Source organism: Macrotis lagotis, chromosome 6, assembly GCF_037893015.1.
Source record: "Macrotis lagotis isolate mMagLag1 chromosome 6, bilby.v1.9.chrom.fasta, whole genome shotgun sequence".
Lineage (NCBI taxonomy): Eukaryota > Metazoa > Chordata > Mammalia > Peramelemorphia > Peramelidae > Macrotis > Macrotis lagotis.
This window is the reverse complement of record NC_133663.1, coordinates 19,355,032-19,499,210: the sequence shown is the minus strand read 5'-3', so window position 1 is coordinate 19,499,210 and position 144,179 is coordinate 19,355,032. Positions and strand designations below refer to the sequence as shown.

Below are 144,179 nucleotides of genomic sequence, written 5' to 3'. Positions count from 1 at the left end.
TTCTCAGTAGATTGCCCAGACCACTGTGGAATGCCAGTCATCACCATCATCATTTCCTGAAATCTTCACTAGATACCATGGGGATATCATAAAGAATGGACAAGCTATGGGCCATGATCTTGATTATATATATATATGTGCAGCCTAAGGGGGGAAAGAGAAAGCCAAAATATCAAATCCAGTCAACCATAGAAACATAATTGTCCATAGACACATCTAAAATGAGAGCCAGCAAGGAGGATTGGAAAAGAACTCTTGTTCCAGAGACAAGAAAATCTGAATTCGGATCCCAGTCTTTAGTACTTGCTAACTGCATGACATAACCTCTCAGTTTTTTCATCTGTAAAATGAGAATAATAATATCTCTCAGAGCTGCATTTGTTCATGGAATATGAGTTTCAGTGCTGGGTCTGCCCCACACTGACAAATTTAGAGCCAGCATGGTGCAGTTGGGTGGTCCAGTGGATAGAGCACTGGTTCTGAAGTCAGGAGGACCTGAGTTTCATATCTGACCTCAGACACTTACTACTTACGCTTAGTCTAACCCTGGGCAAATCACTTATCCCTGATTGCTTCATATTTAGGATTATTTCCAATTAACCTGATTCATATCAGGCCACTGGACCCAGATGGCTCTGCAGGAGAAAGTGAGACTGATGACTTAGCACAGCATTCCCCTCACTCAAATTCAATTCATTTGCTTGTCACCTCCCTGATGTCATGGTCTTCTTTGAGAATGAAGGACAAACAACAGAGCCAGAATAGAGTTAGAATTGTAAGGGACTTCAAATGTCATCACATCCATCTCCTATATTTTATGGATGTGTAAACTGAGCCCCTGAAGAATTAAAGGATAATGATAACTTGGAGTTATGTGGTATATTAAGGGTCCTAAAGTATTTCAGAAATGTATCATTTTATCTTTACAACTCTAGGAGTTAGATTCTATTATTATCCTTATTATGTTTATTTTTACTGATGAAATTGAGGCAGTTGAAGGTGAAGTGATTTGTCACTGGGGCTGGATTTGAATTTAGTCTATTCTGATTCCAGTTTCAGGACTCTAACCCATGTACCACCAACCTATTAGATAATACAGGTGATATTTGTCCTTCATTCATGAAGACCATGACATAAGGGAGGTGATGCATGACCTACACGTGAATTGGATTTGAGGGAAGTGGTGCTCTGTTAAGTCACCAGCCTTATTTTCTTCCCCAGAACTATCTGTGTCCAGTGATCAGATATGAAATAGGATGATTGTAGATGGCTCTGGATACAAGGCAATCAGGGTTAAGTCACACAGTTAGTACATGCCAGATTTGAACTCAGATCCTCCTGACTTCAGGGTTGGCGCTCTACCCACCACACCAACTAGTTGCCCAAATCACACAGGTAATCAGTGACAAAGGTGAGATTGATGCCTAACTGTTGGAAGCCACTGTTGAGGTCAGTTAAATTGAATCATAAAAATGATGATGATGATGATGATGAGATACTGATAATAGCTAGCATTTATTTGGTACCATAAGTTTGCAAATGACTGTACAGAAGTTACCTCATTTGATCTCTCAACAAGTGATTTGATGAGGTCACAGAGATAGAGTTGAGATCACAAAAAAGTGGCAGATCTGAGATTTGAACCTTAGTCTTTTGACTAAAATTCAGGGTGATTTCCACTGTGCCAGACTGACTCCCAAATGCCTTCCCTTCTGTGGGTTTCCTTCTTTGGGAGCCTTAAGATCCTATTCTAAGGGAGAGGTAGTAAATTTGTTTTTAGAGAGGGCTCTACCATGTGACACCAGATCAGTGGGGTTTGCCATTAAGAGAACCCTGAATTCAAATTCCATTTTTTGTTACCTACTATTTTAAGCAAACATGAACAAGTATTTAAACCTCAACTTTCTTTTCCACATTTATCAAATAGGGATGATGATACTGGCATCATTTTCCTTACAGTTAGGTTGTACAGTGAATGGAGTCAGGAAGATCTGAATTCAAACATTCATTAATCATGTAACCTTGAACAAATCACTTAATCTCTTGCAGCAAAGGTTTTCACATCTATAAAGTGGGGATTATTATGCTCTTAAAAATGGCAAATACTATTATTATGAGCTAAAATATATAAAGTATACCACAAAATAATATATAAATATTAGCTATTATAATAATTATAACTTTTAAAAATTTTATTTTTATTTAATGTAATGGATTAAGTGACTTGCCCAAGGTCACACAGCTAGGCAATTATTAAGTGTCTGAGGCCAAATTTAAACTCAAATCCTCCCGTCTCCAGGTCCAGTGCTCTATCTACTGCACTACCTAGCTGCCCCTATAATTATAACTAATGCATTAGGCATTTGACATTTATATATGTGTGTGTTTATTTATATGCATATATAAACATCTATCTATCTATCTATCTATCTATGTATCTATTGATATGAGCTACTATAGGATACTAGAAAGAGCCACATTATCTCCTCTAATTCCTTTAAAATATAAGTTCCGTGTGATTAGGGATTATTTAATTCTTTGTCCTTGTGTCTTCAGCATCAGGTAAAAGTAGATACTTGCCAATTGGTCAGTTTGATGGTTAGGAATTTCTGGAGAAGAACAGTTTCTATAGAGTGATGGATCTGGAATAAACCTCTCCATTGTGGGGCAGGAGAGCATTTGAAGCAGGAGTTGCTAGTGCAAAAGCAATCACTGACCACTTGATCAAGATATTTAGCAGTGAATTAGGAAAGAAACATGGAATGATGGCTTGACAACAAAGTTGGGTGAAGGGAAATTATTTTTTTTCTTTTAGAATAAGTGGCAGGTGTGTGGCTAAGGAGCTGAAGAAATGCCCATTTCCCTTGTAGTGGGGAACCCAGACTCCTGGGTAACTCTCAGAAGCCCAGAAGAAATTCATTTAAAGCATTTCCACCTAAGACCATGCACACCTCTAATCAGGATGTACAGACACCAGGATTTTGTTGTGATTCTTGCTAGAAAGAGTATCCCCACTTGTGAAGCAAAAAGTGTGAAAAGTTTGACATGCTCATACAATTGGATAAAGATTCATCTGAGAAATAGGGCACTGTAAGGGGACAGAGAAATCTATTGATTGAAGCAAATTAAGAGATGCAGACCAGCCAGACACTACGTGTTAAAATGGTGACACTGGGGACATGCTGACACAGACCTTGGCTGTCACAAGATGTCTAGATTCCCTGCCCCTTGATATGAGCCATGTACTTGTTAAACCAGCCACATACATCTTCAACAGATCTTTTTTCCTTTTGGGGGTACTGTATTGACAGAGATGAGGACAAGGATGGATTGACAATGTTAGCAGGCTGCAGAACAGGAAAGAAAAATCCTTTCTAGTCTCTGTTGTTGGTGAACTGAGATTTTCAGTTCATATAGAGGAAAAGGAGGCAGCACAGTTTATAAGGAGGGGTTATATTAGCCCAAGCTCTAGCAGCCCAAATTGTAAGCATCTATTTGTAGTTTGGGGATTTCTTCCTTTTTACATTGAATGTGGAGGAGAAGAGGGTTCACCATTTTGTTAGAATATTAAATTGAGATTAAATGCTTTCTGTTTCTAGGAGTCATTTCCTCCTTGCCCACAAATAACTATTGAAGAATCAATGAAACAGGTGAGTATCACAAAAACCTCTTGTGGACCTTCCATCTATGAGGGTTGAGAACACTGACAAGCTGTGTGACCCTAGGCAAGTCAGTCTATCTGAGCTTCAGTCCTCTCTATAAAGTGAGGGGAGTCAGTGGCCTCAAAGGTCCCTTCCAGCTCTAAATTTATGTTCCTAGGACTACTTCTGGTCCATGAGTTGTCATTCAACACATATTTGGCACTCACTGTTTCATCCCCTCCTTCCCCAACCCTCCCACTTTCTCCTACCTTGCTTGCCCACCTTAGACCCACTAGGCAAGGGTCTAGCTCTTCCATGTCCTTCTGTGATTCAACTCTGAAAAACATGGCTAGACATGGTCCTGTAGAAATGTCCTTCTCAACGAACACTTGGGCTCTCAGGAGAAGAGCTATCACAAGGATCTCTCAAGGACCAAACCTTTTACTGTGCATGCATATGTGTATTTTAGAACATCATATCTACAGGTTGATACCAAGTCAATAGAAAGTATTTTCAAGAGTCCAAAAATTGGAGTGTATGGAGAGGAGGAATGATCCTTGTGAACAGTGTTTTGAAAAAACCTAGGAATTCTAAGAGAAAGAAGGAAGGAGAGCATAGATTCCAGGCATCCTGGATGCCAGCAGACCACTTTGACTGGATTGGAGCCAAGATTGTGGGAAGGAGAGAAAAGTGAATAAAAGTGATGTAACCTTTGGCACAATTTTTAATCAAGAAAGGACAATAAATGGAAATCAGCTTCTAATACCGACAGAAGGACATCCTCAGGCTGCCAAAAATGTTGGAAAATTTGGTGTTTAACTCTTTGTAATTTGAATATAGTTTGGGGACGTAGCCCCTTCCAGTTTTTACTCACTGCAACATTGATCTGGTCAAGCTTGAGATGTCAAACAGAATTTGCTGAAACTATTTTGGGGAATCTATCAATTATTTGATAGAGTCAAATATCATTTTTCACACTATAACAGTCCAGCTAGACTGCTGCTGATTGTCTCTGGTACCTTGCCCCTACTCCCCACTTCCTTCTGTCTTGCTTGCTACCCTCTGTTTACAAAGGCTGGCTCCTCAAAGTTCTCCTGTGGTTCAACTCTCAGAGCAGTGACTAGAAATACTCCTGTTCCAATGTCCTTCTCAGTCATACAGAGGCCCAGAGGTGTATCTAATTCTTTAAATCAAACCCAATATATGTCATTATCTGATTTCATCCAAGGCTCAAAGCACTTTGTTCTTCAAAAATCTAGTTTTCACCTCTGGTTGATTTATTGATTCAATAGAGGTGCCTCAGAATTGTACACGGCTAGTTTACACATTTGATTGATTCTGTAACTCAATCATGATGGTGGGTCTCACTGCTAAAGGTATCAGGGACTATAGCATCTTACTGATCACAATAATTGAGATTGGGATTGGGAAACATCCCTCTTAGACAAACAAAACAGATCCTGCACTCAGAGAGAATACCTTTTTATAAGGGAAGACAATATTTAAATAGAATCAGGAGGGGAAATAGGAATCTTGAGGCTGCTTGGGGAACTGGGCAAAGCTCATAAAAGTTTGGGAGTCCCAGGAGCAGAGTTCAAGGTGCATTTTTGGTGGGAGATGGGAGATGGATTGATCAATCCTGGATCTAGTCTTCATGATTTGGAAATGAGAATGGGTGCTGTAAATGTTCTACGTCTCTATTAAATTTGCTTTTCATTAAAAAAAATCAAACCCATATTCCCATTAACAATGAATTTGGGGAGTATTAATTTTTTTTAGGATTTTTTTGCAAGGCAATGGGTTAAGTGGCTTGCCCAAGGTCACACAACTAGGTAATTATTAAGTGTCTGAGGCCAGATTTGAACTCAGGTACTCCTGACTCCTGACTCCAGGGCTGGTGGTCTATCGACTTCATCATCTAGCCGCCCTGGGAGTATTAATTTTTTGATGGGATTTTTTTTGTTTGTTTTGAATCACACCTGAGATTTCACTCACTTAGGGAACTCTGAGTTGAATCCCTCTGCCAAAATAGTTGGGCACATGTTTGGTAATTTATAGTCTTAGAGAGATGCCTGGCACACTGCATGAATGATGTACCTAGGGTCATAAAGTCAGTACACATCAGGGGAAAAACTTGAACCCAGGTGACTCCAAGGCTAGCTGTCTCTCCTTGTATATGTCTCAAAGTGTTGGGAATTATTCTGGGAGAAAGATTATAGCTAATTGGTCAAGTGACATCGAAGGCATCAGTTTTCTGTTGTTAAGAAAGTAAATTAATGAACTGACTTGGAACCAGATCTCATCAAGAAAGATCAGATTGAGATCTGATTCACCCCCCCCCCCACTATTTACAGATGGAGCCCAGAAAGAAAGCAGCATTTATACAAGGTCACCCAAATATTAAATACGAGGGTGGGGTTTGAATCAGCATCCCCGTATCACCAAATCCAGTGCTCTTTCCACTGAATCACAGTGATTTCTTTGAAACCTGAATCATTTGCTCAAACATTCCCATTTTCAGATCAATCAGTGTACGAATACTTATCCAACCCATTCTCAGCATAAGGAACCATATTGGGAGTTACTTTGTATGAAGAAGATTAACAGCACAATGGTCCTTCTTGCCTCCTTGAATCAATCCCCCAAAGCCACATGAGCCTTACTCATGTCCAGAGAATCATTTGGAGCCATCAAAATGAACTGAAGTTTCAATCAATTTGGAAAGAGGCCATTAACTATGAAGATGCCGCTCTAAAGGTTGGTGATAAACAGTAGAAATAACTCTGTGACTCCAGTAGATGGATGCATTGAGGAGTGATGATCTTGTTCAAAGCTTTCCAAAGGCAGAGAGAGAGAGAGAGAGAGAGAGAGAGAGAGAGAGAGAGAGAGAGAGAGAGAGAGAGAGAGAGAGAGACAGCAAAACGAGCCCCTGCCTGGTCAGGGGGTAGTGTTATTGTTTAACTTGTGTAGTCTGCTCTGTCCACGTTCAGACAGTTGTGCCGAAAGTGCCAATGGGCAGATTTTCATAGCGTCCTTGCAAATGAATGTTTTGTACCCTGTTAAGTCTCTTGCTATGTCTATCTAAGCCTTTCCCCTAAAGGAGAGCATTCCCTGCCATCTCCACCCCCCTCACCCCAGGGATGCCAGCATTCTGTATAATTGATTTCTTTCTTAGAGATTTGTTGAACATCTTTCCCTCAAGGTGAATTCCTCCTTTAGCTGTCCAGAATTCATGGGCTGATAAATCTCTGCTCCCTAGAGAGTCATCTTCCCTAGCAGATAATCTCCCCCAAATAGATATTCACCCACACAATTTCACTTATGACCCAAACTCACACACACCTCGCCTTCCTCATCTCTGTCTTAATGTTAACGCCTTCCTCTATGGGCTTAGCCCAGCCCTCCTGGTATCAGAACTGGATAATAAAACTGCCTGGTTCTGAGTCACCCTGAGAAAAGTAACCCTTGAAATTCTTTCATGTCATATTAAGTCATATTATACATATCATAGCATGGATGGGATAGTCAGTGGGTGCCTGGCCTTGGAGTCAGTGAGTCCTAGGTTCAAATTCTGCAATACTGCAAAGAAAATCATAGACAAGTATTTTGGTCAACTTTCTAAGATATAGAACAGGTATCCATCTGAATTTATAGAAGTTTTCACATTGTCATTGAAATCATAGTTTCAGTCCCAAAAAGAAGCCTTTATTATATTTAAAATATATTCAATATTCACATTATAGTCTTTGCATCTAAACTTCTCCTAGGATGCTTTCTTGAATCTGTATAGTCCCTCGCTCTAGGAGTAGAGCTTGTCTGGCTGGTTGGATCTGGTGTCAAACCACGATACTTGAATGGTGGAAAAGGGGCTGAATAACCAATGGTGACGATAATCACAACACATGCAAAGTGGAAGGACCCCAGAGGGTTTCTGGTAGATTGTCGTTGTTCGGTCATTTCAGTCATGTCTGACTCTTTGAGGCTCCATTTGGGGTTTTCTTGGCAAAGATATTGAAGTGGTTCTCCATTTCTTTCTCTAGCTCATTTTACAGATGAGGGAACTGAAGCAAACAGGGTTAAGTGTCTTGCCCAGGGTCACATAGCTAGAGATCAGCTCTGAACTCAGAAAGATGAATCTTTCTGACTCCAGGTCCAACTCTCTATCCACTTTGTCACCTAGCATCTAATGGGATCCACACCCAAACAAGATTCCCCATTTTCAAATTCTCAATGAATTTTCTCCTATGCCTTATTTGAAGACCTCTATGAAAAGGAAACACACTAGCTCCTAAAGGCCTCTTTGGAGTTTTTGTGTAGTCCTGATTTCTTCCTTGTGTCTTGCCTCAGTTTACCCCTTTGCAATTTCATCATATTGCTCTTATTTTTTTCCTAGCAGCATAAGCCTAATTCTTCTTTATACCCTCTCTTCAAATACTTGAAGGTCACTATAGAACCTCTCCAAAGTCGATTGTATTCTAATCAAATAACACACATTTACTAAGAATGGTATTCTTTCTAAAACATGGTCCTTAGAACTGATCATAAGACTTCATTGTGGTCTCACCAGGGTCCTGCTCTTCAGACCTATTATCTCCTGAGTCCTGGATACTTTACCTCTCTTGACAGACTGGTGGATGACAAATACAGCTAAAATCCTCCTGCTTACTGGTGTGAGAATTCACATGCATGTTCACTTTCCAAATCTTATTTCTATTTTCCCAACTCTCATAATTCATACCTTTCTCTCCATTCATGTGGTCATCATCTTAGTTCAAATCCTTATTACCTCTCAGCCAGACAACTGCAATAGACTCCTAGTTGGTCTTCCTATCTCTCCCCATAGATGCCAAAATAAATACCTCATCTCTCCAATACCTCCTCTGTGAAGTTACCAAAAAAACTGTTAATAAAACAGGTCTGACCAGGTTACTCCCTTTGTCAAATGCCTTCTTGGGCTGTTATTTACCTCTGTGTGTTTGTGGGGGGGACCAAAACAAAATTCCTCAGCCTGGTTTTTAAGCATTTCCAAAGTCTGACTCTTACCTAGCTTTTTAACCTTATCCCCAAATTTTCACTTTCAGACACTTTGTATGATAATCAAATTGGACTAAGAGTTGTTTCCTGACTTTGACATTCCAACTCTTGTCTCTGAATTTTTAAAAGCTGTTTCTCAATGTTCAGTGTATGCTGTCCCCTAAATTCTAAATCTGGATTATCTTCCTTCAGGTACTAGTTCAGATGTAATACCTACAGGGGCTGATAGGTGACGCAGAGGATAGAGCATTAGACTTGGAATCAGGAAGACTCATTTTTATGAGTTCAGATCTAGTCTCAGACACTTGCTGGTTGGGTGACCCTGGACAAGTCACCTAACCCAAATAGCTTCAGTTTCTCATTTATAAAATGAGTTGAAGAAGGAAACGGCAAAGCACTCCAATATCTTTGCTAAAGGAAAGTTCCCCCCAAAGGGTCATGAAGGATCTGAAATGACCTACAGTCTTTCTTGATTTCTCTAGTTAGTGATCTTTCCACTCTCAAATTACATTGTACTTATTTTTTACATGAATGACATATGGCCCCAGTCACATGTATGCATAGCAAAGTGATCTGTACACAGCAAACATTTAAAAACACTGAAGTCAGTGGTGGTCAGTCTGGCATTCTATAAGTCCAAACAAAGCAAACAAGCAAATAGCAACAACAGTCCAACTGATAAGCAATCTGTACTTTGAGTCAGGACATCCAGTTTTGAAATCTGTCTCCATCAATCATTGGTCCTGATGAGGGGATTTCATAAGATACATTGTGGGAGAGTGGACAAAACAACTGTATTTGGAGTTAGGAAGACCTGGATTCAAATCCCACCTCTTACCTCCATGTCAGCCATGGAGATGAAACCAGGCAGGGCAGCAAATGCAGAAGGGAATAATGAATAAACCTCTTTATCTTACAGATGAAGAAACTGAGGACCAAAGGAGTTACTTACTTAAGGTCATAGGGATATTAGATAAGAGTCAAAGATTTTAGAGTTGAAAGAGACATTGGTGATCATCTAATCCAATACCTTCACTTCAAAAAGGGGAAACTGAGGCACAAAGAAGTAAAGTAACTTACTCAGAATAAAAGGAGGATCCCAGAGGCATAGATTTAAGAGTTAAAAGGTGCCTTTGACATCATCTCTAACTCACCCCAACTCATTATTTTTAGATGATGGAAAGATTAGCCACAAATCATAGATAGTAGCAGAGCAGAAATCTTTTGACTCCCAGTTTCTCTTTCCCTTAAACAACTCACAGGGTTGTTGGGTAGGACTGATGAGTCAGGACTGGAACATGTCATAGCCATAAAGTACCATATAAAAGTATGTGATTGATGGGGATCATAGGATGTTTTCACTATGGTTCCTATCAAGACCTGAATGGGCTGGCTAAGGATGAATGATGAAGTCCCTTGGGAACATAAATGTTCTAATATCTCATATATCCAGGAGGGGCTTCATAAACATTCGTTGTATTGTTTATTGTATTGAGTAGCAAATCTAATGAAATAGCTTTAGCTGCTATAGTCTGTGGTCTTGTAAACTTTTCTTTCTTCATTCAGAACTCATGTTCCCAGACAGTAATGCTTGCTTGTAAAACAACCCAACAGGACGAGGGGGAGGAAGAAAAATTCAGTGCATGTGTGTTGAACAGAAAAGGAGGTGAGGGAAGGAGAGGGATGAAGCCAGTATCTCCAGAAGACCCATCTGAAATCATGAAGGCTTTTATTCTAGTGGTGAGCACTATCCACTAAAATAAGTGACTGCCAAATGTGGAACTCAAAACCTTATTAAAAATGATTGTTGAAAATAAATATTGTTGGAAAAATAAATATATAATAAACAACTAAATGAATAAATAAATAGATAGATAGATAGCCAGATAAACAAACAAACAAACAAATAAATAAATAAGTAAATGAATGAATGTGACTGCCAATGATGGGAATCTTAGATCTAGGCAAGGGCAGCTAGGTGTCACAGTGGATAGAGCACTAGTTCTGGAGTTGAAACCTGACCTCAGATACTTAAAAATTACTTAGCTGTGTGATCTTGGCCAAGTCACTTAACCCCATTGCCTTGTTAAAAAAAACACAAAGATCTGGGCAAGAGCTTAAAAGGCCAGGTAGTCCTTTCCATGGCTCTGTGAAGCAAAAAAGTCAAGCCTTCCCCAAGCAGGCAGGCAGGCATCTATTTGTAAGTAACTGAATAAGGGCTCATAACACCTCTCCAGAAAATCCCTGATAGGAGAATTTTGGGATTGTGTAAGATCAAAGACTTAGAGTTAGAAAGGATCAAAGAAGTCATGTAGTCTAATATCTTCTTTTGACAGATTAAATAGAAAGATAAGGTCACATAGGTCAATACAATTCAATTTATTTATGTATTTTATTCTTTTTTTTATGTTTTTGCAAGGCAATGGGGTTAAGTGGCTTGCCCAAGGCCACACAGCTAGGTCATTATTAAGTGTCTGAGACTGGATTTGAACCCAGGTACTCCTGACTCCAGGGCTGGTGCTTTCTCTGCTGCACCACCTAGCTGCCCCAATCCAATTCAATTTAAAAAGCATATACTAAATGCCCAGCATGTGCAGGGTGCTAGATTTACAAAACCAAAAATGATAGATTCCCTGACCTCAGGGTGTTTATATCTCACTGAATGGTAGAATGAATAGGTAGCAAATAGAAGAGTCATGATTTCAGATTGTGTCCTCTGACTCCAGATTTAAGACTTTGCTTCCATGATACCTTATTGTTTCATAGAGTAGCTTTTTTCTTTTTCTTTTTTATAGTTTTTGTGGTCCAAACAAACAGATATGGAAACTGAGGTCCAGGTAGGCAGTTTGCTCAATATCACAAGAAGTAAATAGCAGAACTAGAATGCATGGCATCATAGAGTCATAGATATAGAGTTATGAGGGATCTAAGGCACCATCCACTCTACCTTTTTCATTTAAAAATGGGGAAACTGAGGCCCTTAGAGGTTAAGCGACTCGCCCTATGTCATACAAGTAGTGACAGCCATGGAATTTGAACTCTATACCTAGACTTCCAGGATACTCTTTTGTCTTTGAAATGCATTGGAAATCAATCACTCAATCATTTAATCAACAAACATTTATTGGGTGCCTACCAGTAACAAGCACCACGAGTGATATGGGGGCAGAGTCTGACTCCCTCCACCAAATATCTTTGGAAAAGGTATACACACACACACAATTATGTGAATATATATATATATATATGTATATATATATATATACATATATATATATACAGATACATAAACACATATGAATACATAGACACAAATGCACATAAACACCCAAGCATATATATATGCATATACATATACATATATAACAATAGATACATACATGTGTATATATAAATAAACAAATAAATAAATATATAAAGTTGTGGTCAGGGCTGTGAAACTTCTGCATACAGAGCAGGATAGGGTCATCAAATTGTTCTTTTTTTTAAGGTTTTTTTTTTGCAAGGCAAATGGGGTTAAGTGGCTTGCCCAAGGCCACACAGCTAGGTAATTATTAAGTGTCTGAGACCAGATTTGAACCCATGTACTTCTGTCTCCAAGGCTGGTGCTTTATCCACTATGCCACCTAGCCGCCCCTCAAATTGTTCTTCTAAGAATTTTTTGTGCAATTGTTTTGGGGATAGAGCTCATGACCCTGATTCTTCTATCTACAAAACCTACTATTTCTTTAGCCTTCTTTCCACTCTCTTTAGTCTTTCTCCCCACACTCAGCTCTTCTCTTCTCTGAGCTAAAGCACTGGGGAATATGTCAGTGATGGACGAATGCTTCTTCCTCTCCTCTTCCCAGATCTGAGTGCTTACACTAAAGAGCTGAGGTAGGAGGGAAAGGAGGAGATGCTACACTAAGCAGGAAATTAATCTTGCCGGAGTCCTTCCCAAGTGTCTGCTTGGCTTTGTTTTGGACATGAATCAGAAATGCTTGCTCCTCCACGTGGATGATTTGATGGCTAGAAATAATAACAGTCAAAGAAAAAGATTACAGTTAGTTCTGGGGACAGTGGATGGGGGGGATCCTATAGTTAGAGTTGGTTGGGACCTTAGGGATCACATGATCTCAGATTTGGAGCTGGAGACTGTGGATTTACAAATTTGAGGCAGAAATGATCTCGGGTATCTTGAGAACTTTGATTTAGAAGATGGACAGACTCTTAGAGATTATGGTGTCATGAATTTGGAGGTAGCAGTCACCTCAGAACATATGAAATCACAGATTTCAAGTTAAAAGAGAATAGATTTAGAGAAATCCATCATCTCAGACATCATGGGATTAAGGAACCACAGATTTAGAGCTAGAAAGTTCATCAGGGGTGACAAAATTATAGATTTAGGATTGAAAGGGACCTTAGAAGATTTAGGATTATGAATATGGAGATGGGCTTGACTTCAGAACTCATGACCAAATTGGAAGCTACCACAGATGTCAAGGCATCAAGGAACCAAAGATTTAGAAGTGGGAGTGATCTCAGGAGTCTTGGGAACACTGATTTAGCAATGGACAGCATCTTAGAAGACATGACATCATCAATTTGGAACATGAAGAATCGAGAAGATGATAGCTTTAGAGCTCAATAGAACTACAAGATCAAAGGATTTAAAGATCCAGTGCTGGGAGTGATCACAAAAGTCATCAATCAATGAATCACAGATTTAGAGCTGGAAGACACTTCAGAGCTCATGGGATCTGAAATTTAGAGATGGAGCTAGGAGAGATCTTACTGATCATTTTTTATGGGGACACAGATTGAGGTTACTGGCTATTGGATGCTCAGCTGGGAAGAACCTCAGAAGTTAACAAATCTTATCCCTTTATTTACTACATGAGAAAATAGGGGTTCAGAGAGTTCAAACTACTTGTCCTAAGTTACAAAGGTAGAACTGGAGATCAGTGCGAGGTCCTCTGATCCCAAATTCAGGGCTCATTCCACTGGAGAAGTTGAAGGCTCTCAATCCTCTGATCCTTCTACTGCCACTTCTTGGGTTTTAAATTCTGTTGGTTCACAGAGTATTACAAGTGAGTGTTCAGTGTGACATTGGCTAGTGGCAGCAAACATGCTTTGACATTATATTCCCTTTAATGGGTTTATTCTAAAATGTTTTCTTGATATGTTTATCAGCAGTTCCCAATATACTATTCTCCTTACAGACAGCTCCCTTGTAGCAAATTTTAAAAAATGACATTAGATCCCATTCATTTAGTGTACCTTCCACATATTTTAGGCAACACTGATCCAAACACTATGGACATCCAGTACTGTATGTGCCATTGCGCAACAATAGTCCCCCATCTCTCTACCAAGAAGAGGGGAAGGTGCTATTTTCCAGGACTGAGGCCAGTTTTACTCAATCTGAGTTCAGTTGCTTTTTAAAGTTTCAGTTTTGGGCCATCTAGGTGGCGTAATAGATAGAGCACCCACCCTGGAGTCAGGGAGACTTGAGTTCATATCCTACCTCAGACACTTCTAGCTATGTGACCTTGGGCAAGTCACTTAAACCCATTGCCTTGCAAAAAACATAATAAAATTTCAGTTTTCTGTTAATCTCTATTAGTTACCTTCTCTCAAGACTACCCAGAGATTATTTGGAGAAAAGTCAGATCTCTTTCCTATGAAAAGGAGATACCTTCCCTGAAATCCACTCAATGACATTTCCTTGTCTCCTGTCTGATTTTAGTTTCTCTGGTTCCACTGCAAAGATGGGAAAGTGGTTGTTTACTAAAAGAATAGGGAGGCTACAGCATAGGTAGCCAGCACAATTCAGGTGAAGAATGTTGACTTTGGAGTCCAAAGATCCTGGTTCAAATTCTGACTCATATGTTACCCAATTGACTTGACTGTCATTTTCCTTCTCTAGACCTCATTTAATTCATTTTAAAATGGTGGTGGTGGGTTGGAAAGAAGGATTAAGCTAGATGATTCCTAAAGTTCATCCAAATCTAAATCTTTGACAAGTAACAGGTGAGTATTGTCCCTGTCTCCTCAGTTAAAAATAGATCTGAGTTAAGAATATTCAATTAGAAAGCAACTAGAGACAGGGCTGGATGAACATGGATGGGACCTATACTCGAAGGAACTCCTAAGCAGCTGCAGTCTATTAAACAGATTTAAAAAACCCCAGGAGCATTTGCTTTTTGGAAACCACAGAGGGAAGTGTAAAATTGATTCGCCAACATTGTTCATTCATGTGTATTTCTTAGAATTGCTGAGAAACACAATAAAGACCCTTCTGAAATCAGACCCCATTCATCTATCCTATTCAGAATTGTTCGAATTCATTCTGGGCCAATCTGAAGTTTACCTCTAAACTATCTATGCATAAAAGGTTTGCTAACAATAACAAAAATGTTAATAATATACATCTATAGAGAACTTTAAGGTTTACAAATTCAGTCCAATTAACAGTAAGAAAATGATTGCAGGGTCCATGGTTAGTCTACTATAAAAGAATAAATTTGTAAAAACAATTTACTATTGTGCATTGTTTGTTTGCAGATGTAGACATCAGTCTCTTAATTGGTCTTCCTGTTGCTAGTTTCTTTAATCTCTCTGTCATACAGTAGCCCAAATCATTTTGCTTCAGGGTTCAGTTGAAGTCCACCTTCCTACAGGAAGTCTTTCTTGACCCCTTAACTGTTTTTTTTTAAAGATTTCATTTATTTTGAGCTTTACAATTTTCCCCCCAATCTTACTTCCCTCCCTCACCGCCCCCCCCCACAGAAAGCAATTTGCCAGTCTTTACATTGTTTCCATGGTATACATTGATCCAAATTGAATGTGATGAGAGAGAAATCACATCCTTAAGGAAGAAACATGAAGTATAAGAGATAGCAAGATCAGACAATAAGAGAGCAGTTTTTTTCTAAATTAAAGGCAATAGTCCTTGGACTTTGTTCAAGCTCCACAGTTCTTTCTCTGGATACAGATGGTATTCTCCATCACAGACAGCCCCAAATTGTCCCTGATTGTTGCACTGATGGAATAAGTGAGTCCATTAAGGCTGATCAACACCCCCATGTTGCTGTTAGGGTGCACAGTGTTCTTCTGGTTCTGCTCATCTCGCTCAGCATCAGTTCATGCAAATCCTTCCAGGCTTCCCTGAATCCCCATCCCTCCTGGTTTCTAATAGAATAATAGTGTTCCATGACATACAATAGCAGGAAATGATTATAGTAATCTGCTGTTTGATAAACCCAAAGAATCCCTTAACTGTTCATGTTTTCTCTCTCTTCAGATTCATTTGAATTTCCTATTCTGTTCAATAAGCTTTGAGAGGGAAGGGTTTTTGTTGTAACCACAAGAACCTTGGACAGTGACTTGAACATAGTGCTTAATAAAAATTGGACAATTAAATGGAAATGAATTAAATTGAATTTTTAAAACATCTTCATTAAACCTTTGCTAAGATGGACTCATTTACAATATCTCCCAGTCACTGTATCTATTTTAACATGATATAATAAAGCTGCGGTTTTAGGTAGTAAAGCTGATCAGAGGAAGCCCTTTTTACTGGATAGGTTTATCTACTCAACAGCAAAAACTGTACCCTGTCCCTTAGCAAGGGACCTATAACTTGCTCAAATGGCCCAGCATCTCTCAATGACCCTTAGGGACTAAGGGGGCTACTCTTTATTTCATTTTTCATTAATTCAGACTAGCAATCCTACAGACATAACCCTGAAACAAAGGCACAGTGTTAGTATTTTTCAGCTGAGAAAGATTGTTAGGTAGATAGAGCACTGGCCTTGGATTCAGGAGGTTGGGAGTTCAAATCCAGCCTCAGATAATTGACTCTTCCTAGCTGTGTGATCCTGGCAAAGTTACTTAACTCTGATTGCCTCACATTCAGGTCCATTTTCAGATGTCCGAATTCCTATCTGACCACTGGACCACAGATGGCTCTAGAGGAGAAACTGAGGTTGCTAACTTAGCACAGCTCCCCTCTCTTAAATCCAGTTCATGTGTTCTTCATGGCATCATCTCCCTGATATCATGGTCTTCTTAGGAAATGAAGGACATACATTATTATTTCAGATGAGAAAGTTGAAGGGCACCAAGGTTGTGATATGCCCAGGTTCTTATGGTAAGTGAGGCATCTGATGCCTTCTCTTGGCTTCAAGTTTGCCTCTGACACAGACTAGTTATGCAACTATGAGTAAGTTCCTAACCCTAAAGTGCCCAAGTCAAATCGTTAAGACTTTAAGTTATAGATCAGTGACTGATCTAGGTCCCTGAAGAGACTATCCACAGTAGAAGTCTCCAATTCATGGATGAAATCACAGATTCAAACTCTCCACTCACCCAATGTCCCTTCCCCCCCAAATATCATACTAGAGACAAAAGATATAGGTTCCAATACCATCTCTAATACCACCTCTGTGACCTTGCACTGGTCAAATCCATTTCCTGGGCTCAGTTTCCTTTTCTGTATAATCAGGAAATCAGATGAGATGCTGCTTACGTTCATTTCAGTCTTAGATCTATGTACCATTGTATAAAACCTCAGGCATAGGATTGGAGATTTAGACTGTCTCAAGGACTTAACAGCAAGAATAAAAGATAAGAGGCTATATTGCTACTACCAGTATCAAGGAAGGACTGTTTTTGATAGATTTTTGTTCTTTTGTTTTTTTGACCGTGATGATTGGGGAAAGATGATGTTGATAGAAAGCGAGGGGAAAGGAAGAATCAAGATGGTGGGGAAATGTAAGAATAAAAAATCCATTTTCTCCTGTCTTTCACACACATTTCTAGATCTATGTAGGGTATTATTACTATTCCAGGCTTCCTCTAGCCCAATAATATCTCCCTTCTCCCTTCTTCTCCCAATACAAACGTAAAAATATCAAATTCAAATCAAAGAAATAGAAAAACCTTGAATTGCCAAATATGAGATCAGGCCCAATTTAAACTTTGTAGGCAATTTTATGGAGGCTTTTTATAAGATTATATGATATTAAGGTCAAAGGAATACTAGATATTTTTTGTCCTCCATGCAATATTATAATTTGTGGGAATGAAATCTTTCTGTGTGCTTTAGACCATGAGCAGGAAGCAGCTGGGGAAATGTGATTAAAGCTTGAGAAATATACAACTTTAATCTTGATATTTCTCTATTTGTGCAGAGGGAGAGAGGCAGCCTAAGCCAGAACATTAATATTTAATAAACCATGTCAAAGTCATTGGATGGTTTGGTCAGGTCAGTCAAGTGGTCATTTTGGTACTTGGCATCTGTGTGTATGTGTGTATGTGTGTGTGTCTGTATAGATATATGTATGTGTGTGTGTGTGTGTGTGTGTGTGTGTGTGTGTGTGTGTGGGTGTGTGTGAAATTGTAGAATCCCTGAATATCAATAATGGAGGTATCCCAGACAATATCTATCTGATATTCTACCTGAAACATGGTTCTGATCTGTAATATTCCTGCATGGGGTCATCCAGCCTTTGGTTAAAGATTTTCAATCTGTCTCTTAAGGCAGGTCATTCCATTGTAGGATGACCCCAATGATAAGGAAGTTTCTCCTTATATTGAGTCAAAAATTGCTTCCATATACCCTCCACCCAACAGTTCTACTATTTGGTGCTAAGTTTAATATGGTCAATCCTTCTTCCAAGGAAAACCCTTTAAATATTGAAAACAACCATCAAGTATCTTGATGTTCTCTAAGCATTCCCAATTCTTTCAAAGCTTATCTTGGGATATTGTTTCAGGTCTTCTCATCATCCTGCTTAGGTTCCTTTTTTATCCCTGTTGAACACTAAAGAAAAGAATTCTCTATGGTGGATGAGGTCCTCTAGATTCTTCTATTTGTAGATGTTATTGGAATAATTACATCATACCTTCAAATACTGTAGAATCTCCAAATTACATTCATAATATTTGAATCATATGGGTCTGGACTATCTACATGTGAGAGTCCAATTGGATGAAAAATATCCATCATCTATAACTTGATAAGAAGCTGGATGGAAAATCATAGAGCTGGTCCTTTGGAAGATGTGTGTGTGTGTGTGTGTGTGTGTGTGTGTGTGTGTGTGTGTGTGTGTGTATTGAAAGGATACTGACAGGAGAGCAAACCAGAATCTAAACTGAAAAGGAGGAGGCATGTGCACTGGATAATCTTTGAGAAACTGCAAAGAAAGCCACCCTAAACTTCTCTAAACAAAGCCCCATCTTTCTATTTTATCTTTTGTTTTTCTTTTTGAGTCCCATCTTTTAAATACATTCTCTCAATGATGTAGCATGACCATGTCATAAAAAGCTATTATTTTCCAAAGAATTGAATTTGAGGAGCACCCAAGAAGACAGGAATAGGAGCATGGTTGACATGATCATGGTGATTGGTAGTAGGCCAAAGGGAATTATAGGAATAATCGATAATTATGCAAAAAAAGGAGAACAGCTAGGCAGCCTAGTAAATAGAGTTTCAGATCTGGAGTCAGGAAAACTTAACATGTCTAATTAGCTATATTATCCTGGGCAAGTAACTTAATGCTATCTACCTCAGTTTGCTCATCTGTAAAATGGAGAGAAGAAAATAGCAAACCTCTCTAGGATCTCAGTCTAGAAAACCTTAAATGGATCCCAAAGAATTGAGCTCAACTGGGAAATAACTGAACAACATACAGAAGAACTGGTGTCAAGTATCTTACTGGAAAAACAGGTAACACAAAAAGATGGGATGGTTATGGACTTAGAAGCAGGAAGAATTAATGGACAGCACATAAGGCTTCAATGAACTTCACACAATATTAGGAGAATTCTATAAGGTTCCTCGGTATCTTTAATGAGTAAATTTATAAGACATGGGCAAGAATTATACTCAAGAAGGGTTATGTTCTGAATCTCTGGAAAGAGTACCAACATCGATGCTATCACAGATCTAAAAGAAAATAAATGGTATATAAGATTTTATTAGATTTAGTCCATCTTTCATCTCTGTGGAACAATTTTAGATTCTGATTTTGTTATGCAGTATATCGGCCAAGCCTCTCAATGATGTGTGATCTGTGAATCTGTTAAAAAATGCCATCTAATTTGGATGTTCATCCAAGTCACTGATTAAAATGTTGAACAGAGCAAAGTACATAACCAGAGCTATCTCTCCATGTTGAAACCCATCCAATGAATACCTTGAATATGATCATTTAACCAGTCCTCAAACCACCTAAATTCACTTTCATTAAACATGCTTCTGTCCACCTCATCTATGAGAAATCCATGACAAACACTGCTACTATAGGTTCAACTCATTCTTAAACAGTTTTGAAGTTTAGATTTTTCAACTGGTTGCATCTCAGTCATTGATCTATCACATATTTTCCTTTAGAAAGAAGCTTTCCATGAATAGGAAAATAAAATGGTGCCACTTGGGCAAGTGACTGAATTGGGCAGATGACCTATTAGCGCTTCCCTTCAGATGACTCTTTGCAAGGAAAACCCTGTGTTCCTTATACTACCTTTTGGATTCAATGAGACATCCCCTGGGAGAAATAATGTCAAAACCTCTTACTTTCCCACAACAATCTAGGTTTCAGACCTTCTGGTACTAGTCATTGGGAATAGGTCCCATGAGAACCTTTAAAACTGGTCAAGGAGCAAATTAACTTCTCAAAGGAGAATGGCATCATCTTCTCATAGCTGGCTCTTATTCGGACCAAAGAATCTTATGGGCCATTTGGAGGTAGGGACAGAGTAAGGATGAAGAATACTTGATTCATTTAAAGAGTAGGGGGAAAGGAGATCCTTATCACAGTGAGTGTTGGATATAGGCATAGGGTTGCAAGTGGGAAAATTCTGTTAAGATCAAAGATTTTAGACTGAAAGGAACCTTGGAAAGTATGATCTAAGGCAGCCCTTTCCTTTTTTTTTCAGTTTTTACAAGGCAATGGGGTTAAGTGGCTTGCCCAAGGCCACACAGCTAGGTCATTATTAAGTAAGTGTCTGAGGTTGGACTTGAACTCAGGTCCTCCTGACTCCAGGGCTGGTGCTCTATCCACTGTATCACCTAGCCGCTCCCAAGCCCTTTCTTTTAACAGATGATGCTCAGAGGAGTTAAATGACTTGCTCATGGTCATGGAATTGATAAGTGGCAGAGTCTCCTCGAATACTTCCATTGATGGGGAACTTCTTTATTTATTAGCCCATTCCAGTTTTGGACAGCTCCAGTTATCAGAAAATTCTTCCCTATTGACTTCTTCCATCCCTTCTAGCATACACTTAATCATTCTTTAAGTGATTAAGTGAGCCCAACTCTTTCTGTAGCCTCTGTTCATTTGTTCAGACTCTCATCCGAAGTCAAACAGATAATTCTACTTGCTTCTTCACATGAAAGCTCTTCAAATATTTGAAGATAGTGCACATTTCCACCATCAATCTTCTATTTCCAGTTCCTTCAAACAATCCTTATATGATGTGGTCTCAAGTCTCTTTTCCCTTCTCCTGGTATATTTCTCTACTATAGTTTGTCTCTAAAATATATGACAGGCAGCCAGGTGTGCCACAGTGGAGAAAGTAAAAGGCTTGGATTCAGGAAGAGCTGGGTTCAAATCCAGTTTTAGACACTAGATATGTGACCCTGAGCAAATCAGTTAAACTCTCTTTATCTCAGTGTCCTTATATGTAAAATGAGTTGGAGAAGGAAATGGTGAACCATTTCAATATCCTTGCCAAGAAAATCCCAAATAGGATCAAGAGTCTGACAGGACTAAAAAATGAAATAAACATACGGTGCTTAGTAATGGAGACACTCCAGTTTGTGTCCTCTGATTGTTCCCAAGTAAAGTTCACCATGGACAGTGTATTTCTATGAATGCAGCCAATGATCATGTTTACATTTTGGATTTCACTTTTTACTTATAGTGGGCTTACAGGAAGGTAAAATGAACTTCCATCAATTCAGTTCTTTAGTCTCCTAATCATGTACATATGAAGCTTATTTTTATTTACTTATTTTTTTGTTTTTTTGAATTTTACAATTTTTCCCCATTCTTGCTTCCCTCCCCCCCCACCCCCCACAGAAGGCAGTCTGTTAATCTTTACATTAGTTCCATGGTATACATTGATCTAAGTTGAATGTGATGAGAGAGAAATCACATCCTTAAGGAAGAAAAATCAAGCATAAGAGACAGCAAAATGACAGTAAGATAATGATTTTTTTTTAAATTGAAGGGAATAGTCTTTGGTCTTCAAACTCCACAGTTCTTTATCTGCATACAGATGGTATTCTCCATCACACACCCCCCCAAATTGTGCCTGATTGTTGCACTGATGGAATGAGCAAGTCCATTAATGGTGATCATCACCCCCATGTTGCTGTTAGGGTGAAGTTGATTTTTAAATTGAACTCACTGAAAACATTTTATTATTATTATTATTATTATTATTATTATTATTATTATTATTATGATGATGATGATGATGATGATGATGACTTTAAGGCGTTACAAAGATATTTACATGCACAATCACATTTTAAACCTCACAAAAGCCTTGTCAAGGCAGGGACTATAGACATTTAGCCTCTATTTTACAAATGAGGAAATTGAGGCTCAAAAAATAGTCTTACCCATGACCACACAGTGAGTCTGAGACGGAATTCAAACTTAGGTCTTCCAAACTCCAGGTCCATCACTCTGTCCCCTATACGATTTTGCTTTTATATTTTCTCTAATTAGACTTGACCTGTAGTTGCCAATATTCAAGAATTTTTTGGATTCTTGATTCTATCATGGAAGACAGAAGATCACCTTTCCAGTGTTACATCACCAGTAGACTTGATCAGCACCAAATGGGGCTTCATTCATTTGTAATTAAAATGTTGTACAAGGCAAAATAGAAGATGAGAGGCCCAAAGACTTACTCTACATCACAATGATCGATTCCACAAGGTTCATAAAATAACTATTGTTAAATTGGATCTATGAGCTCATTGGTGAGAAAACTCTCTTACCTATACCTGCAACCTGCAATTTCTAGTTCAAGAGTGATGATGCTGGTAGCAGGACATTGGCCAACTCGCTCCAGGATGACATTGGCTCACTTTTGGTTAGAAATGATCCCATTTGACTGTATGATCTCCCAAACTACATTTTCCCACCGTGTCCACAAGGGACTTACAAAGAATCTTTGTGAAGTGACTTTCTGAAATACAGATGAACTCTCTTTGCAACACTCACCTGAACTGACAGTCTAATTAACATAGCCAAAAAGAAAGCATGTGTGTTTTTCCTGCATAATTTGGTGTAATCCAAATTTGGGTTTAAGTTACAATTATGCATCCACATGTGTGGATGTATATTATATCCCTTATGCTTAGAATGCATAGGCTCTCCATACCCTTCTTATCCAACAATAGTAATAGCTAACATTCTTATAATTCTTTATTAATAATAATAGCTAGCAGTTACGCAGCACTTTAAAAATTACATGGGGGCAGCTAGGTGGCGCAGTGGATAAAGCACCAGCCCTGGAGTCAGGAGTACCTGGGTTCAAATCCCGTCTCAGACACTTAATAATGACCTAGCCCTGTGGCCTTGGGCAAGCCACTTAACCCTACTGCCTTGCAAAAATCCTAAAAAAAATTGCAAAGCCCTTTTGCAGATATGATCTCATTTCATCTTCATAACTACCCTGGGAGATAGGTGTCAATATTGTTCTCATTTTAAAAATCAGGAAACTGAGGCATAGAGGCTAAATGACTCTCAGGATCACACAGCAAGTAAATGCCTTCTCTCTAATGATTATTTCCAGTTAATCTTGTATATATATCTTCTTTATCTATAGCTGCTTTCATGCTGTTTCCCCCATTAGATTGTGAACTTCTGAGAGTAGACTTTTACCATTAATGAAAAAATTCCATAGTTTAGGCAAAAAAGTAAGTACCTATGCTTGATAACTGTCTGTCTTGTAAGAGACTAAGTAATGAGATTTATATATTTTATCCTCTTAATAACCCTGAGCTCTATTTTACATGAGAAAACTGAGGCTGAAACAGGATGTTATCTGTCAAAAGTTCACATAACTAGAGAATATCTGAGACTGGATTTGAAGTCAGGTCTTTCTGGCTCCAAGTTCATCACTTTCCCTACCTATGCTACCACTTTCCTCTGGAAGCCCTTCCAGATTCCTCCAATTTTTAGCATCTTTCCTTCCAAACTACCCTATATCTATGTGAATTTATTTCCATTAGATTTATTCTGCTTATGCTATATATGCACTTTTTCCCCTTATGAGGTCGTAAGCTCCTTGAAGCTAGAAATTAGTATATATGTATATTTGTCTGTATATGTACATGGGTACATTTACATATTGTATGTATATATGTGTAGGCATATGTGTATAACTGTATGTGTGCTATGCATGTATAGACACATATTCTATCTCTAGAATATATTGTATAATTCTATGCATATATATTTACCCACATATATACAAATATGTGAATTTAGATAGATGACAGATAGAGTGATGATAGATAGATAAATAGATGATAGATAGCTGATAGATAGATGATAGATTGATGATGGATAGATGATAGATAGATGAAAGATGATAGATGATAGAGAGATGATAGATGATAGATAGATGATTAGATAAATGATAGAAGATAGCTAGATGATTGATAGATAGATAGATAAATCATCTTGTAGTTCTCATTACTGCTTCATGAGAGACCCTAGGTGTTACAGTGGATAGAGTGCTAAGTTGGAGTTAGAAAGACCTGAGTTCAAATTTGATGCTTACTAGCTATGTGACTCTGGCAAGCCCCTTCATGTCTCTTTGCCTCGGTTTCCTCAACTGTCAAATGGAGATAATAGAACCTACCTCCCAGGATGGCTATGAGGATCAAATGAGGAGATATTTGTAAGACATTGTGTCTGAAATACAGTAGGCACTTAATAAGTGTGTATTCCTTTTATTCCTTTCATATCAGGAAGCAGTAATGGTAAAGATGCTACTTTCTTTGTCTTCCTGATTGTGCCTAGTACAATGCTGCCATAATACTGCATAGATCTCTGAAAAGACTTATGGTAGAATGTAAACTCTCTAAGAACATAGACTGTTTCATTTTTATATTATTATCCTTAACTATCCTTTGAGTCAGGAACACCTGGGTTTGAGTCCCATCTGATATCTAATGCTGTGTCTTTGGTCAAGATATTTAATTCTCAATGCCCCTGGAAAATTCTCTAATATATAAGATATACATATATATATATATATATATGTATATGTATGTATATATGTGTTTATATACGCATATATAAATACACACAAATATGTGTGTTTACATAAAATAATAGACACATATAATTCAAATATATGAGCTATAGACAAGGAGCTGATCTACACTGATAAAAGAAATTTCAACATGGGACACTCCTTTTTATTACTGACATCACAGATATATAATAATCTTCGCACTTAACCCCTTATCTAGCAAAGTGCTTGACATAGAGTAGGAGTGTAATAAATGCTTGTTAAATTAACTGGAGGATAATTATAGAATTTTCATTACAATAGGCATAAAGGATGTCATCAGGAAAATGTACAATCAAGAAAGATGTACTGGTCAAGTGGAGAAGGTATAATAAATGGAAAGCACATGTACTCCAACAGTATCCTTGTGATGAGGCAGCCAAGTGGTATAATGAATAGATTGCCAGTCTTGGAGTCAGGAAGACCAGAGTTCAAATCTGACCTCAGACACTTTTAAAAATTTTTTTAGGGTTAAGTGACTTGCCCAAGGTCATCCAGCTAGATAATTATTATGTCTGAGGTCAGATTTGAACTCTGGTCCTCCTGACTCCAGGGTCGGTGCTCTACCCACTGTACCACCCAGCTGCCCCCTCTTAGATACTTTTTTTGTTTGTTGTTTTAGATTTTTGCAAGGCAATGGGGTTAAGTGGCTTGCCCAAGGCCACACAGCTAGGTGATTATTAAGTGTCTGAGACCGGATTTGAACCCAGGTACTCCTGACTCCAAGGCCATGCTTTATCCACTATGCCACCTAGCCGCCCCTCTTAGATACTTTTGATGTAAGACTGGGCATATCATTTAACTACAATTTGTTTCAGTTTTCTCATTGGCAAAATGGGGTTAAAGGTAGCATCTACTTCATAGGACTGTTGTGATATGTGATATATGATAACGAGATTATAACATAAGATAAAATGTGAGATAACTGAATATATTATAATTAAATGAGATAATAATTATAAATGACTCATTTATGGAATGATCTAATCAAAAAAATCAACAATTATTTGACACCTATTGTGTAAAAAGTAGTAAGGAAGAAAGGTGCAAAGTATGAATTTATAAACCTGAGCCATAAATGCTCTATAAATACTAGCTGTTATTGGAACTACAATGATGATGATGATGATGATGACTATTTCAGGATGATGCAAGAAAGTCCTAGTACATTGGGTGAATTTGTGGAAAGGTATGGGCAAAAGTTGGACACAGGCTGGGATGGGTTGGACTTTCTCATTGGTGAGATCATATAAAGTGATGAGATTAGAAATCCAGTTGTGCATTTGAATTCATTAGTACCTCAGATGCTATCAATAACACTTCTGTCATCATGTATCTATCAGGGTGAATGATATATGTTATACATGTAAACCAAGAGAATATATTCTCTCATATTCAAATACCCTATGAATGCAAAGTCTGATGGCCCAGACACTGAAGGAAGAGCACTTGAGATTAACCTAGAATTCTCAGTTTGCAATTCAGATTTTGTTAAGAATAGGAAAATGTATAAGGCTTTAAATATCCTTTTGACTCAGCATTAATAATATGCAATTTCATATTCAGCTAAATCTTATAAACTTAGGGGGAGAAGCTCCTTGCTGAAATCTGTTTTCTTTGGCTCAATTACTCATGCAATTTGAATCTTGGAAGAGAAAGTCCAGAAGTCTTCTCTCCCTAATAGTTGTATGAGACCCAAGCTGACCCTGCCTAGGTGGCAGTTTAAGATCTTATTTTCCAAAATTAAATAAAAATAACTCACATTAATAATGCATTTTAAGATTTACAGAACATGTTTCTCCCAAATCTATTGAAATATGTAGGCTCAGCATGTCAAAAAGGCTTGCCTAGGGTTTCACAGATAAGGGGTAGCAGGGGGTGGGTTTGAACACAAGACTTTTGATTCCAAGGCCAACTCTTTTCCCTTCATCATGCTTCCTCTCTCCAAATTCTTCATATGCCAAAGCACTCCCACAACGGATGGATCTAAAGTAGAAATAAATCCTTTGAGGTTTATGCAATAATATTTTTTGTTGGTCCAGATCTGAGATTTCAATGGCCTAGTAAACTTCTGGTGAAGAAATTCTCTGGTCCAATCCAGATCAGCACCTACTTGTAAACATTTTAGGGAGCTTCCTGGAGCAGATTAAGGGATTGGAATAGACCAGAGATGAAGGATCTAGTTCAGAATCAAAGCAGCAGTAGGGTTTAACCCTCAGTGGAAGGGACAAAAAAATCAGAAGTGTTGGGTGCCTATGTGTTGAGGTCTCCTATGTGTGTTGAGGTGGCCTCATTGTTAGTAAGTAAGGTCTCTCAATCCAAAAGTCTGGGACCATTGTGGAAGGGGAGATTCATTCTATTCTAATTCATCCTATCAAGTGTTTAATAAATGCATACTGTATACATCATGAGTGGGTTCATGGAGAGTCACCCTTGGAATTAGAAAAACTTAAGTTCTGTCACTTATGATCTATGTGACTCTGGGCAGGTCACTTGATTTCTAGACAATTCCACACAAGTCACAGATATGTTACCAATTTGCATTGATGAGGGAAGTTGCCATACCAAGAATTTTCCGTTAAAATCGTAACATAGATATTCTAAATATGTTTAAGATCCTCTTTACCCTAATTCCATTTCTTTTGGCCCCTCTCCTAAGAAATATTCTGTATTGACTTATTTATGGAATGATCTAATCAAAACAATCAACAGTTATTTGACACCTATTGTGTACAAAACAATAAGGAAGAAAGGTGCAAAGTAGGAAATGAGCCCTATTCTCCAGAAGTTTGTACTCTAATTCTAAATTATTGACTTATAGTTTGGTCTTTAAAACTCTAAATGAGGAATAATAACACCTTCCTCCCATATTCTCTTTTTTATCCATGCAGTCTTTAGAATGTTCATTGTTCATCCCTTTTGACCCATGATTGGTTTGGCATTTTTTTAAAACTAAAAGGAAGGAGACTCTGCAGTTAACTGATAAGTATGATATATGGCTCAGATTCAAAACTGGTTTCAGGAAAAAAAAGACAATGGGTCAAGATGTGAAAGGGGAAAAATGCTCTTGTTACTTTTTTTGCCTTTTTTATTTTTAATGTCAGTAGTGTTCTCATCTTCATGCATAGGCTCTGCTTCCCCTTCAAGATATTGGATAGTCAATTCCAATAATAATTTGTATTGGGGAGATAAGGGAAACCAGCTGCTGTGGTCCCTGCCCTTTCCCACCCCCTTGCTGTTCAGGGTTTTCTTTCCCTCTTTGGAGACCATTCCTCTAGGAGTAAGAGGGTGAGTTTGAAAATAGACTTTGATTCACTGGACATCAAAAAAGGCTTAACTCTTCCCAGCAGCTGCTATAGTCAGAGGGAATGAAATGTGGTGGCCAAAGATTTCAATATAATCCTGCGACGAGAGGCAGCACCCAAGTCATCTGAACTTGTTTTAACCCTTTAAGGGTCTGCAGGCCTCTGGACAACACTGGAAGATTAGACACTGAGCTCTCCCATAGCCTCCCTCCCCCACATTTTTATTATTTGACCTTTAGCAAGAAAAAAAGAAACAACTCTGTGTCTCATTTGAATTATTCATGTGACTCTCTGTTCTACCAATTCTAGCATACTTTGGAAATCATTAATATGTCATGACTTTCTTTCATCCTGTCATTCTCCAATTTAAAAATGGCCTTCTGATTCATTGACATGAATTCATTGTTCTATGTCTAGTTTACTATTATAGCAAGAACATGATTGTAGGGAAAAGAACAGTGAACCAAGGACCAGGACATTGGGAGCCTCTGGGCTCTGCCCTTAATTGCTGATTGGATGACTTTGGGGGAAATTGTTTAATCTCTCTGAGACTCAGCTTTTTCAGATATAAAATGATGACAATAGGAGTATAGATTTCAAGATGGAAGGGACTTTGGAGGTCACTGAAGGCAACCTTATCACTTTATTGCTGAGGAAACTGAAACCAGCCGAGGTGACATGATAGCCAAAATCAGTCAATTAGTCACTTGTTCATTACTTATCTATTATTTTTATTTTTTATTAACAAATAAGCATTTGTTAAACATGTGCCATCATGGTACAATGTGTTGGGGGTACAAAGAAAGGCAAACACACTGTCTTTGCTTTTAGGGGTAAGATTGGAATCCAGGTTCCATTGGAAAGGTCATTAAATGCCCTAAGTCACAGTTACTTTATCAGGGAAATGGGTTTCTTAATATGTGACTGCACAATATAGGCTTTGGTTGAATTGCTTTGTAAGTAGTATGTAAAGGTGAACTATTATAACTGATTCTCTTACGTGACCTTATGAGGGTTGATCATCCATTGCAGAAAATCACCTACCTTGGGAATCAGAAACTTAATGTTCAAAAAGAATGCCCAGTGACATTCTTTATTTATCTAGTGATAGAAGCATTATCTCATAGTTTCAATACACCTGGAAACTCTCTGTAGACTTGAAAATTAACTAGAGAGTAACCACACAAACAGAAATCCAGCTTTACAAGGAAGACCTGGGTTCAAATGTTGCCTTACTACTTCTTATCCCTGTGTAAGGCATGCTACTTAATGTCATCTGTAAAACAGGGATGATAAAAAACCTGTAATACCTAACTCTCAGGATCAGCAGAAATAAGAGAACTCTTAGCTCTCTTAGTGTATCTGACACATAGTAGACTTTTATTTTTTTTAGTGTGTTTTTTAGTTTGTTTTTAAGGCAAATGGGGTTAAGTGACTTGCTCAAGGCCACACAGCTAGGTAATTATTAAGTGTCTGAGGCTGGATTTGAACCCAGGTACTTCTAACTCCAGGGCTGGTGCTTTATCCACTGTGCTACCTAACCAACCCCATAGTAGACTCTTATTTGCTGATTGACTGAATGATTGAAATATTCGGTAAACCTTTAAGCTCTCTACAAGCTAGCAAGTATGACTCTCACTCTTTGAAAACAACCTTTAGAAGCTTGAGATGTGGAAGGACAACCATGGAAGCAGCTAGAATTATCTATTTGTCTCAGAATATTTCATTTCAAATCAGTAAGTAGTTATCAAATGTTCACTATTAAAACTGAAATGTCAATCTGAGCCAAAAGAGAAGGGAGCAATCATTAATTAAAGTGCCTACTATGTGGTTGGAAATATGCTAAGTGCTTTAGTGATATTATCTAGAAAAGAATTCCCTCCTTGGTAACATGAGGGAGTTGGAATAATGAGTTCTAAAGTCTCTTGCAGTCTCTACCAAGAAACATTCCTCCCCCGCAAGCTCCCCAGCTCAGAATTCTCCAAGACCTTGAATGGATAGATACTTCTGGAGCCTTCTGTTGAAGTAGCTTACAGGACCCAACCACAATGGGCTGGAACCTGCTGAATCCTCTCCAGAGCTCAGCTACATGGGGGTCTCTGGTACATGCTGGGGGATAGTGACAGTAAATAGCTTTTTCCCTCTGGGATCTGGAAAGTCTGAAGTAGAAGGGGATGTAAGGAAGAAAGAGGCTGAATGTGATTGTAATCATCTAGCTGGTGTCATCTTGGTTCTTGGCTTTCTGCATCCCAATGTCTGTCTCCCAGAGAACAGACCCATCACCATAGCAACCACATCCACCTAATGCACCTCCCAGGGCCCCTTGAGGTCTTTTCCTCTTTTCTCCTCTATGGATGGCACTTATTAATTTAAAATCAAATCTAACAATTAGCTTGTCAACAGGAGGCTAATATTCCTCCTAATCCCCACTGTTAGCCTTGTGGTTGGAAGATCCAGTAATATCCAAACTGCTTCCCGGAGAGTTGGCCTGCAGTAAATTTCTCCCAATAAAATTGCCATCTAAATTGGTAGACTTTTATCATCATTTAAATTATCCTGCACACTGGACGTGTATTTATTTGTCAGTTTAGACTTGGGGACAGATTTGCTTTGGGTCATATGGAGCGTGACTAATGGCCTTCCCTAACAACCTCAATGGCAAGCTTGGAAACGAAGCGTGGTGTAAATGCACATCATCATCTTCTAATAATATCTCTGGGCTCATGGTGGAGAAGCTCAAATCAATGAAGGGACAATCATCAGAATACTGGAGTCCATGCAGAGCCATTGATGGTCACCAGGAGGCTGGCTCTGGCCTTTCAAGAGAACTTGGATTGTACCACCCAGAGGTGTGATGATTTTACAGGACAATTCGATATTTCCGAACCTCAGAATCCTTAAAATGTGTGTGGATGTCCACATGATTGTTCACATTCATTATTTCTTCTTGATATTTTTATCAAATAAGAAAATTTTTGTGATAATTATGATTTTCTTTCCCTATTTCTTCCCCCTTTTTTTAGGACATGGTCTTTTTCAGGCTAACAAAGTTGAATATTTGATGTAGCTAACTGTAAGTTAAAGATTTAGAACTTCAAGGGGGAATTTTAAGTATCATTTAGTCTAATTTCCTCATTTTACAGATGAGGAAACTGAGGCCCAGGAAGCTTAACCAACTTGCCTAGTCACAAACGTAGTAGTGATAGGGTCAGGACTTACACCCAGATCCTATATGTTTATGCATATATATCAGGATAGATAGACTATATGTAGCAGCTGATTCTTAGAAATATTCTGCTCCTCCTCATGCTTGAAATCTCCACCTTTGGATCAAACAATGAACCTCTTTATAGCCCAGGTCACATGTGCAACATTGCAGGGGTAGAAGGGAGAGAGAAAGAAAATGCAGACACACCAAAATGCACAAACGGGGCTGTGATCTCATCCATTAGGCTGTTCTTTTCTATGATGTAATGCATCTATGCCTGCCCACCCTGTGGGACTCTTACCCAGTATTAAACAGGGGGAAGAAGACAGCTGGTTGGTTTTCCTTGGGGAAATCTGCAAAGTTTCTTTGATGTCTGCACAATTCTCTCAGTAACAAAAGACCACCTTTTTAATACCAATATTCTAGAAGTGATGTTGGATAGTATGGAATCCTCTAATTGCCAAAAAATAGAAAATGAGCTTCTCATAGAGAGGCACGGTGAGGGTGAATGGGCTGCTCCTTTCCCTTCTTTCCTCCTTCACTTGCTTCCTCCCTCCCTCCCTGCTGTTTTTACCCCTTTCTTCCTTCATTGGTTTCTTCTCTCCCCCCCTTTCTGCTCTTTCACCAGCCTTCCATATAAACTCTCCCCTTCTGTACATATGAGTGTAGGGGAAAAATAAATAGCATTAATGAAACATTATAAAATAAAGGGAAGAAAACAAGCAAAGAAAAAGGAGCTGGGGCACAACAGAGTAACCTTATTTCTAATAATAATAATAATAATATATAAGGAGACATATAGCTCTACTCTGTGTCATCCATATAATCCGATTTGATTGCCATAACTGGCAAGTGCTGGCAAGTAGGTGCTATTATTATCTTCATTTTACACTTAAGGAAACTAAGATAGACCAAGGTTAAGTAACTTATGCAAGATCACCGAGCTAGTGTCTGAGGCTGGATTTGAATTTAGGTCTTCTTGATTGCAGGTCCATCAACCCACCTTCACATTTTCTAAACTATATTAAATTCTCTCTCTATATTTTATATGATTACACATATACATACACACACAGATATATCCTATATATTAACCCTCTTTTTTGTTTTCTTCTCAAAATTGTAATGTTTATATTTGTTCATGATTATAAAATTCATAACAAAAATAGAAAAAATTACAGAAAAATAGCGGACTAATAACCTGACTCGAATGAGAGATAACTGATGGATAGCCCAGGGATTCCTCTGACATCCTTGGAATGTCAAAAGAAAGTAACAAAGCTCCCCTTTTAATGCCGGGGGTGGGTCCCCCATGGTGAATTTATTAATCTACCAAAATCCATTAGTGCTATTGCTGAGAGACATCAGGTGATCAAATTGTTGGGTGTCACCTAGGAAACTGGGGCATTGTTGAGGCCAGGCATTGGGGTGTCCCAGGGAGCAGGAGCCAGAAGCCAGCCTCAGAAGTCAACAACAGGCAGGTGTTGGGGGGGGTGGTGGAAAGGGCAGGGCCATGGGAAGGACAGTTATTACCTTGTTTGTCTTTTTGCTTGAGGCGAAATGACATTCCAGCACATTATCTTGTATAAGTCTATTGTGCATATGTACACAATATATTTTCTGTCTTTTAAAAAAAAATATGTCAGAGTCAATATCTCTCCTGTGTCCTTGACTGTCATCCATCATTTAGATATCCACAAGTCGGTTGCATTGAGCCCTACCAAGGCCCATCCCTAAGCCTGCTTCTTATGCCTAATCACAGATATCCGACATACAGTGTCACCTTCAGAAGCATCTGTAAGGGATGAGGATACTCTCCACCCACACATTACCTTGTCAGAAATATCGTTAGTAGAGGTTGAAATAATACAGAAAGCATAGGGATGTATTCCAGGATGTCAGATAAGGGGAGTTATGGTGTAAAAGCCCCACTAAATTTATATCAAGACGTCAAGGGTCTGTGTGATTTCATTTGTGTGAGAACTCCCACCACCAACACAGAACCAACCTAACAGACAGTGATGCAGCGGGGCCCGAGGCTCAGCTCCTCTTTGGTGACTCGTCTTGGGGCGCCTGGCTAGGAAGCGTCACAGGTGCCATCTAAGAACAGGTCTTCCTGCCATCCAAATCCAGAAATCGAGATGAAGGGTTTGTAACCTTGAGCCCATGGACTCCCAAAGGACCCATGACTAGATTTCAAAAGATGAATGAATTCGAATGACAGAACAGGCATTTTTATTATCTTTTGTCTCTACCTGAAATTTAGCATTTCCTTCAATTATGAATTAAAAATATATTCTGAAAAGGGATTTACTGGTTTTGCCAGACTGCCCAGGCTATCCATGGGACACAAAATATTGGAAATCTTCTACTCCAGAAAGAATATTATTCTGTTTCTTTTTAAAATATGCTCAAATATTCAGAGGGATCCATGAGCTATCTTATTGATTTGCATCCATTGACACTGATCATATCTCAGGAGGGCAACTCAGAATGTCCTCACCCTTTCTTAACTCCTCCTGACTTTGTAATATTAAACATAAGGGTATCAAATGTGCCAGAAAAGCCTGATTTACGTATTTGAGGATTATAGGATAAAAGCAAAGGGTTTGCATCTAGAGGGAGAGAACCTACAATAATAGGGAGGGGTGGTCTCTATTATGGGAAAAAAGATGGTGAGAATGGGGGACACAGTCTTTTTAGCTGTAAGACTTTGGACAAGTCACTTAAGCTCCCTATGCCATGTTTGCAATGAGTTACTCTGATAAAGGTCTCATTTCTAAGATATATAAGGAACTGATTAAAATTTATAAGACTGAGCTATTCCATAATAGATAAGTGGCTGGATGATATGAACAGGAAGAAATCAAAGCTAGCATCCATACTGTAAAAAATGATTTAAATCATTAATCATGGGGCAGCTAGGTGGCACAGTGGATAGAGCACTGGCCCTGGAGTCAGGAGGACCTGAGTTCAAGTCCAGATTCAGATACTTAATAATTACCTAGCTGTGTGGCCTTTGGCAAGTCACTTAACCCCATTGGCTTGAAAAAACAAACAAATCATTAATCATTAGAGAAATGCAAATTTAAGCACTTTGAGGTCCTTCTCCACATCTATCAGACTGGTAAAGTTATAGAAAATGACAAATACTAAAAGGGTTGTGGGCAAATGGCATACCAGTCTAATGCTGATGGAGTTGTGACTTTGCCAGACTGTTGTGGAAAGCAGTTTGGAACTATGCTTAGAAAGTTATTAAATTCTGTGTGCCCTTTGACACAGAAATTCCATCACTTTTTCTGTCCTATAAAGAATCAAAGAAAGCAGAAAAGCATCTATTGGTATAAATATATCAATAACAGCTTTTCTCATTGTAGTCCCAAAATGGAAAACAAGAGAACTCTTGTGTGTTTGTGTGTGTGTGTGCGTGTGTGTGTGTGTGTGTGTGTGTGTGTGTGTGTGTGTGTGTGTGTGTATACTCTTAATTGGGAATAGCTAAACAAATTGAGATATATGAATGTACGATCTGGTGTCATAGGGAATGATGAAATGGACAATTTCCGAGAAGACTGAGAATACCTCTAAAAACTGATGTGGAATGGAGTGAACCTAACTAGTAACACAGTCTATACAATGACCACATCACAACAGTTTGATCAATGCAATGATAAATCATGGGTTCAAAAGAAGAAAAATGAAACATGGCACACCCTTCCTGCCAGTGAGGTGATGAACTTAAGACACAGAAAGAGATATACATTTTTGGGCATAGCTAATGTGGGAATTCATTTTCTCACATTGTGTAGATATGTATTGAATGATTTGTTTTTTAAAATTTGTTCAATGTACCATACGAAGTCTCATTAAATTATTGTACAGAGATTTGTACTTTGTCATGCAAATACACTAATCTATTTTTGATCCAGAACTGTGAGATCAGTCAGTTAGGGAACTCCTGTTATAGAAACCCCCTATTTCTGATGATCTTGCATATGACCTTTAGTCTTGGAAAGGTAATTGGGGACATTGAGCAGTTAATTGACTGACCCAGAGTCATGCATCTAATATGTTTCAAAGGGAGGATTTGAACCCATATCTTTCTAACTCCAGTATGGCTATAACCACTATGCCTTACTGCTTCTCATATGTCTCCACATAAAATGAGTATTTGATAAAAGGGAGAGAGAGAGAGAGAGTCATTAGATGAAGAAAATATGAGGAGGAGATATGAGAGAATGGAGAGGAAGGAGAAAAGCCAGGAAAGAGTAAATACTTTAAATTCTAGAGAAGGGGATCCATGATTTTAAATGTGTGTGTGTGTGTGTGTGTGTGTGTGTGCATGTATGTATATATATATATATATGTTTGCATGTATAACTGCTATCATTGGCAATCTTAGATAATATAGTTTATGCTTTTAAAAATACAATTCTAAGAAGATTTCCATAGGCTTCACTAGAGGGATTGACCAAGGGTCCCAGGACACAATGAAGAGGACAGAAATGCCTGCTCAACAGGGCAGATATCCACCCAAGTGACAGAGACCTACAGAAGAGATTTGGGTCCATTTCTTGCTTAAATTGAAACTTTTCTTATCTTCTAAGGTGTATAGAGGAAGACAGCTGAGTGGTGAAGTTCTCTGAAACATATTTTTCCTGATTTTCATGTGAATAGGTTTGCAATTATTTATGAATGGCAATTAAAAAGAAGAACATTCTATATTTTCTGAAAGAAAAAAATAGGGACATGTGTGTGAGGCTCATGAGAAGGGACGTTGAAACCTTGATAGTCATTTCAAACAAATAGAATAAAGTTTCAGACTAAAGCATTCCTTCTCCCAAGGTCTTTCAGATCTAGATGTGAAAGAAGCCTGAAGACTATCTAGTGCACCCTCCTCATTTCTCAAGGTTTCAAAGGCAGGAAAAGTCAGAGATGGAGGTTTAAACCAGTACTTCAGTTCCACAGCTTATATTATTTTTACTACTTTATGTTGCTTCCCTCTGGGTTCCATCTAAGTTCTAGCAGGTCCTACCATGTTCTCTCCCATCCCCTCTTCTCAATTCAGTCCAGTTTTACTTGGCTATTAACACCTAAGTCAAATGCACAATGCTTTTTTTTTTTTTTAGCTTCCAAAGCCATTCATAACTAGTCCCCTCCTACTTTCCTTGTCTTCTTAGCCTTCCTCCCTTTCGTCAGGGACAATAACTTCCTTCCTGGTCAATGGACATGACCCTCCATGTCTTAGCTTTGGGTGTTTTCCCTGGCTGCCCTCCATATCTGGAATGTTCTCCATCTTCATTTCTACTTCCTGACTTCCTTGGTTTTCTTTAAGTCCCAGCTAAAATTTTATTTTCTACAAGAAATCTTCCTAGTTCCTCTTAATGCTAACCTTCCAGTATTTATTTACTATTTAACTTGTATATAGTTTGATTGTATGTATTGTTTACTTGTCTTCCTCATTGGGTTGTGAGTTCCTTGAGGACAGGGATTGTCTTTTGCTTCCATGTGTATTTTCAAGGTATTACTTTCCTGATGTCAATGGTCCTCTTCCATAATGAAGGGCAAACAACAACCATAACCACCACAACAACTCTCCATGCTAACGCCTGGTATTCATTCAATAGGACTGACTGACTAAGAGGTAGGATCTTGGATTCAGGGCCTTGGGTCAAGTCTCAGTGCTGCTGATCAAGTTCTCAGGGATCTGAGAACTTGATCAAGTTGTGTCTCAATCTTTTATTTATATTTATTTATATTTTTATTTATATTTATTTATATTTTATTTATAAAATTTTATTTATAAAATTTCTTTGAGAATGAAGGATGAACATCACCATCATCATCATCATCATTTGTAAAATAAGGGATTCAACTAGTTGGCCTCTAAGGTCCCTTTCTGAATCTATCATTTCAAGGTTGAAATTGTTGGAATTTAGCAAAAGTTAATTTTGTAAGAGAAATCCAGTTCATTTTGGGGATTCCCCTTTCCCTTCTTTTTTTCTTTTTTCTATTTATTTTTTAAGACAGATTATGAATATTTTATTTATTTTCCAATTACATACAATAGTAATTTCTACCTATTATTTTTTGCTAAAGTTTTAAATTTTGCACATTACCCCACCCTCCCTTCCCTCTCCCTTCCCCCCCACAGAAGTCAGTCTGATAATCTTTACATTATTTCTATGCTCTGCATTGATCCCTTTCCCTTCTGCAATCATTCTATTCTCCTTCTTATCATGTATATGTGTATATTCTTTTAAATTTAGAGAAATCACCTCAAATGTTCACATGGATTATTTGTTCCTGACCTTTGTTAGAGCATTCCAAGCTCATACTGTTTTGGTTAGCTACGGGTGACACACTGTAACTTGACTCTAATATAGTGAGGTCATTTTGGTCCTCTTTGAGAAGACAGCAACCAATATTCATAGGTGTTGGATATCCAAATTAGCAAATCTGTGGATTCTGCATTCCCTGAAATTTCATAGTTCATTCTCAAGTGACCTTATCAAAGACTTTAAGGACAACAAAATCTTATTCTTTTTTTTTTTAAGTCTCAGATTTCAGTGGTGAAATGAAACAACTGAAAATGCAAATGTAATTTCTCACTTTGTCCAGCTCAATGTGGGAACTATTCTTAGCAAAGACTATAGTCATTTATTAAATAATATGCTGGTTTCTAAGAATGCTAACACTAGTCAAATCTACTAATTAGCTGTGATACCCACACAACTCCAAGTTCAAATATGTCCTTCCTCTTTGTTGGTGTTCCATTCTTCAACTGCGTCCAATGTTTCATGACCCCATATACCACAGATCTCCAATACTGTCCATGATCTTTCTTGACAAAGATACCAGAGTGATCTGCCATTTCCTTCTTCAGTTGAGTAAGGTAAACAGAAATAAAGTGCCTTGCTCAAGGTCAATAGTTAGTAAGAGTCAGGCCAAATTTGAACTCAAGTCTTCCTATTCCAGGTCAAGCACTCTATTGAGTTAAACTAGCTCCCTCAACTTTATTATTAACCTGTCATAATTAACCTACGAGAACTGGAGATCTCTAAACTTTCTAAGCTTGATTTGGGCCAGAATTAAAAAAAACTCTATATTTCTTGTTCCAAAATTTGTAAGGCCAGAGAAATTATGAGAGAAATGATCTCTATTATATTCATAATTGGCTTATAATTTTCTCTTCATCTGGCGGCTTCTTCTCCATTGGCACTAATGGCAAATTGTGACTTTTTAATGTAGTTATAAGAGTCTAAAATCATTTTAATGTAGTTGAGGCTGTAATCAAGCTATCACATTGCTTGCAATCAAGGCAGTGAAATTCAGCTTACAAGAGCATCTTCATGCAAATGGAATAAAAACTGAGTTTGTGGGGGGACAATGTTATTATAATAAAATAATATTCTAATGAAAACTTAAAGTTTTCTCTTTATTTGCTATATTTTGAATAAGAACAAAGGAGGCAGCCTAAATCCCCTTATTCTAAACTTAACATCTCAAGGCCTATTATTCAGAGGACATTTCTGTGCTACTTGTAAGACAATGAAATAAACTCCATAATGAAATGGGAGAAACATGACTTGGGATTTTGAGTTAGCTTCACATTTTTATTTTTAATAATGTATTCCACTCTATTCCCAGGGCTAGATGCTTATTATTTATTCTTTACTCTGCTTTAGAGATATTCAAGAAGAGACATCTGTCCTAGATGGTTTAAATCAAATGGTCTCTCAAGGTCCCACCCAGATTTTTTTTATTTTTTGATTCTGTAAACTGAAAAAAAAATCCTCTCTCTAAGCTCCTGGTTGTTTATACTTGTGTTAAAGTTTCAGTACAGTCATTTTTCTGAAAGATGAGAGAAAATGACAGAATCTTCTCTGTTGGATGGGGCCTGTGAGGCCATTGAGACCAACTCATTTTCACTAAAAAGACAACATACTCAACAATTGGTCACCTAGGTTTGACTAGAAGACTACCAGTGAGATGTGGCCAAGTGTTATCAGGGGCAGTGTAGGTCATGTTCAGATAGGAAACATTTTTGTACAATAAGCCTGAATTGGCTTCTTTACACTTTAGTTCATTGGTCCTTTTCTATCCTTAAGGGTTAAGGAGAGCAATGGCTGGAAGACAACTATGATATTTCTAAGTTTCCCTCCTCCAGGTCAAACATTTCTGCTCCTTCAACCAATTCTCCAATAGTATAAGCTCAGGGTCCTTCCCCATCCTGGCGACTCTAGACGAACAATGTCTTTTCTAAAATGTGATGTTCATCTCAGAACCCTAGAAAGGATGACATAAACAGTATTTGCTTAAAGCTCTGTTTGCCATGTCTGATGTAAGGACATGACTGGCTCCTCCTTCAATCATTTTATTTCTAGTAAATGGAAAATCCTTGCACATGATACCCCAGACCTCCTCCTTTTCTCAGTGTGTCTTCCTCAGATACAAACAAGATGGGGTAGATGGTCAGGAAGGGGAAATGGGACTGAATTTCCTGGATACAGAGTTGAGTTATGAAGGACAAATTCAACCCAAAATACTTTCTTTGAAGAAAATTTTTCTTGTTATATAATAAGAATCAGACCTGAAATCAAGATATCTAAGTCTGAATACTGGGCTGTTTTTCTTAGGGACTCATCAAGTATCAGAAACTGGATTTAGACTCAGTTGACTGTGTTCTTGAACAAATCACTGATACTGTGTAAAGAAGACTGGATTTGGTACCAGAGGACCTCATGTTGATTAGTATAGTCATTCTAGATACCTCACCTCTCTCAGCCTCAGTTTTCTTATTTGCAAAATCAGAGTGATAATAATAATAATATCACTTATCTCACAGGATTACTGCAAAAATAAATTTCAATTGAATAAACCTTTATGAAGTGCTAAGCATTGAGTCAAAGGAGATCCAAGGAGATCACAAACATAGAATGCCTTGCTCATCTCAAAGGAAGATGGATCTCAGCGTTCCTTATTGAGCTCTTCTTCATGGTCAGTGTTGCTGCTGCCGTTTGCCAGAGTAGTCATGTGCTCCCAAGTCAAAATCCTTCTCTTTCCTGGGGAATTCCCAAGGATTTCCTGTTAAAATATAAGATCCTTGAGGGCAGGGATTGTCTCCTATTCTATAGGTATTTCCAGTGAGCTCTATTTTCCCAACTCTGTGCATGGTCTTAGGATTTTTCTCACCTGGTTTGATCACCCAGGTTTGAGACCTTAGAGTCTGCTTGCTTCTTTCCTCTCCCTCATCCTCCCTGTTCATGTCCATCCAATTGTCTCATCCTGTTGATTCTCTCTCTACAATGTCTTTCATATCTGTCCTGTCTGCTTACAGACCTGCCAGTCTTGTTCAAGAATTTATTATCTTTCACCTGGGCAGCCAGGTGGTGCAATGGATAGAGCTAGCCTTGGAATCAGGAAGATGAGAGTTTGAATCCAGCCTCAGACACTTCCTAGATATGTGATCTTGGGCAAGTCACTTAACCCTGACTGCCTCACATTCAGAGTCATCTCTAGTCATCCTAATTCACATCTGGCCACTGGATCTAGATGGTTCTGGAGGAGAAAGCGAGGCTGGTGGCTTAGCACAGAATTCCCTTACTCAAAGCTAAGATGATGCTTATCATGGCATCACCTCTCTGATGTCATGTTCCTCTTGGAGAAAAACAAACATCTTTCAACTGTATTATTATAATCACTGGAGCACTAGATGGAGCCATGGCACAACCTGGCTAGAGTCAGGAAGACCTGAGTTCAAAACTGCCCTCAGACACTGGTGTGATCCTAGGCAAGTCACTTAACCCCATGTGCCTCATTTTACTCCTCTGTAAAAAGAACTGGAGAAGGAAATGTAAAAATAATCTTTGCCAAGAAAACCCCCCAAAGAGTCAGAAAGGACCGAACAACAAAAATTATAATCACTACCTGGCTCTTCTGTAACCACATACTACCAAAGTAATCACTCCCAAGTCCAAGAAGTGACCGGGTTACTTAGTCCACAGTCAACTCCCCCCCCCCCAAAAAAAAAATCACTCTCCAGTCCCTCTCAGAGAAAACCAGACCAATCCACTCCTCCGTCTGCCATTTAAAGCCTTCTGTGTGACTGGATCCTCTTTCTGGTCTGTCTTGATTTTTTTATATTCCAGCCAACCAAACCATAAATGGTTTCTCATTTTTGTCTAGTCCTCTCCTACCTCCCATGGGCCACCACTCATGCCTGTAGTGCCTTCCTGTTAAGTAGTTGCCCATTGCCATCCTTCTCTACTTTCAAACTTGGCTGGTGGACTGACTTATCTGTGGAACCTTCTCTCCTCTCCCCACCTACAGGCTATTTCTCATTTTTAAATGTATCAGACTACTTTGTCTAGATCTCTCTATCACCCCTATTCCATTCTATCTTGAATCATAACTATTTATTTATTTAGATGGTAATGTGGCTATGTTAATAATATACACATATACATATTTAGATGAAAAGATAGATGATATACTAAACAGAAGGATGGATAGATGATAGAGAAAGATGCTAAATCTCCATAGATATAGATACTAGGTAGACAGCTGCTAGCTAGAATGATAGATCAATTTATCATGGAGATGTTCTTCATATATGGGATGAACTATATGGTTTCTTCTAACTCTGGAATTAGGTGGTGTAATGAAGAAAAAACATTTCTGTACTACAGAGGACCTGAGCTTTTGTCTGGCACTCTGGTAATTCAAACTGTTACTCAAGAGAAATCCCTTAATGCCTCTGACCTGCCATTTCTTCTCCTGCAGAAGGAGGATGGTGATTCCCACTCAAGGCAACCATCAGGTTGTGAGGAGGATTTTGTGATAGCACCTGAAGGTGCTTGGTAAACATAAGTATCGCTATCATCATTATGAAGAAATTGAATGACTGACAAAGGATTTATCAAACTTAGACAGGTAAAATGTCTGTTAGGTGTTTCCTATGTATCAGGACATATGCTAAGTTCCAGGAATAAAACAAATGAAGAAGCTTACATTCTAATGTTTGCTTTTTTGTATGAGACAGTGGGGATAAATGACTGGCTAAAGATCACATAGCTAGTAAATAGCGAGTGTCTGAGGCTGGATTTGAACTCAGGTCCTCTTGACTCCAGGGTCCACTGTGCCATTAGCTGTCCCCTGAGGCCCCAGAAATTTTCATTCTAATGGCAGGAGACAAAGAGAAGAGCTGGAAAGGAGGAAGGTGTAAGGTGAGGTAATCAGTGTGGAGGTGGAACTGACCAAAGAATGAGATGAAAATGAAGGGAGCAGCAAGGCTGGGGTTCTTCTTTTGTGTGTGAGGCAATGGGGTTGAGTGACTTGCCCAAGGTCACACAGCTAGTGACTATCAAGCATGTGAGGTTGTATTTGAACTCAGGTCCCCCTAACTCTAGGGCCAGTGCTCTATCCTCTGTGCCACCTGGCTGTCCACCATTGAGGTCTTGATGTAGGGGCTCCTCCTGGATCTGGGGAAGGTCTCAGGGTAGAGTCATTCTCAGGTGGAAAAGGCAGCTGGGGTGCAGATGAGCAGACCAGATATTGAGAATGTCCCCTGCTAGGCAGAAAGCTCATGGGTCCACAGGCTCTTAGAATCACAGAGTTGGAGGGGCCTGAGAGGACATCATTTTATACACTAGTCAGATGAGGCCCAGAAAGGTTAAGAGACTTTCCAGATTGGGGCAGCTAGGTGGTTCAGTGAATAGAGCACTGGGCCTGGAGTCAGGAGGACCTGAGTTCAAATCTGGCCTCAGACACTTAATAATTACCTAGCTGTGTGGCCTTGGGCAAGCCACTGAACCCCATTGCCTTGCAAAAAAACCCCTAAAAAAATAAGTGGGGAAGATGGATGATTCCATGACCTTGTAAAATGCCAGAGGAAGCCTTAGGTTTGCATCCAGTGGATAGGATGAGAGTCTCAGATTTTTACCAGTGACCTTTTTCTCCTGGTTGCTCCTGAAGGAACCTGCACCAGCATCCTCCTGTTCATGGATCTCTATGAAATGAGCTTGTTAGATATATTGATTCCATACCATTTTAGGCAATAGTACATCATGACAGAAAGAAAAAAAAAAGTGCAGAGATGGACTTCAAAGAAAAGAAGAAATCCTGGATGAACAGGGTGGCTTGTTTGTCAAATCATATGGAATAATCAAAGGCCTGAATACAATGAAAGGTTTTTCTTGAAATTGCTGTCTAGATCATTCATGTTTCCTTCTTTCATTTCTTTCTTTTTAAATTTCTTTTTCTTTTTCCTTCTTTTTTCTCTCCTCTCCTTCCCATTCTTTCCTCCTTTCCCCCCCTCCTTCTTCCTTTCTTTCCTTTGGTCTTCCCTTCCTTTCTTCCTTTCTTTCTTCTTCTTTCATTTCCTTCTTCTTCCTTTTTCTTTCTTCCATCCTTAATTTCTTTGTTTCTTGTTTTTCTTTTTTCTTTCTTTCTTTTCTTTTCCTCCCTTCCTCCCATATTTCCCTTCCTCCTTTTCATCTTTTCTTTTATTCCAAATTCAATGCAATTTTATTAACAATGCAAAGCAACCTCACATATAGAATAATGCAGACATAACATATAGATATTTCTAATTTGTAAAATAACCACATTCATAATATTAGACCTTTTTTGACGCAGTCTCTCAGCTTCTGATGTCGCTGTAACTCCTAATTATTTTGCAACTACTTATCTCTTTTTTCCTTTACTAATATGCCCTCCCACAAATTACTAATTGAACCAGTGATCAGTGGCAAACCAGCCTCAGCATATTCATGAGAAGAAATGTGAGGCAGAATGAAGACAGCAGAACCAAAATCACAATAACAATGACGAAAATAATGAAAAGGAAAGCAACACTAAAACTCTGATTAAGGCAGTAACCATTTGTAACTCCAGAGACATGACAATTAAATAGATCTCCCTTCTTTCAGTAGGTAGTGGTGGCCTACTAGTGAGATGCATGATAAACATTCTTAGATATTGTCAATGAATACATTTATTTTGCTTGCTTTTCCTTCTTTGTTGTAAGAAAAGTTTCTTTGTGGGTGGGGTATTAAAAGTGAATAAATTATAAAAGGATCTGTAATCTCCTTAATTTGGATGTTGCCTCTAATAATAAACATAATCCTGCATGAAAGGTTTGTCCATTCTTTGTGACTCTTGTCCATACCCTCCCATATGTTCATGCTCAACAGTCCACTCAATGTACTGAAGCTCTTTTTTGCTTTCACTAAATAATTTGTAGTTGTTCAGTAACGTGCAGCTGGGTCTGATACTTTGTGACCCCCTCTGGGGTTTTCTTGGCAAAGGTACTGGAGTTATTTGCCGTTTCCTCCTCTAGGTCATTTTATAGATGAGGAAACTGAGGCAAACAGGACTTTATACTATATATCTACATACATACATGCACATGACAGATGCATGTACTTATGTATACATATATACAAAAGTATTAATATACAAACATGTATGAATGTATGTGTATAAATACATATATGTGTCCCCCCCCCACACACTCACTGGAGATGATCTTGATTCCTATCTGGCCACTGGACTCAGTTGACTCCGGAGGAGAAAGTGAGGCTGGGGACTTAGTGGAGCCCCCCACCACTCACTACAATGCAATCCATGTGATGGCCATGGCATCATCTCCCTCTTGTCAAGGGCTTCTCTTTGAGAACAAAGGACAGGCATCATATATATCATATATATATTATATATAATATATGATATATGTAATATATATATATATGTGATATAAATATACATACACAATACACATAGATATCTCTCTACACATATATAACTAACTTTGCATTTATCTTGAATATATCTATTCATACATGTCTCCCTCAATAGTATATAAGCTTTTGTTTTTTGTTTTTTTTGCAAGGCAATGCAGGGAGGGGGCGATGTTAAGCGATGGATGTAAGCTTCTTGAAAGTCAGGATATTTCATTTTGACTTCATATCTCCAATGTCTATCATTTGGTTGGAATTTAATAAATCTGCTGATTGATTAAAGAAGCCCTGCCCTTTCATTTTATAGCAAAAGAAACTGAAATTCAGAGAAGTGACAGGATTTTACCAAGGTTGCAGTGGTTTCACTGCCTCCTAGGGAGAGGGAGGAGATCAGAAGCATCCTCTCTCCCAGGCAGCTTAGCACTTTGACTGAGCATCAGCACCAGAGACAGCTGCCTAGATTTCTGAGAGGTCAAAAGACTTGCTCCACCAAGGTCACACCCTGAATGTGAAGATGTCTAATACAGACTTAAATAATGGCTATTGATTGAATGATTGATGCAGTATAGGAAGGCTTTGAACCCCAAGCTTTTTGGCTCTAATATTAGCTCTCTTTTCATTGTACCATGTGACTTTATTAACAATATTCTTATTAAAAACAAAAAAAATGTGGGAAACGCTTTCCAGAAAAGAATGACAAAAATAGCCCCATTTCTCGGTATACAAAAATATAAGCAAATCAGCACTTTTACCTTTTCCCCTCCATGTTTTCCTTTGGATTGCCTCCATCCTAAAATAATAGACCAAGCTAAGGACTTAGAACAAATATTTGATTATCTCTGGATTTGCCATGAGTTTCCTTGCCCAGGAAAGTTGCTCTGCTTTTGAGATTATGCCTCTGAGCATTGTCTGATGTGCTGTAAATGCCGAATTACAATCACTTAGAAGGCAAGGTAAACACTGGGGACTCCTTCAGTAATCTAGCCATTTTCCTGATATTTCTTAGAAAAAATTGGCCCAATTTCTGGGTCATTTGTGATGTAGGTTATGTGGTAGCATTGCTATTTTTAAAAAGAAGATGCTAAAATTAAAAAGCCCTCTTCAGATTCTCTGTCTCTTTCTCTGCCTCTCTTTCCCTCTCTGTCCTTCTCCGTCTCTGTCTCAAATACTAACAATTTCAACTCCACTCTATGAAACTTGTTAAAATTGTAGAGTACCACTATTCTGTGGTAACTCTTGGATAAATGAGAACTGCAATGATGAAATTTCAGGACCCACAGCTGTTTGACCTTTAACCGAATCTGCATTTATGTATATGAAGGTCCAGTGAGAGGAGGCAGTGTGAACCTTCAGTGGAGTTAATGGTCACTAACCACCTCCACACCCTGGTTATCCCTTTAATTCTTTCTGGAAACAACTCTGGGTCAGATAGCTGGATTCATTGATACACTCTCACCTGCTGACTTTGGGAATAGGGGTGGGTGGGGTGAGTGTGGGACCCAAGTCCTCTCACTCTGGTGGGATATGACATGAATGTTAGATGGAGAAATTCTCTACAAATCCTAAATTATCATACCAATGTAAGCTTACTGCTATTATGAAAGCTTATACTAAGATGTTTTCAAGATATACTCTTTGTTCTAGAATCATCATAATCAGGGCTGGATAATTAATCATTCCAAATGTTACCAATTCAAATCAATGGTAGATGCTTCTAAAAACAGAATGGGTCGTTCAAGTTTTAAAAAAGCCAAGGCTTTATTAAGAGCAACTCTAAATAGATATCTTGCTAGGGAGCCCCATTTCAACCTTAACCCTTGGGATAACACTGACCACAATTTGCCATGGAAATGAATGGCTTTCAAATGTTGGTGAGACAGCCCTCAGATGTGGAGAATGTGTTCCTTATCCCTTATTCCCAGAGGGGACTGAAGATTAGTCACTGACCTTTCTGAAGCATTTCCCAGACCACACTTGAGCTCCATGTTTTCATGGTTATTTTGCTGATGAGAAGACAGACAAGAAGGGGGAGGGTAAGCTCCGTGCCTACAGGAAATGAGTAAACCCTGCCACTACCTCAGCCAGGCTGTGGGGTTATAACCTTCTCTTGGCCTGACATTTGAGGGAAATTCAGGGGCTTTCATTTTAGGGTCAGAAGATCAAAAGTCACAACAGAGCTCCTTTTCATATAGCCAGTCCAGAAGACTGTGGATGATCTTTTCTATTTAATTTCTTGGATTTTTCCTCAAAAAATGCTCATTCTGCTGGCAGAGAGATAACAAAGTACCCTTTTCCCTGCTCCTATCTTCAGATACAAAGATGAAAATTAAATCCTGAAGATGGAGGACACAGGATAACTCAAATCACCTCATGAACAAGATTAGCTATGACCTCCCAGAGAACCACTTGGCTGAATTTCACTGAGGACTTTTCAATAGTCTTGAGGCACAGGAGGATCAGGACAAGACTATATGAATTGGCAATTATAAGTTATATTATGCTAAAATGTCTTTTTAGATCCAGGAAGTGAATGATTTAATGTTTTAGGAAGCGAGGCAGTGTTGTATAGTGATTAGAACATTGACCTCACTCATCCCCACCTCTGACAGAGACTGGCTGTGTAACCTTTGTCAAGTCAATAGAGAGAAGATGTTGAACTACATGGACAAAAGGATTTTTCTCATCCATTTCCCAGAATCTCTGAGAACACAGTTCCACTTCCCCAATTCCTATGTATTACAATGATTGACTATGTAATATGGTATGTTACATATTACAGCATGGCATAGTGAAAAGAATGACCCTGGACAAGTCACTTAACTACCCAGTGGCTCAGTTTTCTCATATGTAAAATGAGGACAATACTAGTGTGCCTCCCAGTTTTGTCTGAACAAGATAATAGATAGAAAGCACTTTGCAAACCTGAAAGGACTATATACATGCTGGGTATTATAATTATCCCTTCCACATCATAGGGGTTATGATCTAGAAAATTCACATATAAATTTTGTCCCTTCCTTTGTATCAGAGATTTTGAATTATTATGGTATTAAGAGATAAAATATGCTGATACAGCAAGAGACAAGAGAAATAGTATCTTCTGAAAGAATTATCAGATACAAATATTTTATACTCTTTGTGTCCTCTGCTGGGTTTCACGTGCCATTTGTGGCTTCTGCAAAACTCCCAAAGAATTCTCATTTAATTTCTTATGCCAACCTATGATATACTGAAACCACAATGGGGAAAGTTGTGATGGAGAAGGGATAATTGTATTATTATGAATTCTTGGGGGGATGGGTAAAAGTCAGTTTTATTACTTTATAGCCAAAAATGTCAGCTAAAATAATACCTCCATATTTTGAGTATCTATAGCTTAGCTGGTGGAAGTCTAATCTTCAACCAAGGTCTTCTCCAATATCTATAATGCTTAATAGATGGGCTCGAGCCAACCTGATTGATCTTAGGCTGCTCCTTGGACAGCAGATATCAAGATAAGGAAACTGAGGCAGACTGTGTTTAAGTGACTTGCCTAGCGTTAGCAAGCTAAAGTCAGAGATCACATCTGAATTCATGACTTTCTGAATCCAGGTCCAACATTCTAGCCACTGCACCACCAATCTGCCTCATGTATATGGTGGAGTTGATAAGTTCTCAAACTTATTAATACTGTACTAAGACTTTGGGAACACCTACTAGATCAGCAAATCAATATTCAAAAGTTTTCCTTCTTTGTAGATCCCTCCAGAGCTTGTTCTTTTCCTGGCATGGCTTCAAAAACCCAGCACCTTACAAAGAGGCATCAAGAAAAATTTTAATAGAGGAAATTGGCATTCCAATTACTAGTAACTCACCTAGTAATTATAAATAATAGATGCCAATAGGTATTATTAGTTATAAGATTATTATAACTGGTCAAGGAACCTGTGAGAATGGGTAGTAAGGTTCAGTAGAAATAGTCCTGGCTTTGGAGTTAGAAATCTGGAATCAAATCCTGTCTCTATCATATACTAATTGGGTGTCTTTAGGCAAAACACTTAAACTCTCTGAACCTCCGTTTCCCTGTTGGACCAGAAACCCTCTATGGTATCTTTCAGCTCCAAATCAATAATTCCATGACTGGAAATGATATTCTGTAAATAGCTGCTGAATTTCAGGCTCATGCTATCCCAGAACCAGTCTCTGTCCTGACATTTTGATTCATGTTATCTCCCCTGATAAGAGTGAAACTTCCTTGAGGACAGGGATGACCTAATTTCTCCCCTCGTCTCCATGAAGCTATCACAGTGCGTGGTGATTGATGATGGCAGCAATAACTATCAGAAAATAAGTCTATGAATGAATTTAAAAGGTCCAAGTTTGATGTAGGTCAGTTACTCAGGAATATTCAGGCTTTAGATTGGGTTAGCTTACTGAATGGCAGAGTTATCAAAAAAGAGCCAACATTAGACAAAATAAGGGAAAAAAATTAATGTGAATGGACCAATTCCACAGGATTCTCTAATCACACCTTTAAAAACACCTCATCATATCTCAGAGGTGACAGTTTTTGACGACTGCTCTAATATGGTATGTCCTCTAGCTGATCCAATTCTGCCAGAGAAATCTCCAGGGTCCATCTAACACTGGATTATGGTCCCACATTCAGAACATTCATTAACCCTTAGATGACTTTTTCAATGAACCTATAGAATCTTGGGATTGAAAAATTAGTCCTGGTCATAGCAATTCACAAAAACTTCATGTAACACTATGGCGTCGTCATGATTTGTGCTCGCCAAGGTTTCCCCACAGAGGAAAACAAAGCATCCTAAAATAAAATCATGGTTTAGGTGAGTTGGATAACTGGAGCACCTTACTAACTTTCTTTTTCACAATGAAGTCATAGGAGTTGAATTGGAGAAAGTGTCAGTCTGATTTGGGCACTTGCCAACTTGGAACATTTCAAACTCTCTACCTGACACTATTTGGCAGAAATGTCTAAGCATTTCATCATGCCTGGCACATGATAAGCCCTCAATCAATATTATTGCCTCGGCTTGTTGGCTACAGGTGGACAGCTGTACTTTTTGGAGAGAAGCCAACACAGAGGGATTTAGCCTAATTACCAGCACCCTAAGGTAGAGTCTTTTGAGAGGAATAGGTGGTTTTTTTGGGGGGGCTTTAGCAAGGCGATGGAGTTAAGTGACATGCCCAAGGTCACACAGCTAGGTAATTATTAAGTGTCTGAGGTCAGATTTGAATTCGGGTCCTCCTGACTCCAGGACTGGTTGGTGTTTTATCTACCAGCTGCCTCAGTGAGGTGAGCAGGTGAACAAAATAACTGCTGGTCATTTGTTGGCCAAAGTTCTCAGAAGTGAAGCAAAAGTAGAGTGTTCTTTCTTGAGTGTTGTTGAGCAAGTCATTGCCATGCTCTTTTCTTGGGCCAAGGAAATTGAGTGGATAGAGTATGGGACTTGGTGTCATGAAGATCTGGAATCAAGTCCTACCTCAGTGACCCTAAGTGCCCCTACTCAAGAGTCTAGGTCACTAAGACTAACTTTTAGAGAGGGTGCTCTATTGGTAGAGAGAATTTCTTCAGCCAGGATTTCCTTACATTAATGAAATCCCAGGTCCAGTCTCTATTTTGATACTTTGATTTTATATATCTATATCTATATCTTTATCTATATCTATATCTATATATATCTACATCTACATCTACATCTACATCTATATCTATATCTATATCTATATCTATATCTATATCTATATCTATATCTACATCTACATCTACATCTACATATACATATACATATATACATATATTCATGCTGTCTCCCCTGAGAAAGTATAATTTCCTTTTGAGTAGGGATGATCTCATTTCTTTCCTTGGATCCCAGATGTCAGCACAGTGTCTGACACATACAAACAATCCCTGCTGGTTGATGAACTGTTGTCCTGGGTAAGACACTTAGATTGTCTGATCCTCAGGTTCCTCAATCAGAAAATTGGTATAATATTTTCTTTGCATTTTTCCAATAGTATTTTTGAGGGACTCAGGTGAGATCATGTGAAAGAGAGGGCTTCCAAATTTAGAAACTGGGGATTTCATCTTGCCAGAAATAGTATCTTCTGAAAAAATTATCAGATAAAAATCATAGGTATAGAATTTCCAAGGGCCTCAGAAGTTACAAGTCCAACAAAAATGGGGAAAATGAGGCATAGAATCATAGATTTCATGGCATGTTAGCATTACCAAGGAATTAATCTTGGTGTTGTCCCTCTGTGACTACTCATACTTTATTCTGTCCACATCTTGTTCGTACATAGTTGTTAATGTATTGTCTCTCCTATTTGATGGTGAGCTCATTGAGACAAGGGACTTTCCTTTGCCTCTGTTTCATCCCCAGAGCACAATGACTGGCCCTTGCAGGCAATTCATAAATGCTAATTGACTGATTAATTGAATACACAGATCACAGATTTCTAAATTGTTTTCATTTTACAGATGAGAAAACTAAGGACCAGGAAAGGAAAGGGAAAGCTCAGGGATATCTGCTCAGAGAGGCTGGACCAGGATTGCCTTCCTGTCTTCCTGCCCAGGGCTTTTCCTACCATACCGCTTATTAGAGAGAGGAGATATTTGGGCAAACCATAATGTCTTTATTTATGATGACAACAAAGTAATAAAATTTAGGGTATTGTCCACGTTTATCTTTTTTACCTACATTTGCGCAGGGAAAAGTCTGCCTTGGAGAGTATTTTTGGCATTCAGGACTCAAAAAACAAAGTACTGGGGATTATAAATAACTCCAAATAATACACAAACACACACACAGAAAAACTCAAGTAAACAACCAAACCACTTAAATATTTGTGTGGATCAATGAGAACTATATCTACTCTGAGTTTAAATTTCTTTAGAATTTTTGTTTAAACTCAGAAAGGCTCATACTTTGGGGAACTTGGGTGATCTCTAGCCACAGGTAACTTAAGCAGGATAGGAAAATCTCTAAAGTATTATAAATCATCGACAGTTTCACTTTTTTACAGGCAGCTGAATGCAAAATGTACATGGAGGTAGACATATATGATATATGTATTCTCTGTGTGTGTCTGTGTGTCTGTGTCTGTTTCTGTCTCTGTCTCTGTCTCTTTGTCTCTCTGATTGTCTCTCTCTGTCCATCTCTCTGTCTCTCTCTCTGTCTGTCTCTGTCTCTGTCTCTGTCTCTCTCTCTCTCTGTCTCTCTCTCTCTCTCTCATTATTATTTAGCTAAATGGTGCTGTAGATAGACCTGAAGTTAAGAAGACTGACCTTCATCAGTTCAAATCTGGTCTCAGACACTTACTAAGTGAGTGCCCCTCAGTTTCCTAAGCTATAAGATGAAACGGAGAAGACAATAGCAAACCCGATTCAGCATCTCTGCCAAGAAATCCCTAAATGGGGTCATGAAGAATTGAACACAACTGAACAACAATGCTACTTTAAAATTGGAATTCAGAGATCTGAGTCCAGATACCTATAACCAATTGAAATCCTTGCTCAAACTTGTCACGCTGTTTTATGACCCCTAAGGTTTGCAAAGCATTTTACATATAATACAGTCAGAATAATAGCTATCATTTATATGATGCTTTAATCCTTACCGAGTGATTTACACATATAATTTCATTTGATCCTTGCAACAATTCTGGGAAGTAGTTGTAATTATCTCCTCTTTACAAATAAGGAAACTGAGGGAGCCTGAGATCTAACTTCAACTCTACTTGGCCAGGTTCACATAGCTAATATCAGAATCATAATCTGAACTCAGGTCACTTTGATTTGAGATCTGGTACTCTGCCCGTTTTCCCATTTGGTTACTCCTTTCTAATGTTATCTGATCTTAACCATCTCATAAGGATAACGACTACAGTATCATTTCCTCCATTTTACATGTAAGGAAACTGAGGTTGCGAGGGGTTAGGTGATTTGCTTAGGATCACTGAGTTAGTGTCAGACCTGAGAGATGAATGCAGTTCTTTATTGAGTTCAGGCCACTGAAGGATCGGAACTTTCTAAGCATTTCAGTAATTTGGATCGTTTGTCTCACTGCTGAGGGGTTGGAAATATTCCTAAAGTGTTGATTTGGGGGTCTTCTTTAGATTCCCAGAACTGTAAGTACTGTTGACATGTAATGATGCTTATGGATTAGATGGACAAGACATAGTACTCAGTTTCCTAATCTGCAAAATGAAGTCTCACTTTCACCAGATACGGATAAGGATGATTGGAGATGGTTCCTGGATGTGAAGCAATCATGGTTAAATGACTTGCCCAAAGTCACACAATTAATATCAAATGTCTGAGGCTGAATTTGAACTCAGATCCTCCTGATTCCAGGGTCAATGTTCTATTCACTGTTCCACTAGCTTCAGGGCCTTAAGTAGTGGCTGACTGACCATTTGCTCAATGTGATATAGGCTCAGGTTAGGCTGACTGACCCCCGAGGCCTCTTCAACTTGAGGCTCCTTTCTATGCAGAGGGTAGTGTTTTGAAGCATCTTGTACTTTGATAGAATCACAGTATTCTAGCTTCCTATGAACAGCATCACATCAATAAACTGAACCCTTCCCACACATTACAGTTAGCTTGGGGAATATTCAGCAATTATCTTTCCCAAACCTGGGGAGGCAAAAGACCTGCTAATGAAGTATTGGAAAAGGTGAGGTCCACAATCGATGTCGTTTGGATCATATTACATTAGTCATAGGGACTCAAAAGGAAAAATTACTTTAATATACCAGAATTCTCAGTGGACCCTGGGAAAGCCAGGCGATACATCTTCTGAAATATGTAATCCTTTGATAAATTTATCTCATGCTAGTTTATTTCCTGGATCAAACATGTTACTTGATGTGTGAATCCATGTTTAGACTCCAGCTGGCTTGGCACATCTCATGGGCTGATTACTTTTTCATTTAAATTTCAGGAAGGAAAATAGCTATAAATTTCATCATTAGCTGAAATTGGGATTCTTTTACAATATCTTGTCCATATTAGTTGTTAACTTTCAGGATGCTTAGAATTGATTTTTTTTCTTACAAATCTAATTTCCTTTTGACTATTTATAGATTCCCCTTTCTGTAATTAACTTCAGTGGGAAAACAGAGTTATCATTGCAACATTAGTTATTGTTTTGCTCCCCAAGGACGGTGGGTTGGATAGTACTGTGAAGCTGTGTCAATGATCCCAACTGTTCTTCCCATGAATACCCAGTTTTTGACATCAATATTTTTCCAGGCATGAAAAATGATCATGAGTCAGGGAACATCACAATCACAATCACAGAACCCTTAAGTAACAGGAAGAAATATGGCAGATGTGAATAGACTATTACAATATTTTAGCTCTATTATTTGCATTTAGGAAGCTTAGGATCATTTACCTAGAGCTGGACAACATCAAGGAGGCATAGACTTAGGGAAGATTGTGGGTATACATGCTTCCAAAGTGAGTCATAAGACCTTATGAAATATTAAAGGGATTAAGGAAGAAAGACCTTGTGGGCATTGGGTGGACCACCTATGAAGGATCAATGAAAGGATATGGAAGAAAATCATAGGAAAAGAAGGCATGGAGTATTCTGATTATGCTAGTGGAAGTAGCATAGTCAGTGATAGAAATCAATGAAATCATGAATCCATTGAAATATGAAAGAATATCTGGCAGTAGCTTGGGCTTGTAGATTTAAAAGCAATCTAGAGAAATCCTGAGACCTTTTTTTCTATTTGAGAAAATTTTGTACAAGTATCTTAGCTAAACTGTCTTTTCCTCTAATATCTATCCCTTGAATGGGATTTTTGATGGTTCAAAAGAAAAAAATTAGGCCCCATTTTCTACCATTTTAGTGTACATTTTCCAGTTCTCTCCCCCCATTATCTACTCTGATGTCTAAGATCTTTGAGTCTGAAAGATCTTTCCCACTTTATATTTTGACATCATTCCCTTTAAATATGGAACACTTCAAAAATTTGGACAATAAATGCAATGTAACTATGTAGGAAGATCAGTTGGAGCTTTCTGCTAGCATTTCCTGGTTATTATTTTCTGGGGATATCAAGATGAATAAATCAGTCCCTGTTAAGGTGGGGTTTTAGTACAGAGTCTGGAGAAAGGGTCAGCCAAGCACCCAATAAAAGCTAGAAGAAATAAATGGCTAATCTAAAATGAAATCTCTTCTTTTGACCATTCCTGATTTTGACTTGCAGTCCTGCACTCCAGACAGCTACACGATCTAGGTTTAGAACATTCCAAATTTCTGATTGTCAGTCGGTATTCCCAAAAGTTCCTTTGTAGACTGGTCCAACAAAATCCCATAGAACCTAAGTGGGATCTTTAGAGACCATGTTTACCTCCATCCTATGCTAATTCCCAGTGGACATCAATATAGCAAGAAGAACAAAAAGCTAGGTGATGAAGGTAGGGCTGTTGATTTCAGTCCCTTTTCTATATTCCTGTCATCAACTGTCATTTCTGACAGCAGCAGACTCTCTGACATTTGTGCTATATTCTAGTTAATACAATCTGGCTCTTTTCCCTCCCTTTATTACTTGAAAGAAAATATATTTGCATAATTTTTAGTAAATGTGATTCCTATAGTTTCCTATAGCTCTACAATATGGGGGTTGGGGAATGAGTCTAGCTTATCCTTGGGAACCTGAGTTACCAGAATATTAAGTGATCTTCCTATTGACTGAATGAAAAAGCATGTTCTTTAATCCCATTTCCTTTGGGATCATATGCATCCTAGAAGAGTGCCCTAGCTTGGCCTTTTCCAATCTGACGCTAGCCCCTTTTTCTAGATATTAGACATTTCCCTCTTGTTAACACTCTCTGGTCTAGCCAAATTGGTCTGCTGTCTCTTCCCTGATCCCAGCCTTCCATTTCTTTCCTCCATGGCTCTGAAGTGATTGTCCCTCCGTGTCTGGAGAAATGAAGTACCTTTTCATTTCTGCTCCTAGTTTCTTGCAAGGTTCATCTTGGGGTATAGGATAAGGAATTTTGAGTGGGAAAGTTTCTCAGATATCATTGAATCCTATTCCCTCATTTGATATTTTAAGGAAACTGAAGGCAAGAGAAATGAAATTACTTAACTGAAGTCATAAAGGGAATAAGTGGCCACAGCAGCATGTGGGATAATTCAATGGGTCTATGATTCTATTCATTCCACCACTGACTTCACTCACGACTGTGACATTTCTATGAGATATCATCTCAGACTTGGTATATCCAAGGCAAGGCAAGGCAAGAAGCATTTCTTAAGCAATTACTATAGACCAGGCCAGAGTGAAAAGTTCTGGGTCTAAACAAGTTCCCCTCTGCCCTTTCTAATGGATGGAATACAAATGACATCATTTCTTTTACAAGATTCTCCCCAGCTGCCAATGCCAAAAATTATTTTATGGATATAGTTGGTATTGTATGTGTATGTCCATGTATACATCTAAATATACATATATTTAGATGTATGTGAATATGACATTTGTTCCCTATGAAGGTAAACTCCTTGAGGGTAAGTACTATTTCATTTTTGTCTCTGTATCTCTCTAGCAGCTAACACAGTGCAAGTAAAAATTAAGGATAGGGGTGGGATTGTAATTTCTTTTGGTATAGAAAGGACTCCCATGTGAGGAAATTCCCTCTCCCTCTCTGCACTTATTTCAAAGAGCTTCCCAGGGCACAAAGAAGTTCAGTAACTTGCCCGGGGTCACATGGGAAGCATGCCTGAAATGGGATGTGAACCCAGGCTTTAAGATTGGTTCACTATTTGAAGCAACTAGATGGCACAGTGGATAGAGCACTGGCCCTGGAGTCAGGAGGACATGAGTTCAAATTCAACCTCAGATACTTAATAATTACTCACCTATATGACCATGGGCAAGACACTTAACTCCATTGGCTTGCCCCCCCCCCCAAAAAAAAAGATTGGTTCACGATTCCCTTTTCTATTCTGCCTCCAACTGCTTGCTTGTTGAATTTATGAATAATCCAGTAGCTATGGCCATGTGCTAGGTTTGTAAACTGTGAAAACAAGTCTGTTTTTCTGCAATGGGGTGAAGCATCTCCAAATACAAGCCTAGAAATTTAGTCCTTTTGTTTGTTTCACTTCATCCCTCCCTTGTGTTGTCAAATTTGCATTTGAAGTATCCATTAAAGCCTCCCTTCCTTGTCTGATGACTGTCTGCAAAATCTGAGAAATCAAGAAAAGGGGAAAAGGCCAGGAAAAGAATGGCTTCAAATATGGTGATTACACTGCAAAATGCCTCATTCACATCTAATAGATACTTAAGCAAGTGAGGAAGTGTGTCACCAACACAGCTGAGCAGAATCTGCAATCTGCCCCAGTGAAATTCTGGGGATTGAGACTGTACAGTCTAGACAAGACACTCAGAAACAACAACCGATTTGTGGAAGGGCACTTGGGCATGAGGGAATATTGGTTAGTTCCAACCGGAAGGCCTGGCTACCCAAGAACAAAAGAACAACCAATCTGGGCTCATTGCCTTCCTCAAATCATCCACTGAAGACTAAGCAATCTAACAACTTGGTAGGGTGGGGTTTGTCTACCTGCTGTATCTGATAATTTCTTCTTTTTTTTTTTTAGGGTTTTTTTTTTTTGCAAGGCAAATGGAGTTAAGTGGCTTGCCCAAGGCCACATAGCTCAGTCGTTATTAAGTGTGTGACTGAGGCTGGATTTGAACTCATGTACTCCTGACTTCAGGGCCAGTGCTCTATACACTGTGCCACCTAGCCACCCCTCTCTGATAATTTCTAAAGATGATTGGATTTGGCCAGAACCACTTTTCTAAAGATAGACCCAGATCTTCATTGGTGACCCACTGTCAACATGGTAGTTGCCGATAAAGCTAGATTTATTTCATTTGTTTTTTTTTGTCATCTAGTACAATGCCAATGAAATCATTAATAATAATATTATTGGGGGATGTATCAAAAGGAATGTCTCCTCTTTCCTGGAGTCGGGTTGAAGAACATTGATGGGCATGAAGTAGCCTTGGTGACCTTAACCTCCTATTCCTCTCTCCTAATACATCAAAATACAAATGCCCTTTGTAGAACATGATACATAAAAGGTATGACTGACTTGTACCTTAGATGATCACTGGCCAGATTAAAACCTCTCTTGCTTAACATGGCACCAGTGCCCTATAGAGTGGGACCAAGGGAATTGTTCCATTAACCATCCAGAGAAAAGTATTTCATATCCTGTTTGGTGGCCTGAAAGCAGAGAGATAGTAATGCTAAAAATCAAAACTGCTAACATTATGTGGGTCTTTACAGAGATCATCTCTTTAAATCCATAACAAACTCTGTGATGAATGTATTATCAGAATCATAAGTAGGGTGGTGAGATAGGGCTTTGTTCCCAGGAGAAGAACTCTAGAAGACTCTGACAGCACTTTAACATCTAGTTAGTGAGATTAATTAGCTAAAAGACCTTCCTTATCTTGGTTGTTTCACCCCAGGTGAGCCCTAAAACAGCCTTTCCATATTCTAGGGTCTCTGTTTTACCCTGCTCCAATGGAAAGAAGTCTTAGAGTTATTTGTGCTGATATTCATGCTTCTTGCCCCAGGAATGGAAAAAAAATTACCCACTGGGGTATTATCATCTCCATTCTAGAGATGAAGAAATTAGGGTTCATGTAACCCCTTTGGTCACATTAATTTTTGTTGGAGGCAGGTTTGAAGTCAAGATTCTCTTGACAGTGAGTTCAAGTATCTACCCTTCTATCTCTTAAAAAACCAAAGACTTTCTTAAACCAAACTTCACATTTTGGGATATGATCTGACTGCAAGTTAGGTTCCAGTCTATTGAAATGGAACAGAGAGCCCATTGTTCAAGTAAAATTGGAATGTTGGTCACTGTCCCTTCATGCTTTGTTTCATTCTTCATCACATCTAGATGGTCTTGGGCAATCTTTTGTGACTGTTGATATGGCAGTATTAACTTCTTCCTGCCATTCCTTCAACATTCTTTATTTCTCCTCTTTCATTGACAACCTTTTAGAATGAATGGTCTGCACTCTCTGTTCCTACTTTCTAGCTATGAATTTACTTCTCAACCCTGTGCAACCTGGCTCCCAACCCTCCTCTTCTATTGGCACTTCTCTCTCCAAGGAAATCAATCATTATAATGGCTAAATCCAACAGTATTTTTCTCCATGACCTCCCTGAAGCTAAAATGAGGAGACTGAAACACCATTGACCATCTCTTCCTCTTGGGATACTCTTGCTTCCCCTTAGTTCCATCTTCTACCAATCTGATCACTCCCTAGTCTCTTTTCATGGAATCATTATTCTTAACATAAGTATATGCCCAAAGTTCAGTCCAAGGCTCTCCTTCTCTTCTTCATCTGCACACACTCTCCCTTGGGAATCTCATCCATTTCCTTGGGATGGCTTATTAGTTTCATGTAGATATTTCACATATTGATATAATTTTCCACTTCTATATCATCACCAACCTTTTGCACATCTCCTAGGTAGTCTGTAAGTATGGAAAATTCAAACAAGTAAAATGAAACTCATTATCTCCCCTCTATTTCCCCTCTGCCAAGTTTTCGTTGAGGGTCCCAGTAGGCTTGTACCATCAGCATCATTTTATTTCTTCCTTTTCCCCTCATTCACCAAATCAAATGAAATCAAATAAGTTGCCAAGTCCTATTAATTCTTCTATTCTGATATTTCTGGAATCTTTCACTTTCTTTGCACTCACATGGCTATCACTTTAGTTTAAACCATTATTACCTTCTGCCTGTCTGAGTGTAATATCCTCAGATTTTATTTCCATGCCTCCAATCTCTGTCTTCTCTAAACTATCCTTTATGTATTTATCAAAATCATCTTTTGAAGGTTATATTACTTCCATTTTTCAACTCCTCAGTTTGGCCTTCAAGGTCTTCCATGATCTGGTTTCCTTATCTTTCCAAGTCTAATGCATATGTCTCCCCTTGAGTAATTCTTTCTTATGACCAAATCAGACTGCTAACCATTTCCTCTAACTCTCCTTTCTGTCAACTGCCTGAGGTCAACATCCTCTATGACTGGAATGAATTTTCTCTTTGTCTCCTCTCAGAAGCCTTGTCTTTGTGCAATGTCTCAACCTACCTACTTCCTCCATGAAGCCTTCTCTGATTCCACTCCAAGTATTAGTGCTTCTACAATTGATCTTTCACTATAATTATTAATGTATATAAATAATGTGCACACAAATGTCCATATTTTTCTGTATGTATATACAGTATCTGACATGCCTAAAATTTGTAACCTCCCTTCTGGTAGGAATCATTTTTTCTTTTCAAGCTTCCTTGCACATAGTAGGACCTTAATAAATGTTTCCTGAGTTTGATATTGTTCTTGAATACTATAGTTCAGACCTGAAATCTAGAACCTTCCATGTCTTCTAATCCATTCAACTCATCTTATTGATGAAGGAACCTGAGACCCACTGAGGTTAATTGGCTTGGTCAATGTCATACACTGTCCATAGTAGATTTAGGATTCAAAACTAGGTGCTCTGATCCCTTATTTGGGGTTCTTTCTATTACTATAACAATGATTCTCAATTCTTTTGCTCTCATAACCCCTTTATAATCTTAGACATTAGTGAGGAATCTGCTCCAAAGAGCTTTTGTTTATGTGGGTCATATATAGGTATTAAACATCAGTATTAGTAAGCAGTTTGGGCCTCGTGGACTCCTTGAACAGCCTTGGGATGCCGAGGAATTCCCCAAACCACTTTGTCCTACACCATGTTGCAAGGTCAAGGAAGTCAGTGAAATACATCTCTCCGCTCAATGAGGTCTCATTCTTGCAAATGAGTGTGATTTCACCCCTTGAGATTGATGTGGCTTGATACATAAATAAGACTAGTGGGAAGGGAGCATTCATACATAGAAGACTGCCAAGATGAACTGAGAGATTTTGCTCAGAAATGGGACAGATTGAAGAAACCTCTGCCAAAGGAACAAGAATTAGAAAAGGAGATTATTTGGAGGACAAGCTTATGCACAATCCAGATAACAGCTTAAAGGGCACTATGAGCTTTTAAAATATAAGTGAATTAGAAGCTACATCTTCTTAGAAACCTATCCTCCTTCTTCGGTTCCCTCATATCCTCACAGAGCTCTATCTGGACTTCTTCATCTTCATGGGCCTTGGATGTTCTGGTCCTGGGAATTCCCTCTGCAGACACAGATCACAGTCCCCCATCTGAGCAGACATTAGGTCAAGGCAATGAGCATTGCTATAAGCCAGCCACCATCTGAGTCCCTGAGGACTCCCAGCCAGGAGAGGAATATTTCCTGTCCTCAGGGAGTTTATGTTCTATATATGGAGGCAGGAAATACTAAAACGGCTCTACTTGGAGAATTGCTTTGGCCTAACAAATGCATTGTACTGCAACCAACCTGGTAATACATCTCTTGAATTTTACCTTCATTCCCTCCTTTCTCTGGTTTGCCCCTTCACACTTTATATCTTACTAATTTCATGAACATTTCTTTCCCTCTAATAGAATCTAAGTTCCCTGAGAGCTGGCTCACCCCATTATTCATCTTCCGCCTGTCCCCGAGTGCCTTGTTTGCTAGATTAGATTTTGACCAGTAGAGTCTACAAAGGCTAGGAGAATATGCCTACTTGTTCATGTTTGGATTTAGAGCATCCAGGAGACTGTGACTTTCTTCATTTTCCGCAAGGCCCAGGGCCAGATGACATCTGACAGATCACAGACACTTGCCAATCCCAAGACATCTACAAGGAGATAGGTCAAGAATACAGGCCAGCAGATGGGCTATCTCAATTAACCACTAATGAATGGCTTTAGTAGTAAACCTCCCTGCATGATGATAGAAAGAACAGTTTGGGGAAGGTGTTTCACTGATGGTGACAGCCTCAGTGGTCCATTTTGGCTGGTAAGAAGCCATTACTCATGCCCATAAGCACTGGTCTCTTTGTCCCTGAATGTTGCTTTTGTTGTTTGCTTGCCTTTGTTGATTAGTGTTAAATGGTAATTTATTTAGTCATGTAGAAAGGTGGAATTCTTGCATATGGTGAAGACAGACTGATAATGAGACTAGTGGGTCAGGATACAAATACAAGTAGATAAGTCCATGAGATGCAATAGAAAGAGGACTGGCCTTGAAGATGGAAAGACCTGAGTTCAAATCCTCCTTTTATTTCTCCTTTTAAACAAACTGTCCTTGGGTAAACCACTTGATTGTTTTGAGGTTCAGATACTATATTTTATAGACAGGCATTGGCGAATGGAGTCACCACTGAGAAAATCCTAGGTACATGGTGTAATAAGATTCTTGCTTGGACTTGGTCTAGTGATCAGCTCAAAAAGCAGATTATGGTTCCTTGTTGTTCAGAGTTTTAGGAAGTACAGCCTTCATTGTATATGTTAGATCCACAGAATGCATATGGAACTCTTCTATTTCCAGGGGAAGGGAGGAAGGTGCATCCTGACTGCTGAATATCTGGGGGAGGGGAGGGACTCATCATATGCGAACTGAATGGAATGCCCCGCTCCCTCTTTCCTCCATCTATTTTCTTCTTACAATAGGTGGAAGTCAATTTCTAAGAGTAATTTGATTTTATATCTTAAAAAACCCACTTTCTCATTTGAAGGGCCCTTGGCAGAACTCACACCTGCCTTTACTGTCTAAGATGACTTTGTAATGGCTTCTCAGTGGTTACTGTGCAAAAAAGCCAGTCCTTTCCCAGCAGCTGGCTCTGTAGATTATGGAGAGGATGAGTTCATAAAGGGTTTCATTCGAGATGCTGAAACCCAGAGATGATCATCAGAACCAACACTTCTGCACTGTCCTATGATCCTCACAATACAGTTGGGAGGCAGGTGCAATTATTGGCCTCATAGTATACGAGAGAAAGTAGTGGAAGAGAGAGTGAAGTCACTGGACCAGAGTCTCACAGCTAGAAAGGATCTGAGGGCTCAAATTGGATGTCATGAATTTAAAATATATTTTGATAGCTATATTTCCATATAATTGATTTCCTTTGTAATCCGTTGGAATATAAAAACATTATTCTGAGATGGATACCAGAAACCTTATTGTGCTTTCAGAGGACTCCATGATCCATCTCTAAAAAGGTTAAGAAAAACTGACCTAGGTTTGCCTGATTCAAAATAAATAGTTTGAGTTTTTCCCTTTGCTGCTGAGTTTTCTACAGAGTCACATAGCTCAACTATGTGGCTGCATGTGAAGGAATGAACACACACTTAGGAGGACAGTGAATAGGGCCCTGGATTTGAAAGGAGAAGGTGTGGGTCCAAATCAGACCTCCTGTATAAACTTGGGGAACCACCGAACATCTCTGGAAGACTTCCAAACATGGAATATGAAGAATTTGGACTATATGGCTTCTTCTCACTCTAGACCTATGAACTGCCAACTGAGGCTGGGTACAGATTCAGCTGAACCAAACTATGCTCCCCATCATGCTGAGCAGCTCTCATATAGTTGTAGAAGTTATTTATTTCTATAATTATGTTAGCTCAAAATTGGCAGAATCCTTTCACTAGGAATATAAAAATGGAAGTGAGGCAGCTGTGTTGACATTGCTGGTTTGGCCTTCTGCCCCATGTCACCCACAGTAGACATTTCTCCATTAACTTTGGTCCACTTTGCTCTTGAACATTTGCCAAGATGGCGCTGTGCCCATTCAAAAAGCCCAATGTCATCTATGTGACTTAAGACAGGTTTTGGGTGGGCTAGTTAAAGCCAGGGTTATTTCAGGGGTCATTCTGATGTTCTGAGGATTGTTTATTTTTTTATTAACAAGATGACAGAGGATGGTGGCAACGTACAGCTGTAAGACAGATATCCTTATTAAAAGACTCGCTTGCAAAGGATGCTACTGTCATTTATGAAAGAGACAGTTGCTTCCCCAGATAGAAAATGCAGGGATTAGGGTCATTCTTGAAGAACACTATTGCTTTCTTTAAAGGAAGGTATTGCTCTGGGCATCTGGGACACTAAAGATGAACATGAAGGAACAGAAAAAAGGAAAAAGAAAGACCCCCCCCAACAAACTAATAATATTGGATTAAAATTTGTCATCAGAAGATTTAGGACTCATGGGACCTTGTATAGCTTCCTTGGTCTTAGACACTTAATGATATTAACTGGGGTTTCCATTTGAAAGATAGTGCTTCTTTTTTTCCTTCTTATTGTCTTTGTGTGAAATTCAGATTCTTTTCATATTGGAGAATATCTGATAAATTTGGGACTTTCTGACCTCTACCTTCTTCTCTGACACATTGGTTATTTTTCTCAATTTTCTGCCCTGGTCTCTGGGCTGCTTCCCTTCTTCTCCCACTCCCATACCCAGTTCCATGGCCCTCTGTGATAACATCTGTGATTCATATGAGAGCAGCTTGCCACTTTTCATGTGACTCTGTTTTCATATAAGAGCAAGGCCAGCTGACTCTCTATTTCTCTCATTTTTATTTGCACTCTGAACTCTGGAAACACCAAATAGAATGAACATGTCCACACCTATAGGAGGAAAAATGCAGGTCTCTTTATGAACTTATGGCTTTGAAAAATAATAATCAGCGTTCATTATAGTATTTTGTGACTTGCAAAACATTTGAAATGCTATTTCATCGTATCATCACAATAATCCAGTGAAGTAGGTGATATTAGTAGTCCCATTTCACAGATTATTGTGGACTGAAAGAAGTGAAGAAATTTGTCTGGGGTCACAAAGCTCATTGATTGAGGGTCTAAAGCAGGATTTGAATCCAAGTCTTCTTGAAACCAAATCCAGTGCTCTCTTCATTGTTCCATTTAAATATAAAATTAAATAAATCAGCAGCTTTCAAAATCTCTTGTGTGGTCTTTTTTCTGGCTTTCTCTCTCTCTCTCTCTGTTCTTTTCTCTCCATTTAAAAAAAAGTGCTAATAGGGTGGCGCAGTGGAAAGAGCACTGGCCCTGGATTCAGGAGTACCTGAGTTCAAATCTGGCCTCAGACACTTAGTAATTACCTAGCTATGTGGCCTTGGGCAAGCCACTTAACCCTATTGCCTTGGAAAAAACCTAAAAAAAGTGCTATGTGTTCTGTATGTAGCATATATGAGTATATCCAGACATATATAAGATGAATATGCACATATGTGCATTTTGTGTATGGTGTATTGTGTATCTCAGTTCTACCATCTTTTCTGAGTCTGTTTTCTTATGTAAAATGGGGATAATGAAAGCCCCCAAATTTCATGATTATTCTGAAGATTGCCCTAAAAGCCCTCCACCAACCTTCAGGGGCCATATAAATATGAGATCTTATTATTATCTTTATGGTGCAGTATCTTTAAAGCCTTTATCAGTCTACATGACCTCATTCATTCCATTGGACTTTCTTTATGACCACCTTGAAGATGGCATCAACTTGGAAACTCTCCCCTCCTCAGGACCAGCCATCCTTCTTGAGTCAGAAGCTCCATCCAAAGACTTGGAGTGACTTGGAAGAGTCTCTATACATATTCAAAAGTGGCATTTTCTCAGGCTTTCTTCTTAAAAATCTCAGTTTGGAAGTGGTAGGGCAAAAAAGCCAACTGAAGACTCATTTTGGAATAAAATATTGCATGATTTTAGAGCTCTCACAGAAGGAAACTAGAATGCAGAGTTGGGTAGGTCATTTGTGTGCAAGCTGTGAGATTCTGGGCCAGATTAACAATAAAAAAAACAAATAAAAACAAATGAACAAATATATAAAAAGGAGAAGGGATTCTGCTTCTAAAACTACAAACATTTGTTTTGTAGCTTAAATAAATTTCTGGCAAAGAAAGTCTGACCATCCAACAATCTGAGTAGTTTGCAGTTGTTCTGCAGAGACCTAGGTACTTAAACACAAGAATGGAAAGATAATTTTCCCTGAAAGAGATGGGGTCTGGGGTTGAGTTCAGTGTATCTTGAACTCAGTTATATGAGAAGGCAGGCTACTTGCAAGAGATGCTGACAGTGTCCTTGTCATTTCACCCTATTTGTTCAACAGTTTTCATAAGAAATGGTCAAGGTAGACTCATCAAGGGTGGTGTTTCTCTGTACAGAAGAAAGATTAAGGCTGTCAACTGGGAAGAGAACCCTCTTTGATGGCCCCCAATTGACATTTTCTAGATCTTGTTTGGACAGAGCTGTTTGTGTGCTGACTCTCTTATTAGATTATGAACTCTTTTTTTTGCAAGGCAATGGGGTTGAGTGACTTGCCCAAGGCCACACAGCTAGGTCATTACTAAGTGTCTGAGGTCAGATTTGAACTCAGATCCTCCTGACTGCAGGTCTGGTGCTCTATCCACTGTGCCACCTAGCTGCTCTTTGAGAGTAGGGACTGACTTTTGCCTTTCTTTGTACTCATCCCTAGAATTTAGTCCAGTGTGTAATAAGTGCTTATAGTCCTACTGATTTGGGAATCACATTCTGAGTTCAAATTTCAGTTCTACCATGAACTGCTTCTGTGATCTGGGACAAGTCTTCTCTCCAGGTCTTAGTTTCTACAATTATACTTGTACTAGGTGTTGGGACAGCTAGCCACCATGAGTTATGGGTAGAGTGCTGTGTTTTAAGACTCATCTTCCTGACATCAATTCTAGCCTCAGACCCTTGCCAGTTGTGAGATTAGTTTGCCTCAGTTTCCTCATCTGCAAAATGAGATGGGGAAGGAAATGGCAAATGTCTCCAGCCTCTTTGCCAAGAAAACCCCAAATGGGATCACGAAGAGTCAGATAAGACTGAAATGGTTCAATAACCACTAGATGGACTATGAGGTCCTTTCTAGCTCCACATTGATGAGCCTCTGACCTCTGAGGTTTCTTCTGTCTTGCTCTACCTTTATCATTCTCTGCTCAGTCAATCAATAAATATTTATTAATAGCTATTTGAGAAGGTCTGTGCTAAGCCCATGGGATACAAAGACATCCTTAGACAGTTCTGGTATTTTAGGAGGTTCTATGTGTTCCAGTGCCCCATCCTCTCATTAGAATACAAGTCTATGTATAATATTTACAAGTCAAATAAAAGTCATTTTAGAGAGTGAGAAGCTGAGGGGAAGATCATGTTAATGGGGACACGTGAATTGAGTCCTGAAGGGAATGGGGCATCCCAAGTGATGAGGTGGAGGGAAGGCATTCTGGGCTTGCAAAAGCCCAGAGACTGATAATAGAGGTAGGTGTGTGTGTAGAACACTGTGCAGGCCAGGATCATTGCAATTCAGAAGGCAAGGAGGAGAGTGATGGGTAAGAAATTTGGAAAGGTATGATGCTAAGTGCAAACCAGCTAAGTCAACCCCTTAGAGCATCAGTATCAATAATAATAATAAAGAACGACACTTATAGAGTACTTTAAATCTTGAGAAGAACATTATCTTGTTCATTTAAAATGATAGTTGGCACCGTTGAAGGTTTTCCAGTATGAGTGCAAAATGTATAATATTTTGTAAACTTCAGGAAGACCTATATAAATGTCATTTATTATTATCCTTATCATTATTACTATTGAGAAGGATTTAAATCCCATTCATGTAAGGGCTCTATTTGGTTTGTAGACTCAGGAAGTTCTCCTTATAAAATAGAAAACAAAGGCTTCCATAAGTAATTTAACCTCAAACACTGGTGAAAGCTTCATCCCATAAATCCTCTCTCCCTCTTCCCTTTCCCCACTCCTGTCTGCATCTCTATCTCAAACTCCTAGCTCTCCCTCTCTGTCTCTGTCTCCCTGGCTCCTTTTGACTGGGTGTTATTTTTCCAACTGCTGAGGTGACCATTCCTCTTCTCAAAAGCAGTACTTCCAAAAAGGAACTAATTTTAATGTCCCAATGTCCTGGTGATGATTTTATTTATTTTTACCCAAAACAAAGACTGGCCATCTGGACCATGTGGCTTCCAGGAATGCATTCAATGTTTCCATACTTGTGACACCAATGGATTCCAACAGCCAAGCTATTAGCAGTTTTATGAGATATGACTCAGAAACAAAGTCAAGTGGAGGAGGGGTTCCCTAAGGTACTCCAAGGGCTATGGACCTTACCATATTAGAGGGAAGAAGACTGGCTTTGGATGTGATCTCTGTGGTGCAGGGAACACTCAAATGAGGAAATTTCCTTTACCAATGCAGATTGGTACATTTTCTACAACTTTGAGTCTTAGAGAGTTTCCCGAAAGACCAAGAATTTAAGTGATTGACTCACAGGACTGCAGGCATTGTATGTCAGAAGTGAAATTCAAATCTAGAACTTCCTAGTTTTGAATCTGCCTTTCAATTATACCAGGATATTCAATGTATTATAATTCCCACTTAAGTCATAATACCATGCCTCATTATGATATACAAGGTTTGCCTGTATTCTTGGGACCTCTGCCAACTGAATCTAAGCTTCAGTAGGTCTTACCAAGTGGGAAAAGCTTGAAGTGTGGCTGGGACCAACCTACCTAGATTGAAACAATTGAAACACCACAGTACACTGAAGTTGTGGGTCATCACAACTCTAGAAAAGTATCTACTAAACTATCATCATCATCATCATCATCATCATTACTATGTGACTGGACTTGTGGTTTCATTGGTATGGATGAACTGTGGCGAGGGAAGGCCCTTCCCAAGGTGGACCAGAAACTGAGCACTGAGAGGATCCCCAGGATCACACATCCATCAGGTAACAAAGGCAAACCTTGAACCCATGTTTTTCTGACACTGAGACCAGTTCCCAATTCATCTGCAGTTCCTGGGTTATAAGCTGCGTTGATAGTGGGAGTCACATGCTGACTCTTGCCAATAAAAACCACAAATTCCTAACGTATTAGAGAATTCTATTTTTCACTTTAGTACGGGAAGTGAAAACTGGAAGAAACCTCCCATTTCTTTGTTTAAATTAAGCTATTCCAAATCCCCTGAGAAGGATTATACTATTTAAGTTATTAAGTACATCCTATCTAGGGTCTTTCTCTTTAAGGATATTTGTCAAGGTTGGTGAAAGTTGGGAATGTTTGTGGTGTGAGAGAGAGAGAGAGAAGAAAGAAGGAAGAGCATTACAGACTTCCCAGTACCTCATTCTTCTTCCCCCAGAGGAAGCTCCGAGACACAACAGATAGTGTCTGGCCACTAGAGGATGCCATGAAAAAGGTTATTCTTTGCCCCCTTAGCCTCTCTCCCAATAAAAGCTCATTGATATCATGACTGGAAGGAAAGGTTCCTTCCAGCTCTAAATTTATTAGGTAAAATGTGTTAAATAAACCTCAGAATTAAAGGTATAAATGAGAATAAAAGAATAGTTGTCGGCTAAGAGAGTGAAGAACACAGGCACTGAATGCAAAATGAGAATCCTTCAGACACAAGAGCAAGTCCATTAATTTCATCTTCAACGAGATAGGACTTCAAGGCTTTGCAGCTGGGAATCCTAGCACTCGGACCAAGGGAAGGAATAGGGGAGTCCGTCAATAATCAAGAGCATAGATTAGGTGGCTGCTATGTAGTAAGGACTGGGGGAATTGTTCCTAGAGAATGGGGACGGAACAAATGGGACCAAGATGGAGCTGTAAGCATCTCTGGAAGGAGCAGGATGGGGAAGAGTGGGGGTGGAGCTCTCCTGAAGTAGAGGAAGGGGTTGGGATCCTGCCTCTCTTGGGAACATCTTTATTGGGATTTTCCTGTAAAAAATTCACTTCTAGTCAAATGTGATCTCCTAGAGAATGGACTGTGTTCTAGAAATCAACTCAATGGAAAAGACATTTATTAAAAGCACCTAATAAGTGCTGAAGATACAAAAGGAGGCAAAACACCCAGTATCTGTCTTCAAAGAACTTACACTCTAATGAAGCCAATGATCTTGAACTCTCCAATTTCTATGAGAATATATGCATGGAAGTTGGGAACCATGATCGTGAAAGAGTGGTAGTAGTTTCCTTCTACTTGACATTTAGGAAGAAGTGTGTGTGTGTGTGTGTGTGTGTGTGTGTGTGTGTGTGTCTATGTCTGTGTGTGTGTTTGTGTGTGTGTGTGTGTGTGTGTGTGTGTGTGTGTGTGTGTGTGTGTGTAGAGAATTGGGAGTTGGCATGGCCTAATGGTCTGAAGACAACCAGATTCCTGAGGAGGAAACAAGGCCCTCTCAATTTCCATGAGGAAAAGTCCTACCAGTGGCTCCGTGTCAGGATAAACTCCCAATTAGGAATGGGCATACCTTCTAGTTTGCTTTTGGACTTATGTAGATTTTTTCAGTGTTGGGAACTCTTTCACTGATGTAGATTGATATCTCCCATAGTAGGTGGTTGCACCTGTGTTTTATAGACTGAGCTGGTTTCTCCATTCAAGAGGGTAGAGATTCCCTCTTTGGGATTTGGATTGACCTAAAGGACTAGAGCTAGAATGGTTCATGGAAAATTGGTTCTCTGTAGATTTAAGCAGAATTAACATTGTTCTGTGGAATCAGCTTCTTGTTGATTTATATAATGAATGCCAAGGTTGAGAGACGTAGTGTTTCATTTGAATTTAACTGCAAACTCTATCCTTTTTAGTTTTTTTCCACAAATGTAAAGGAATGATCCTTAAAAGTTTACTTATCTGAGGCATAAAACTGCTTCTGAGAAAAGTAGTTCTAGAGTTGTCTGCCTTGATAGTTTGCTCATCTGGGGTCATGAGTCTGCTTAAGGTCCTAAAAAAAGAAATTGCTCTGATTCAGAGTTCTGTGATAGCAACTTCTCACTTTTAGTTGTGATAGGCTATACAACACTGAAGCAAAGGGGGGACACAGGCAAATGTATCTGAAAAATTGCATAATTGGTTCATTTCTGGATTATCTGGAAAATACAGACACTAGAATTTTGCTACAATAAAAAGATCAATAGTAATATGACTCATCAGAGACCAAAGATGCAGCAAGTTACTAATCATAAATTAAATGGAAAATCATGAGAGCAGAGAATCAGAAGTCACCTAACAGATAATTGATTTTTGATAGGGATATTTTGTTTAGTGAGATGTTAGTCAAAGAAAAGTATGGATTCTCTTCACTTGGCAGTTCAAGCATGCGTTGGACACAGAAGTTACATTCATTAAGACAGTTTTCTGAATAGTTCTGGAGAGAAATTATACCAAAGTCTGCAGCTTTTTGTACTCATGTGATTCCTTGCCAAGTTTGTGTAATGTGTATTCAATCTCCTCTATAGATTCTGAATACATTGATCGGTAGGATGTGTGACCCAGGTTTATATGCAGACTGGAAATATTGATTACCATATATGCTTTAATATATGGGTTCCTGTGATGTTATTATCATTTCTTTTGACTTATTGATAAGTAAAAGATCTAAATGTGTTATCATCATGGATGACTGGGTTTGCATAATAGAAGTCACTTGTGGGGGATCAAAAGCTAAGGTGATGGGTGGTAGGGAGTATATTCTTCCCCAACAGAGTTCCCACCAGGACCCAGAGAGACTTGAAGTCCATAGTAGTACTTCTCTGGGAAGCTAGGCATGCTAAGGTGAGAACAGGTTTAAGACAATGAATCAGCCCAGAGAGTGAGTGGGTGCCCACACACACTGTGTGAACATTGTTAGAGACTACATACTGGATAGTTGCTCAACACGTGTGTTTAACAAGTGAAGTTAATTTTATTGTATTTTGTGGCTCAGGGTGCCTCTTTTTCTTGAGTCTGAATTACTGTTCTGACTCTAGCTAGGTCTTACTTTTCATACCCTTTTTCAGCTATGTAAGACTTTCTGGAGTTCCGGTCCTGTTATCAGAGTCTTTGGGAACCCAAGGTCACCTCTGCCCCAAGATGAATCATCAAAGGAGGAATTTAATGGGGACAGAAACAGATAAGGAAAAAATCATGTTTGAGTTTTTCATAGTACATTCTGACCCTCCAGAAGTGATATACAATTAAATATAAATTTACACGAAGAGAAATGACAACTGGTTCACATTTTCTTTGTATAAAGTACTATTCTCTGAAGATATTGCTATATCAAGATTGTTAATATTGTAGTAATAAATGTATAGTAATAACTATAAATCATTGTGGTAAGAAGAGACTGTTACTATTGTGTGATGAATCAAAGGACTCTGTATAGGCTTGAGACAAAATTCAGCATTTTTAGAGATGGTTGACCAAACCTCTTGCGACTTTCCATTAGACTACCTAACATTTTATGTATGCCCACCTGGCTGCTTCATAATAACTTTCAAAAGAATTGACTTATTCAGAAAATGATCAATAGGGACCAAAGCTCCAATTCCATTTCAATTCAACCATGAGAGGCAATGTGGAATTGTGAACAGAGAGTCAGCATCAAAGTCGGCATGACCTAAGTTCAAGTTGCTGCATCCTACCTCCTCCCCAGGCAATTTAGGCTAGCTTTCCCTCAAAAGGGGTTGAAACCTGTTCTGAGAGTTGTTTGGCTTCTAGAATCACTGATTTGTTTTCTTTTTGTTTGATCCCAAGATGCCAGAGAGACTCTCTTATTCTTGACTGGTGGAATGAGATGGGTGAGGGTCAGATTTACTCTGCTGAATCCACTTGAGGAATCCCCAGATGCCGATATTTGTGGAACATCCTGGTCTTGTTGAGGCTAGGTAAATAAATCCCCTTTTTAGCTATTGAATCCCCCTATGAATATCTAGTTTGTTCCAGTGTTGAGCCTCAAGTCCTGGGACCTGGCTTGAATCTGGCTCAGGCTAGAACACCTTACTTCTGATTCAATTTGACTGTATGATCCTTGGCAAGCCACTTAACTTTTCAATGTTCCAGACAACCCCCCTGAGATTATAAATTTCAGAGAAGGCATCAACCGAGATTGGTAGAGGGAGCTTCCTAACCTGGAACTTTCCTCTACAATGAAATCACAAGTTCCATTTTTATGCTGTCAGTAAGCATAAATGAAATAACTACTATGACAAGATTATGAGAACCTAGACTGACAATGGCTGGAGAGTGAGAAGAGTCAAGAGTCAGAGATGACTCTGAGGTTTTGAAGCTAAGTGACCTGGAGATGTTGACACCACAAAAAGATGGGACAAAAGTTTGAATTGTTTAACCTATATGTGAGATATATTACATTTGACTTGTGAACTAATCTACCATTTTGACACATGACAACACTTGCTAAGGGTTTTTAATTGGTTATGGGGGAAAAGCTTTTTGTTTTTAGCAACTCTAAATTAAAATCAGAACCCAGATCAAGGTCAGAGATACAACATATTTCACAAAAAGTAAACATAGGGACCTATCATCAATCTTTCAATGAACCTCACTTAATTATCACCTTAAAATAACTTGGTGAATGGTAATTGTGTACCTTAACTTTTATCTAATACATTGAACAAAGTCCATAGTTCTCAAAATTTGAAGAATCTCTCTTGCCAGGAGGACAAAATATGGAAAACCCAGATCTTGATGAGAACAGATATGCTGCCTCCTTTTCTATCACTTATCTAGATTTACCAGTCTTAGGGCAGTAAATTCTGCTAAATTTCCAAAAAATGAAAAATGTAGGTTTGGGTCCCAGCATATAAATTAAATCATTTTTCTTTGTTATTTATCAAAGTGACATGTTGTTTTTATGTCTTCAGTTTCACTATTTGAGTGAAATGGTGACCAGAATGTTTGTGTGATATTAGAACAAAAAAAATGAATTTTTCCTTTTGTTTAAAATACAAATTTGTACCATAATCATCGTTGAACTTCTTACCCATTGTCATTTCATCTTGTGATTCATAATGACTTAGAAGATTGTTTCCTTAAAAAGAAGTTTGAAAAGAAAATAAGGAAAAGTGAATGACACCTGGATAACTGAAATCTCCTGTTTATAGACATCCAGATGTTTGAGTCTATGTGTTAAAACATTGGGATATTAGATGTCATTAGTTTAATCCTCCCATTTTAGAGATGAGGACATGAAAAGTAAAATGATTTGTCCAAAATCAAACAAAGTAGTGGATATAGTCATCTTGGTCTCTAAAGACCCTTGTGATGATGCTCTCTGGATAGCTCAGGGAGCATCCTGAAGCTTGGGCTATGTATGCATGCATTTGGGAGGACGGGAGAGCAACAGAGTTTTGACTGCAGAGATCCCTCTGTCCCTTACCCATAAACCTTTTCTTTAGTGTCCTCACATATTCTCAGTGTGTGAGGCTCTGTCCTCCCTCCTGGTCTGTGAATGATCATATGCGCCCCCCTCTGCCACGGGGCTGAGGTGGAAGGGGCCCCTGCTGTTCTATGGGGGGGGGGCTAGGCTGTGATCAGGACCTGAATGTGGTCAGAACCCCAGCGTCCTGTATCAGGGGCAGAGGACAAAGAGTCCTCACATATTCTCTCTCCAATCTCTAAAGGTCTATGACTAGAAGATATTCCCAGTCAACTGGCCTCATGGAAAATTCCTGGGGTTTCTGAATGGAAATCATCTGAACCCATTTGCCCTCTTCATAGTTATGGAACTGTAGGGAGGAAAAAGGAATTAACTGGGTGATCCTACCTATCTTAGAAGTTCAAGTCCTAAAACTGCAATTTCCTATTGGTCTCCTTGAGGTGTAAAAGAGTGACTTTGTCTATGAATGTAGACATTGAGAAGAATCTAGATTAATAACTAAAATATGATTTAGGAGTCTTTGAGATTATTATTATATTTTCATATATTATTTAATTTCTTAATAGTCTCATTTCCATATTCAGAAATGGGAATAACCATAGAGGTTGAGACTCCTATGACCTATAAAAGAAACTTCAGGGAGTTTTTTCTTCTTCCTCTTGCCAATTGAACTGACTCTGGGCTGGAAAAGACCCAGGGTCTGTAAAATTTAGGAGGGGCTAAAGATTCAGCCCTTCCTAGGGCTAGGGTGAAGTTGGCTCTTTTGAGCACATTGCTGACAGAATTGGATGACCTGATAAAATTCATTCAAGTATTCTCTTTTCAAGATGCTATAGCCAAGAAAAATTCACCACCAGGTCTCAATTTCCTATTGAACACTTCTATACATTGGTAAGGTGGACCTCATTGGATGGATATTACTGAGCTGATATACAAACCGTCAGACTGGAGGGGAGCTCCCTGGTATGGTATGACCTCTGAGTATTCAGATCATGAGGAAGTATCAGAGGGGTATTAGAAGGAAATCTCAGAGGGGTATTAGAGGGAGATCTAAGAGTGGAAATCAAACAAATTACAAAACAATTAGACTGAGCTATTTATCCCTGGAGAAGAGTGGGTAGATTTCTATAGATGGTTAGACAAGAATGGTTTTTTAATTCATTTAACATTAAAGCTATGCTGGGGGTTGCAATGTGGTATAGTACAGTGATTCCCAACATTTTTTGTTCCCCCAAATCTCTTTCAATTACCAAAAAACATGTTGTGAACCTCAGGATAATTTGATATACTCATCACAATATGTGTTGCTGTTGTTTGTTGTTCAGTCATATTCAACTCTTCACCACTCCGTTTGAGGTTTCCTTGGCAGGGATACTGAGGTAATTTCTCATTTCCTTCTCCAGCACACTAAGGAAAACTGAGTTAAGTGAATTGCCCAACATCATATAGCTAGCAAGTGGCAAGTATTTGAGGCTGGATTTGAACTCAGATCCTCCTGACTCCATTGTGACACCTAGCTAGCCTAGAAGTAATGATTCTTGCACTAGCTACCTCACAAGTAAATGTTTCTACAAGTCTCAGTTTCCTCATCTATGTGATGGAGATAATACTTAAGAGGGGCAAATAAATGTGAGGGGGTATTTTAATGGATTACGGATTTAGACTAGGAAGAGTCATTAAGGATCATTTTGTCCAAACACTTCTCATCTTACAGATGACATAAAGTGACTTGCTCAAGGTGATGAGGCTAATTAGAAGTAAGCTGGGATTTGAAACTAGGTGCTCTGACACCATGTCTGTGCTCTTAAACTGCACCTGTACTCTCAACAAAGTGGTTGTCCCCTTCACTGATGCAGAGCATTGCCTTTTTGTTTTTTCCTGTAAAACTTGTTTGTTTCCATTCCTAAATCCTCTGTGGATGGTGTAAACACTGTGATTTTTTTATTTGGTGACATCAGTCCAGTCTATAATATGATTATTTATTTTATTTAGCAGAGCTGCTGGTGAATATCTGAAGCATAAGTAGAAGATACCAATAAGGAAAGATTAAACTGATTTTCTAATTTGGGTCCAGGAAGGAGTTTTTCCTCCAGGTGTTTTGCTGCCTTCATTACATGGACTACATACCTCCAGACAACTGCATTATTTAATAGACTGATGTAAATTAAGTTACCTTCCCTTATAGGAAAGGAACAGAAGTCTACATTTTAAAAATAATCCCTAACAAGACTGGAAGTCCAAACAAATGATCCAATGGTTAGTTTCAGGATAGACTGGAATAAATAAGCCAACCCCTCAGTTTGGGTGAAGAACATAGTGACATAGCTTCAGTTTTGGCATCTTAAATGTCCAATAATTAAAGAATCAAGAAAAATGGAGGAGACCCAATAATCCTTGAAGGTGCACATCCCAAATGTTTTCATAAACTATCACAAGCTAGAAAGCCAAAGACCGAAGAGGAAATTCAATGGAATGATTCTTTGGAAACAAGAGAAAATAATGTCAATTCCATGTTAAAAAACAGCAGAATCTTTGGATATTCCACACCACCATCCTTCCACAAGGCAAATACCAAAAGGACTGGTGATTTCATCTACTGTGGGATTCTAATGTAGGAATAAATGCATATTGTGGACCACAGCAGGACAGCGTTCTTCTGCAGGAGTTGCCTGAAGCAACTTGCACTATAGCATCTTAGATGTAGAGCTAAAAGAGACCCAGTAGTTTTACAAAGGAGGAAACTGAGGCTACCTCAAGTTACTCAAGCATCAGTGGTAAGACTAGAAGCCAGATTTTCCTAACTGTAGGCCAGGTCTTCTATCTTGTTTATACCAAATGAGATAGAATAAAAGTAGCAGAGAAGGTTAAGAAAGTACTTTCTCCCAAATGGTCATATGTGATAGGAAGCAAGCTACGATACTTCCTAGTTCATAGGATTATAGGATTTTAGAAGATTTAGGCATCTAGGTGCCATTACATTGAATATAGCCTAGTTCTAAATCTGAGCTCCAACTTTGTCTCAGACTCAGGGTATGTGATTCTAGATATGTCATTTGACTTCGCTCACGTCTCAGTTTCCTCCTTGAAAATAGGGACAATCATAGTACCTGTCTCTTAGGTTTTGGGGGGGATCATAGGAGAGGACATGTAAAATGCCTTGCCAACTGTAAAGTGCCCTAGAAATGCTAGCTACTGCTGATAGAGTTGGAGGGAGTCTTAGAGTTGATCTGAACTAAGCATCCATTTTCTCAATAAGGAAGCAAAGTCCTGAACCATTGAGTGAGCTGCCCAAAGTGAGTAAGCACTTGGCTGGAAGGTTCAAATGCCGAGATATTTATCAACCTGTTAGGTGGTAGGGCTGGGGGGGGGGCTTGGTTAATGGCCATTCAGAATGCATTACTACATTTCCTTGACCAAACGCTGTGTTGTTCTTTAGGGGAGCTCTGAGAGCAAAGTCTGTGCTGATGAGCTGCTGGCTGAAAGGGCGATGCTGTAAAGTGACGTCTTTTCTGGCTAAATCTACAGCTCCTTCTACTGTCCCTATTTCTCCAAAGACACTTCTGTTCTTCCAAGTTTACAACCTCAGAGCCATCCTATAGTCTTCTTTCTCCTTCCCCTTCCATAACTTCTGTGCTTCTTATGTCTGTCTCCCTTTGCCCTCTTACATCCACTACCACAGTTCAGACTTTTCTTTCCCCTTGCTTTGACAAGTGCAATAGACTCCTATAACTAGGTGGTACTGTGGTTAGAGTGCTGGGTTTAAATCCGAGTTCAAATCTGGCCTAAGACACTTAATACCTGTGAGACTCTGGGCAAGTCATTATTTGCCTCAGTTTCCTCACCTGTAAAATGAGTTGGAAAAGGAAATAGCAATCTACTCCGATATCTTTGCCCCAGATCCCAAATGGGGACACAAAGAGTCAGTTATTACTAATCAACAAAAGAGCAACAATAACCACAACAAAACCCAATTTATTGTGACTTTCTTATCTCTCCCTTCTCTAATCCCTTCTCCTAAATAAAACGCTCTGGCATTTAGAACTCTTTACAACTCTGACTTCTCTTTGTGGATTTAGTTCACATTGTTTTCCTTTGCGCATTCTATGTTTTAGCCAAAATGAAGTCCTTGCTCTTTTCTAAACTCAGCCGGGCATATGTACAGTAGGTATTCAATAAATGCTTATTAAATCCATTTGAACTGAAATACCATGGTTTAGTGGACCTGTAGTCTAGAAGGCTTAGGTTAAAATCCTGAATAACATACTTGTTAGTTGTGTGATGATTGACAAGTCACACGAACTCTCTGAGCCTCAATTTCCTCATCTGTAAAAATGATGGTTTTGAGTGGCTAGGTGGTGCAGTGGATAGAGCATCAGCCCTGGAGTCAGGAGTACCCGAGTTCAAATCCGACCTCAGATACTTAGTAATTACCTAGCTGTGTGGCCTTGGGCAAGTTACTTACCCTCACTTGCCTTGCAATGCCCCCCCCCATAATGGTTTCAAGGCCATTGTCACTTTAACTCTAAGATTCTATAAATTAATGTAGCAGTGAATCATTTAGTTTAGAAAGGGAGGTTTTTTATGGCTTATATAGTAAAGAAATGAATTATACAGCCTTCTGTCTCTACCATTTGGAGTGGGGAGCAATGAAGGGATCCTCTGTAATGTATACATAAAATGTAAACATATATGAAAACTTCTTGCCAAATAAATGGGAAAGGATCAACCTCTGATTTCCAATATGGCACTGCTTGAATCACTCATTTCTCAAGGAGAAGCGACTCCAGTCTTATTTTTTTCTGGTATTTCTAGGCTTCGAGAACAAATCAGGAAGATGAAGCCCAGAAGCCATTCTTTGAAACTCATGATTAATAGCCTCCACCCACCCCCCCATCACCAACCTCACAAGGCTATTTAGGAACAATTGCATTTATGGGGAATCTGGAATTTAATTTGAAGACCCAAACTGAGATTGTCACCAGACAAATGGCCCAGTGAGGAAAAGACTGAATGGAAAGGGAATAAAAGAAATGGAATGGAAGGAATTAGTAAGCAGAATGTGTTGTTGGCTTCTCTTTTCTCAGAAAGACATTTTCAGGGACAGTCTCTGCAACCAAGTGCTATTATCTAAACAGCCTTACCAACAATAGAAACTGGAGGGTTTGATTTTCATGCAATAAGAGACCCCCCAAAGTCATTCATTTTTAAGAGGTTTCTGGTCTTGGCTCTGCCATTGACTTGTGGCATCACCTTGGGCAAATCACTTCTTCTCCCTGCGTCTCAGTTTTCTCATCTATTAAAATGAAGAGGTTGTAACAGAAAATGCCTAGGGCACCTCTCAGGTACAAATTGTAAGTTCTATTTGTCCAGGTTGTCACTCATTTCTGGAATGTTCCACCTGCCAATGTCATCTGTCAAAAAGTTACCTTGTATTCTTTTGTCTACATTTAGAGATGCACATAATTGTCTCACCTCAGAAGGTGAGCTCTTTGAGGCTGGGGACTGTTTTACTCTTGTTCTTGTATCACCAATATCTAGGGGTTTTTTTGCTTTTTTTGCAAGGCAATGGGGTTAAGTGACTTGCCCAAGGCCACACAGCTAGGAAAGGATTAAGTGTCTGAGATCGGATTTGAACCCAGGTACTCCTGACTCCAAGACCCGTGCTCTATCCACTGCACCACCTAGCTGCCTCCGTATCACCAACATCTAATAAGATCAATATGACATACAGTAGGTGATCAGACAATGCTTATTAATTGATTATTCATGTTTCCAATGCCTCTCGGAGAAGGCAAAGCCTAAGAAATATGGCCCCAGAAGGTCAGGAAGAAGCCTTGCTCTTGACATACCACAATCTGGTGATCCTGAAAAGCATCTTCCAGGCCTGGGATGAAGTTTTGAAGTCAGAATCCCCATCTAGACCCTCACTGATTCTTATTTACCTAAGAATCAGAACTCAAAAGAACATGCAACTAGGCCACCCTTGACCCCACTAGTTCCCCATCCTCATTCACACTTAGGTGAAGAAAAGAAAGGTTAGACCCACATCAAAGGACTAGTACTTATCATGAAAATAAGCTTTAAATTAAGTCTGTCAGGCCGATTCGTTAGTTCATGGTAGTCTCCCATGCCAAAAATTAGCCGTTATGCCATAGGCAATATTATGACTTTTACTTACACCAACACCCACATCTTATCTATTATCATTTTCTGACAGGTTTTGGAAAATCCTTGTGCTTCATCTTAGATTTTTCATTCCACCAAGGATATTCACAAGCTTTGTGACTTTGGGTAAGTCATTCCACTTCTCTTTTTGTAAATCTAAAATGGAAAGATTGGGGGTCTATTGATTTCAAAGGTTCCTTGCTACTCTCAAGTCCTAGGGTTTTTTTTAATTCATCAGCTGAGTTGCAATGATTTCTTAGCCCTTATAACATCCCAGAGTTCAAGCACTAGTTCAATCTCATAAATTAATTGCCGTGTTTTTAATTTATTTGCTGGCATTTTTATGACTGTGCATGTGTCACTGTGAAATTTTATATGGTAGTTCAGGAACCCATCAGATAAAGATCTTTGTGAAATGGAGGGTATTCTTGGAAGCCTACTGTTGATAAGTCTTTCCTACTTTCTACATCCTATACTTAGTTCTCTTCCTTCTCACCTCAACATCTGAGAAACACACAGTAACTTTATTTGTTCCTAATATCCCAGAATTATCTTTCATAGCCAAGCTGTTGCATAGGCCTGTTGAGTTCCCTTTTGCAGCATCTCTCAATGATGCTCCTTCTGTCCTCTGACATTGTCCTCTACAGTGCATCCTCATCACCTCAAGCCTGGACTATGGTAATAGCTGCTGGGGGAACTGTCTGGCTCAGGTCTCTCCCCACTCCAATCTTTCTTCTTTTCAAACATTAAAGTGTTTTTCCTAAAGCACAATCCAATCATGTCACCTCCTACCCCCACTTCAAATCAATAAATGTCTGTGCTTCCCTCTTGCCTCTGGCCTCTAGGAACAAATACAAAAATGCTCTGTTTGGCATTCAACACTCGAGCCCCCCTCCTCCTATTCCAACCGTCTTCTAATTTACTGCTCTTTGATATACTCTTTGATCTGGTGACACTGGCCTTCTGGATATCCCATGAATCTGATACTACATCTCTCTGCTTGGGGAATGTTCTCTGTTAGAATACCCTCCCTGCTCATCAATACCTTGGGGTCTCCTTGACTTCCTTTGTGTCTCATTTTCTATACTACAGGGAGCTTGCCCCCACCCATCTTAATTTCAATGACATCCCTCTTTTAATTATTTATTCTGCATGCAGTTTGTTTGTCTATATTTATTTTCATGCACCATTAGATTATAAGCTCCTTTGAGGGCAAGGGATGTCTTTTGTTGCTGGCCCATAGTAGGGGTTTTATTAATGTTTATTATTTGACTAATAATTAGTGCCTCTTCGCTAACTGAATAAGATGATTTCATAGGTCAGTTAATGGTGGCCTGCTCTTTTCCAAATTGACTGTTTTTCACTGACTTGCATTATTTTCACATAGATGTGGGGAATTAAATATTCCCCTAGTCATACGTGTTCTGATGGAAAACCTGCAGATAGAAATCAAGCCATCTAGATTAGTCTTCTTAAACTGGGGTCACTGGGCATCTAAAGGTCCAGAAAAAGATTCCAGACATTCCATGAACTTAGATGGGACAAAATGACATTTATTTCCACGAGTCTATTATAATTTAATGTTTTATTTTATTCATTTAAAGTATCTGACAAAGTGCCTATAAGCATCTCCAGACTGCCAAAGGGATCTGGGTCTATGGTATCTACAAAGTTAAGATTCCCTAGAATAGATGTTTGATTGATCTGTCACTATGCTAGGGACATGAGAGACAAAATCATTCTGTACTTTTTCTGGAGCTTCCTGGGGGAATCAATGTGTTTTCCAAGAGGGAGATAATGCATACAGTTGAATAGTTTTATTTTTCATGCTTCAGACTGTTAACTGGTAGCCAACATAACTTCTGAGTTGAATGCATTCAGATAGTTGCAATGGAGGATGTAAAGTCATCCCTCTGTTGCCCCTGAACCCCTTTACAGCCAAGTCAATCTCTTGTGCTCATGAGATATCTGATCATATTAAGGTGACAAGGGAAGACAGAGTAGATTAATGACCAATTCACCTACATGATGATCTGGTCCCATGAGGGGGTTCCATTACGGAGAAGACCACCCATACTCACCAGCAATTATTATTTACCTGAAGCTTCAGGATATGGGTGTTGCAATATGCTTTCTACAAGTGGGGGATGTTATATATTAGAGAATAGACAGTTACTGCTTTATTTTTACAATTCACTCAGACAAGTCGGGGAGACTGCCAAGAAATGATTCACCTTTGGTGTAGGTAAATTTGCCATCCAGGTTCTCATGCCTCAACTTGATGTTAGATATTTGAGCTACAGATTTCCTGAGGACATACGTCAATAATTATCTTATTACTTTGAGAAGTGAAGAGAAACAGAAGGAGACCGAAGGAAAACACCCAAAGAGGCAGAATGAGAGAATAGCTAGGTATTTTGGTATTTCTTCCCTTTTGTCTAAAACAAAATTGCAAAAAATAAATTCAGCAGCAGATTACATCTATTGCTCCAATACACACAGAAGACAAGACTTGTTTTTCACTGGTTTTATATTGGTTCTTTCCATAAAGGCAGGACATTTTTGACACTGCTTTTTACAGGTACATTAAAGGTCCCAATCAAAGGAATATAGATGAGTTTCCTGACTTTTCTGACCTCATTTTTGATATGATCTCATTGCACCACTAGCAATTTTGGTACCCAAGGTGAGTTTCTCAAAATGCATGAAGGGTAAGCAGTCTGAATTCTTTCTCGTCAACTTTCAAAGAAAAAAAAAAGCACAGTTGATCTGTGAGAAGGACCCTTTAGGACAGGGCAAGGATGGGGAGTGGATCACCTGCATTATGAACCACTGGATGCAGGAGTGCTCCATATGGAAGTTTCCAGTTTTAACTAATCGTTCTTGCTAATAAGATATTTAGCTCAATCATTTTTTATGCTTTTGAGGGTGTCTAAGTAATACCAGTACATTCTTTAAACTTCAGTATCCTGGGGCAAAATTCTAGTTACCTTATTCTAGTCACACACAAGAATATATTAGCTTTAAAGGAATCTTTTGTTTTTAGGTTTTTGCAAGGCAATGGGGTTAAAGTGGCTTGCCCAAGGCCACACAGCTAAGTAATTATTAAGTGCCTGAGATCAGATTTGAACTCAGGTCCTCCTGACTCCAGGGCTGGTGCTCTATTCACTTTGCAACCTAGCTGCCCCCTGCTTGAAAGGAATCTTAGAGAACATTTAGTTTGTCTTCCTCTGTTTACAGATAAGGAAAGTGAGATGAGAGAGAGGTAATGATTCACTCAAAGTTACATCATTATTTACTGAAATAAATGGAAATAGAACCCAGGGCTCCAGATCACCCAGTTTACTGCTTTAAAAAAACAACATTAGGGAACACTCTGTTCCATGGGGTTGTAGGGGAAGCATTGAAGGAGCTTCAGTCTTCTGGGAACAGCCCCAGGGTGCTTCTGGGAACAGCCCCAGGGTGCCTGGTGGCAGAAGCAGTTTCCTGACCTGGCATTCCAGGGAGCATCAAACACAACTTGGAAGATCAGCAGGGAGACCTCTGCCAGAGTGAATGTAAAGCCCAGGCCAGCATGGTTCTCCTCAGCGCAGCCCAGATCCCAGGTATCAGAAAGAGGCCTATGTAGCCACCCAATAGGAGCCACCTGGCAGCTGTTCCCTGAGTGTTCAGTCCATGGAAGGTAAGGGAGTGGAGGGAGACTGCCGAGGTCTGTCCTCTGTCCCTGGGACAGGACTCTGGGGATTTGACTACATTCAGACCCTGGTCACAGTCTGGGGCCCCAGAGGGGTGAGCTTGTGGTCATTCAACATACCAGGAGAGCAGTCAGAGCCTCATACACTATGGTCCCTGAGGGGGTATCCCAATAATCCTCAAAAAACGTCAGGAAACACCCCAAAACCAGGCACAGGCTGGGGAAATGAGTAACCTGAAACAAATGAACCTGACCATAAACAAGTACTTTGATCCCATGGAGGATCAATACTCAATACTCAATCAGAAGATGAGAAAGTACATACATGCTTCTGCATTTAAAGACTCCAAGAAATATAGAAGGGGGGCCCAGGCTATGACAGAGCTCAAAAACAATTTTGAAAATCAAGCAAGGGAGATAGAAGAAAAATTGGGAAAAGAAATGAGGGAAATGCAGGAAAGACATGAAAACAAAGTCAGCAGCTTAATCAAGGAGATCCAAAAAATGTTGAAGAAAATAACATATTAAAAACCAGCTTAGTTCAAATGGATAAAACAGTTCAAAAAGTTATTGAAGGGGGTGACTGGGTGGCATAGTGGATAAAGCACCAGCCTTGGAGTCAAGAGTACCTGGGTTCAAATCTGGTCTCAGACACTTAATAATTACCTAGCTATGTGTCCTTGGGCAAGCCACTTAGCCCCATTTGCCTTGCAAAAACCTAAAAAAAAAGTTATTGAAGAGAAGAATGCTTTAAAAAGCAGAATTGGCCAGATGGAAAAGGAGATAAGAAAGTTCTCTTTAAAAAAAATGAATACTTCAGAATGGAACTAAAGGAAGCTGATGACTTTGTGAGAAATCAAGACACAATAATTCAATACCAAGAGAATAAAAACCTAGAAGAAAATGTGAAATATCTCATTGGAAAAAAAAAAAACAAACAACTGATCTGGAAAACAGATCCAGAAAAGATAATTTAAAAATCATTGGGCTACCTGAAAGTCATGATCAGGAAAAGAGTGTAGACTCCATTTTTAAAGAATTTCTACAGGAAATTTGCTCTGATATCCTAGGAGCAAAGGGTAAAATAGAAATGGAGAGAATCCACCATTTTCCCCCAGAGAGAGATTAAAAAAAAACCCTAGGAATATTATAGCCAAGTTTGAGACCTCCCAAGTCAAAGAGAAAACATTACAAGCATCCAGAATCCAAATATCATGGAACTACAGTTAGGATCACACAGGACTTAGCAGCATTTACATTAAGGGCTCGTAGGCCTTGGAATATAATATTTCAGTAGGCAAAAGAGCTTGGAATGCAACTGAGAATCAACTACCCAGCTAAACTGAACATCCTCTTCCAGGGAAAATGATGAACTTTCAATGAAACAAGGGAATTTCCAATGTTCCTGTTGAAACCAACAGAGTTGAACAGAAAGTTTTGTCTTCAAGTACAGCACTCAGGTGAAGTATAGAGAGCAGAGGAGAAGGGCAAATTATGAGGGACTTAATGCTGATGAACTGTGTGTATTCCAGTATGGAAAGATGATACTGATAATATTCATATGAATACTCATACTCTCATTTAATAGAGCAGGTAGAAGGAGCTTTTATAGATGAAGCACAGGAGAGAGAGCTAAATTTGAAGACATTGTAAAAAAGGAGTCAATGGGTAAAAGGGAAATGTAATGGAAGTAAGAGAAAGGAGAGGTAGCTTTCATGTAGCTTTTACAATGGTGTGGAAGGGGGGAGGTGAGGGGGAAATGAGGGATCCTTCATTCTCATCAGAAATGTCTCAGAGAGGAAACAGAAGACACGCTCAATAGGGTATAGACACCTAGAAGAAGTAGGAGAGAAGCGGAACAGAGGGAGGGGAGGGGGTATGTGGGTGATAGAGGAGAGGATAGTCAGATATAACACATTTTCTTTTTACCTTTTTCAAGGCTCTGGGATTGGTGGCCTGTCCAGGACCACAGGGCTGGATGGTTGCTGGGTCTCTGGGGTGGGTTGTAGGCTTGGGGGCCTCTTGGCCCCAGGGCTGGTGCTCTGTCCACTGCACCATTTGGCTGCCCCACAGTACATTTTTGAAGAGGGACAGAGTGGAAGGAGAGAGAAAATATAATAGATGGTAGTGGGGAGGAATGGATGGAGGGAATTACAATCAGCAACAGCAACTGTGGCAAAATATGGAAGTAACTTCTATGATGGACTTATGATAAAGGAAGTGATCCACCCAAGACCTAGCTAATGGTATCAGAACACAGACTGAAACACATTTTTTCTTTCTTTTACTTTATTTCTCATTAAGTCTTATATTTTTGTGGGGGAGGGGCTATTATGTTTACTCTTAAACAAGAATATTTTAGTAATATGTAAATAAATTAAAGAAAAAATTAAATTAAATAAAATTAATTAAAAAAAATCTAACACTATGATGATTTATTCTAAATATTGTCTCCTTAAAGGAATGATAATAAAACATCAAAAAAAGTCCTTGGGGAAAAAAAGTCCTTGGACATTCAAAGGGTGACTTGAACTGATACTCCCAAGACCTCAGCATAGGTGGTCCTTCTAAAGGTATGTCTTTGGGACAGCCTTGGGAAAAAAAATGTGATCTATGTCCCATTCCTGAATTCTTTCCTTCCACATTGTGCTTCTGGTCCCTACCATACAAGCATCCCTTTAGGATCCAGTCTTCTTTGTTTCCCTTTCTGGAAAGTTCCCCAGACATAGCTCTCTATGTACCTTAGTACCACTGTATTGACCATTGCCCAGGCCTGGACTGCTCTGCCTCTCACTTTCACTGCTTCATTTCCCTTACTTCTTTCAAGACCAGTTCAAATCCAACCTTCTGTCAGAAGCCTTTCTCTGTTCACTCAGCAGCTAATTCCTTTAGTCCATCTACTCTGTATGATTTTTTACGTTGTCTCCCCCATTGGAACGTAAGCTTCTGGAAGTCAAGAACCACTTTTGTCAACACTTCAGTAGTGCCTAGGAAATAGTAAATATTTAATAAATTTAATAAATGCAGAGAAGGATTTGTTTTCATTTATTTATATCAAAGTGTAAGACATGCTCCCCTCCTCAAAAATTCAATTATTTCTAGGACAAAATTCAAACTCTTTTCTTTCCAGTTTAACTTCATTTTGTTTCCCTTATCACATATCACAGTTCAGCCAAACTATCCCTCCAGCTATTTCTGAAATGGAGAACATATCTCCTATCTCCTGGTCTTTCTCCACATTGTCCTCCATGCTTGAAATACATTCTGATCTCACCTCCACCCTTTAGAATTCTTCATATCCTCCAAGTCTCAGTCCACTATCATCTCCCACTTTCACCTCTTCCTGGCAGGGCCAGGTGCCAATAATCTGTCTATTCTCGAATAACAGTTTTTCTTATCTTGATACAGGTAGCTGTAGCCAGTGGGACCATTTCAAATTGGTCCCTGCTGTCCTTGGCTAGTATTTTGCTTTTTGTTGTGTGAAAGGAGTATGAATTTCAGTCATGCTTCAATAAATCAGCCAGTCACCAAGGCTTTATCTCTTACCTGGCAGATGATATACCAGGTGCTATGGCTGTGAAGAACCAAAGACAAAGTATCACCTGCTCCCAAGGAGATTTCATTCTACCAGGGATATTTATTTCTAATGGGAGAGTGAACTGCTTTGTCCCTTCAAAAAGGAATATGAGAACACATCAAGCAGGAAGGGAGATCATAAGAAAAAAGGAGATTACCTAATTCCACTTAGGTCAAGATAAGGTCAATTTATATGAAGAAATAAGAGAAAATTCTGGAGAATAAATAGCACTATACTATGGGTCTGAGAACTGTGGGCATCTTCCATCCCAAATTACCTCTTATTGTGCAGTGCCAGGCTCTGAGAAATTAAAAGGATTGTCCATTGTCTGCCCAAAGTACCGATTGGAATCAATGGCATTTCTACCTGAACTCAGAATCAGATTTTAGAGCTGCCTTACAATTGTAGTCCCACCTTTAGTCATTTATAGCCTAGGCAGCAACTCTGACTGACTTGCATTGGTTCTGGAATGGGCTGTGATCTGAGTACTTCTTTCCAAGAACTGATGGTAGATGCTGGTAAATTAAAAAATCACAAGTCACTAGGGTAAAGTTGGCATTTGGAGATAGTCAAGCTCTAGGGATTCTTTCTTTTCAAGGGACTTTAATTCAACTCTCCAGATATTTATTAAAAATCTGCTGAAAAGCACTAGGGAATAGCAAAGCAAAAATAAAATGATTCCTAACCTACTGAAATGATAAATATATACACAATACATATAAATGTGAACAAATATGTATAAACATATATATATATATATATATATATATACATATATGAGATTTAATAATGCAGAAGGGAGAGAATATTAACTAGGTGCATTGGGAAAGGACCTATGGAGAGCCCCTTATTTTACATTGGAACTGGGGTGAGTGAGCCCTCCCCTCCTGATTTACTCTATTAATATTTGGTCTGAAGGAAAATGGGAATTCAATGACTCAAATACAGAGGCAGACCATGGCTGATGTGAGAATGACTCTATTGTACAAGAGTCACAGGCAGGAGATGCAATGCTTTGTTTGGGGGAACAGCCAGCAGGCTAGTTTGAAGAGAATGGAGCACTCAATGGGAGAAAGATGAAATAGTACCTTAGGAAAAATAGGTGGGAATCAGATTGTGGAAGATTGCAAATGTCAGTCTGAGAATTTCATTCGGGATGGGAGCCAAACCTCTTTTTCTTCTCTCCTCTCTCGGTCCCCGCCAACACATGGGCAAATTCAGGAGACAACAACAGTGTTTTGTGCTTTCAATAGCCATTGTTTCCATCACTAAAAGACCCAGCTGGGGGAATGGCTCCACCGCCAGTTATTAAAATGGCGTCAAAATGAATGAACTCAACCAATGGAGTTCATATTGAGGGAATAATATTATGGTTAAATCTATAAACAATTGTTTTTTCTCCAAGCTGAAGACCTTTCTAATGAATTTTCAAATGATGCTTCCCCAACTTCCCATGGCCAAATGTTATTCAAAACTCATGGTTCACAGATTGCAGCTTCCCCAGTGACGGACTGGGTATAGGATATGATTGATCACTACTTAACTTCAGCCAAGCACTAAAAGAATTACAAACCCTACTGGCGAGTCTAAGAACCACCCGGCCTATAATTTCAAGTGCCAAAAGCTACCTGGGATGGATAGAATCCAATATTTTCATTACCTTTCTCTTCAATTAACTTTGCTTTATCCTCGTCAGGGAACATGTCTTATTGTCACTCAGTGTCAAAAGGCAATTAACCCATTGACACAACATGTGAAAAAGAATGTTCAAAGATAAAGAAAATAAGCCTGGCAAAGATTACTGGGCTATTTCCTCAATTTATTTCTCTACTGTCAAGACCCTGGATTTTGTGTGTGTGTGGTTTTTTTCTTCATTTTTTTGATGTGGTTGTTTCTTTTGTCTTACTAACATGAAGAAGCTGGTGAATTAATCTAATTCACAATCTGGCAAAATGATGTGAACAGTAGCAGCATCCTGGGTCTCTAGGACCACCCCCTCTCCAATTATGTCTGGTTCACTTCTCACTAAGGAGCAGTCTTAAGTCACAAGAAACCCATACCTGGAGTTGCTTCAGGTTGGAGTTTGGAAGATACCTTGAAGCTGTCATAACTAGAACATTTCCCAGAAATGAATGTCTCATGGTCTGGCAGCCAGAAGGAGAAATCACCAAAGCAGCTGTCAGTAGAGACAGAAACCAAGCCCCATTCGAAGGGAGCTGGCCTCTACTGTTTATGCTATGGCTTGTTTTTTTTTAATTTTTCTGACACATCTTAAAAAAGGAAAACAAGGAGTCTAGAAACACAGACTATGAGCATTATCTCTATCTAACATTCCCTCTGTCAGACCAACTACATAGTCTCTCTTGCCAATTTTTTGCTGAGAATAGTAAGTAGTGGCTCATTGGCATAGTCAATCCAGTATTAGAAATGGGAGGTAGGAAGATCTGGGTTCTAATCTTACCTCAGACACATATGAGCTGTATGGACCTGGCCATACTCTCAGTCTCAGTTTTCTTGTCTAGACATTGAGGAAATCATATTTACCTTCCATGGTAGGATAAAATCTGATAACAAATATAAGTGTTTTTGCAAATACTACTATAGCTACATTGTTATCATCACCATCATCATCATCATCAATCTATATTGTAACCTACTTATTTCTACCATGGAGCCACCTTTGAGGGGCTTTTTGAGTAGCCCAATTTGCCTAATTTGGAGCCCACTGTTTCACTTACATCTGGGTGGAAGTAGCCTTCTTTAGTTAGCTGCCTCTGACTTTAAAATTGGTGAGACTGAGCCAGTCATTTCTTTTTAGGTTGTGTTTTTTCACCACTTTTTAGCTATGTTCTGTTCCACCATCTTTTTTTATGCATTCCCAGTATGGATGCCATGAAATGAACCAGTGAGAAGGGAAGGACTTGCCTTCTACCTTTTTTTAATCCTTGTTCTGAGAAATGAGTCTGGTAGTATTTGTTTCTGTTCTGTGTCCTTAGGTTTTGGTGCTAGATCCAAGAGTTAAATTCATGGAGCATCCAAGGTTCATGGTGATGTTGAAGTCATGATGATACGTGGGATGATGTAGTCAGTCAGCCAGCCCAGAATGGATGCACTGAAGAGTCAGGGTACCTAGGACTTTAGTCCAAGGAGAATTATTTCAGAACTGTAACTTGTGCTCTGCGACAACTAAGTGAAACTATGAACTCATTTCCTTCCCTTCCCCAGAAGCTGAAGTGGTACGGGGGAAGGGAGAAGAATTATGCTTCCCATGTATTGGGGGAGTGAATGTGTATATTTGTGATCATACCTGATGAAATTAGTATTTCTATTTAAAAGCTAATTCTATTGTTAGTGGCTAAGTGGAAATGGAGTGCAGGAAATGTCTCTTATAATTGAGACAATACCATTGGTGAGTGTTGGGACCCCTGGCAGAGAGCTAAACTCCAAGGTCTCTTAAAGGAACCAGAGACCCCTGAGTGAGGGTGTAATATTGTCCTTCCGGTAGGGAGGGCCAGGCTCATATGTGCTACATTATTATTACAGCAGTAGCATCTTATAGGCAGTGGTTATCCTCTTTGAGTTATGTCTTCTTTGGTGCCCTAGAAGAGCCCAGAAGAGTGGTTTGAGCTTTAGCCACTCAAATAAGGATTTGGTTATCTGTGGTGGAGACCTCACAGTCAATTAATTAATCAAAAAGTACTCATAAACACCATTAAACATCTGTTTTAGGGTTCTGAATATTGGTGACTTGGTGAGTTATCTAGGTCCTCAAAATCTAGGAGAGGTCCATGACCTTCCTTATCTGAAGCCTTTGTACCCCAACCTTCTAAAACCTCAGAACTAGGTGATAATAAGTCCTAGTGATTTATATTTAGGATTCTTCCTGCTCCCAAGAGAAGTTTCCGCAGCAGCTGAGGAAGAGGTATTCTAGGTGTTTCGCAAACTCTGAGCATGCTTTTCAATGGAAATTTGGGATTTATGTTCTAGGGTACTGTTAACCAGGTACAATATGGATTAAACAAGCAATTGTGGGCTAATCTGGGAACCTCATCTCTCTCTCTCTCTCTCTCTCTCTCTCTCAATATATATATATATATACATATATTATATATATGTATATATATATATATATATATATGAAGATTTTTTTCTCCATCTTGGAAAATCCATTCAAGATTTTTAAAAAAAGACTTTATAGGATCACTTTGCACATATGAACTTTTTTTTGGAAGTGTGTGTGTGTGGGGTCTCTTGTATTCAATATGCCAGTTGAATGATTCTAGCATTTAGAAGGTGGGTGGATGGCTTTAGAAATCATTCACTAGGCTGAACTCCAAAATCATTACCTGAAAGGCAAAGAAAAATTCTTCAACTATAGGTTTGTCCAAACATTTCTGATTCTGCTAATGGTTCTAAGATGCCACATATCCTCTACCAAATACCAGCCAAATTCATCTGTAAGAGATAATAAGTTTTTTTTTTCTCTTCATGAAAGCAAATGAGCTCTAACTACAGACTCTAAAGATGGGGAATCTTCCTGTTTCTGAGGAGACAGTGACCAGAATTATTAGCTCAAGGCCTTGTCTGGGTTCAGTGGGTCCCATTTTTGTAACTAATATAATATATGACCTTTAATGAGGGTCAAAGTAGAATGACCCCAATGACCTGTCCAGAGATGCTAATGATGCAGTCAGAATGGGGGATATTGTACCTTGCTCTAATCAACGTTTTATTATTCTCTAGGCATAAGAATTTGTGGCATTCTTTGTGGCAAACACAAATCCCTGCCCTTTTCAGGATAATGTGAAGAAGCAGTACGCCTTTCGGTGAGGCATATAATTGGGTCGACTTATTACCTTTCAGACAGAATGCAGATCTGTTCATGTCTCTAGGGAGGAAGATTAGAAACCTGCAATGTAATAAGACATCCTCATCAGTGATGATGAGAATATGTGAAAGAAGAACAAAGCAACCAATCCTCCTGACTTCTAAATAATAAACATTATTTTTTTTTAAAAAAAGAGAGAAACCAAAGTAGTACACGTAAAAACAATGACCTGCAAGTATTTATTGGGAAGAGATAGTGGAGAGAATACTAAGTGGAAAAAAATGGAAAATAGGAGTGCTAGCATCAGATAACAGAATCATTGCAAGGGGAAGTCTGAATTATGTACATCCTATTTTGTATTTATGGGAAACCTGCAAATTTGATTGGAGTATGGTCGGTGATACTAGACATGACCAAATTATGCAGTAGCGGGGGATTCTAGAGGGTAGATATCCATCCAAAGGGTAAAGGTGTATTTGGAGTGGGAGGAGGCAGACAATTAGGAAAATGATTAAGTTGATATGAAAGAGGTTTCTGCATGCCAACAGACTTCACCTTCCTATGGAAGAGGAGCCCAAGGTGCTGAAAAGATTCAAAGACATTGATTCAGAGACATTGATTTTCAGGATGTGATTGATTAAGGAATTCCCAGCCTTGGGGGTTTTAAATTATAAAGAAGCGTTTCATATCTCAGAGCTATTACCAAGCCATTTGCAAATGGGCGACTCACTTCATTTTCTCTGCTTTGCAAGACCCTGGCCTCTGAGAGAGCTCCCATTTCTTTCCACTTGAAGTCAAGCTTACAATAAGCTATCAACTTCAGCTAAACTCATTTTCAGAATTAATGTTAGGAATCCTTAGCTGAGATCAGAATCATAAAAAAATAGTGGAAGGATGATTTTAACAATTACTTGTGCTTTGCCAAGGTAGGAACATAGGAAAGAGTTGACAATTGGCAATTACTGGCTTGCTTTTACATTCATGGAGATTATATACTAGCTGGTACCACCCTTCAGTGCTTCCATGGATTTGTGATCTCATCAATGGAGCTAATTCATCGAATGGTACACATAGCCCTTCCATGCCTTCATATCCTGTTTGTCTCTTCTCTAGGTCTATCTCATAAATCTTATGCAGATGGCCCATACAATAGGCTGGGAACCTTATAGACTTTTTAATATGGAAACATGGGCACAAGCATATAATTTGGGTTATCTGTCTATGCATTATTGATCCCTTTCCTATTACAATATGACTGGTCATCTATCTTTTCTGATCATAATCTAGATGATAATCTCCATTTTATACCCAACCTAAACAAGACAGTTTACTGTCCTCTGATCACCTCCCATGAAATTCTTTAAAAACTTTCCTTGATAACTGTAGTTAAATATAATTCATTTGCATGTCTATAGTTTTTAAACTTTTATCTTAAAAAAAAAAAAAACCATGATGTTGAGAAAGGATCTGGCTGCACCAGACTGTCAAAGAAGGTCCCAGAACACAAAGAAAGGAGAAGAATTTCTGCCCTGGATGAGTCTTTTGTGGCCATACTGGGGTACAAGCCAGTGTGTTTTATCTGCAGCAGCTTATCTGAGAATATTGTATATCTCTTCATTCTCCTTTCAGACATCTGCCAACTTGATTCTTTGGAGAGTGTGGTATTCTTTGATTTGTAACCCAATAACATCATGAGAAGAACTCCAGTTTTTAAAAGTTGGACTTTTTATATCAGGGAATAGCTTGAGATTTCTGAGACAACTGCTCATTTCCCCCTTATTATTTTAGTTCTAGTCCCAGCTAATTGTCTATCTGTAATATATGTACAAGACAAATATATTGCATATATCTTATCATATACATGCATATAGATACACATATATACATATATGTCTGTCTGTCTATCTATCTATCTATCTATCTATCTATCTATCTATCTATCTATCTATCTATCTATCTATCTATATCTTGAGGTACTAGCTTAGAGGAATGTCCACAAAGCTGAAACCATGCCATTTTCATCAGCAAGAAGTTTAGTATCAGCTCTGATCACTTCATGAATATTCACAAGAATCTTCAGGGGCTCTCTACTACCACTAAATCCACATTTTTTAACTTGAAATTTAAGGCCCTCCAAGGATCTTGCTCCATTCTCCTCTCTCAAAATAATTCATCCAACTGCCTCTCACCCATTCTATATGCAACCTAAACAAGACAAGTCACTGTCCTCTAAACCTATGCCAAGCTTTGTTGTCTCTGGGTATTTTGGTCACACCCTCCCCCATGCCTTTTCTCTTTGCTTGCATCTCTAGATCAATTCAACAAACATTTATTAAGTCCCTTCTCAATACAAGGCAACCCTAATGCTAATTGTCCATGCCTCCCTGAAGCTTATATTGTATTGAAACAGTCTGGGGAAGCTGGGTAACAAAGTGAATAAAGCACTGGGATTTGAATCAGGAATATTCATCTTTCTAAGTTCAAGTCTGACCTCAGATGCTTACTGTGTGACCCTGGGCAAGTCACTTCACCCAGGTTGCCTCGGTTTCTCAATCTATAAAATGAACTAGAGAGAAGGACATGGCAAACACTAGTATCTTTGCTAAGAAAACCTCCAATGGGGTTACAAAGAGTCAGACACAATTGGACAACAATTCACACTATCTGAAGTTATATTATAAAAATATATATTATTATTATGCTGAGTTCAGCCTTGTTTCCTTATTCCAATGGGTAATTGGGCACTTCCAGTAGTAGTCTGGGGGCAATATCTTCCAATTCCAAGTTTTTAACCTGTGATTGAATTCTTTAATTTGCTAATTGTTCTTTCCTGCTCCTTTGTTTCAGTTAGAAATACATGGCAAAACACTCTGGATATAGTGGGAGAAGAGGCTGGAATTTACACTTTTTTATTTTGGATTCCAAGTTTCATGAAAACATGCTCAAATCCCTTTCAAGAGGTGGGGCTAAGTGTCTTCCACAGAAATATTACCTCGATTTTGGTTTTAAAGTTATACATTATAAAGCCTTATTTACATAATTCATCAAGACTGAAATAAAATTCTCAATTTGCATGGTCAAAAAAATGCTTCCTCAACTGGTAAATTACCTCCTCCATTTAGACATAGGGTCCTCATCAGGAAATAATGTAAGCCTTAAATGAATCTGTTAGCTGTAGCCCAAAGGGATGTCTAATGTCACCTCACAAAAGGTGCTCTGTTAGCACTGACAAGCTATTTTGCATTTGGGGATTGTATTTGTAAAATGGAATGAAAAGGGGTCACCTTGTCTCTGCAGGTGTCTTTTAAAAGGTGGCATTATTTTCATTTCTAAGACAGGCCCTAGGGAAAAAATATTCAGTAAGCAAAGATATTCCAGTTTTGCCTGTACCTGCCATTCTCCTGGGATTTGAGAGAATAACCTAGTGAACTAGCCCTTCTTTTCCAAGCATCATGAAGACCTGAGTTCAAATCCATCCTCAGACACTTATGGTTGTGTGACTTTGGGTGACTTACTTTCTCTCTCTGTGTCTGTTTTCTTATGTGTTAAATTGGTGATAATAGTTGCCCTTACCTCATGGGGCTGCTGAAAGACTCAAATCATTTAACATTCGTACTGTGTTTGAAGGTCTATAGACATTATTGGTATTTCACCAAAGTCACTTGATTTCAAGGAGAGACATAAACAGAGATGCTATCCCTCTCTCAGTAGAAAATGATCTGATTTGCCAGGTTCACAGATCTTTTCTTTGGGGTAGGAAAGGATGTCCAGGAATTGATAGAAAATGTTGAACATAATGGCATGCCTTGTACCATCTTACCAAACCTTCGTTGCCATTGATGGCAAAGATGGATGGTCTTTCATTGCAGTGATATGGTGGAAGAGCTTTGAGTTGGAGGCCCTGAGTTCAACTCTGTCTTTGAATCTTCCTAGTTGTTATTCCTTTATTAAATGGAGGGATTGGACTGGTGAGGTTTCCTTTTTTTGGAAAGCCATTTGACAAAAATAATTAACTTGTTGGGAGATTATTCCATATTCCATACAGTGATTTTTATGGAACATTTTAATAGGGTTATAAAAAACATGGTGATTTACCTTTTGTTTTTGGAACCAGACCTAACTCCCAGACACCAATGGTCATCATTCCATGTTCCTCTTCCTTATTAACCTCCTTGCTCCCAGCTCTCATTTAGTGCAGATTGATTCCTTGTAATATAAATGTCAAAATATGAGTTAAGGGGCAGGGATTATATTCCACATGATTCCAAGCATGTCTTAGATGATTAGTAAATAGTAAATGATCACTGCCATGGAGGTAGCCCTGGCACGGGGGTTAGAGAGCTGGCAGTAGAAGACTTGGGGTCAAGACCTGCCTTTGGTACATATTGACTTCGTATAAATTGTTGAGCCTCTCTTTCCCCCATCTTTTTCTCATTATTTCTCACTGTTTAGCCATTCTTTTAGGTTGGGTAGAAGCTGTAAAATTGATGCCAATCTGCTTTGTGAAAGGAATTTCCTTCCTGGAAGTTACTTGCAAGGATGAAATCACATGTCAGGTCCAAAAAGCCCTCATTATAATATAGAGATAGTGGAGTATAGCAGCTAGTGATGATAATAAGAGTGAAGATGAAGATGATGATGATGGCCAATATTTATTTAGCACCTTCCATGAACCAGGCACTATGATAAGCACATCATAATTATGATCTCATTTGATCCTCACAATAACTCTGTGAGGTTGGTACTATAATTATGCCCATTTTGCAATTGAGGAAACTGAGGCAGATGTTAAGTGACTGGCCTAGGATAACATAACTAGTCAGTATCTGAGGTTGAATTTGAACCTTCTATCCCCAAGCTCAGTCCTTTCTCTCCTGGGCCACCTAATGGATTGGATTGAGTTCAAATCTCTGCTCTAACTCTAGCTATTTGATCCTGAGCAAGTCACTTAATGTTTCTGGGCTTGATAAAACTCCCTGTGACTTATCTTTTAAGTTAGGGGTCAATAAACTATAACCTGTGATAGAAGAAACAATTGAGGAAACAAAGGTCTACTCTTCCAAGAGAATAATCAAGCGATGCATGCCAACTACCTAACAAATTGGGACCTGGCCCTTTCCTCTGCTTCAGGTTGGACCCCAAAGACAAAGGGAGGCAGACTTTTGTGTCTCACAAAAATGGAACATTTACATCATTAATGTGTTTTGAAGTGTACATTAGATTAGATCAGGAGGCTTCAACACCTTGAAAACTGTCCTGGCCAATCTTAATAAGTTCTTTTGTAGCCGTGAATTTCCTGTAGGAACACAGTGAATTTTACAACTTGGCTGGGGAATAGATGGAAACATTCTGATCATTTCCATTTTTCTGTTTTTATTCTGCCCTTGTTTTTCTGCCCTTCACTGCCACCATCGATCTAACCTAAGAAGTTAATGTTTCAGAACTGAATAAAGGAAAATGTAGTGGCATTGATGCTGGCATCGAAAAATGGGCTTTTTTTATTTTTCATTTCTTTGTATTTCTATCACTTAGTCCATGGTCTTGCACATAGTAGGCATATGCAGAATAGTTATGGGAGAGGTACAACCTGCCAGTAACAAATGGAATATGGGTAACCCACTTCTGGTAAGGGAGAGAGGGATGAATTAAGGAAGACCCTCTGAAAGGCAATGGCATTGGAATTGATAGAGTATATTTTACAAATATCATTTCATTTTATTGTCACAATGAACCTGAGAGATAGATATGAATATAATTCTCATTTTTCAAATGAGGGACCTGAGGCAGAGAGTGGTTAAGTGATTTGCTTAGGATCACACAGTTATTAAGTGATATGAGTGGGATTTGAACTCAGATGCCTGCTGGACGGCTAGGTAAAACAGTAGATAGAGAGCTAGACTTGGAGTCAGGAAGACCTGAGTACAATTTTGATCTCAGACATTTATTAGCTATGTGATCCTGGGAGAGTCACTTCATCCTGTTTGCCTCAGTTTCTTCATCTGTAAAATGAATGAAGAAGGATGTGGCCATCCACTCCAGTATCTTTGTCAGGAAAATCCTAAATGGGGTCACAAAGAGTTGGACAAAACTGAAATGACTGAACAACTTTCTTCGCTCCAGGCTAGTGCTCTATCCATTGCACTGCCCTACCCATTGAGCTGATTCCCTTGAGAATCTTAGACTTGTATAGACAAGTACAAGGTCCAGATATTTCTTGGAATATTCCATTGATTTTTCCTCATTCTGCCCTTTAGAGAGAAGTAGAATATATCATATTCCTGTTATTGGTGTCAGCTCATCAAATATGAAAAGAGAGCTTTCTCACATCCTCAATAAGTCTTCTCCAGGCTAATCGTACTATAATCCATCTTTTCCTTTAAATCTCTTCTTTTAATCCATTTCCACGTGGCTGCCCCTTCAATTTACAGATTGTTTCACTTACTGTCATTGTATTCCCAGGTCCCAGCAAAGAGTAGGTGCTAATCTGGAACTATGTCCAAAGAGCAATAAAACTCATCATACCCTTTGATCCAGCAATACCAGTACCAGGTCTCCATCCCAACGAGATCGTAATAAATAGGAAAAGCCTCAAATGTTCAAAAATATTTATAGCAGCTCTTTGTGTAGTGGCAAAGAAGTGGAAATTGAGAGGATGCTGATCAACTGGGGATTGGCCGAACCAGTCGTGGCCTATGAATGTTACGGAGTGCTGTTCTGTAAAAAATCATCAACTTTACATGATGGCAAACGAAGGGAGCAGAACCAAGAGAACATTGGACACATTAACAACACTGTGAGATGATCCACTATGATGGATGCAGCTCTTCTCAACAATTCAGAAATCAAGGACCAGCCTGAGAGATCCATTATGGACAATGCCATCCACATCGATAGAAACAATTCTAGGGTCTTAATGCAGAGTAAAATTTACTGGGGACACTTTTTTAAAAACTTCTTTTAGGTTTTTTCCTTTTTTTTTCTCATGGGTGTTTCTTTCCTCTTAGTTCTGCTTCCTCTTTTACAACATGCCTGGTGTGGAAATATGTTAAACCTGAATGTACATGCACAACTTTTATCAGACTATTAGCCACCATGGGGAGGGGGGGAGGCAAGGAAGCATGGTAGAAAAATATGGAACTCATAAATTTGCAAATGGATGAATGTTGAAAACTACCTTTGCATATAATTGAAAAAATAAAATAAAAATTCAATTTAAAAAAGAAATGCTTGCTGTATTTCCTTCCTTGGTCTGCCCTTTATCAATGACCTTCTTAAAATGTAGTACCAGAAGAGAATGCAGTAGTCAAGATGCAATGTGCTCATGGCAGAGTTCAACAGCATATTGCCTTCTCATTGGAGAGAACAGCTCCAGGGGCACTTAACTGTTGGGCTCATTGGCTCAGGGTCATTTATCCCCCACCTCTCCTCCCCAATTTAGTGATTTGTGAAACTGTCTTGTTTCCACTTCTAGAATATAAGCTTCTGGAGACCAGGGACCTTGTCTTATTTATCTCCATATTCCCCACAGTGTTTTGCTTCTATTATGCATTGGTCAGGGAATTCCATTCAATGAATATTTGTTGAATGAAGTAATGCATAATTGATAAGGTCAGGAGAATGGTGGCAGAAACACAAAGGTCCTTCAGAGAACTTGGATATTACATGGTGGCCTCCCTTGATGTTTCCACATTCTATGTACTTGCATCTGCATCCTTGTATTTTTGAGGAAAAGAGAGGTAGCTCAAATCATGAGGGCTATCGTAATAGCAATGATGTAGGGCATTCATGGAGCACATTGTCTAATGTCTTTTTTAAAAAGTTTTTATTTAAGACAATGGGATTAAGTGACTTGCCCAAGGTCACACAGCTATGCCTGAGGGTAGATTTGAACTCAGGTCCTCCTGACTTCAGGGCCAGTGTTCTATCCACTGTGCCACCTAACTGCCCCATCTTCATTAAGTCTTAGGTGTTTAGAGCTCTGGGTCTGGAGTCAGGAAGACCTGAGTTCCAATCCTGCCTCAGACACTAACTGTGTGACTTGGGCAAGTCATTTAACCCTGTTTGCTTCAGTTTCTTATCTGTAAAATGTGGATAATGATAGTACCCATCTCCCATGGATGTTGTGAGGATCAAATGAGATAATCATTAGAAAGCACAGTGCCTAGTAAGCATGATATGAATGTAAGCTATTATTGGGATTACTAGGTCCTTAGCACATCCCTATGAAGTGCATTCTAGAGGTGTTAACTCCCATTTAAAAAATGGGTTTTAGGGGGGGTGGTTAGGTGGCACAGTGGATAAAGCACCAGCCCTGGAGTCAGGAGTAGCTGGGTTCAAATCTGGTCTCAAACACTTAATAATTACCTAGCTGTGTGGCCTTGGGCAAACCACTTAACCCCATTTGCTTTGCAAAAACCTAAAATAAAAACAAAAACAAAAACAAAAAACAATAAAAAATGGGTTTTAGATTTTTTAAATGCTTAATTTCTTTGAGGCTTAGATTCCATTTTCTTTTCAACAATTTACAATGCAGGCATTACTATTCCTAAATTTAGATGAAGAGATTGTCCCAGAGAGGTTGAGTGACTTGCTCATTATTACAAAATTAGAAAGTATAAGGGGTGAGACTTGAATCCAGGTCTTCTACATTTGCAGGTCTACTTGCTATCCATAAAATGAATTATGGGTACACCATGGCTACTTGTGCCTTGTTCTCTCATTTGATGGGAGGTACAGAAAATGGAAATCTCTCAACATGCTTGGCTAGAATAACAGTGGTTCCCAAGGAGCCCTCAGGACTACAGGCTCTTCAGATGCTCACACTGTGTTCACACTGGCAAAAGCCATTTCCATGATGCTAAATATATGTAGGGAAAAGGAAAGAGACAGTCAAAAATCAATCTGCATGCTTTTAAACATACACATTTTTGGCATCATTTTAAGAAAATGATGCCAAAATACATTAAAAATATATATTTTTTTCTGTCTCCATCTGTATATTTAGTAGAAGATAGACACAACTAAATTGAAATATCAAACCTAGTCATTTGGTATTGAGCAAGCAGTCTAACCTCTCCAAGGCTCAGTTTTCTCATCTGAAAGATGGGGTTAATGAAGGCCTTGACTTTCTCATAGGGCTCTTTTTTTTTTTTTTTTTTGCAAGGCAAATGGCGTTAAGTGGCTTGCCCAAGGCCACACAGCTAGGTAATTTGAACTCAGGTACTCCTAACTCTAGGGCTGGTGCTCTATCCACTGTGCCACCTAGCTGCCCCTCTCATAGGGTTCTTGATGAGACTCAAATGAGCTAAGTGAAATAAAAACTTCTTTAAGAAACATTAAGGTACTATACAAATGCAAGATGTTACTCTAATCTCTGAAATTATTAAAGCATTTACATTTAAATACTTGAATTATCTGGACATTTCTTATGAAAATGAAGTCTTTTGAGCCTTTTGATGCATCTGATTTTTGGTTATTTTAGGTGACTAGAAAAAAAATTAGGTTTTCATAGCAAATGGTATTACAGACAATTATCAGGATAACAAAAAAGTTGGCTTCAATTTTACAGATGAAAACTGCTTTTCTTTTTGTCTTAATCAATTTTCCTGAGAATGTCAGAACTTCTTCAAATATTAAATGAAAATTCCAAGACTTTTTGGTGTCAAGAGAGAATTTTGATGTCTATTGATTGGTACACATGGCCAACTCATCTCAGGGGGCAGCTAGGTGGTGCAGTGGATAAAGCACAGGCCCTGGAGTCAGGAGAGCCTGAGTTCAAATCCAAACTCAGTCACTTAATAATAACCTAGCTGTGTGCCCTTGGGCAAATTCCTTAACCCCATTGCCTACAAAAACCAAAAAATAGTCATCTCAGGATTTTCAAAAAGGTCCTGTTGTTGGGCCTTGTGCAGAAAGACTTTGGTGAATACAGTCAAATGGAAGCAAAAGATGCCCTTCACTGCTTCATGCTTCACCATGATTTTTGTGGTAAAACATTAACATTCTGGGACTTGGCTGCATAATCTCAATTTAACTTGAAAATGATCATGAGATTATGGTTTAGAGTAGAAGGAACCTCAGAGATGTTGTAATTCAGTGGTCTCATTTTAGAGATGGGGAAGCTAAGTGAATTGCTTCAAGTCACCTAGGTACCAGAGTCTGGATTTCAATTTATGTTCTCTACCTTTGCATTCATTACTCTTCTCACTGCACCATGCTTCTTCCTCTCATTAAAGAAAAACTATTAGTTTAAGAAAAGTACTTTCCATTTTCGTCACAATATATATAATTGATTATCACCATGCTGTGTGTATTATAATTTCCTTGACTTTTCTTTCTTTGAAAAATAAGTTATACACCTCAATTCCAAACAACAAGGAAAAATATTGAATAATTGACAGCTTTATGACATTAACAGCTATGGAAAACTAAAACCCTCCCACTCACACTTTTTAACAAACAAGAGTATTAAAGTGATCTCTGTAAAGTAAAATGCAGAAAGAGATTTTGTCTGGAATTGTATTCAAAGGATGAGTGATCATAATTTTTGAGCAAGAATTATCAAAGAGACAACATATAGTACATACAGTAGGGCAGCTAGATGATACAGTAGATAGAATGCTAGACTGGGAATCAGAAGAACCTGAGTTCAAATCTAGCCTCAGATACTCACTAGCTGAGTGATCCTGGGCAAGTCACTTAATTCTGTCTTTGTTTTCTCAGCTGGAAAATAAGCTAGAGAAGAAAATGGCAAGCCATTTCAATATTGCTCTAAGAAAACTCAAATGGGATCACAAAGAATCAGACAAAATTGAAATGACTCAACAACAAAAAACCCACAAAAAGTAAGAAGAGAATTGAATTTGGAGTCAGGTCAACAGCCTGACCTTGGATAAATGACAATCTCCCCAACCTCAATTTTCTCACTTATAAAATGATTAGATCATCACTGTGGTTCCATTCTTCTTAGATCCAGTATATAACAGGAAAGGTTGCAGAAGTATCCCTAACCAATGCCATTTACTAGTAATGGGAAAACACGAGACTGGGTGACGTGATTCTATAGGGACATTTGATTTATATAGGAATAATAAGTAACAACAGCAACATTTATATAGTGTTTGAAGATTTTCAAAGTGCTTTGTAAAGATCTCATTTTATCCTCATGACAATCCTGGGATATAGGTGCTATTGATATTCCTATTTTATAATTGAGGAAACTGAGACAAACAGAGGCTAAGTGACTTGTCCATACTCACACAGTTAGTGAGTAAGTAAAATTTGAATTCAGGTCTTGTTGATTCCAGGTCCAATGCTCTACTCATAAATTCACCTCTAATAAGAGAAAACAAGGCAATGTTGAATTTGGTTGTCGTGTCTAAGTGATTCCTTGTCCAAAGTCCTCTTCTGTTGCCTCATAATGGAATGGAAATGAATGAAGACTTCATTAAGCACTTAATTTGTACAAAGCACTGAATTGGGGACATAAATATAAAAGTAAGACCACCAGTTTTAAGGGGTTCACACTCTAATGATGGAATAAATACCCATGGAAATGATGAGTTCTCAAGGTCTATATTAGTAGAACCCAAGTTCTAACAGGTTCTACTAGCCTGGAAAGACTTTAGAAGGATCCAATGACTCTGAGAATCAGCCTAGCTAGGGTAATAGAGAGATTCACTACCAGGCTGGCTGCAGATTAGGGGTTGGGGCCATCACCCAACCATCACCCAGACCAATTACTAAAATCACAGATTTATGGCATACATTGATAGTGTCTACACCACTGAAAATTTTTTGCAGTATTGAAATAAGAAGTCTGGTTAATTAAGACAGAGCCTTTAGCTATGTACATTCATAAGAAGAACTGACCATGTCAGTCCCCTAAAGAAATATCTTCAGTATCTGATCTAAGGTTAATTCCTTCTTTCCAGTTTTCCCGGAATTTTTTGTCAAATGATGAGTCTTGAGCACAGTAGTTGTTGTCTTTATGTTTAATGAACATTAGGCCATGACATTCATTTGCTTCTGTGTAGTGTGCCCCTCCTCTATTCCTCTGATGAGTTTTTCTTTTTGACCAATACCAAAGTTTTAATAATTACTTCTTTGTAGAATTATCTTTCATTCTTGCCACTTAACCAGCCTATTTTCTTTTCTGATGACATCATGGATGCCATGGTCCTTCCCGCCATTTCTTTCACACAAGTCATCTCTATTCATCTGCTATGGATTTCTTACCCCTACCATGTATTTTGCCTGCTGCATTCAGGGTCGCTTGTAATCTGGATTCTTTAGAGACTAGGTTATTTCAAGATTTGCAGTTGGGCCAACTTGCAAACTCTCTCATATCATCTTCCACATCTATACTGTACAAGACATCATGGGCTGTCCCTTTGCCTTCAATAGAGTCTATCCTAACTCTAATTCACTTTTTTCTTTGGCCTAAAAACCTCTAGGCAATAATGATCAGCGACTTATCTATATCTCTGAGAGGTGACTTGTAGCTGTAAATGGGTAAATTACTTGTCTAGGATCACACAATTAACATAAATCAGGGAAAGAATTTCACATCTGGTCTTTCTGGCTCAAGGTTGACCCTCTATCTTATCATATGCCATGCTATCTCTCATCAAAAGAAAAAAAATATTTAAGTAAGATATTAGTTCTGCCCTCATGGAACTTATCACTGAATTGACTTTGATTCTTCCCCTTTGAGCTAAGAAAGGAAAAATCCTTCCTCTGTCCCTCTTTTCTGGTTTCTAAGGAGCCAAGGCTTATGTCTGTCTTCTCCTGAAAAAGTGTTTTGCAGTTGCTATAGCAGCTCTCATGGCTGGGAATTCATAGCAAAGCTAGAAAGTGGGCAGGTAGAAATTTGTCCCCCTGTGGTGGGGTTTGTCATTGTAATAACTGGATCACCCTCCCTGGGCTTGGCAGGGTCTCTAAATGGGGTTGCCTGGAGTTAAGAGCATATGTGTGAAGAAGGACCCTGGTCATGTTGATAATTGAAATGATTTCTCCTTCCCTAATTGGCCTCCTGCCACACAGAAAAGCTATGGATGGATGCCAAAGGCACCCCTGTTGACTCCCAATAACCCATTTTCAATTTCTAAGTCAGAGAAAATTGAACTGCCCATTTTCATTTACCTGCTGTCCATAGTATAGCTTCCATTGACTTTATCAATGCTGGGGCCTACACTACTGTTCTTTTATTTCTTTTTTTTTAACAATTTTTTTCTTTTAAATTTCCTTATCTTTGGTCTAATTGACATCTCTCATCCCGGTACCCGAAGCTCTTGACAATTAGGCCATGGCCAAATCTTTTGAATGCCCCACCCCTTTGTAGACAAGCTATTACTCCAAGAACATTGATGAAGCACAAGGAACAAGATGCCAAATTCAAATCCAGTGTTTTCCCCCATCACCTGAGGCTCTCACATTCTGTCCAGCACAGTATCCATACTTGCATCATCACTCCTTCCTTTGATGAAAGGGATTTCAGAGGCTACCAATTCAACTCCTTCATTTAAGTTGGGGAAATTAAAGTTTTGGGTGTGAACTGCTTGACTCACATTATTGTTATGGTTCCCAAGTGGAATTTAAACCTGGGTTTCCATGACTCCACATTCAGTGTATTACCCACTGAACCACCAAAATACCCCTGCCTAGTGGATTGTGAGTTCTTGGTTTCTGGTTTAGATAGAAGTTGCCCAGAGTTTCACTGGGAAAAGGGGCATTGTTGGCAGAGTAAACTGGGCAGGTTTTCATTTCTGGGAGACGCTATTTTTCTATAGTGGAGGCATAGTGAAGAACTGGCTTTAGAGGAAGTAAGTCCTACATTCAAGACTTTCCTCTGACGCTGACTGGATGTGGGACTCTGCCAGCTGCAACTCTCAGACTACAGATATTAGCAAAATTGCCGGTCTGTCCCTTCCCTCCCAACACTGAAATATTTAACAATGATATTACCATCACAAGGATATTTTTTTTTAGGTTTTTGCAAGGCAAATGGGGTTAAGTGGCTTGCCCAAGGCCACACAGCTAGGTAATTATTAAGTGGCTGAGACAGGATTTGAACCCAGGCACTCCTGATTCCAGGGCCTGTGCTTTATCCACTGGGCCACCTAGCCGTCCCAACAAAGATATCTTTACGCAATACTTATAGCTTGAGTTGCCACTTAACTCTTCCCATGATACCCTAGGAAAATGACCTTGGGTTCTCAAAGATGTCTTTCCAAGTAAAACATTTCAGTACAAGCTTAGTAAAGATTCTTGAAGGCCTCCCTAAGTCTAGAGAGGTTCATTATAAGACATTTAACATGAAAGGATGTATTTTTAGGTCCAGATATTCACAAAGATCAACTACCAAAGCATAGGTTTGTGATCAGCATTGGTAAAGGGAATGCCATTATCCAGGGGACTACCAGTGGTGAGATTACCAACCTTGAGCCAAAAAGTGCTATCAAATATATAATTTCTCCTTATTTTCATAACATCCCTAGGAGGTAAGCAATCCAGATATTATCATCCTCTATTTTAGAGGAAACTGAAAGTTGAATGACTTACCCAAAGCCATCTAGCAAGTTAATAGCAGAACTACAGATTCTATAAGAGGGGCTATATAATACCAGACTACCAACAAAATCCAGTAATAATAAAACACATTTCATATTGTCTTCATATTCACAAAAATATTCTATGAAATTGATATGGCAAATGTGATTCTCTCCATTTTATTGATAAAGAAATTGAGATACTCTTCTCCTACTAAGTCTATATTAATAGACTAATGTTAAATCATATTAACACTCTAGATATTACTACATATTTCAATACTAACAATATTAACATTTATATAGTAGTTTTTAGGTGACATTTCATTTGATCCTTACAACAACCACATGAGGTCAGGCTATTTTTAATCTCCATGTTATAGATGAAGAACCTGATGTAGTCAGAGGTTTAGTGACTTACTGAAAGCAAGTGGGTGTCTGGAACAGAATTTGAACTCAGATATTCCTGATTTCAAGTCCATTAGACAAGTGATCTGCCAAGAAAGGATTTCCCCAAGGTATGCTAGCTCTTTCCCATTAGTTCCTGGTCCAGGACTAGACATCATGACTTCTGACTTTCAGACCAAAACTCTTTTCTCCCCAGCTTACTCTCAACCAAGTCTGTCCTCCTAAAATAGCAAACACTCTCCCAGGAAGTTTATTTCTGGCAAGATTAATTTTTTTCCTTCCTTCTTTGATACACAAAATATACTTAAAGGGAAATGTGACACCAAAGACACACTGTGATGTGTGCCCTGATTTTCTAAAGGGAAAAATGACTTCCCATTTAGGAAATTATAGTATACGTCACAGAGCAAATCTTTCTTGACAGAAGTGTTTGAATGGTAGGGTGCTAATTATAAGAGACATGTGGAGAATGTTGGGAATCTAAATGCTGAGCATTCCATCCATTCAGTATAACCACTGGTTATTGGTGTTAATTCAGTCAACAGACTTCCCCTTCCATTTTGTTAAATCATACATACCACAAAGAAAGAAAAGAAAAAATACACCTTAGAAAAGCAGCCAATTAAGTTCTTTTTGGCAAAGTCTAGAGACCTGTTCGCTCCATAAAAAAGCGTGTAATGGCTATTAGTGTCAACAGGAATTATGAGCCTCTGTGGAGATGGAGAGGCCCCCTTAGCGTGCAAACATTTAACAAATATCGACCATCTGTGTCCACAACTGTTGTTTCTTCTGATGGAAAAGGAAGGGAGGGAGAAAAGGAAGACAGAATGGGAACAACTGTGATCAAAGCAGCAGGTAAGAAGCACTTTCCCATTGATATCAGGGCCTCTTGGGGCCAATGGAAGTCATTTTTTAGCTGATTTTTCATAACTATAGAAATTGGTAGTATATCATATATTATATGAAAAATACATGAAGCAAGTGGATCCATCCTTTTGGAGTTATTGAAAGTCTTAAGGTGAGGAACAAAGAGAATAGAGAATGTTTATGTTTCTTCATTCAGTGAAAGGTTAACATTACCATTAAGGGGATCAAATTAATGATAATTCATCAGAAAGATAAGACATGAGCTATGTCAGATTTTGTGTCAGTCAGATAAATCAATTAGTATATGCTGAACATGCTGAATAGGTCATTGGGGCTAAGGGGAGAAAGAGAACTGAAAGTCCAGTTCAGAAATAAGTGTTATATTTCTCACCTTCAGGTTATGTACAGTCTAATTCGGTGGCTTAGACCTTAGACAAATAACCGAATCTTCCTGTGCCTCAGTTTCCTCATCTGTGAATTCAGGAAGTTGTATTCCATGTCTCTGAGGTCTTCCAACTCTAGACCTGTAGCATCTAGTCTATGATTCCTCAATCTCTTCTAAAGAAGCTGTTGGGGATGGGCATGAGGAGGAAATACATTCTCCTTGCCTTTTCTCCTTGTCTCCTTCCCCAATTGCTTGATTATTCACATAGCTCAGTGGATATGGAAGTTACCAACTCTCCTCCATCCTGATCAAAAGATCCTAGTGAGACCTGCCTCTAATCCTCATGGACCCCTAAGGATTTTCATTTGACATTTGGACATAATCTAAGGATGCTGAGATTGACATTTGTCCTATTACTGAAACCCTAGAACTCACAGGCCTGCAGATGAACTTCTTTGGCTATGTTGTCTCCCCCAACTTTCATAAAGAGGGAATTTATTCATGTTGATCCAGCACTGGCACCTTGCCACCTGCCCTGGTTTGGCCCCACTTTAGCTCATTAGAGGCAATTAACCCTTTGACCTTACTGGATCATACCCTACAACCTGGAAGAGTGAATCTACTCTGTTATGACTCTGTCCTGGAGCTGGGGCCAGGTTGACTGGTATGATGGGTGAGAGACTACAAATGGACCCAACCCCTTCTATCAAGCAGATCCAAACCACTTCTTCCATCTAGTCTTTCATTTGAACATCAAGGTCCAATACCATTGGCATTATTTCCTCCACTCCACCCCCCTCCCTAGATTTCTGCCTTTTGCTCTCATTCTGGCAAGAATCCAAATCAAGGAACGGCTAGGTGGCATAGTGAATAAAGCACCCGGCTTGGAGTCAGGAGTTCCTGAGTTCAAATCCAGCCTCAGACACTTAATAATTACCCAGCTGTGTGGCCTTAGGCAAGCCACTTAACCCCATTTGCCTTGCAAAAACCTAAAAAAAATGAATCCAAATCAATGCTCCAAAGAACTGGGTTGTCTACTGCTTTATGGTTCCATTCTCAATTCCTTTGAATCTTCTGACCAAAATTCCTTGCCCTTGCTTCCATGATTAGAATGCCAGCTCCCTGGGGGCAGAGACTGTTGCACTTTGGTATGTAAAAGTTAGGGTAGCATCTGACATGGAAGTCACTAAATAAATGCTTATTTATAGGTTAATGCCCTAAATCAGGAACATTTATCTCTGTGTGTGTGTGTGTGTGTGTGTGTGTGTGTGTGTGTGTGTGTGTGTGTACGTGTGTATCTATCTATATGTATGTGAGTCCTGGACATCTCTGACAGTCTGGTGATGTCTATAGATCCCTACTTTGTTTTAAATGCACAAAGTATAAAATGCATAAAACAAAATTTCCTTTATGATAGAAAACAATTGCATTGAAATAAGGTTATCAAAATATCTTTTGAAAGTTCATGACACAGGTCAAGAACCTTTGCTTTAGAAAGGCAAAATGGCATAAGGGAAAGAATGCCAGAAGTTGAGTTGCATGTTCCATTCCTGAGACTCAATCACAATATCCCAATCTGATCTTGGTCACATCAGGTAACCCCTCTTGGTCTCAAGTTTCCTCAATGGTAAAATGAAAGGGGTTGAACTAGATGAATCGTAGGATCTTAATTAATTTGAAATCTCTAAAATCAGTCATAACTTAGGAAAGGGGCCCAAAGGAGCATTTAAACTTATGTCTACTCCTAAGCTGAAATATCTACCAGTCAGAAGCCATGGAGAGTTAGCCCACCAACACAGGTTGGACTTTGAAGCTGTTGATGGCATCGTGCCAGGCATCTGAGTTTTCAAATGATTCCTCAGAAGAAATTAAGATTTCATAACTATAAAAATGAACAATGATACTTTCTTTTAATATCTGTGGTCCTTTAGAGATAGAAAACATTTAATTTGTTTGGTGTAATCTGATATTAAAAACAGGTGCAGAGGTAGGCCAGGGTTGACATAGCCCAAAGACACTTAGACCTTATCTAGAAAATCTAAGTTTAAAGCCCTCCCGGGTGACTTTGGACTTTTTACTGAGTCTCTTCCTTCATCTGTGAAGTTGTTCTCATGGTGTTTCTACCATCTGCTTCACAGGGTTGTTGTGAATGTAAAAGGGGTCTGAACAACTGACCGGGGAGTCAGTGGGCAAGGTCCTGAATGTACATGCTATATGTAGACAAGATAATTTGTGACCAGTATATGCATCCATATCCATATCCATATCCATATCCATATCCATATCCATATCCATATCCATATCCATATCCATATCCATATCCATATCCATATCCATATCCATATCTGTATATGTTTACACACATACACATTATCCTTATAATATATAAAGAACTAACTTCATCAAGAAGCCCTGAATTTGAGTCCAACCTCTGCCCCATCCTGACTGTGACCCTGGGAAAGTCCTTAACCATCAGTGGTCAAGGTAAGTCTCTATGCCAGGGTTCTCCAAGTGTAGTCACTGGACCTCTTAGGATGACCAAGCCCCTTTTAGGAGGTCTGTGAGATCAAAACTAATTTCATAATAATACTAAGGTTTTGTTAGCCTATTAAAATATCCTTCCCTTTCCCCACCACATATCCAAACAAGGGTGGATTTCCTTCACATATTTCAATCAACAAAGTGCCAGAGTGAATGCTGAAGGATATTTGATAATCTGGACATCCTCTATTAAGTCAGACATTAAAGAAATGTGCAAACAACAAATGATAGAATGCCAATCTTCTTGTTTAATTTTTTATTTTAAATTATGTCTTTCTTAAAATGAATATACAAATTCTAAAATCTTTTCATTTCTACTATAATAGACATTATGTAACTTATGTCAACAAAGGTTCTATAGGGTATTTGATATTTTTTTATCAGCATAGCACAATTTTGAGACCAAAATATTTGAAAACTGCTGCTCTACAACTGTGAATTGCAGAATCAGTGCTCAGAACACTGTCAGAGGATCATGGGATAGAGGATATTTCTTCATTTGGAGTTTACTTCATCAATAAAGTCACAGACTTAGACCCTCCAAAGAAGTATATTTATAGGGATGAATGGGTCAAACTAAAATAGAAATTCTGCCAATAAAAGGTACATAAGGTTTCTTTTAGCTATACATTGACTTAGAAGATCCATATGAACATTATCTTTGTTCTGTTGTATTCTTATTTAAATATTTCACAATTCTATTTTCATCTGATTGAGCTGCACTAGAGAGTGTTATGGGTGAAGCATGGGCTTGGTGTTTGAAGTCTCTAGTGGAGAGGATAGAACACGGGCTTGTACTCAGGATAACCTGGGTTCCAAAAATGTCTTAGACACTTATTAACTATGTGACCTTGGGCAAATCACTTGCCTGCTCTGAGCTTCAGTTTCCTCTTCTGTAAAATAATGGGGTTGGATTCAATGACCTCTGAGATCTCTTCTATTACTGGGATTCTACTAAAGTATCAGTATCAACAAAACTTAGATTCATTAATTGAGTCAAGGATGGAGTCATAAATATTAATTTAGCCTGCCAGCATTTATTATATATGTAATTATGTAATTATGTCATTATGTCATTATATAATTATTTTCCCCGATTGAGTAAGGGTCATACTAAGACCTGGGATTAGATTGACTAATAGGACAGAAAAGGAAAATGACAAATGTTGGAGGGGACATAGAGGAAATGATTGATGCATTGTTGGTAGAGTTGTGAACTAATTCATACATTCCATAATGTGATTGGTAAATACACCTAAAGGGTTATGAAGCCATATCTACCCTTTGACCCAACAATATCACTACTTGGTCTGTATTCCAAAAGAGATGAAAAACAAAAGTGAAAAGGACCTACGTGTACAAGAATGTTTATAATAGCATGTTTCTGGTGGCAATTGAGGGGATGCCCATCAGTTAGGGAATGGCTGAACAAACTGTGGTATGTGATTTTGATGGAAATCATTACTGATTAGAAAAAAAAGCAAATTAAAGCATCTCTGAGTTACCATGTCACACCTATCAGATCGACCACTATGACTAGAAAGGACAATGATTGATGTTGGAAGGGATGTGGAAAATCAGGGACACCAATACATTGTTGGTGGAGCTGTGAACTCATCCAACCTTTCTGGAGAGCAGTTTGGAATTATGCCCAAAGGGCAACAAAAATGAGCATACCCTTTGATCCAGCAATACCACTACTGGGTCTATACCCTGCAGAGATGACAAAAAAGGGTAAAAACATCACTTGTACAAAAATATTCATAACAGCCCTGTTTGTGGTAGCAAAGAATTGGAAATCAAGTGAATGTCCACCAATGGGGGAACATCTTAACAAACTGTGGTAGTATATGTACATCATGGAACACTATTGTTCTATTAGAAACCAGGAGGGATGGGAATTCAGAGAAGCCTGGAAAGACTTGCAGGAACTAATGAGCAGAGTCAGAAGAACATTGTGCACCCTAACAGCAACATGGGGATGATGATCAATCTTAATGGATTTGCTCATTCCATCAACGCGATAATCAGGGACAATTTTAGAGTACCTGATGGAGAATGCCATCTGTATCCAGAGAAGGACTGTGGAGTTTAAACAAAGACCAAAGTATATTACCTTCAATTTTTTTTTAAAAAGTGTCATATGTACTACATAATTTTGTTGTTTTGAATATTTTATTTTCTCTTCAAGGATATGATTTCTCTCTCAAGACATTCAATTTCAGTCAATGTATAGAATGGAAACAATGTAAAGCTTATCAGCTTCTGTGGGGGATGGGGAGGGAAGGGGGAAGGGAGGGAAGAGGGAAGGGAGGATGGAGGAAAATTGTAAAATTCAAAACCTTAAATAATGATAGGTAGAAACTACTATTGTATATAATTGGGAAACAAATAAAATATTAATAAAAAAAGAAATGATGAGCAGGATGCTCTCAAAAAAACCTGGAAAGATTCCTATGAACTTATGCAAAGTGAAATGTACTGTACACAAAATTACAGTAATATTGTTGAGAGATCAGCTGTGAATGACTTAGCTTTTCTCAGCAATACTTTGATCCAAGACAACTCTGAAGGAATTATGATAATGCTTTCCATTCCCAGATAAAGAAATGATAGTGTCTGAGTACAGATTGAAGCAAAGTTTTTTTAAAACTATTTTTCTTGAGGTTTTTTTTCCTTTGGGGGGGGGTTCTGTGTTTTCTTTCATAAAATGACTATTATAGAATGTTTTGCATAACTACACATTTATAATATATATTGAATTGCTTGCTTTTTCAATGAGGGGGTGGAGAAGGAGAAAGGGAGAGCATTTTGAATTCAGTTTTTAAAAAAAGAATGTTAAATTGTTTTTACATGTAATTGAGGAAAAATAAGATTTTAAATAATGTTTTTTTTAAAAAAGAGGAAGTGTTTGAGTTGAACCCTCAAGGAAACTATGAATTCTAAAAGATAGAGATGAAGAAGCAATGCATTTTGAGCACAGAGAACAATCTGTGCTAAAGGATAGAGTTGAGGATATTGTGTTGAGTGAATAATAAGTAATCTTGTTTTGTTAGTCTACATTAAATATTTTTTTAGAAAAGGGAGGAAAGTTAAAATTATAGGATCTGTTTAAATAGGGAGTTCCACTGGCATGGGTCAGTTAGGATGGAAAGCTGGGTCTGAACTTAAATAGATGAGTTTTCCTGAATTCAAATCTGACCTCAGACACTTATGGTGTAACTGAGCAAATCACTTAACTTTGTTTGCCTCAGTTTCCTCATCTGTAGAATAAACTGGAGATGGAAATGGCAAACCGCTCCATTATCTTTGCCAGGAAAGCCCCAAATGGGGTCACAAAGAGTTGGACACAACTAAAAATAATTCTACAACAACAATATCTCTCTTGGCACAATGCAAAAATGATTTAATTTGCAACAATTTGATGTGCACACTAGCTTTCATCAGCCCAGGTAAAGTGCAAAGTGAGGCATCAATTGGTATCACAACGAATGATAATTGATTTTGGTAAATTCCCCACTCTAAAACCTAATGGTAATAGACTGACATTCAGATCAATACAGTATATTTTGAGAATGGTACCTATTTCCTAAAGGAGTTTTGTGATCCTTCTGCCAACCCAGAAAAAAAGTTTTATAGCCATATAAAAATGAGGAAAGAAGATTCTACATAAGTATCTTGAGGAAGGAGTTTCTCTGGTGGGTGGGCCTTATCCAAGGTGCTAGAGCACTTTTTTTTAAAAATCCTGAACCATATATATGTATACATATAAATGGTTCTTTAGATGCTGACACTACTACTTGCTTCTTTGGGTAAGTCTCTCAGTCTCTTTGAATCTCACTTTTCTCATCTTTTAAATTAGGACACTGGACTGGATTATTACTAAAGTTCCTTCTCATTTTAAATCCTATGAACGCAAAGTCCATTTTGATTTCTCTTTCTCTCCCCAGCCTTCACCCCTGGTTTTTATTCCTAACTAATCTGCACAAACTGATAGCCACAGGAGAAGGATAACAAAGCCAGACTGTTTACAGAAACTTGGCAAATACACACCCATAAAAATCAAATGAAACATCTGACATTTATAGAAGGCTTTATATATACTATCTCATTGGATTCTCATGACTACTTTGGGATAAAGACACTCTAGGTGGCTTATCTCATTTGCCTCACCTTCTTCCACTATAAAATGATGGAACTGGTCCAAATGGCCTTTTCAAATTGCTTTCAGCTATAATTTGATGATCTTCTGGTCCCCAGTTGGCAGATGAGGAAACCATGAAGCTCAGGGATGTTTAATGCAGGATTGTGGAAAGATCATGGGCTCTGGAGTCAGAGTTCCTGGTTTGAATTCTTGTCTTTATGACCTTTGGCAAGTCCTTTCATTGTCATATGTCTGCTTCCTCAACTATAAAATGAAGAGGTTGGACATGGTGGCTTACAAGGTGTCTTCCAGGTCTGGGTCTGGTACCCTCTGACTTACCCCATATTCCCTTAGTCATAGTCTGATCAGATGTGGGGTTGCTGCCCAGGTCTTGCTTGTCTCAAAGTTCACTGTTTTCCTGCTATGATCTATTGTTTTGCAATGCTTGAAACATGGTGGGGGTTGAGGGGAAATCATCACAAAATAGAAAAAAATCAAAGAAAAGTAATTTAAAAATGGAATACTTGAAGGTTCATTAAATCTAAACTACTTGGGTCTGCAAGATTTACAATTGGGAAACAAACAACCCCTGTAATACTGTGGTAAGAATTCTCACTACATCTGTTCAGGAGGCGGCAGAGAGATCAGTGAGCTATCATAAAAGAGGCTGCTGGCCTCTGGACATTTTCCTCAAAGCTTGTCAGCAGGAAAAATCATCATACAACAGTGTAAAGGAAACAAAAAGGATCCTAAGTGGAGGAGGAGAGAAATGAAAAGTGAGGAAACGAGGAAAGGTGGAAATTTTGGGATTGAAGATGTATGGGAAATTCAGTAAAAATAATGAATGAAAGGATAGGAGGAAAAGGAAGTGCAAGGTAGGGAGGGGAGAAGAACTATCCAGGAAACTCAGAAAGAAGCCAGTGAGAACAGTGCAGGAAAATGGAGGAGAAAATCTTATTTAACTCTCATATAATAATGGGGTTGGAGAGAAGCAAGGAATGTAGGGAAGGAAAACATGCAGAGTACATGTAAAAAATGTCCTATGTATCAGAAGTTTATCTTAAATTTAAATTTGCAAAACAATGGACCAGAAAGCTACTCTGCATGTGTTTGCCAGGCCATTAGGGTACCATTACTGAGCACAAGGGAGCAGTAATTTACCAAATAGCATCTCTGCAAGGAGACATGCCCCCCCTTCCCCCACCACTTTACTTAGAACCAGACTAATTTACTTACTTAGCAAATATGCAACCTGCTCTGATTTTGATTTTTTTCCAAAATGGAAGAATAGAATCATACAATATCAGCATTAGAAGGAACTTTAAACACCTTCTAGTTCAACTTATATCTGAACCAATATCCCTTCTATCCCATAGTCAATAAATGGCAATTCAGCCTTTTCCTGGAAAGCTCCAAAATGAGGGGAACCCATAACTTCCATGGATAGGTCCCTCTGCTTTTAGATTGTCCTCATGGTTAGTGAGCAGGATCTAGGTGATGCAGGGGTTAGAGTTCTGGGTCTGGAATCAGGAAGACTCATCTTTCTGAGTTTGAATCCACCTTCAGACATGTACTAGCTGTGTGGTCCTAGGTAAATCACTTAACCCTTTTTTTAAAACTCAGTTTCCTCATCTGTAAAATGAGCTGGAAAAGGAAATGACAAACCACTCCAGTAACTTTGTCCTGAAAATCCAAGTTGAATTACAAAGAGTCAGAGATGACTAAAAAGCAGCTCAACAACAACAAAAAATGGTTAATAAGTTTTCCCCCCACCTAATAAATCTGTGGAACCAAGGAGAATGATGTTTCTTGCATGATATAACCCTTAAGATATTTGAAGACAGTTAGTCTCCCTCTTAAGTCTTCTCTAGATTCAATATCTTTAGTTTTGTTAGCCAGTTTTCAAATGATATTTGAGTCCCTTCTGCAGTCTAGGTGTCCTCCTCTGGATACTCTCTAGTCTATTGTCCAGCAGTGAATGACATGCTTCTGATAGGGTCTGACTAGCACAGGACTGACTAGCACAATTCTCAAATCTTAGGTACAATGCATCTCTTTTTTTTAAGTTTTTTTTTTTGCAAGGCAAATGGGGTTAAGTGGCTTGCCCAAGGCCACACAGCTAGGTCATTATTAAGTGTCTGAGGCCAGATTTGAACCCAGGTACTCCTGATTCCAGGGCTGGTGCTTTATCCACTGCATCACCTAGCCACCCCTACAATACATCTCTTAATGCCAACTCATGCCCTATTGACATTCTTGGTTCTCATAACATATTGAACCTATGGTTCACTGAAATCCTGAGACTATTTTCAGATAAACTTTTCTTAACATGTACTGCCCTCCCCATTTTATACTGGTCAGGTTGATTTTATATGTATTTTATTTTTTACCAATTACATGTTAAAATGAGTTTGATTTTTAAGGTCCAAGTTTACAACTTTACATTTCTCTTTACTACATTTAATATTACTAGATTTGGTCAATAGTCTAGAAATATTTTCCATGGAATGAGTTTTCAGAAAGATATCTGTAGAGATATGCATCCCTATTCCCATCAATTCAGTATTCTGGAATGATTCTGTTCAATAGAGAATGTTTGCAGAAATCAGAGAAATTATGCCTTGACCTTCAATGAAATTACTGCTTTTCTAAGCAAGAACAGTGTGTACCCGTTTCTTTTTTAGGCCATTAGATATGTGTGGGCAGGAGGTGAAGATGACTGATGCTACATAATGATTCCCATTTGACTCATTTCTCTTTGATAATTAGTCATTTGGAAATGTTAAATTTACTTGTATTTCAGCCAAATGTTCCTCAAGTTTGACTGAATGCAAAGGTTCATTGTGAAAAACCCCCATTATTCCATTGACTCAATGGCAGAAATAAAAAATAACCTGACTCAGAAAACGACTCTGCATTAAAATGAACTGGCATATGAAGGAAATATCCAATGAGACATGGGACAGAAGTGTAGATGAGTGGCTCCATTTGGATATCCATCTCTGTCAGAGATGGTCTCTAGGGTGAAGATTTGATAGCAAGCTACTTCTAAGTTAATGTCTGAAATCTCCAACCTTTACAGCTACATATGGTCTCCTTGGAGCTTGTGGGATCTCAGAGATCATTTAGTCCTGTGCTGTCAAACTCAAATAGAAATGTGGGCCACTAAGCCATTCCTAAGGATTCTTGAGAACTACATTTACCTTAACTATAACATTTGTCTTACTGTGTTTTTATTTATTTGTTAGAACTTTCTCAATTACATATTCATCTGGTTTGGGCAGCACTTGAGTACTGGTTGATTTAAGTTCATCTGTCAGAAAGGGACTTCAGAAGAAAATAGCAGATGAGGCAACTGAGTCTCAAAGAAATAAAGTCCCTTTTCCAAGGTCACACAGGGATAAGTGAGAGTCAGGTTTCAAAATCTTCTGACTTATATTTTTAGGATGAGGAGGGTCTCCAACGATTGAGAGGGACACATTTGTAAATGCTCTTCGTCCACTTTCCTGTTTGTTCTTCCATCCAACCACATGCAAGTGGAGAGATGCAGAGATTCTTTTTAACCTTGCATTGGCCTTGTTTGTGATGGGGTATAAGAAAGTCAGGAGGATTACAAGACTCAAGTAGAGAAAGAAAAAAGAGAACTATCAAGGAGACGGGTCTTCATTGAGTTACTCGACTGTTTGGATCTGTTTTCTTATTTGTGAAATGAATTGGTTAGATTGGTTGGATTTTAAAGGCCCCTTTTCTGCACTAGATGCCATGACCTCCAAGACAGATACACACACACACACACACACAGACATCTGTATAAAGAAAGTGTGAGGAATTTAATTTAGGAACTTGGCTCACTCCTCCTAAATGCATGGCCTCTTTTGTCTGAATTGTAGGTGAAATCCCACAAGATTCATCATGAAATAGCTTCATATCTATAGTGGGTCAAATCATATCTGTCCCACATTCTAACTCCATTTATAGAAGCCAGATATGCCATAACTCACAAGGTAGACAGTCATCCTGTCCCTCAACTCTTGCATTATAGGAAGTTTTCTCCCCCTTTTTTCATCATGAGGCCTATGGTATGGCTAATGAATTAGGCAGCTTATTTTGTATCAACTGACATTTAGCTCAACTCCTCACGTGTCTGCCCAGTTACCACTCACTGTGAGCATTAGAAAACCACTCAGTGGTTTGGAGAAGTCAATGCTTTCAATTCCGAACACTGTACAGTGAAAACAAGAAAACCCCAAAGTGAAAACAGCAGTAAGCCCTAATGACTCAAAAGACCATTACAAAACTGGCAACAAAATTAACTCACAGTGTGTGCTTCAGGCTTTCCATCCACGGAGCCTTGGGTTCATTAGCTTCCTACTAAAACTAGGGTCTTAGCATCAATGTCAAACTCTTTAAAAAAAAGACTTTTTGAAAAAAGATTAGAAATCTTACTTATGAACCCAGATAAAATGGATATTGTTTTGAATCGGTAAAAACACATGTTAAGTATAAATAGATACGGGCATATCTCATTGTATTGCTCTTCACTTTGTTGTCCTTTGCAGATACCGCTTTTTTGTTTTACAAATTGAAGGTTTATGGCAAGCTTGAATTGAGTAAGTTCATTGGCACCATTTTTTCCAACAGCATGTGTTCACATTGTGTCTCTCTGTGTCACATTTTAGTAATTTTCACAAAATTTCATACTTTTTCATTATTATTATATCTGTTATGGTATTTTGTGTTCAGTGGTCTTTGAAATTGTTTAGGGGCATTATAAGATGGCAAACTTAATTGATCAATGTTGGGAATATTCTGGCTCTCTCTCTCCCTTACTCAAGTTTCCCTATTCCCTGAGATACAACAATATTGAAATAAGGCCAATGTATACCCTAAAAGGTCCTCTAAATGACCAAGCAAAAGGAAGAGTCAGTCAGTGCTGCAGACATCATTGTTGTTTTATTCTAAGAAATTGCCACAGTGACCCTAACCTTCAGTAACACTACCATAACCAGTCAGCAGCCTCAAAATCAGGACAAAATTGTCCACCAGCAAAAAAGTTTATGACTTCCTAAAGGCTTTGATGATGGTTAGTATTTCTTAGCAATAAAGTATTTTAATTAAGTTAGGTACATTGCTTTTTTAGAATAATACTATTACACACTTAATAAACCACAGTAGAGTGTGAGCATAACTTTTAAATGCACAGGGAAATCCAAAAAATGCATGTAACTTGCTAAATTTTCCTTTTGCTTTCTTGTGTTGGTCTATAACTGAACCCACAACATCTTTGAGGTCTGTCTCTATAGTATTTCATTTAATCTGGAGCATTCCTATAGTGAGATCATTTGATGTTTATGATTATGTTTGTTCTTCATTCTCAAAGAGGACCATGACATCAGGGAAGTGATGCCATAACATGCCTGTAAGTTGGATTTGGGGGGGGGGGGCTGTGCTAAATCACCAGCCTCATTTTCTCCTCTGGAGCCTTCTGGGTCCAGTGGCCTGATATGAATCAGGATGACTTTAGATATTCCTGAATGTGAGGCAATCAAGGTGAAGTGACTTGTCCATAGTCATACAGCTACTAAGTGTCTGAGGCCAGATGCAAACTCAGGTCCTCCTGATTTCAGGGTCAGTGTTCTACCTACTTCTCTATCTAACTGTCCCTAGATCATTCGCAGATGAAGAAATTGAAGACAAAGATGCCAAATGACTTACAAATTGATAAAACTATAAGCAGAACTGCTATATATAGACTACTGTTGGTATTTTTTGCTTTCTCCCCTAAATTCTATACTCTTCCCACTAATCCACAGCTACTTCTTCCTTTGAAGGGGGTCATGAAGATGCTCCAATTGCATACTGAAATCGAAAGTTCAGGTTTTCATAGGAAAAGACCTAGGCAATTTTCAGGACATCATGCAAGAAGGCTCCAGAAGTCATATGCAATGCTGACCATATGGGGACTGGTCCTTAAGGGTTGTTCATGACTCAAGGCAATGCTCAATAACAGGTATCACTAATTCTGGCTCTGACTTTCAGTTCAGATTAGTCAAGTCTAAATTTCTAGGCCATGATATGGGAAAGGAACAATGCAAGAATGTGGTTGGAAAGACATCTTCCCCTAATGTTTTATATCATGAGAACTCTCAAACTGTGTAGCAGCCACTAGGCACTTTGTGAATGAAAATTTTTTATGAAAGGCAAAAAACACAATATATTAACAATAAGTAAAATAAATACCAAGATGAACAAATATATTTACTTTAATATGTCAAAGATCTGAAATTCCACTGGTGTTGGGTCATTCTTCTATTGATGGAGGACTCATTCCTTCCATAACTTAGTAGTTATGGACTACCTAGAGTGGCTATGGTTGACCAGTTAATCATCCTGAAACCAACTGGGGGTTGAGCCTTCTGAAACTCATCTGGATTGAGCCTGAGTCAATAACTATCTGGTCTATCATTTAAACTATGGAAGAAGCTTTTGTACTTTGATAGAATTTGACAAAATTTTATGCTGTTGGTGAAAAACTTAGAAATAGTATTTATTCTAAGTTAAGAGGAAAAAACACCCCTTTTTCCAATTCCTTTGACCCAAGTCAAAATACATTACTGACAATTATATTCAGAATGTCAACAAAGGTCATGGACTGAATATCTTGAGAATATTGTCATCTTGCCTAGATCAACTCAAGACTTGTCTTCTTATGGAATCTTTTCTCAACCTTTGTCTACCACTTAGATGGATGATCTTGTCTTTTCATCACTCAAAGCTGAAGTCCATTTTCTTCCCTGAACTGTGATGAGTTTTTTCTTTCTTTATTTGGATGAACACTTCAGCAGAAAGATTGTCATTTTTATTTCTCATAATTCCCTATGAGAACATTCAAAAGCTGGCCAGAGCACATGTCCATGTTACATGCCATTTGAATCCAAAATGCTCGTAACTGGAAATACTGCTTTATAAGAAAGGAAAATCATTTTCCTTGCTTGTACATAATAGGTCATGTCAGCTGAGCACTGTCTTTCAGTTTTCTAATTTGTAACATGATATGATGGCATTTTTTTTTGGACAGTAACTAAAATGATCTATGACCATAAAGATACAGTCTCATGGTTATAAGAAAGATTTATGATTCTGGTTATAACCGATATTTTACTCCCCGGCAACATTATAGGCATGGCTGGAAGCCCGACAAAATCGAAATAAATGCACAGAATGAGCAAGCTTGTCAGGTAATAAAGGAAGTTCTTCAAATAAATGGTAAGGTTAGGGAAGGGGCTGAAGTCTGATTACAGAGCTAACAATTCTAATGCTGTTTTACAATTCTTCCTCAAATATTTTTAGATCTACATCTGCTTGTTGTGTTTGAGAAAGTAATTTTACTCTTCAGAATAAATGAAAGGGTGGGAAGGGTTGACTAAATACTTTTAAAGATAGTCATCATATAATTCCACATGCCATACTTTGTTTTTATGGAAGTATTGACTTTTCCTAAAGAATTTTTGAGAAACAATCAGAACTGAAATCTTCCTTGATGCTCTGTGCAATGATGTTTTAAAAGGGAATGGGCTACATTTAAAAATGCAACTACTGCCACATTGACATTCAAACATAGAGAACACAAATGACTCCCTTCAGTAGAAGCATAGGCAGAGAATGGTGATTAGGAAACTGAAGGTCAATGGGGTTGCTCCAAAGCGCTTGTCCAAAGCAAGGTCCCCAATTAAAATGCAAGGGGAGACAGAGACAATATCACACAAAGAGCAAGAGGAAATTAGGAAATTTTGCATTTCTTCTTTTTCAGAAATTAAAGGCACCCCCACTGAAGCTAAACAGTTAAGTTTAAGTAAAAGTTAAATAGATTTTTTTGCTGCCAGATTAGAGAAACACCAATTGGAGGAGGGGGAAGCCTTTCCCAGAATCTTCATTTCTGTTACTCTAATAATGTTTCTACGTGTCAGACACAACATGGATATGTCTCACCTTCAATTTAAGACCATTCCAATTAAGTGAGTTTGGGTTTTAAAAAACCCCACATTGTTCAAAACAACATTTAAAATGAAATTGATTCTCATTTTGAAGAAAAGGACCATAAGAAATACATAATTGAAAGCAAAAGGGAAAGATATCATTAACATATTTATCAATTTATCACAATGATGGGGGCTTTGACATTTTTAGAAGGAAACAAGGTATCAGGGAGAGGTATCAGGACCAGGTTATTGGGGCACTGGGATGGAATGAAAAGAACACTTTATTTAGAGTCTTGGTTTGACATGGGGTTGCCTCCCAGTTCCTCTATTTCTTAGGAGTATGACTTTGGACTTATCCTTTCTTTAAATCTCAATCTCCTCATTTGTAAAATGGGGATAATAATATAATTGAGAGAACATGCCTTGGAGCCAGGAAGAGTTGAGGTCAAGTCATACCCTTTGACTCATAGTTACATGCATGTATCTGGGCAAATCACTTAACCTCTAGGCAATTAGACAGAATAATTGCTGATCTGCCTTGGATAGAGGGAGTTTTCCAACTTGGGAGTTCCTGATGACAATGAAAATCATAAGTCCTCTTCCTCCCCACTACTTACCTTACAGGGTTTTTGTGAACATCAAATGAGATAATTGTAATATACATAGGGAGATTTATAACTACAAAGTACATGGAACATTATTTTTAAAAATTAGTATTAAATATTTCAGATGATACATAACATCAACAATTTTATTGTTGTATATTAAACCCTATCTATGTCTTTTCATTCTTTGTAGCTTTTGCTTAGAATCTCACATTGAACTTTCCCAGAGACCAACATGGTAGAAATTTTTCTAAACATCTTTTGACAGTCGGTGGGTATCAGTGTTACAAATGCTCAAGCTGTCCATCTATTTTACCATGCTTCTATTCCAGGATGGGCATGTTTCCTTTTCCTGGTAATACATTTAGCCATTGATGCCTCTAATGCCACCTCTGATGGTTTTGGGGATACTCAATCACATAAAATTGGTAAGAAAAAAGGTAGAGATTGTTTAATTCCTTATTTAACACCATACCTGGTCCATATCAGGGAATTAAAATCAAGTTATAGATTAAGCAAAATTTCAGAGTATGGAACAACAGCCTGTAAATGTGGATGTAAATGCATGGAGGAAGGATATTGGGGGATCAGTCAGCAGCTCTATTTTCGTGGAACATGAAGTATGTGAAAAGTAGCAGTCCTGAGTAAAGTGGAAAGGGCATTTGGAACATGATTGTGAAGTGTCTTGCATCCCAGGCTAAGGATTTCATATATTATAGGAAATGGGGAGTCACTGAGGAATTTTAGATTGAGGAGAGGCATAATTAGACTTATGCATCAGGATGATTATTTAAATTTCCTGGATTTAAATCCTAATAACTCCAAGTTGGAGAGAACTTCTGCATGAAGACTATCAATAATGGTGAATGGATCACATCTTGAAGGAGCCTATTCCAAATGTTGTGGTTGTTACTCAATTATTTATCTGTATCCTACTCTTTGCAACTCCATTTGGGGTTTCTTGTCATAGAAACTGGAGTGGTTTTCCATCTCCTTCTTCAGGTCATTTTGCATATGAGAAAACTGAGGCAAGCAAGATTAAGTGACTTGGGGGCAGCTAGGTGGCATAGTGGATAAAGCACCGGCCCTGGAGTCAGGAGTACCTGGGTTCAAATCCGGTCTCAGACACTTAATAATTACCTAGCTGTGTGACCTTGGGCAAGCCACTTAACCCCGTTTGCCTTGCAAAAAAAAAAAAAAAGATTAAGTGACTTGGCCAGGTTCACAGAGCTTTTAAGTGCCTAAGGCCAGATTTGAAGCTAGGTCATCTTGACTTCAAGCTCAATGCTCTTTCCACTGCATCACTTACCTGCCCATATCCAAATCTGGACAGTTCTAATTGATAGGAAGTTTGCTTTTTTAATCAAACCAACATTTACCTCACTACAACCTCCACCCATTATTCTTAGTGCTATCCTTTAGGGTTCCTTGGAACAAATCTAATCCCCTTTAACATGATTACAACTCTCGTTAAGTCTTTTCTTCTCCTGGCATAACAATCCCCTGATCTTTTGATGGCACAGTATTGGATTCTCTCACCATTCTGATCACACTCCTCTGGATATGATGCAGCTTGTCAATGAGATGACACCAGAATTGAGATTAAATATTTCAGTTATTTCATGATCACAGAGTATACTGAGTATATGATTATACCCACCAATTTGACTCTAGCTACATGAGTAATTCAATTTCAGGTCAGCATTTTGGGCTGCCATATAACATTGTTCATTCATATTGAGTTTGAAGCTCACAAAAGCTTTGATTATGTTTGGTAGAATATGTTGTCTAGTATACTGACTTTATGCAATTGATTCTTGAACCAGAATGTAGGATTTTGCATTTAAATTGATTGAAGATTTTTATTAGATTGAAACCATTCTTCTAACCTGGGAAGAACCTTTTGAGTCCTAACTTTTCAGATGACTTAGCTCTCATTCCCAGCTTTCTGTTGTTACCTGAAAGTTTAAAAAGTCTGTCCCTCTGTGTCTTCATTCAAGGCATTGGTTAAGAAGTCCAGTAAAGACTTCCCTTCATTGGGTCTCAATCCATTAATCATAACTCTTTAAATCAAGACATTTAATCAGTTTGAATCCCAATATGACCTGTATGTTCATGCTGTCCATGCCACCATCTTGTACTAGAAGTACCCTGAGAATCTGTTCTGATTGTAGTTGTAAAATCCAAATATATTTTGCCTATGCCATTCTCTTTTTCCACTAGTAATTGTGGGAAAAGGAAATGCAGTTCATCTGGCATTCGTTCCTGATGGATCCAGACTGGTTTTTAAGAATGACGATTTTCTTTTTAAATGATCACAAACTCTTCCTTAATAAAACATTCTGGAATTTGGACAGGAAAGAAATCAAGATGTGGTACAGAGGAACACAGGTTTACTTTTCTGAAACCAATCAACATGTCATTTCTCTGTTCTCTCAGATTTAGAATTTATGCAGATGCCCTAGCCTGGCATCAATGGCACAGCACAAGAGAAGCCCATCCTACTTTTCTAACTTTTCTTAGCCCTTAGAGGAACCCTTGTCTTCACGCTACTCAGCCTCCTGCCTCACCTTCAGTTGCCCCACAACGGGCCTGCTCACATTCACGAAAGCTAGGAACTCTCATCCTCTATATTCCCATTGAATTCCTATCATCAACCTGCTTCTTCACTTAATCTAATTCAATATGACTCAGCCAATTCTACACAAGGATGAAGATAAGAAATAGCATTTGCTCTCAAGGAGTTCAAACCAGATCAAATTCTGGGGGCTTCCTATATCTAAAGATCAAGTCCACTGTCAAAACAAAATGACAGAATATGTTTCTTTTTTTCTTTTTTTCAAATTTTTTTTTTAGGTTTTTGCAAGGCAATGGGGTTAAGTAGCTTGCCCAAGGCCACACAGCTAGGTAATTATTAAGTGTCTGAGTCCGGATTTGAACCCAGGCACTCCTCCCTCTAAGGCCGGTGCTTTATCCACTGCGCCACCTAGCCGCCCCCAAATGTAAGTTTCTTGCAGGCAGGTACTGTTTCAGTTTTTGACTTTGGATTCCTAGCACCTAGCACATGGTCTTGATATGTAAAAAGCATATCAGAATTTTTTTAATGTTGAATGAAAAAGCAAAAAAAAATTATCATACTAGATATGATATTAGATATGATATTAGGTGATATGAAAAAGAATGGAAGTCATCTCTAAAGGCAATTCCAAACTAAGAGCTAGCTAGCAAAATGTTTTGAAGAACCTAGGTATGTATGACTAGGAGAAATCGCCTGCTGCTCTAAAAAAGGTGGGTCCCCATTTAGATGTCCGAGTTTGAGACTATCTATATTCAGTGTGTCTTGTATTTCAGGCTTTTGGTGTGGTCCGGGCCCTGGTTGTCTGGAGGGTTCTCATTGACTGGACTGCATATCTTTTATCTCTAGGTTAAGAAACAAATTTAGCTTTAGAGGTCTTTTACAATAGCCTCTAATCTACCTTTTCAATCTTTTTACACATTATGCACTTTTTGCTCATTCTGTGGTCTAATCAGATTGGCTCACCCACAGCTCTCAATGACTTTTGCACAGGCTATCCATGTCAGAAATGTCCTTCTCCTGGTTACTTCTCAGAAACTTAATTTCCTTCTCTCTTGTTCCCCTCCCAGTTGCTAGTGCCACCCCAAGTACCTTTTAGATTTCTAAATGTTCATGTCTCCCTTGGTATGTAACATCATATGTAAGCCTATAATTGTTTTTCATTCTAATTTCCATTTTCATTCTAAATATCAAAATGAGCATAAAAAGAAAAATAGAAAAGGGGCATTCCAAAAAAAGAAATGATTCCAGAGTACCAAGGAGTAACTGGAATGCTAGATGGCTGTTGTATCATAGAATTTGAATGGTAAGCATTCCTAGGGTCATTGAGCTGGACACTATGAAATATTCCCACCTTTTGATTTCTAGTAGAGCTTGGTTCAAATCCCAAATTTTAAGATTTCAATAACCCAACCTGAGTAAAATTGTATGGAAATATGCAACATACTGAAAGCAGTTCATTCAGTCAGTCTTCCCCTTCTCTGGTTCAAGGCATTTATTTGTGCTCGGATCATCTAAACTTTTTACTCCATACAAAGATCTTGGAAAGAAAAGTAGTATCTTCTCTCCCAAGAAAGGTTTTGTAGCTCCCAATTTCATCTAGGATAAAATGCAAAGTCCTTAGACTGTCAGGTAAGACCCTCCACAACTTGACTCTAACTTTATTTCAGGTTCCTCCCCTTCACACTCATTCTTTGTGTTCCAGCAAATCTTGATTAATAGTTACTTTTTCAATAGACCTATCATCTCTCTTCCATATGCTTCTCACACCTGTATGTACTCTCTTTTCATTTTTCCAGAATTCTTTTTCTTTCATTTGTCCACTTTAAGCCCCACTTCTGCCAAGAGGCCTTCCTTGCTATCCCCAAGTGAAAATGTTCTTTCCTTCCTCAGTGCTTTGCCTCAATTTCTCAGTTTCACTATGAATTACTACCTCTGATAATATTAATCTAGAAAATTTTAATTATTTATTTATTAATTAAATATTTAATATTTATCATAAAATAATAATATTTAATATGTCACATTACCTTCTTCCCCCTATCATTCCCATCACACAATGAAACTGTCTAGGGAAGGAAGGGAGGATGCTCACATCATTTACAGGAAGTAGATGTTATCATTATGCCCATTTCACAATTGAGAAAACTGAGGCATGTAGAGGTTGACTTACCCAGGGTCACACAGCTAGTGTCTGAGGCTGGATTTGAATTCAGGTCTTCCTGATTTCTATCCACTGCACAAGAATGCATCAATTTTATTTTCATCTTCAGGACCTAGCAGTGTCTTGCTCATAAGAGAAAACCTAATAAAAGTTTATGGAATTGAATTGAATAGGACTCCTGGGCTATTCAACTCTGATCACTGTTTTTACAACAAGAGAAACATACAATATATTCTTTGGGTCAATTTTCTGATTTCAATTGCAGTTTTGCAAGATGTAGACGTTCAGCAAGCAAGTCAATGAAAAGGCAGAATGAGACCTGCCTAGTTGCTGGATACAGGAAATGGCAGAGTCAGGGAATTTTTTTTTTTTTTTTTTTTGCCAGAGTATATAGTGTTATTTAGTACCTCTAGCAAGTTAGTGGCTGGCTAAAACTGGTGGGATTCCAACCTCAGGATCTCTATAGCAATGGTTGTTTCAGTAGGGGTCTCGGGGTCACTAAATGTCAATAGGACGGTCGTCTGAAAGAATAAAAGACCATGGAAACTATGTCAAGGTAATGTTCAGTTGAGACCTGAAGCTTCGTCATTTCAAGCCTTAGGTTGATAGTTACTGGCTTACATGGGGGTATGATGCATAAATCTTTTCAACTTCTCTTTCCTTTCCTCTTTCCTTCCCTTCTTCTACTCCTTCCCTTCCTTCTAAAAACAAATGGGAATGACCATAAATGAAAAAAATAGAAAAAGGGCATTCCAAAAAAAAAAAAAAAAAAGATTCCAAAGTACCAAGGAGGAACTGGAATGCTAGATGACTGTTGTATCCTAGAATTCAAATGGTAAGTGTTCTTAGGGTCATTAAGTCCAACCCTCCCATTTTTCAAATGAGAAATCTGAGTCACAGACAATTTAAATTATTTGCCAGGCCAAACAGGTAACATATGAGAGAGGTGAAGACTGAACCCTGCTCCTATAACTTAAAATTCACATCTCTGTCCACTGTCCCATATTTCCTATGGCAAACTCATTGTGCTACAGCTTTGACCCCAGAAAATTGAAATTCAGTTCTTGGGAAAAAAGATGTCTTCTCCATAACTTAAAACTTTTTTGTAGCTGTTTTTAGGTTTATGATTCTGTTTTTCTTCCTTGAAATTCTCTGAATTTACTAGTTTGGGACATGGAAGATATTCCCCTTTTCCTTTATCTGCTAAGAAGTCAAACTGCACAGGACTTTATGGAATGGTCAATCCTGTTTAATTATCCAATTACCTGAGATCACATTGCTTTAAAAAAGAGAATAAAACCCACTATATTTGTTTCCATTATTTATTTCGGTGAATCAATTGGGGTTAAGTGACTTGACTAAGGTTACATAGCCAGCAAATGTCAACTGTGTGAGGTCAAATTTAAATTCAAGTCTTCCTGACTCTAGGGCTGGTACTCGATCCACTGATTCACCTAGCTGCTCCTTCCATTACTTTTTTTAGGTTTTTGCAAGGCAATGGGGTGAAGTAGCTTGTCCAAGGCCACACAGCTAGGTCATTATTAAGTTTCTGAGGTCAGATTTGAACTCAGATCCTCCTGACTCCAGGGCCGGTGCTCTATCCACTGTGTCACCTAGCTTTCCCCATTACTTTTTAATTAAGTAAGAAATGACCCATGATTCCTCTATTAAAGCTTGATTGATAGCCTTGATGGTCGCAAACATAGACCCTGATTGACTCCACTGGTAAACGCGAACTCATCTGAAAAAGCTTCAAGTCTGAGTCTAGTCTTGAGTTAGGGTTAGAGAAGCAATCTAGCTAAATTGCAGAAGTTTATCTGTGAAAGACCCATAAGCAGGCAGTGGGGTCCAAGTCTGAAGAAGGAGAGCTCAGGCTCAAGACTTACCTCTGAGAATCCTTATAACCTGTATGATCTTGGGCAAGACAACAAATCTTTCTAGGCCTCAGTTTCCTTATCTGTAAAATGAGGGAGTTGGAGGACATGGCCTCTACCTCTAGATCTATGCTCCTTTGACCATAATGATGATGGTGATGACTTCCATTATGTGAAAGATCTTATAATCAACTTCTTTTTCTTTTTTTCTTTTTGAATTTATTTGGCATTTGATCATGTATGTTGTCTCCTCCATTAGAATAAAAAATTCTTTAAGAACAGAGATGGTTTCATTCTTTGAATTTATATCTCCGATATCTAGTACAGTATCTGGCACATAATAAGTGCTTAATAATGTTTAATTAATGATGACAGATGTAAATAAACACTTTAAAGTTTGGGAAGCATTTTATATATACTATCTCATCTCTGCCTTGTATGAGGGGAAACTGAGTCTCAGAGAAGTTACATGATTTACCCATGCTTATACAGGCATCATAAACATAATTTCAAGCCAGGTCTTTCTGATTCCAAGTCTAGACTCTAGAATCCTCTGTCCCTTTAGAGATATGGAGGAACTGAAATGGACCCCAGGGAAGAGAGCACCCATATCAATGATATCATAGCTCTTTTGAGGTATTGAAGTATGACCAAGGCTATGAGGCAGCCAGGTGGTATGGTGGACAGAGGGTTATAGGTGGAGGCAGGAAAAAGGATTCACATCTGGACTCTGATACTAGTGGTGTGATTCTGGACAAGTCACTTCTGTCTGCCTCAGTTTCCTCACCTGTAAAATGATAATGATAATAATACTCACTTCTCAAATTTGTTGTGAGAGTCAAATGATATACTATTTGTAAAATACTTTATAAACTTTAAAGTGCTAAATAAACACTATTATATAATTTTTATTGAACAATATAATGTTTTTTCTTATATGTATTTCATCTCCTCCCCTACCCCACTCAGAGACTGAAATCTGACCTGTAAAAAATATCCATAAATCTATCAGGAACCAGGGAAATTTATCATCTTTTCATAGGATTGGATACAGTGGATCTATGAAAATACATTTTAGTAACTACTGCCAGAGAGGTATATTAATCATATAAAGGGAAAGCAATGGAATAACCTTATCTTCATTCAGCTCTCAGATCCAACTACACTCCTCCACAGAAAGCTCTTAGGTTATTGTGTGTGTGTGTGTGTGTGTGTGTGTGTGTGTGTGTGTATCCCCATCATGAAACTTTTATGTCCATATCACCATCTGCACTAACCTTTTGTTTGAGTTAATATCTCAAGAACACATCTCACCCTTTTTCCGATTTAGTTGACTACACATTTTTTATATTGTCAATTTTCATTGAAATCTCCAATCATCCTTCCAGTCTCTGGAATTGACAAAGCCATCTAGAAGTCCATCATTTCAAACTGCATAGGTGGTTCAATTCTTTGGATTAACCTTCTGCCGAGGCCATATTACTGAGGTCTTCCAGAGGAATGGCAGAATTGGAGGTTCCTTTGGCTCATCAGCAGTTGGTTTCGCTAATGGGTTTCAAGGCAGCATTTTATCAAAGCGATGTGTCAGAGTCTTTCCATTATTGCTCCTTGTTATGATGGGTTAGTGTTAGTTATTCAAAGAGAACTGGAGTTTTTCCTTCCCCTGATAGGGAGGGAAAGTTGAGGGCCTTCCATAATAGGTAGTAGAACACAAACAGCTGGTGAACCGGCTAACGATGCGCTGTTAACTTAAAGCTGTTATATACACCTTGGTAAACACATAATGGGTCTCAAGAAATTAAGAGAAAATTAAAATGTAAATGTTTACCCAAACCATATTTCCTTTGTCTCTTCCTTGAGTCAACTACACCTGCAACTTACGTGTAAATAAAATGCTGTCTTGGCAAAGAAAAGGTCCCTTTCCCCATAGAGGTTGTGCAGTGAGAAGCAGCAAGATCCTCCCTTTTCCTCATTCATGATGGATGGAGCTCAGGCAAAACTATGCCTATGGGGCTCTGGCGGGGGGACTGAGGCTGACTCTCTTCTTTAGAAATCAGAAAAACCGGGTTCTTTCTGGCTTGGTGACCCCACTGTATTCAACATCCACCTCATGAGAGTAAATCACAAGTTGGCATGTTGTCAGTTGAGAATTTTGCTAATTGATGGGAGGTGATGGTTAAAATACATACTCCTCTTCTTGCTTTCTGGGAGAGTGCAATAAATAATAGGAGTTGTTACCGAGAGGAATCCCTCAGCACAGGAGAGAAAGAGGCCTTCTCAGCAATTTCCACTAGATGAATGGGCTTGTTTGGCATAAGTAACATTTTCCCTTGATTCATTAAGCTTACAGCCATCGAGGAACAGGACCCCCCTAACTCACTGTGCAGAAGACTCGGGTGCTGCCCTAAGAGAGCCTCTCTAACTAAAACTAGAGAAAAGTATGCCCAGGAATTACAGGAAAATTCAAGGTAAAGTCATCCTGCAAGAGGAGAGAGAGGGGGGGAGAGAATAAAGGGAATGGCAAGGAGAGAAAGAAGAAAGGACGAGGGGAGGAAAGGAGGCCAAAAGGTAAAAAGCAGGGTCGTTGTGGCCAGCAACTAGAAGTCTGAGAGCTCGGTCATTTCGTGAGCTCTTTTTTTTAGAAAATTATTCCATTTGATCACTAATAAAAACAAATAGAAACATCAGCTACCCTAGCAATTCCAACAGTACAGGGACTTGGACAGTTTCTGAATGCCAATGCTATTTCTCTAAGAAATTATTTTAAATCAGAATATTTCTGGAGACTCTAATAAATATTTGATTAATTTTAATGCACTTTGAGGGTCACTTATATTTTCCTTCCTCTTGACATCTTACTAAAATTCAAGCAATTTAAATATCTACATGGAGATAGCCAGAGAGAGAGAGAGAGAGAGAGAGAGAGAGAGAGAGAGAGAGAGATTGATAAAGGAAGGAAATAGTACACTCATGGGCACTTTGGTGGAGTTTTCTTTCATTTCAGTGCTATATTTTTGCTATTTCCCCCTTAGAATATAGTTGAAAAATGGGCAACAATTTGGGGAATAGATTCTACCTACTAATGTCTCCCCCTAGTTTTTTTTAACTTACGTCTATCTATATATCAGTTTTAGAATGCCAGCATCTTTAATTTTTTTAAAATTTATTTAAGGCCATAGAGTTAAGAATGACTCGCCCAAGGTCACAAAGCTAGGTAATTATTAAGTGACTGAGGTTGGATTTGAACTCAGTTCCTCCTGACTCCAGGGCTGTGCTCTATCCACTGAGCTGCCTAGCCCCAGAATGCTAGCATCTTGAGGGGAAAGATTGCTATCTATCTGTCTGTCATCCATCTATCCATTCATCTATCATCTATCTATCTATCTGTCCAGCTACCTATCATCTATCTGACTAGTTAAACTTCTCTCTCTCTCTTTTCTCTCTCTCTCACATCTGTCTCTCTGACTGTCTCATCTGTCTCTGTCTATTCATTTATTTCACATATTTACTATTATAACATAGAGAACCTGCTCAAAGTCTAGGTCAAAGAGAGATTCACTGTGGATAGTGAGACCCTCCATAAGCAACCGCTTGTAGATGACAACGTGTTCATTGGCTCAAGCCTCAGAACACTGCCGAAATTAGTGGAAGAGTTCTATAGCCATTTCAAACAAGAAAGACCAAGTCTATTTCTCTGATTTAAATGCTCATCCACTTAAAAACAGAATTTATCATTATATGGATGATGATTATATGGAGACAATTAATTGGACTGAATCAAAAAAGAAAAGGAGGGTGGACCCCTGGCGATGAGCTTATGGAAGACCAGGAACAAGATTTTTGCGAAAGGGTTAAAATTTGCATCATTGGAGGGAATTGCTGAATTGATAAAATCACAGATGCATTTGGCTTTTGGAGTCCTTTGTAAATATTTTGTAATTGCTTTTACATATACTTCTTGTTTTCCACAATAGATGTAAGTTCCTTGAGGGAAAAGCTCACTTTTTCTTTGTCTTTATATTGCAGCTCTTGGCACATCATAGATATTAAATAGTGAGCAAGATGTTTTCATTTGCCATATCTTTGTGTGTAAGACTATGTCTATGTGCATAAACTTCGCTGTTCTCTCCCCTCCTTGGCTTTTTATACACACATGTATGTGTGTGTTTAAATGTGGGTATGCAGATGTATTCTGTAGACATGTATATTCCATAATAGGGTATATGTGAATGTATTTATTCAAACCATATTAATTTAATAAGACAACAAATACTCTAATAAAGGTCCATGATTTTTTTTCTCTTTGGGGAATTTCTTTCACCAATGTTGTGTCCTGGCCCTTTACCCTTGGTCATCTCCTCACCGTTGTCCACTTTCTGGTAATCACCCTTTTCTTCCTCACTGAAAGCTTGGACTTTGTCACAGGTTCGCTTTTGCTTTAGTTTATTTAGAATCAGGTTTCCATAACACGTCCAAGAAATTTTTCTATCCCCTGCTCACTTTCCACCTCCTTCATTATCTGCTATTCCCCCATTCCTGTTAGAATGTTAGCTTCTTGAGGGGGACATTCTGTCAGTGGTTGGATCCCTGAAGTTATGTGATTTCCCCAGGTTCACACAGTTAACACAACCAGAAATGGAGTTAGCATTCAGATCTTCCTTTCTACAAGCTCCAAACTCTATCTACTGTACAAGGTTTTTCCTTCAGAAAATTATAGCTTCTTACATTTTCTTTAAAGTAACCCTGTAGGTGGATACCATAAATATTATGGCAAGCTTTTGACAATGGAGTAAGGCTCAGAAAGGCAGACACAGAATTCCAGTTTTCTTATCCCCAAAGTGAGTGCTTTTCCCACTAGAAAATGCTGCTTCTAAAGCAAAAATTCTACAACAATTTTATGTATCTAGATACAGTCTGAATTCCTATTAACTTTATCAGAAGTGTAACTATAGTGGAGTGATAAGAGCCTTGGTCAAGGGCATGAAACTTAAAAAATTCTGATAGCACTTGCGTTCTAGTAACATGGACCTAATTGAGTAAATCATCTTACTTGGAGGAAAAGTCAGTTAAATAGTCAAACTGATGACTAGAAGTATGGAAAGAATAAATTCACATTATATATATATATATTATATATATATAATATATATATAATATATATATAACCTATTTGTGTCTAATATAGCCATCTTTAGGGTAGGGTGAGGGAAGGGAAGACAAAGGGAAACAATTTACATGATAACTATTATTTATTTAAAAGGAAAAACAAAGTTGTACATAATGGAATTGTAATTTCATGTGCAATCATTTTTTTATTATACTATGTTATAGAAATGCTAGTTTTATTTCATAAATTACAAAATTTAAAAACAGAATAATTAGTTAAAATGGAAAGCATAAGATGGAGTGTTGGGCATCTTTTTCACTCACTGGTATCCGCTTTTAACAAAAAGTATACTTTATGCTCTTTGCCCCAGACCCGCTGTCAGACTGGAGGAGGGTGCAAGAGAGAAAGTCTGTACTGAAACTTTTGTCTTAATGGAAATCCATTCAGAAAAAAATGTTGCTATGACATCATTGGGGGTTTTCTCTATTCACAAATCATTAGATTCCAAGTTTTAGTATGTACCTTCAGGGTACTCAATAAATGTTAAAATATTATAATCAAACTGAATTTTGAAAGAAACCACAAGTTCAGTTCATTTATTTCATCATCCCAGGGACCATTTTGTCTGTCTGACCTTGGTCTTGTTAATTTGAAAAATAACATTTTGCTCTCTTTCTCCCCTGCCAATTTCGACTTAAAAGGTTACTGTTCTCTTTAATTTATAACTAAAATTCTTTGCAAAATATAATTTAAAAGATTTCTTCCTTAAAAGCTTCTAAAATTAGCACCAGTAGCCATCTCTCCTGGATGAGTTTCCAAGGACATTTCAACATTCTACTGACTTCATTGAAATAGATTGTACAGAAGTATGGACAGAAATTTGGTGCATGAATCTGAAACCAATTTTCAGGGTTTTTAACGTTCTCCTCAGTGTGATCCTAGGAGAGCCTACTCCTTAATTACTTTATTTCAGATAGCAGGTAGGAAAATTCCTGTGGGTAAGAGGACTTCTCATGCATTCCAAAGATGATGAAAAGAAAATGTGCTGAAGTTCGGACAATTCTTGGAAAGGAATGCATTATCATATGCTTCATTTAAAAATATCTTCTTTTATAATATGGGTATCATTACATTTCACCAGATGGAGAGGCTAATACTGACACTCAGAAAGGCAGTAGCTATGCCTGCTATAAAGGAGACCTAATTTGAAATTTTAGTAGGCTTTGAGAAATACTGTGGAAAGAGCTCTGGACTTGGAGTCCAGACAGAGTGGAAATGTATTTATTTATTTCTCTGGCAAATCACTTCATTTCTCAGTTTTCTTATCTGTAAAATGGGGAGAACACATACACACACACAGACACACAGACACACAGACACACAGACACACACAGACACACACATACACACACACACACACACGGAGATCTATATATCTTCTACCTAACTCACAATGTGGTTGTGAAGAAAGTACTTTACAAATTTGAAAAAGCAAATAAATGTTATTTTTTTTTTCATTTAAGACTGATTTCATAGATGTAGGGAATTCAAGGCGTGAAAACTCTCTCCAGTGAAAAGCTGGTTGAGGGTGGGAGGTAAGTTTTAGTGCTTAGTGCATGAATGCTTTGACCATCAGGCCAGAGCAGGGATTTATCAACTGTCCTTCTGAAATGCCTCTCTGTCTACACTGGCTAGTTGTCCAAGGCTCAAGACCCTTCTGAACCTCACTCCAGTCAGGAGATAATTTATTAAACACTGAGGGCAAGAATTTATCTAGCTTGGGGGAAAGGTAGATCTTGGAACTTTCTCTTCCAATCCTGTTCAGGGATTGCTAATCAAACCAACAGAATTTTTGCTATGTGTATGGAGGTGATAACAATCTACTACACCAGTTCCAAACAGAAAGGCAGTCGTATGCTTCTTGGTCCCAAGTTTCCTTCCTAGGTTACCATGGTTTGCTCTCTCATACCAATCCATGCTAACGCTAAATTATTTCTATATTTCTATATTCCACCTATTTATTTCTATATTCAATTTCTCTTCCTACTACACCATCTGGAACTTCCTTTCTAGTGTTAAACAAGCTACCCTTTATATTAGAAATGTGCTCTTTCTCTAGCAATCAACTAATTGTGTTGGAAAGAATATGTATATATGCACATGAACATTATTTGTCTTTTCATATAATTGTATGGATTAATAAATTATAAGCTCCTTTTGGGCAGGGAATAAATCTTTGCTTTTGTTTGTTTATTCTTAGGCATAACACATTGCGTGGCATATAGTTGGTGCTTAATACATTTTTTAAAAATTGAATTGCTGCAGATTGACATATGTCTCTGGAGTATTTGAAAGTGGTCTGAAACACTTTCATTATAATGAACTGAAAAGAGTTATTAATGTGATTTTTTTACCTTTCAGAAGACAGTGGAAGTCTTTTGTTTATGGTAAGAAGCAAACAAAAAAAAAAAAAGGAAATTAAGTACATGATAGACAGGAACTAGAAATCGTTCCAGTGATTTACAAGTCAGTGAACAGTGTATACTCAGGCCACCTACTATTAGAGGACACCAAATTTTTAAGAATGGACCAAAAAAATAATATATTTTTGCCATGTGATTAAAATAAATCTAAACAACTCTTTAAACAGACCTTGACTCTGAACAAGAGAAATGGATAAAAGGACAGACATTAACCTTATTACCAATTCTTTTATTAAAAAGTATTGATGTTCTTTTAAAATGATAACTACACAATGACCTCATCCAGGAACATTCTCAGTTTCATTGAAGCTGTAGCAGCCAAACAAAATAAATCAGCACATTGACAATGTCTGAAAATGTGTGCTTAATACTGCATCTGCAGTCTACCATCTTCCATCCAAGAGGAGAGAGACAGGTTTTATCATCAGTCTTCTGAAGTCATGCCTATTCTCATTTCTAACAGAAATTAATGATGTAAAAAAAAATGAGGAAGTCAAAAAAGAAAATGACAAGAGACTCTATCGGATGAGGAAGAAGCAGCTAGCTCTTCAAGGAAGGATAAAGTTCATTCACATATTCTGTCAGTGAGAGATCATTCAGGAGGAGGCAGAAAAATATAAGAAGTGAGAATAGTTGGTGACTGTAACAAAAGGATATTGATGCAGTTTTTTTCTACATGATAATAATAATTGAGAGGTTTTCCTTCTGACTGAGATTTTTATCAAAAACATGGCCAAAACTTCCCAAGATTTGTTAACCACAATGGTAAGTGATTCATATGGGCACAAATGATGCTATGTACAAGAAGAAGGTGAGAAGGAAGTTTTAAAAGATGATAAAGTCTTCCTAGGAAAGTAAAGACCCTAGGGACACAAGTAATGTTATTATCACTAATGCCAATTGAAGGCAAAGGCTGCAGAAGGCAGATTTGAGAAAGTTGAAGCTAACTGATCAAGAAGGTGGTATATTTAATTTCTAGACAATTGCCTTAAATAATTTAATATGCTGTCTAGACTTTGAGAGAATGAGTTTCAAAGCTTTCAGAGAAATAATAGATCCAAACCATTGGTCAAAATTTCTATAGAAGAAGGGTGGGAAGCTTATAGAACAATCCATGGCATGATATGTCGTAATTACTGATCCACTTGTGGTGGTTTTTAGACAATGGAGGATGAGAAAGTGTTGAAGAATTAGCAAAGGTCTAATTATAGACTTTACTAACTAGATTAAGGTAAAAGGAGAATGCCACGTAGAAACAAAATGGAATGTATTTCCCAGAATTTCAAAATAAGCACAAACACATAAAAATAAAATCTGTCGATGGTTGTTTTTAAGGCACTAAAGAATTAATTTCAAATATTACTACCAGGGGAAGCATAGAAAGGTACCTAGGGAGCTGGTTTTGAAGCCAGGAAGGCCTGGGTTCAAATCCTGCCTCTGACCCATACTAGCTGTGTAGCTCTGGTTAACATCACTTAAATATAAACTTTTTTTCTTTTTAGTTTTTGCAAGGCAATGGGCTTAAGTGGCTTGCCCAAGGCCACACAGCTAGGTAGTTATTAAGAGTTTGAGGTTGCATTTGAACTCAGGTCCTCCTGACTCCAGGGCCGGTGCTCTAACCACTGCACAACCTAGCCGCCCCTTAAATATCAACTCTTGAAAGTTCTTGAATTTGCAGAAAAGTGGTTGACTTGCATTAGATGAGGGAGTTTGCTTCCCTGGGAGTTCCTCTTCCTGTGAAAGCAAAAAGACTAAATTCCTATCCCTCTCAGAGAAAGAAAGATGCCAAAAGAATGAAAAAAATCAACAAAGGAATCATCAGGAATTACTGACCCATATGCTTACATTCTCATAACTTTAGCATCTTTTTCAGAATGGTCTCCCTCTCTATTGAGGATATATTTGAAGAAAATATGAGAATAGGAAGATTTTTGTAGTTGACTACCTACAGATGGCCACATCTTCATACTCATATGATTGACTCTAAGATATAGAGAATGAAAACTTCTGCAGCATTTTCTACAGTCTTTATTGTTTGTTGATTACTCTCCACCTCTGCCTCAAATAAAGACTTGATAGAGCAAAGCATAGCCAATAAGATGTCTTCTTTATACAAGTTAAAATCTTTCGACTTTCTTTGAAAGCTGTTAGATTTCTCCAATCCTACTGTTTTCAGTCCTGAGTGAGACCTAAAAGGTCTCTTTTAGTCACACATGGTACTGATCACAACCTTTGATCTATTACACTTACCTCCATGATCTACTCCTTTAACATTACTCCTTTGGATTCTATTCTTCTATTTTTCCACATGTCTTTCCATCTAACTTCTCCCAAAGTTATCTAGGAGTTAGTGGAAAGAGCACTGGCTCTATAGCTGGAGGGTTCACATCTCAATACTAGGAATTTCTGCATTTACAACCTTGATTTTCCCAAGGCCTCAGTAAAAAAAAAAAAAAAAATAAGGGAGCTCATCCGAGGGGTCACATTAAGATCTTTGTGTCTCCTAGTGTTTCTCAAAACTGGATTAAAAATAATTAGAAAATGGTTAACAAAATAAAAATTTTAAAATATAAACAGATAATGGTAATTTGTGATATTCTAAGTCAATATATGCCCCCCATCTGTTTCTATTTGAGTTTGATTCACTGTTCTAGATGACCTTTAGATCTCTTTCAGCTCTCAATCTATGACCCTTTTCTTCACATTCACCCCCAAAGCTACTACACGGCTTTTTTCTTACTCTCCTAGTTCCCCCACTCCCTTGGCACTGCTGAGCATATGTTAATCAGTTCTATTTTCTCCCATCTTCTGCCTTTGAATTCTTCAGTCATGTGTCCTTGCCAAACCTGAACCCTTACTTACCCTCATTTTTTGCCTTCTTAGACTTTGTTTATGTGCTGATGGATGTCTGAAGGAAGTCATGAAATCACACTGACTGGAGCTAGTCTCAATTTATGCTATCTGAGCTCTACCAGGCCCTCAAGGTTCTTGGGCAATCCTTTATCTCCTCCATAGTGGCTGATCCAAATCTTTTCTTTTGAGTTCAAGTTTACACTACTCTCTTCTTCTCAGTAGAGGACTTCACCTCTTAGCTGAGAAATCCATTCTGGCCCTCACTTCTAGTGTGTACCTCAACATTCCTACAATCACTCTCAGGTACTTCTAAGTCTCATAATAATAGCTGGCAGGACAATAGTCTTTGTAAAATTTGCAGATAGCTTTATATTCTTCAATCTCATCCTTACAACCCTCAGAGATAAAGGAGTTATTGTTATTCCCATTTAATAGATGAGGAAACAAAGGCTGAGATGTTAAGTAACTTGCCCAGTAAGTAAGTAGGGAGGATTTGAAGTCAGGTCTTTGAGACTCCAGGTTCAGCTTTCTAGTCACTGCATTATCCAGCTGTCAGTGTCTGAAGACAAGATGTTGCTAGTGTTTGTGATGTCCAAACCTACTACTTGTGATCTCATTCATTCTTGTCTTCTCTGGGAACATACCCCTTTTATCAGTCCTTTGCTTTATCAGCTGATTTCCCTAACACTTAAAACCTTGCCCAGACTATCTTGTTTTTACTATCCATCAAAGATCTTCACCTGATGCTTTCACCCTTTAAGGCTATCATCCTATTTCTTTTCCCCCAAAAGCCATACAGTCACATTGCCTTCATTTCCTCATCTTCCCCATCCACTTCTCAACTTCTTCCTATCTGGCTTTTGGCCCCACTACTCTAACAAAGCTGATCTTTCCATGGCCACAAATTAATTGACATAAACAATTTAAAAATATAAAACTAAATACCACTTTCTCAAGTTATGATCAGAACCAATACTTAGATGACACTGGAGTCAAAGATTTAGAGATTTCTCATATCAAAGCTCCCTGATGCTTAGTCACATACAATACCTTTTTTCTCACACATTTTAGCTTTTTATGGCTGTATTTTTTCTGTGCCAAGGTTGTGACTGAAATATCCCTCAGGTTCTTGGCTAATATGGCACATTATATATATAGTAAATTATGGCTGTTGTCACCTAAGAGGATGTGTTGGATGTTTTAGAAACAAAAGGTCCTTTGAAAGAAAAAGTTCACTTTTCTACCTAAGTACTTGGAAGTTAGGTATAGTAATCTCTTTCCTATTTTAATAATTGTTAATTTTAAAATAATCTTTATTGATACCTTTTGTCTTCATACTACAACTGTTTGCTGAGATATTCCACCCCCATTCCAATTCTCCCAAATGGTGAAGAAAAGCCACTAAGCAAAGCCAATCATTACATCAACTCTTTCTGGCAGCATGTACAGGAATTCCCAATTTGGTATCAATAAAGAGAAAGCAGATTTAGCTTCTAGATAAGTAGCGCCTAATTTCTTTTTTTGTTCTGTGAACGTCTTTCATTAAAAAAGTGCTATAAACCCCCATAGTAATAATATAGTAGTCGTAATATTCTGCAATTATTTAATGCCTAAGACAACAGTAATGAATTGTTAGCTTGCACCCCTGCTCTCTGTTGGTCATTACTAATTAGAGATCACCGTCTTTTAGCTTGTTTTATACTATTGTAATTACTGTTTGCCTAGTGAATCTACTTCTTTTATTTTTTATCAGTTCCCATAACCCTTGCAATGTTTCTCTGAACATGTATTATTTCTTCTAATGGAGTAAGATTCCATCAGGCATCGATTATTTTATTTCCCCTTTCCCCAGTTGATCAGGATTCACCTAGTTACCTCCCCACAATGGAATGTAATTCCCTCCAGGATAGATATTATTTAGTTTTTGTCTTTGTAACTCCACCGCTGAGCCGTATGCTTTGCACATAGTAGGGCTGAATAAATATATGTTGATTTCTTTCCAGTTTTTGTTGCCACAAAATGACAGCTACTGTACTTTTGATTTATTTGGCTTTTTTGGTGGTAGTGAGGAAATGTGGGGGGGGAGGTTCTGTCATTGGCTTCCCTTGGATATGTGCCCAATAGTTACACATTAGTTTTAAAATAAATACCAAGAAAATTAAATTACAGGATATCTAGGTTTTGAGGAGAGCGAGTGCAGAGGAAATAAGTCCTCCCATCATTAGTGGGGAAAACCTGCCAATTTGTGGTTAAATGTGCCTCTACTCATTGGTGAACTACCATGAGGTGATTGATTTTTTCTTCTTAAAAAAATGGTTGTACTCATAAAACTCCCCCTCCCTACACCAACAGGATTGAATAACCTTTGAATTCTCTTGTTAAAAAAACAATTTTTGGTATGACACTTTTTTCTTTTTAAATCTCTAGCCTCTACAGCAGAATGCTTCTAATTACATGTCAGAGCTTTAGTGGGCTCTTCCCATTTCCTTCTAACAAGAGCTCCTCATTCGTCACTGCAGCAACATGGATAATCTCCCTTCATCCATGACAGCCTGTGGATCAGGTCACAGTCAAAGATAATGTTTAATAATTTGTGTCAAAAGGTAAATGAGTTTGTGCCTGTTGGCTTCAGTGAAATACATCGTTCTAATTTAATCTTCTGTGAATTGCCTTAATACAATACATGTATTCGTTTCTGCTATTTATATCTGTACTTAGACTTGGATATTTAAAACTGATAACAGTTAATTCTTCCTAAGTCCCCTGAAGATGCTTTTCTAGTTTTATAATAAGAACTCTGACAAACTTAAAGGAAATCATAAAAGCTAATCTTGTGCTAGGATGAGTTCATATGGATTTAGGGTGGCTCTTCCCCCCCCCATTATTCTGCAGAAGCTATAGCTTATATAAACTGGTTCTAGTAGGATGTCTTTGATCAAAAAGGCAAATCATGGAGGGAAGGGGAGTGAAGAGTAAGGAAATTGTTATAACTGGGAC

General features: G+C 38.5%; 1 long non-coding RNA gene across 2 annotated transcripts; it reads left to right on the top strand.

The window, feature by feature from the left end:
- Positions 1-68,648: 68,648 nt before the first annotated feature.
- Positions 68,649-143,785, top strand: LOC141490674 (uncharacterized). Of its 2 annotated transcripts, none has more exons than XR_012469308.1 (4): positions 68,649-68,957; positions 72,743-72,873; positions 80,602-80,675; positions 143,610-143,785. It is a non-coding gene; the product is annotated as an uncharacterized LOC141490674 (long non-coding RNA). The 2 variants fall into 2 exon arrangements; XR_012469309.1 differs by lacking the exon at positions 143,610-143,785 and adding an exon at positions 92,564-92,798.
- The last annotated feature ends 394 nt before the right edge of the window (positions 143,786-144,179 follow it).